Raw genomic sequence first — 121896 nt, 5'->3', positions numbered from 1 at the left:
TTGGAAGTGAGCTGGTTTGGGAATTCTTATCTTCAGGTCTTTTGCATGTAGGGGTTCTACTGATCGAAGCTAAACTCAAGAGCAATCCACCTTTGTGTTATGTGCTCTTTTAACTTGTAACATTTCTATTCTCACCAACCAACCAACCAGCTCAACCAGAGAGATGGGGAAAAACCACAGGTACATGAAAAGAAGCATGTGAGCACTATCCCACTAACTAAATGCCTATGTTGTGTGTGTTTTTAAGCTCTTGTGCAAATTAATGTAGTACTGAAACCCCGGTATAGATGTTTTTTGCAACAAGGTACTATGTGGAGGCTATGGATACCAGGAACACTGTGGGACAAGCTGCATAGGTCGACAGACCCATAATTATTCATGGGTCTGACCTGTTCACACTTAAAGCAAGAAACCTGGAATGTGATAGAAAGGAGTGTACAGGCAGCAGTCCTGAACCTTTCCTTCCACAGGCTGTTCTTACTCTCCAGGCCCTTTTATCTCAGCCCGGCTCACTTCTGGTACTGGAGCCTAGCTGGGTGAATAGCAACTGGAGGGGCAGATTGCATGGGTACGAATGCACATTCATTATATGTGCACCATGAGCTGGCGTGTATCTAGGCAGGGTTCAGCAGGAGCATCTCCCCACACCCACCCATATGCCTCTTTGGCCCTTTAAACTGGTTATCCACCCAGCCCCTTTACATGTGAATGAAGAACACCCACATCCAAAGGCACAAGTCTGCTACCGGCACTTGTAGTTTTGCCCTTCGGCCACCAGGTGGCAGGAAAAAAGAGAACAGTTGCAGCTTCCTAAAAACTTGCATTCCCTGCAGCTGGTGATGTAGGCACAGATATTGATATATTAATTCAATATCATAATGACTGCTTTCCTTGTAAGTAGCAGACCAGTGGTGGAAGTGGGCATGAGCAGACAAGCATGGTGTAGCAGAAAATTTTGCACTGCCTGCGTCACCAATCGACTCATGATGGGGAAAAGACATTGTGCTTAAGACATTACAGCAAGCCACATGCTTAGAAAGTATTTCCAGGTTAAAATGTATTGCAAAATGTAAAACATGTTTAGATATTTCTCCCCCCCCCATAAGACAGGAAGAGGAGCTTTGAAACCATAGTAAGGCTGCTGGCTTATTACCAACAGGCTTTTAGTTTATGATGTTTTAAAGTAATTTTAATGTTTTTTTAATGGTTTTTAGGTTTTATTTGCTGTTTGTTTAAATTGTAAACCACCCTGAGATTCTACATAGGGCAGTATATAAATACAACAAACAAATAAAACAGAAAAGCTACTAACATTCCTTCTTGCATTCTTCCTAGGTTCATGTTGAAACTTAAGCAAGGTAGATCATCAGTCAGGATCTTAATGCTCTTGGGCTTTTAAGACTGTTTCACGTCTGAAGCAAAATTCCACAACCAGATCCTCCCCTCTTTATTGATAAGAACGATGTATACTGCTGTCTATCAAACAGCCTAGATTAATCTGCAAGTAAAATGTTAAAAAAGTATTTTATTGTGTGACAAACACAGACTATCATCTTGAAGTGAGAGCATCACTCCACAATGTCTTAACAGACCTTCCCTTCACCAATTCCCTAATCTTACCTGACACAGGAGATAGGGCCACTTTGCATCTCACCACCCAGAGGGGAGAAAATCATAATACTCTTTGAACTATGGACAGGCGTGAGCCCCACTCACCCCCTCCCTCATGGCTTTAAAGCTAGAGGACAAAGGCCTGGTCAGTGTTCACCCTTTTCCATCTGCAAAAATGGATGTTCCACTGAGAAGCAGTAGAGATTAACACTCTCTCAGCCAAGGACCTGCCTACTGATAGACTCACTAAAGTAAAACTCAGTGCTAGTCAGTTAGTAAATGCTTTTTAAATTTTCTTTTTAATTCCTGTATTCTTTTCTTTACTCCATTTCGCCCTATTTTGCAACCCCTGTTTCTTAATAAAGTTCATGTACTTTATATAGCTTCAGTCTGATTTAACAGGATCTGGAGGGTTACTTGCAAAATTCTTCCCCATGTGCGTCGTAAGGTCATTCGCTACTGTTGAAGTTTTTTTTTTTTCAGAATAATATCTTGTCTAGAGTGGGGTTGTATGGACTCTGGCTGTACAGTGCCTGTAAGTCCCAAGCCAGACAATTCTAGGTTGTTGGAGCCGTGTCTAAGCCTGGTCAGTGGCTTTAGATATTGCTTTTGATAAACAAATACACACAGTAAACTGGCCGAGAAATAGTGCAAAACCAGGCATTAACAATGTACAGGCCAGCCTTGTATTAAATAATCTGCTTCAGTGCTCATTTTTGGGATGCGAGTGCATGGACTCTCTTTTCCATGACAGTGTTTGCTCCTAAAAGATTCTCACACATCTTCTCTCGCATACAGTCTTGCATCAAAGTGTGCATATATGCAAGGAGTAAATGTTAGATGCCTGTGGTTCATGGCATATATTTAAGCTGATGTAGGTGTAGCCAGCAGGGGCGCATCTAGGTCATTTTGGTGCCTGGACAGGAAGGGCTTCGGAACCACCCCCCTCCGCGCACCCCCTCCCCTGCCGCAAGCTTATAAATTTTTTTTTAGTTTTTTAATAGTTTTATTTTAAGGGAACCTGCATTTTTTGAGGGTCTCCCTGCAAGCATACTGCTGCTGCCCTGCAGCACCAAAAACTTCACTAATTCTAGCCACCATGTGCGTGGCCGGGATGTGGGGTGGGTGAGCCAAGCAGGCCTCCCCACCCCGTTTGGCCCAGCAGCCCTTGAAAACGGCAAGATGCTCTGGCACACCTACACAGTTAGAATAGAGTATTGCAAGCCCGTGATGGCACAGGCTTTAGATCCAGGTCAAAGTGTGCATATATGCAAAGACTTTTCAACAAAGACTGTTCAGACTTACAACCTGCTAGGGTGCAGCTGAGCTGCAGGCCAAGGAGAATGCACAGCCCCACCAGTATTTTGGTCCAGATTCCAAAATTACCTAGGTGCACCACTGTGATTGGTACACAGGCTACCGCTAATTATGGGGATCATATTATCAGAACAAACCCATCTGATCTGACTCGTACAACCTCCATTCATGAGATCCTTGGTTTGATTAACATGGAGTCCTTGGGTCTTAAAAGGCTTGTGGTGCAAACGGAGCAAGTGGCAAATTTCTAGTGGGGGAAAAACACACTTCTTTCACTCACTACCTGCCAGTCAATAGCCTTACATTGCCCATGACCTGTAATCTTTTAGGGTGTAAGATAAAGAAATGACCTGCTTGGCTTAGCATTTCTTTCTCCTACAGAAATGTGAAACTGTTCTTTCTTTTTTGTCCCCCCTACCCTCTTTCATCCAAAAGGCTTGAGAGTGACAGGCCAAAGAATGAACAAATGTGACAGCAGAACGCCCCTCTATATGAAAGGAGCAAGGAGACACAGAACTGCAGGGCAGCCTGTTCTCAACCACCACCCCAGTTCTCTCTGGGCGAGTTTTTTTTAGTCCAGTTGAAAGCTTTGGTGTTAGAACCAAAGGCAGAACACAAAGAGATGTCTGTCATATTACAAAACGTCCTTTACAGTAAGCAACAGCTCAGTCCTCATTTCTGCTGCCGTGGCAGTTGACAACCACAAATGTCTGCTGTTCCTCGGTTAAAATGAATTCTAGGTCTTTCTGTGCAGAACCTGTTGGCAAAGACTTCCATGCATGGGATGGAGAGATGCGTGGCAGCTCTCTCTCCATTTCTAAAGGAGCTGGTGTCGGCAAGAAGATTTTGCTGTCAATCCTTGGTGAAAGGCTTTTACAGTTCTTGGAGTAACACCCTGTGCAATCCAGATGCAATCCAACTCAAAACAGCCACAAGGTTAATCTGGAATCCAAGCCAAAGCAGAACCATGGTTGACAGAACTATGGGCAGAAGCACCAATGATAGTTTTCAATATAGTTCTGTGTGGAGATGGCAGAATGCAGCACGTTCCAGAAAAGGCTACTCAAAGAAAATGGCCACTCCTTCAAATTTATTGTGTGTGTGGAGGGAATCTGACGTTCAATATTCCTTCTCATTTCAAGTCAGACTCGGTCCCACTAAAACATCACCTCCTCACAGCTTCCATAGTCACTCTCCACCATGTCAGAGCCCTCATAATTTGGAGGTGGCACTGACTGAGTTCTCACATTGGATGTAGGCCTCACCTCGCAGTCTGCATAGGAAGGCTGAGCCACGCTGAGTCGCATGCTTACCCTCTTGTACCCACGGTCAGGATGGTAAGGTGGCCCCTCATTCTCGACTAGCTGAGAAGGGTAGTAGCTAATGGCCGTGTATTCATTCTGGCACTGGGAAGCAGGTAGCTCAGCAGAACCAGGGGGTAAGAAATCTTCCAGATTTTGGTTGCTGTAGCGGGGTGGGAGAGGGGCCCGCTTGTTGCTTGGGTCAAGTGGGAAAGGGAAGCCACCATAAAGGCCAGCTGGATCTGAGTCTATGGAAGGTGGAGGACGATGCCGTGGAGAAGGTGGAAGGGGGCCTTGAATAACTTCGTATTGATGATACTCTTGCATATCTGCTGGCTGGTATCTTGGTGGCCAGTAGGTTGTCTCTCCTGGGTACACTGAAATAAAACCATAAACATATTAACATCTTCTAGTGCATGAGTAACGTAAATCCATATCGAACCTCCCGTGTGTTTTCTATCTATAATCAACGGATTTCAAGAAGATATTAACACATGAGCTGTGACGAGGTACCCTAATTCTTGAAGAATGTGCAGGAATCTCCTGGACCCTCAATAGTGCAGTTTTCCCCCTTCTGCGTCTGTTGGTATATATGTATAGGCATGGTAATCAGTATGATGTGTGCGGTATATCCTTACCAACTGGGGTTTTCCTCATTCAAACAGCTCTTTCAAGCAAAGATAATAATACACTCGTGCTGAACATCCCACTAAGCACCAAAAACCTCTTTTAGGAGTGTTTTGTTGCTCTAGCCCTGCATGCTACCTGTATGGATGTGAAAGTTGAGGGGACTTTTGACAAAGACCTTTGCTGTTTGGATCTTGCATTCCTATGGTGGAGAGAGAAGGAAATATTGACAGCTCCTCTCATGGTGGGACTACACAGCAAACTCAGCACAAGGCTACTGCCAAAAATGACACCCCCCACGGCAAATTCTCCTCTGTAACATGAAGGATCACTCACCCTAACATCACTGCTTCATGTGACAAGCTACTCCTAGCAAAGGTGGGGAAGAGTACAATGTGGTGATGTCACAACACAGTGTAAGTGATCGTTCCTGCTAGGGAGGGGAGAGCACCTCATGCTGATTTTGGCAGTAGGTCTATCAGATCTATCATCTCACTCTGAGAACAAGCAAAATTTCTTCTAAGCAACTCTCTACCCCTACCCCTTAACTTTGTCTCAAATCAATTGCCTCCCTGCATTTTAGACAATTTTGTCATCAAACACACAGCACTTCCCTAAGTCTCTGGCCCTAATCTCTCCCATGCTACAAATATTACAGTAAGGATGGCCTATGTCTTGGTTCCCTGTTGTCTGAATGGCTATCCTATTCACTCTCCCTTCGGTATGAAGCCTATATCTATCATAACTATATCATATATTACTGGCATTTGAGAGACATGGTTGGCCAGCTTTACTTCCATGTGAATCATGATGGTTTGATGGGGTCTCCACACAAGTACAGAGGCCGGAACCATGCTGCTGCTGGGTGGGCGGCCTGTTTAAAGAGCGACCCAGCGGCAATTGGGCTGTACTGGGGGAGGGGGGAGCGGCCACAGCTGTGCCGGGTCGGTAAGAACCTTAGACCACCTTTCTCGCTGCTCTGCCGCCACCGCCCTTCGGTGGATTCCCCCACCCCTTTACTTGTAAAGAGGAATCCTCACTAGATTCCTCTTTACAAGTATTGCCACCTATATTGCCCAGTATAAAGGAACAAGTGTTTTCCCCATATTATTTTTGGCTCCGGCTTCAGTTACTGACCCATTTCTAACAATCTTGTGTTTGTTCAGGTTGTAAGGGTCTTTGCAGCAGGGAAAAAAAAGAAGCACCTGATTTTCACTTAATACTGTTGGAGATGGAGTTCCAGGGCATCAGCCTTTTAGAACACAGGAAGCTGCCATATACTGAGTCAGACCATTGGTCTATCTAGCTCAGTATTGTCTTCACAGACTGGCAGCGGCTTCTCCGAGGTTGCAGGCAGGAATCTCTCTCAGCCCTATCTTGGAGATGCCAGGGAGGGAACTTGGAACCTTCTGCTCTTCCCAGAGCGGCTCCATCCCCTGAGGGGAATATCTTGCAGTGCTCACACATCAAGTCTCCCTTTCATATGCAACCAGGGTGGACCCTGCTTAGCTAAGGGGACAAGTCATGCTTACTACCACAAGACCAGCTCTCCTTTTGCACCAACTATCCTAATGACCACTAGGGGCATTGGGAGTAGAGATAGTGAGTAAGGGTCTCCCTAGCTGTTCTACATGTCTCTATTCTATGACCGCTGATTGGACTTCTCAGGTACTTCCTGTGAGAGTCAGATTCCCTTCCTTTCCTCTTGGAGAGCAGATGGAAACATCTCTCGCTCTCTCCCTTCCTCTTCATTATGTAGTCTTTAGATTAGGATTAGGTCTTTCCTATCCAAAGTGTACTTAACGAATAAATTCTTAGTATTTAGTTCTACAAGAATCTCCATGTGTCTCCTCTAAATAGCTGCAACAACTAAACTCTGCATTCTACTCTGTAACTGGAGTGGGTAGCTTCGTTAGCGCTTTGCTAATTAATGGGGTGGGTGGGTAAAAATTACACACACACCCCAACAAATACTAACCCCAGCCTGGTAACAGCAGTGCAATAACCGGATCATATGATGGTTGAGAATTAGTCTGGATGTACAACCCTACTTGTAATCACCCCATTGTTTTACATAGGGGGAGCTTTGTGCCTGTGTTTGAAGTTTAGAAGCAAGAAAGATGACAGAAGGGTGAGAGAAGCTGTGCTGCTCATCAAGCATGTTGTCATGGGCACTGTCACATAGAAGTATCCATGAAGTTCAACCGTTCGGGCAATTGATAAGTGCAATTTATTATGCTAAATAAGAGGGGTGAGGGGAACTGCATTTCCCTTTGATATTTCTGCAACAGAGCTACTACCATGGGGAAAGACTTCTGGATCCCCCTTAATGAATGAAAAGCAACTGTGCATTTACTGCACGAGAAGAACATCATTTGGAAATATACAGATATAGCAGATGGAAAGGAGAGAGAAAGAAGGTCAAACAAACCCATCTTTTCTCCAGCCCAGTTGCTCTTGATGATGGACTCATTGTCAGATGAGGGTGCAGCCAGGGGGAGGTTGGGGGCCACGCTGCACACAATGGCACCCCGTTGCTTCTGGATATTGCTTGTATTGAAGGTGATGAGCTCTGGGGTGTCAGTAGGCTTGCCTGGGTGGAGTGCATCATGGTCAAGGTGGTTGTGGTGGCCATCGCTGAGGATGTTGAGTTCAATGGGGGGAAGACCCTGAGTTCCAACCCCCACACTTTTGGAGAATTCACTTTTGGAGAGCAGGTCTGGGTCTTCCTTGGCCACTGGCTTATGGGCTTTGACTTTACGGCGGTAGCATTTGAAGATTACTGTGAGGACTGCCACCAGAATGATTAAGCCAGAGACCCCAGCAGAAATCGTAGCAATCTCTCTGGATCCTAAGAGCCAGTTGGATGGTGCAATCTTCTGTGTGCAATTTGTCCCTTGGAAGTCACCCGTGCAGATGCAGTGAACTGAGGCATCAGAAGCCACACAGCGCCCAGCATTCTGGCATGGATTTTGTAGGCATTCTTCAGCAAGCTTTTCACATCTGTGAAGGAGGTGATGGAAGATGTCACTAGGCATGGTGAAATCAGTAGACACATACCACAAACTCTACTTGTGAGATCAGCAGGGCTTTCAGAGCACCAGTGAAATAGAGGACCTGAGCCTCAACCCAGCTAAAGTGAAGCATCTCTAAATCCCACTGAAAACAATTTAACAACCAACACATGATTAACAAGTCCCATGGCTTTTCATGGGACTTGGTCACAACTAACTTTAGCTGGATCAGCATTAAGCTGAATACCCCTGATTCAGCTCTGACTGAGCCAGCTCAAATGAATAAAGATATTCAGATGATAAAGAGGATTCCCCCTTTCACTCGCTCTTCCAAAGCTACTTTTGCACTACCTTTTCTTCTGTTCAAAATGAAGTGCCACAAATGGTTCATTATCTGTATATACAAAAGGCGAAGGATGTGCGTGGCAAGCCCCGCCCCTGCATGGAAATGCGGGGGCAGGGGTTGCACATACAACCTTAGACCGAGGCGGGAATGGCGGCAGAGATGGCGGTAACAGGGCGCAGCGCTGGAGGCGAAAGCTCCTTCTGTGGACCTGCATTTCAGGGCTCTCTAGAGAGCCTCAAAGTGGACTGTAAATGGCCTGACCTGTCATTTGGGCGGCAAGTGGCCCATGGAAGGAGCTTTAGATGCCCTCTCTGCTGCCAGCGCCCCATCGTCGCCCATCCTGTCCGCCGCCATGGGGCGGCTTAAGGCGAGGGGAGGCAGGGCAGGGGGCCAAATCAGCCGGGGGGGGCAAGAAGGAGGTTTTGCCACCATCCCAGATGGCAGGGCGTGGCTGGAGCAGGGGAAGGTGGTGCAAGGAGCCAGATCGGTGGGTGATGGGGGACAGACAGGGAGAACTAGTGAGCAGATGCTCTGCGCCAGGCCAGCTAGTTTAAAAATATTTTTTCTGCAACAAATTTTGCTTTTTATTTTTCTGGTAATTTATCTTTCCACAGCTAATAAAAATTGTTTAAAATTCTCTCAGAAACTTTTCTTTGTTTGAAAAGCATGAATAATTTCTAGAAACAAGTCTTTTTTGCCAATTTCAGCAGGTTTTTCATAAAAAATAATATTTCAAAACTTGCATTTATATGTACTCAGTTATAATTTGTAGGGTGCTCACAGATTTTATTTATTAATTAAGATTTATAGCCCAAGCCTGTTTTATCCCAAGGATTGGTAACAACAACTTCCTAAAACAATATCCAATTCTAGAACGCACAATACAGGTGAAACTCGGAAAATTAGAATATCGTGCAAAAGTCCGTTAATTTCAGTAATGCAAATTAAAAGGTGAAACTGATATATGAGACAGACGCATTACATGCAAAGCGAGATAAGTCAAGCCTTAATTTGATATAATTGTGATGATCATGGCGTACAGCTCATGAAAACCCCAAATCCACAATCTCAGAAAATTAGAATATTACATGGAACCAAGAAGACAAGGATTGAAGAACAGAACAATATCGGACCTCTGAAAAGTATACAGTGTACTGTGCTTGACTGGCCAGCAAACTCGCCTGACCTGACCCCATAGAGAATCTATGGGGCATTGCCAAGATGAGAGACATGAGACCAAACAATGCAGAATTGCTGAAGGCCGCTAATGAAGCATCCTGGTCTTCCATAATACCTCATCAGTGCCACAGGCTGATAGCATCCATGCCACGCCGCATTGAGGCAGTAATTGCTGCAAAAGGGGCCCAAACCAAGTACTGAATACATATGCATGCTTATACTTTTCAGAGCTCCGATATTGTTCTATTTTCATGAGCTGTACGCCATGATCATCACAATTATAACAAATTAAGGCTTGACTTATCTTGCTTTGCATGTAATGCGTCTGTCTCATATATCAGTTTCACATTTTAATTTCCATTACTGAAATTAATGGACTTTTGCACGGTATTCTAATTTTCTGAGTTTCACCTGTGTCTAACAATGGCAATTGGCTGGTGCTAGCATCAAGATAAGGCACATGCTGTCTGATGAATAGGAAAGGTGGCTGTAAACCTTATGATAGCTACTTGGAGGAACACTACCACGGAGAAAGCTTTTCATTCACTCTAATGACAGTCTGCTTTTGACAGGCAGGCCCATAACTGGGATCATACACCAACAAATCCTATCATCACTCACAGTTAAAAAGGAGAGAGCAATCTTACCTGTTTAAATTAAATAACAGCTTACTATAAGAAGAAGCTGTATCCAAAGCAAGAACGGTAAGACAGGCTAATATGCTGGTGCAGCAGCACCACCTGGTGACTATGTGTATACTTTACTTCTATAAGCCACCATTTGGTAATACTGGGACTTTTAAGCACAGCAGGTTTTACTGCAAATTTACGGGGAGGCTTTACTGCGAACTCGAAGTTGTACCAAAACACTGCTGCAAATAGTGGATTTTTTTACCCTGGATATAAATCAGGCTACATTCTAACGTGCAATGAAAAACCCAAATTGTGTGTGAATTCAATAACTCGCAGGGCCTTTGGGGTAAATCTGGCTGATATGTGAATGAATGCACGCCCTCCATTCCGGAGGAGATGCGCGTTAAAGGGCTTCAAAAGCCCCGTGTGAAAAGCTTCCTGGTGCTTCTTGGTGCACTTCTAGGGGCTGTGGGGGCGAAATGGGTGCCCCCGTGCAACTCCCCTAACCCTACTGTATGAGGGCTTTCGATTCTGTGCAAGAGCCTTTAGATTCTGGAGCACTCCTTGTGCTCTGAGAGGGCTCTGAACGTTCAGAAAGATATCATGTCCTGGCCCTCAGTGATGCATTTCCACTCTTGAGCCATGGGGAGCACTCCGGAGTCCAAAGGCTCCTTCCCAACTGCACTTGCCCAGGGTGACAGTCCCGTTGTGCTCCGGCAGCCCCTAGGAGTGTGAGCATTTCATTAGGAAGGATGTTAGTCAGCCATTCTTTTCAGGACCAGGGGGGAAAGGGAGAAAAAGTCATGAACAGCATGTTTTTGAGTCCTCCAGCTCTTCATCAGACTGGATGTCCAGCAAAGGGGGAAAGTGGGGGCATTATAACAAAGCAATTTTTTAAAAACGGCACAGAGGAAGAGTCCCAAGTCTGCAGTTTCTAACAAGATGGACTGCAGGAGATATTATTGTAATTTGATTAGTCTCTGCTGGGTGTGAGGTCACTTTGTACCAAGGGCTACTGGGACAAAGAAACAAAAATGGCTCTACCCATGTCTCCACTCTGGTTCTTTCTGGAAAATATAAAATCTAGCAGCTGCTCTGTTCTGTCTCCTCTCCAGCTTTAACCAAAGCACACAGACTTCTTTTAAGCGAGAGAACAGAAGTAAAAAGAAACATGATAGTCTTATTTTTATGTGGTAGTGGAAGGAGAGCTGGTCTTGTGGTAGCGAGCATGAATGGTCTCCTTGGCTAAGCAGGGCCTGCCTTGGTTTGCATTTGAATGGGTGACTACATGTGAGCACTGTAAGGTATTCCTCTTAGGGGATGGGGCCATGGCTCAGTGGAAGAGCATCTGTATGCTTGCATGCAGAATAGCTCAGGTTCATTCCCTGGCACCTCCAAGTAAGGCTGAGAGAGTCTCCTGCCTGAAATCTTGGAGAAGCCACTGCCAGACAGTGTAAACAATACTGAGCTAGATGGACCAAGGGTCTGGCTTGGTATAAGGCAGCTTCCTGAGTTCCTATATTAGTAAGACTGGAAATTAATGTTATTAATCAATTTTAATGTGAAGAATTAAACTTGCATACTTCCTTCTTCACTCTTTGGTAACACCTCTGAGTGCTGCAAACTGTAGTTTTTGAGGCTCTTAAATGCCCAGTGCTTTGCTGAACACCCAGCCTGGTGAAGAATTCTGAATAACTCAAAAGCTTGCTGCTCGTGACTTTGCGTCATTTTGGTTGATCCTCATAAAGTATTACCCGACTGTAGCGTTGGATTTTTTCCAATGCACCAACATGACTATCTTTGATGTTTGTATTCCTAATATAAGGATGGTAATGATTATTGTAAATGAATTCCATTCTCATTACAGCAGGACTACTTTCCAAACCAACAGCTGCACACTAGATGTTCTGCAAATTTAATTATATTTAATTACATTTACTGTAGAGTGACAGAGTATTCTCTGTCGCTCTATAGTTCAGGCTATTACCCAGAAAAGAAAAGACCCATAACATATGGGCTGTGGTCTATAAGAATAATATAAGAACAGCCCTGCTGGATCAGGCCCAAGGCCCATCTAGTCCAGCATCCTGTTTCGCACAGTGGCCCACTAGATGCCTCTGAGAAGCCACAGACAGGAGTTGAGGGTGTGCCCTCTCTCCTGCCATTACTCCCCTGCAACTGGTACTCAGAGGCATCCTATATCTTCTTTACCAGAGTTCCTGTCAGGGAATTGGCCTATATTGAATGTATGTACCTATGTCTCGAGACCAAGGATAGACTGGGACTTCTGTTGGTATAACGTTCGTCCTGGCTGCCCAACAGAGTTCCTAACTGAGCTGACTGATGTGGTTGCGGAGTTGGCGATCTGGGGGACTTTAATGTTCACTTTGGAATCAGCACAGTTTTGCTCTGATCAGGAAGGTGTTCCATGGGTGAGGATTCCTGTGATTTCCCCATTGTCATGGAGGGACCACCATCTGGTTAAGGTTGGACATGCAGCCTCAACCCTCCTCCACAGGGATGAAGGACTTATTAGGACGGTCCGCCCCAAAAGGCTATTGGATCCAATAGGATTCCAAGAAGTCTGGGAAAGCTTTAAGGTTGGTTCTGCCAGCGTGTCTCTTGATGCCCTGGTTCAGACTTGAAATAATGAGCTTACTAGGGCAGTAGACATGATTGCTCCTAAGTGCCCTCTCCCACCCGCTTTTAAATTAGCCCATTGGTATATGGCTTGAATCCGACAGATAACAACACACAGAGCATTTGAAGTTCTATGCTCTGGCAATGCATGCAGCGAAGAAGCAGTTCTTTTCTGCCTGCATTGCTTCTGCAAGCTCACATCCAGCCAAGTTGTCAAGTACAACTCTGTGAGAGGGCTAGTACATGCCCCTCCTCCCCTGAATGAGTATTTTGATCCATCAGTTACCCATTGTGATGTTTTAAAAGAGTTTTTTACAAATGAAAATATCTTGTATTCGAGCTGAACTAGACGCTATTGTTACCACAGAGTCTACTGTGGAGGAGTCCAGCAGCTCCTCTTGTGTGGTTAAATTGGATCAATATCATTTTTTGACTCCCAAGGATGTGGACAAGATACTTACGACACTTTGCCCTACTATCTGTCTTCTTGACCATTGCACAACATGGTTTATATGATCTAGCAGGAAGGTTATTGGAGAGGGTCTTGTTAATTAATTAATGCTTTTCTGAGGATGAGCAGGATGTGTCCTTGTCTCAAGGAGCCATTTATTAGACCACTTCTGAAGAAACCTGAAACTGATCCCTCAGTATTGGGCAATTATAGGCCTGTCTCCAACCTCCCATAATTGAGCAAGGTGACTGAAAGAGTGGTGGCATCTCAGCTCCAGGCTGTCTTGGAGGAAGCGGATTATTTGTACCCATTTCAAACTTGCTTTTGGGCAGGCTATGGAATTGAGATGGCCTTAGTTGGCCTGTTAGATGATCTCCAATTAGGAATCTACAGGGAGAGTGTGACACTATTAAACCTTTTGGATCTCTTGGCGACCTTTGACCCATCGACCATGGTATCCTTCTGGGGTGCCTGAAGGAGTTGAGAGTGGGAGGCATGGCTTTGCAGTGGTTTCACTCCTAACTCTTGGGTAGGTTCCAGATGGTGTTGCTTGGACACTGTTGCTCTTCAGAACAAGAGCTCCGAGATGGAGTCCCACAGTGTTCCATACTGTCTCCAATGCTTTTTAACATCTACATGAAACCGCTAGGAGAGATCATCCGGGGATTTGGTGCAGGGTGTTATCAGTATCCCGATGACATCCAAATCTATTTCTCCATGTCAGCTTCATCAGGAAATGGCCTAACTTCTCTAAATGCCTGCTTAGAGGTTGCTGGATGAGGGAGAACAAACTGAGGCTGAATCCAAGGAGGTACTCACTGTGGGAGGTCAAGACTTAGGAAGTGGTTTAGATCTGCCTGTTCTGGATGGGGTTTCACTCCACCAAAAAGAGCAGGTACATAGTCTGGGAGTACTTCTGGACCCAAACCTCTCCCTGATATCTCAGGTTGAGGCAGTGGCCAAGAGTGCTTTCTATCAGCTTTGGCTGATTCGCCAGCTAAGTCCATTTCTGGAGATAAATGACGTTAAAACAGTGGTGCATATGCTGGTAACATCCAGGCTGACTACTGCAATGCACTCTACATTGGCCTGCTTTTGTACAGAATGCAGCAGCTAGGTTGGTCTCTGGGGTAGCCCAGAGAGATCATATTACACCAATTTTAAAAGAACTACATTGGCTGCCAATAAGTTGCCAGGTGAAATACAAAGTGCTGGTCATTACCCATTAAGCCCTAAATGGTTTGGGTCCAAAGAATTTAAGAGAACACCTTCTTCTTCTTCAACCCCACCGCCTATTAAGATCATCTGGGGAGGTCCAGTTGCAGTTGCCACTGGCCTGGATTGAGGCGACTTGAAACTGGGCCTTTCTAGAGTTGCCCCGGGACTCTGGAACACGCTTCCTAATAAAAAATTAGATTTTCCCATTTTCTGAATGTTTTTAAGAAGGATCTGAAAACATATCTGTTTAAGCAGGCTTTTAGTTTATAGTTTTAAAGCTTTGCTTTTTAGAGATTTTATTTGTATTTTTAAACTGTTTTAATCGTGTTAATGTTTTAATGGTTTTTAAATGGTGAACTGCCCAGGGACTTTTTTAATAGAGTGGTATACAAATGTACTAACTAAATAAATAACTATTAAAAGGCATGCTATTTATTACTACTACTACTACTACTAACAACAACAACAAGATGGTGATAGGGATAGATTACTACAGACTCACAATCTACTTTGTGTGTCATTTGAGCGAAAAGCATGGCAGGGGATCCCTTAAAGGGCATTCTTACCTTTCTCCCCAGTACTGATCGGGGCAATGGCAAGTGTAGCCAGCACTCTCGGAAAGGGTGCAGGTGCCTCCATTTAAGCAGGGCTTGGCTTCACAAAGGCTGTCAGCAACTTCACAGTAGTCCCCAGAGAACTGGATGGGACAGATGCAAGAATAATCTACTGGAAGGAAAAATAAAGGGAGCATTAAAGTCATCACAGTCACATGTGAAACTAGAATATGCTTCAGATGGTAATTCAGAGAGCCAGGGTGGTGTAAGAGTGTTGGACAAGGACTGGGAAAACCAGAGTTCAAATCCCCATTGAGCCATGAAACTCACTGGGTAACTCTGGGCCAGTCACTTCTCTCTCAGCCTAAACTACCTCAAAAGGTTGTTGTGGGGATAAACATAACCATGTGCACTGCTCTGGGCTTCCTGGAGGAAGTGTGGGATATAGATGTAAAAATAACAATGATAATGTTCTTTATGCAAAATGCACAGCTGCTGTCACTCATTTGCTGAAGTAAATCCAGACAACACACTCCCCTCAAAGCTAGCACAGATGCTCCTGGGGCATCATATTTTCCATGCACTGAAACCAATATTGAATAGCTAGGAAAATGTGATTCTTCCCACGCTACTGACACCAGAGGCACACCTAGGCAATTTTGGCACCCGGACTGCCCCCACCATGAGCTCCCCCCCCCGTGCGAGGCCCCCACAAACCTACTGTTTGGTGCCTCCTGCCCTGCTGAACTTCCATTTTGTTTTGATTTGTTTCAGCTGCCGCATGGCAGAGAGGTGGCTGCCGGGTGTGTGTGTGTGTGTGTGTGTGTGAGTCCAGCAGTCCTTCTCTCCCACCCACCCTGGCGTTGGCCGGAGCAACACTGGGCGTGTCCATTCAAGCCCAGCGTCTCTTTCTAACTGTGAGGCGCGCCTGCACGGTGGAGAGAGATCGTCTCAAGCCCGTAACATCACGGGCTTGTGGCGATCTCTCCCAAATGCGAAGGTGCGCCTCGCAGTTAGAAAGAGATGCTGGGCCAAATGGAGAAGTTCAGCGTTGTTCCGGCCACCGCCGGGGTGGGAGGGAGATAAGGACTGCTGAGCTCACCCCCCAACAGCCACCCCTCAGCCACTTGGTGGCTGAAATAATAATAAATAAAAATAAACAAACAAACAGAGGTTCGCCATGGCATGGCTGGCAGAGCGCCCCCCCCCGGCCATATGGAGGGGCCCCTGGACCTTGGAGGCCATGGACTAGGGCCTCAAGGTCTGGGGGTTAGATCACCTCTGACTGACACTATTGCAGCAACTACCACTGTATGAACTGATCACAGTAGTGACTGGGACACCTACTAGTCAGTGCACATGCTATCATTCCCATTAGTGTCATGCCCTCCCTTCTGCTGTGACTCCCCTGCAACTGGTACTCAGAGGCATCCTGCCTTTGAGGCTGGAGGTGGCCTATAGCCCTCCGACGAGTAGCCATTGATAGACCTCTCCTCCAAGAAGTTATCCAAATCCCCTCTTAAAGCCATCCAGGTTGTTGGCTGTCACCACATCTCGTGGCAGGGAATTCCACAAGTTGACACAAGGTAACATAAGATACTCTTAACATAAGTTACTCTTATATTAGGTTGCTGTGGCCAGCTCATTCTTACAGATTAGAGAGTGAAGATGTAGCTCCAGGCCTCAGGTTTAGCTGAGATTTAATGGTGGCACGCCCTAGAATCCGCTTCATAATCTAGTACTGGGCTCTAGAACTGGGCTATCCTGTTACACACACATTTTATTTATCTGCACATCCAGTCTCTCTGTAAAACTTGTGAGCATCAGCAGGCAGCTTATTTCGCATCAGTAAGCAACCGAGACATCCAAATGAAAACAATGACTGTATCCTTTGTAAATGTATTCACTGTGTTGAAATCCATGATGGTTACTGCCCTCACCTCTTATCTGTTAGAATCCTTATTCCCAGTTTCCATATTGCCAGTTTTCACATCCATTTACATACCTGCCTTCTGGGGACCCCATCCTCTAGAGCCAAGGAGATGCAGAAGGACCAGTGTGAACATGACTAAGAGAGACCATGAAGGCAACAGCGCTCTGTGTGCAGAGTGCTCGGAGCCAGGCCTGCCGCTACTGTCGAGGGACAAGCCAAACCACTGAGAAATCTAATCTTCCACAGCATTGCCATTTTCCTGACACAGCTGCCCAGCTGAAGAATACTTCCTTAGCTCCTAGTCTTGAAAGTTTAAACCATGCTCAGTATAGGCTCATAGACGAACTCTGAGGCTGATCCAGCCAATTGCTGCATTTTAGAACAACAGGCCTCCTGCATAGAGACAAGCATAGTTCATATGGGCATTGCTGCACAATCACACATTGTGACTCCCATAAATGTTTCCAAGCACACTGACACCACGTGCCACATATGTGCATGTCAGTTTGTAAGGACATGAACTGATATGCCCTGTCTCTGCGAATGTTGCAGTCTAACAAGTTCATCTGAATTAAAAGGGCTGCTAATCTTGTTGCTGTGAGCCGAAGGAATGGAGGACGTGCGCTTTGTGCCTTTTGCTAGCTGCTTACCTGTCGGGGCATGCAACTCGGCAACAGGCCTCAGGCAGAAATAAAAGTGCACATGCCTACAGAAGGTGGTTCAAAGAGTTATTCAGTACACATTTCCTATTACCACACACTTGTATCAAAGTCACTTCCATGCAGTCATTTGAGCACACACACACACACACCCCAGGATAGGGAAAGGAAAAGTCTCTGCAAGTCAGGGAACATCTCACACAAGTCAGCTGTGCTTCCTCCTCACTTATACATGTGCTACATCTGCTTGCGGACACCACATTTATGTTGATACTAGAGACAGGGAGTGCAAATACAAACATTCTGATTGTGTGCTGAAGTTTGAAATGACCTTGCATTTATGGTTTGTCTTCTCCTCAACTCCAGGTCATGGGTTGCTCTCTCCCAGTGGAAGTTAAACTAGTCTATCAAAGCTGTATGTATAATGATCTTTCCTATGGACATGATTAAATTTTTCCAGAGATTTCCTATGGACATGATTAAGTTTTTCCAGAGATTACCTGTGAGTGGTTAAGTTCACTCAGTGAGCTTCAGGCTGAATGGCAACTCATACACAGGGCTCCTTGGTCCTCCTAATCCAACACTAAACTGCTCTCTAATGACTAGCACCGATACTGCCTCAAATGCACAGATATCACTCATCAGCTCTGGGTCTAATGACTAGCACCGATACTGCCTCAAATGCACAGATATCACTCATCAGCTCTGGCTTAGACAAATCCATGAAGGAGAGGCTCATCAATGGCAACTAGTCTGGTGGCTGTGGGCACCTCCAGCCTCAGAGGCACAATGCCTCTCAATAACAGTTGCAGGGGAGCAACAACAAGAGAGAGGGCATGCTCTCACCTTTTGATTGTGGGCTCCCAAGTGGCATCTGGTGGGCCGCTGTGTGAAACAGGATGCTGGATAGGCCTTGGGCCTGATCCAGCAGGGCTGTTCTTATGTATTCCTCTAGAGCTTCCAACTCTCTATCATGCAAAGCTTCCTTCCCAGATCTTGTTGGTCCTGCAAGATCTTCACATGCTAAAATCATTTCCATCCACTACATTATGCCAGCCTAAATGTTCCTGTCATCCAGATCCTCTTTCTCTTCCTTTACTGCCACAAGTGCAACCATCACCCATGCCCTTCTTCCTTGGGCAACAAATGCTGGCAAATAGTAAATTCAGCACTTTCCACATTCTCTGTGCTCAGCATTCAAATGCTGGTCATTTAAAAGTGATTAGGATGTATGTTTAGGCATATAATAGCTGTTACTTGGTAGGTCAGTCTCTTTGCCCAACTAAGGTCATTGCTTCCTAGCCCTGATGGTTTAGAAATTCATGGGGAGTATTGCAGGGGTGCTGTGGACCACACTGGTGGAGACCCCAGGTCTTACGTTTCCCAGTTCTGCCCTAAACTTTACAAATGAGAGTCATTTAGATCACTTAATATAATTTACTTCAATTTAGAAATATGGAATTTTAGAAATTTTAGACATTTAAATATCCTGGCATAACCAAATTTCTAATCATTCTTTGGCACATGACAAAAACCTGTCATCAAAAACATTCAACAGTGAGCTAGTGAGATATACTAGTTTGAATGTTGGGCATTGGACCAGGGAGATCTGAGTTCACATCCCTTCTCATCCAGGAAATTCACTGCATGGCCTTTGGCCAGACATTCTCTCCCAGACTAACTTACCTTGCAAGGTTTCTCTAAGGGTATAAGGTGACCTGCCCTGTGTTCCTTGGAGGAAGGGTGGGATGCAAATATGCTAGAATCAGTAACCCTTCACACCTGCTGGAAGCACAAATGGAGCCAAATGGCATAATTCCCAGCACATAAATTATTGAGAAAAAGAAGGAGGAAAGTAAATTGGAGAGTGCTGGCACTCTTCTCCAGCACTTCTGAATGGAAGTAAAGGTAAAGTGTGCCATTGAGTTGGTGTCGACTCCAGGTGACCACAGAGCCATGTAGTTTTCTTTGGTAGAATACAAGAGGGGTTTACCATTGCCATCTCCCATGCAGTATGAGATGATGCCTTTCAGCATCTTCCTATATCACTGCTGCCCGATATAGGTGTTTCCCATAGTCTGGGAAACATACCAGTGGGGATTCAAATTGGCAACCTCTGGCTTGCTAGTCAGGTCATTTCTCTGCTGTGCCATTAGGTGGCTTTGAAGCTCCAAAGCATAATAAAGCAGACTGACCCTTTCAGATCTGGCTGCAATTTATTTTATTTTATTTGATTTATTTGATTTATATACCACCCTTCCAAAAATGGCTCAGGGCAAAATCTGAGCACCATCAATTCCTGATTTCACAGGAAAGCCTGCAAATAGGAGGAGATGTATACAATACATCCATACACACAAGAAACACCAAGCAATATCTGTCAGGACCACATTTCTAGCTCTTTTTCACTGGTGAGGCATATTTATACAGGGACTCTATTAATTCTCATAGTTTCTCTTCAAATGCGACTCATTACAGCTGTTATTTCCCTAGTTTCTACACTGCCTGTTGCTACAAACTTAGTACTTACCGCCACCTGGAAGCTCAGTGCACAGCCCATCATTGAGGCAGGGACTGCTGCTGCAGGCACCAGTGTGAGGGCAGCACTGCCTAATGCCTGCCTCTTCCACAAGCCCCCTGGACCGCTTTTCCTTTGGCAAGATCACCACGTCTCTTTCATCAACTGTAATGGCATCCAGGCAGCCTTGAAACCCACTGGTGATCTTCTGGGCCTGATGATGCTGCACAAATCCTCCGATGAGCAGATCTCTCCTGGAATGGGAAACGCTGCAAGCCTCTGGTAGCTGAACAGATGCATTTGCCAAGCCGTCAACAAGCAAATGGATAGAATTGCTCTTCACTTCCAGAAGGACTGAGTGCCATGCTCTGTCATTCACCGAATAGTTGGATGAAAAGTTCCCGCTGAAACCACTCCGGCATCTGTACTCAAGGTGAAGCCTTCCATTAACAAGCTGCAAAAGATAACCAAACCATCTGAGTAAAAGAAAAAGAAGCGTTTCCCATTGTTCTTTTCTTTTAAAGTCTAAGCATAAAACACCATTGCTTTCTAGCCCTGATAGTTTAATAATTCATGTAGAGTATGAATCCTGAGTCACTAAACAGATTTTTTGGTTGGTCAAGCAAATGAAGGACTTCTCCCACTTGGTGACCACTAAGCAAGTTTCTACTGACAGCAGCAGCAGCACCACACATAAGAGGCCCTCTTTACTCAATCAAATGGGATGGGCAGATTCCAGTGGGAGGAGGGGGGGGCCTTCAGGCACTGAGATCCTAAGCCATGGAGGGCTTTTAAGGTCATCACAAACACCTTGAATTGTGCCCTAAAAGATCCTGGTAACCAGTGTCACTGGTGTAAGACTGATGTAATATGGTTTGAGAGCCTCACAATGCCAATATTGACATTTCCAGAAAGAGGTCTTTATCCTAGGCCAGCAGGACTCTTTTTTGTCCCTCAAACCGTTGATCTACATGAGGTTGCTGGGGGAGATCATATACATTGCTGGGGGAGATCATATACATAGCTGGGTCACAGTTTTCCAGCAGTTTGCATGCCTGCAAGGTCAGCACATGTACTAATCCAAATACAGTCAACACATCAGTTCCAACACAGAAGTCTCTTCCATGTAGGAATTTTGCAAAATATGAAGCAACCCTTAAGTCATTCTTGCCACCTGATTTTCCATGCCACATGAAAGTATGACAAATAGAATAACCAAAGAAGGCTGGGCCCTTATATTCTATTGATAAGATCTAAGTAACTTATTCAGACTAACAAGGCAAGTTTGCCAATACTGATTTGCAATCACTCTCTAGTATGTCAGACTGATATTCTCTTAATTGAAGGTGTTAGGTATGAAATCTGTAAACTTATTTATGCAAATCATATGCACCAACATTGTTTAAAGTTCTTCTTTACCAGAAAATTGTATAGCTAGCAACTGTCATATAGAGAATTCTGGTTAAAATAAAGGGCAGTGAAGGTCAAACTACACAAGAGGAATCAGTCTTGTTTTGTTCTCATAGTGTTTGTGTCTCTCATCTCACAGAATGATCCACACAATATTAGACAGTGAGGAAAGGTGCAGGAGGGACTAACCCTGACAGAGTAGGAAGGGCCAGACTCATCAGACATCTAAAAAGTATAGAAGCTTCTGTTCACTTAGAAGATGGTAATTAGAAAGAGATTATAGGTAGGGTCCGGGTCACACTCCCTCTGAAAGACGAAGTCTGCAGCTTGAGGGTATTTCTGGACCCAATGCTGTCTTTGGAAGCACAGGTGGCGGCAGTTTGCAGAGGTGCTTTTTACCAGTTATGCCTGGTACGCCAGCTGTGACCCTACTTGGAGAAGTCAGACCTGACCTCAGTCACTCATGCTTTTGTAACATTCAGATTGGACTACTGCAATGCATTCTACTTGGGCTGAACTTGGAGATGGTTTGGAAGCTTCAGCTGGTCCAGAACGCTGCTGCAAAGATGCTCATGGGCACAAATTGCTTCATGAGCATCACACCCATCCTGTGGCAGGCAGCTTCATTAGTTACTAGTTTGCTTCCAGGCTAGAGTCAAGGTGCTGGTCTTGACCTTTAAAGCCCTACACGGCTTGGGGCTGAGGTACCTGTCAGACTGCATTTGCCCATATGAACCTGCTAGGGTCCTCTGCTGGGCATCTCAGGCTCTGCTCACGGCCTGCCACTAACAGAGATCTGGTTGACGGGGACTAGAAACAGGGCCTTTTCAGTTGTGGCTCCTCAGCTTTGGAACACCCTCCCCGAAGAGCTTTGCCAAGTTCCCTCTCCTTCAGTATTAAAAAAAAAAAATTAAAACACATCTTTTAAAGGGCTTTTAAATGTTTTATCTGCCATTTGCATTTGCTGCTTAAAACATTATACCACTTTAGTTTTTATAGTTCTCAGTTTTTAGCTTTTTATTAATAACTTTTAATTTGAAACTTATAAAACATTATAATTTTAAATGTTGTTTTAGGCTGGTCTTTTAACTTGTTTAACTTTATTAATCTTTTATTTTATACTGTATCTATTTTATTAATGTTGTGAGCTGCTCCGAGCATTAGTGTCCTGGAGGGGCGGGGATAAATAATTTAAATAAATAAATAAATAGCAAGAGAAGATTTCAGTGAGGTTTCTAAGTTTGAAAAGTGTCTAATAGGAGTGGGTCCAGCAAATTAGCATCTTATCTAATGTGTCTCTCAGCACCTAGTAACAATAACACAACAATAACACTCCAAAGAATATGCAGCGATTATTACCCCTGCTTTCTAGAGGTGCAAGTTGAAGTCAATGCCTCATGATGCGTGGGCAAAGCAAGAGACAAAAACTGCCCTGTTCCAACTGCAAGCAATACAGACAAGGATAAGACTGGAGAGAATGCCAAAGCAAGGAACAGAGCCACGGCTTCCTAATTCCTTGCCATCAGGGTTGCCAGCTCTTGACATCAAGAATTCTGACAGCCAGGAAGGGCCTGTGGGCAGGGTCTTCTAAGACAGGGGGCAAAGCCCAGGAGTTTTCTTTATGGGTCAGAGGGCAGAGCCTGGCGATAGTGGAACATAGGAAGCTGCCATATACTGAGTCAGACCATTGGTTTGTCTAGCTCAGTATTGTCTACACAGACTGGCAGCGGCTTCTCCAAGGTTGCAGGCAGGAATCTCTCTCAGCCCTATCTTGGAGATGCCAGGGAGGGAACCTGGAACCTTCTGCTGTTCCCAGAGTGGCTTCATCCCCTGAGGGGAATATCTTACTCATGATGAGTGCTTACTCATCAAGTCTCCCATTCATATTCAACCAGGATGGACCCTGCTTAGCTAAGGGGACAACTCATGCTTGCTACCACAAGACCAGTTCTCCTCTCTGTACTGGAGGGGCTGGGTGTAAAAATTTCAAATAAGGGAAGGAAGGAAGGAAGGGCATAAATATTTCAAACAAACAAACAAACAAACAAATAAAATAAAATAAAATAAAATAAAATGTTGAGGGGGAGCATGGTCTTGCCCTTTACTTTTCTGGCAACTGCCCCCAAAGCACCACCATTTCCCCCATTGTCAAATAGTAACCCTATGCCCTCAGTGCTTCAGCTTCCACAGCTTGAAATGTGGTGTCATGCCATCCTGTGAAGGACATCATGTCTGCCATTTGGTGGCTTGATGCCTCTTTGGTTTGCAGGCCTTAGATAATGCTGCACTGAAGAAATAACACTGACATTCAGGACACTTCTTGACTGCTGGACTCAAGTGAATCCTTGTCTGCCAAGTGACTCTGTGCAAGCAACGACTCTGTTCTCACCCTGTTGTTAATGCTATGGATGCTGTCAGTGCTGGAACTACCCTTTTTTGGCATCTGGAAGGAGTGTTGACAGAATCAAGAGAGCTGACAATTTTGCATTGAGAGAATCAGTACAGAAGAAACAGAGGCAGAGAAAAAAGATCTACTGCAACAGTCAGCTATGTATCAGCACAATGGAACCAGAACCTGGCTTCTTCCTATACTCTTGAGCTTAATCCAAATCCTCCACTCAAGATACTGCAAGAGAAACAATAGTACCACTGAGCTTCTAAGAAGGAAGCCGCAAACTTCCTCTTCATTGTGTCAGAAAGGTGGCTGCAAACATCTGGTTGCTCAAGAGTCATCATGACTACTTTTGTGGTATAGTGAAAGATGGGGTGGGAGAGTTGTGGAATTATAGCCTCTGGCCGATCTTAAGAAAAATTCCTGTTTCATTCTCCATGAGTCCCAAGAATATTCTTCCAGCTGACATTGGGTACTATAAACAAAGAAATGATTGTGTGTGTGGCTCACATTGCATAGGAGGATTCTGTCCTACCCAGCAACTGTACCCAGCTGTTTAATAAGGTAGGAGGAAAAGCCCACCTACCCAGCTGGAGCCTTGAAGGCAATCACTTCCTCCACCTCCTACCTTGCTTTTTATGAGCACACAGTCACAAAACGGGCGTGCACACAGCTCCCAAACTTGGGTAGGACACTTATACTGCCCTATTGCTGTTTATAAGAACTAGCCTCCTGTCCTTGGCATCTGTTAAACAGATCTTAGTTATAGGCAGGCTAGAGACTAGGGCCTATGTTGTCAGTCTCAAGGTCCAGGCAGGTTCATAGGCAGGTAGGTGGTCCTTACGACAACCTGGTCCTGGTCCTCAAAGGCCAAGACCAACACTTTCAAGAGTGTCCAAAATCAAATTACAACCAGTGCAATTGATACAGAACAGGTATAATACAGGTCATAAGCCTAGCTCCCACTAGCATTCTAGCAGCTGTATCTTAGAAACATAGGGACATAGGAAGCTGCCATCTACCTAATCAGACTATAGGTCCATCTAGTTCAGTAATGTCTACACAGACTGGCAGTGACTTCTCCAAGGTTGCAAGCAGAAATCTCTCTCAGCCCTATCTTGGAGATGCCAGGGAGGGAACTTGGAACCTTCTGCTCTTCCCAGAGCGGCTCCATCCCCTAAGGGGAATTATCTTACAGTGCTCACACCAAGTCTCCTGTTCATATGCAACCAGGTTGGACCCTGCTTAGCTAAGGGGACAAGTCATGTTTGCTACCACAAGACCAGCTCTCCTTGTAGCAGTTGACTTTAAAAGAAGTCCTGTGTAGAGAGGATTGCAGCAGCCTAGTCTGTCAATAGACCACTGAGGTTAGGCCTGCCCTTTCTAAATAGGGCTGCTGTTGGCAAAGCAGCCAAAGCTGGGCTGGTTCAGCTTCCCGCAAATCATGAGGGATTTGTGACATTTTGCAACCAACTCTGGAAGGACTTTTGTAAACAGAAGGTGGAAGGCCTTGACAAGAATTTATCAATAGCTCCAGTATTGTTTAAATACATGGAACAAGTTAGGACTCAGCTCCCATGAAGCTATGAGAAACTGACAGTGAACTTTCCTTGGTTGTATGCTGTGTTCAGTCTTTTGATAGTAGCTGCTATTTCAAAACATTTAAAATAGGGATGTTCAAATTTATTCAGGTACAAATTGATTTGTACCCGAATCTAGTTGATTCGGGTGATTTGGAGACAGAACAAATCACCCCTGTGCTCCATAGGCTAGATTCAGGTTCAAATCAAATCATGCCTGATTAGATTCAAATTGATTTGAGATTTGAATTCCTTCTTTTAATACCCCCAGATTCTCAGCTTTCGTTTTTTGTTTTTTTTTAAGCTAAGCTCTAGCCTTTGTAGAAGTGGAGTTATGGAGAAAAATGTGTGGTCACCATTTTTCAAGTGTTTGGATTCTTTGGTATATAATAACTGTACCTCATAATGAATCCCTATGAAGATTCATTGCACACCTTCATTTCTTTGGTTCATTTTGGCTATCTTTGGACAGGGCCAACTGTCAACTACACCCCCTCCCACCCGCAAGGCAGTGGGGTACTACTCAGTTTATGTTCTAGGAATTTTTTCAAGTGTTTAGACTCTTTGGTGTCTAATAATCTTTTCTCATAATGAATCCCTATGAGGATTCATTACACACCAAAGAGTCTAAACACCTCAAAAATTCCTAAAATATAAATTGAGTACCCAGTGGCTTGCTGGTTGGGGGTTAGTTGGCACATGGGATGCCACTAATTCCCCACCCCCACCTGCAAAGCAGGGAGGTCAAAATGAACAGAAGAAATGAAGGGGTGTAATGAAGACACCAAAGAATCTGAACACTTCAAAAATTCCTTTAAAAAACCCCCAAAACTGAGTACCCCAGTGTTTGTGTGTGGGGGGGGGTGTAGCTGACACATGGCAGTTGACTGTTGGTACTGTCCAACGACAGTCAAAATGAACAGAAGAAATGAAGGTGTGCAATGAATCCAGTTGTGGATAAAAACTACTTTACAAGAGGTTGAAACTGCAAAGTGCATTGTAATGGGCAAAAGAAAAAAATATTACTGTACCAGATGTTCCACCAGATGTCCCCAGATGTTGTTGGCTACAGCTTCCATCTGCCCTGGCAACAACAGCTGAAAGCTGATGATTGGTGTTGTAGTCCAACAACATTTGAGAGTGCAATTTTTAGAACCCTGATGTGCACAAGTTAAACCCCTTTAAATTCCACTGATGTCAACAAAACAGTGCTTAACTTTCACCCCAAAATCAGTGGGATTTAGGTTTGGCTGGAATGTGCCCTAAAATATTTAAATAGGCAAAATACCTGACCAAATAAGCAACCCAACACACACACACACACACACACACACACACACACACACACACACACACACACACACGGCAAGGGTTACATTAATAATGTAAACAAACAAATAATTTAATAATTATTAATAATTTAAAAACACAAAGAATTTATTTCTCATTTAAGGATGCAATTGTATACCTACTTACTTGGGGATCAGTCATTTAACTCAGTGGGACTCACTTCTGAATAAACATGCTTAGGATTTCAGTGACTGTGTACTTAACTTACTTCCTGGCTAAAATTCAGAGCAGCAGTTTGCAGAGAGGTTGCTCCTAACTCAGCCAGAGTCTTCCTGAGCAGTAGAGCACAAGTGGCACAAGTGGGGTGGGTGGAGAGGAGCGATTTTCACCAATCTTTCCTATCTCCGTAAGTGCTCTTTGCCTTCAAAAAATAAGTTCGTGAGGGCTGCACAACCCTCAGGGACATGTATTCTGAAGGCAAAGAACAATTATGAAGGCAGGAGAGAGCAGTGGAAAATCGCTCCCCCATGCATGCACACTGCTGCTCAGGAACACCCTGGCTAAGTGGGCCTCTCTCTCTACACGTGGCCATTTTGGATTTCAGCCACTGGTAAGATTGGGTGGAGGTGTCCATTTTAAAAACTATATTGCTGAATTTAATTTCTGGTGCAAGACTCAGCAATGTGCTCTATTGGGGGTGGGTATTAATATTCTTACAACAACAAATTACAAGTTCTCATTTCTAAATCAAATCCCATTAAATGAGGGACAAGCAAATCAAAAGAAAATTGTATCTAGAGGGTACTGTTCCCCCCCGGCTGCCAAGAGAGCAGAGGTGCACACCTTTGAATTCCATATAGATTCCAAAAGTAGAGCCAAAAGAGAATGAGATCAGATTAAGATGTTCCTGCTTCTGGCAAGATGTCTTGAATGATGAAACTCATCAAGGGAAACATAAACTTAGAGGTTCACATGTTTGTGCTTGACTAGGTCTCCATATCCTTCTTACCAATCTATCAAGATTCACATGGGTTGTTTATGAGGGATTAAAGGCCATTTTACACTATTTACTTATTTGTGTTCAAGTACAGCACAGATAATTTCAGTCGTCTGTGCTTGACAGACTACATTTTTCAGAAGTCCATACAACCAACAGATTTCACCTCAGCCATCTCAGGGCTGGAGCTTTTCTAGTCTGTTATGACCCTGCCTCAGCCTTCTGTGAAGAAAGGACACGTTTTTCTTGATTAAGGGTTAGTAGGTAACATGTTCAAAATGTTGGGGTTTGTGATTATTTAGCAAAGTACCAAGGAAGCTACTACTCCAGTTACAGAGTCCAGAGTTTAGATGTTGCAGCTATTTAAGTAACATGCATGGAGATCACTGTAGAGTCTAAACTAAATTGATTTATTGGTGAAGTATATTTGGGATAGGAAAGACTTCTCCTATCTATCAGCTACATAATGAATAGGCAGGATGTGAGAGAGAGATGTTTCCATCTTCTCTCTAGGAGGAAAGGAAGAGGACTGACTCACTACAGGAAGTACCTGAGGAGTCAAAGCAGGGGTCATAGAGTAGAGGCAAGCAGGGACAGGTAAGAAGACCCTCACTAGCTACCTCTGCTCCCACTATCCTAGTGGTCATTAGGATAGTTGGTGCAAAAGGTTGATGCACTGGACCAACACAAGAACCTCAACATAACAATGTTTATGTTATTTACATTCTATCCTATATAGGTTGGGGGCTAGAATGTAGGCTCGGCTAAAGGCTTTCAAATCATTAAACTCAGAGTTGACTGAGAGATGCTCAAGACTCACAGGCAGCCAGAGAGACTGCTGTGAGGCCACAATCGGTGATGTAACTGTTTATATTGATTACTACTGTGGTTGATTTTTAAAGTGTGTGTTTTAATTTAACCAACTTTGAACCTATTTCTCTGCATTAAAACTACTCAAATACACTAAATATATCTTATGCATATACAAATCTGAATACTCATGAGTTGGTTATCGTCATTGGCCAGAGGGCTATGGGCTGCTGGGATGTTGCACCCCCGCCTCCCAACAAGAACACAGTGGCAAGGGGATGGCCAGTCTGGCTTGGGCCAGGGACTGGGGGTGGAAATATTTCCTAGGTTTAGGAAATAATGCCATCACAGCAAATGACTTAGAATCAAACTTGAAATTTGGAGCTATAGTTTATGCAGATAACACAGTCATAATAAAGGAATTAGATTAGAGCCTCAGAGCTGGTCTCAAGGATATTTTTGCCTAACTGTTGGATAGGATAGGAAATAAAGTGATACAGTTCATCTAGGCCACAAGCAAGCCGAACAGGAGGTATAGAATCTACAACTAAGATGGCCAGTTTGACAAATGCAGTACAAACTGGGCATGTTTCTACATCAAATGTAAATATGTGTGTACATCTCCAGCGCATATGAGCTTTTCTTATTCCCTCTATTCCAAAGGAGGAGACAGTCTTATTCTGCTGGCTGCCTTATGACCAACTTGGGTGCACACAACTGTAGTGTGCCAAGGAACTTCATGTCACTGCCCAGCATCACTATATCATGTCTCACAGCTGTCAAAGTTGGTACCCTCCATGCCATATATTGCACCTGTGCAGCTGGGATACTAATTTCAACACCATATTATCCTATATCTCATTCAGTTAAAAAGAACATGCTGTAACAAGCACAAAGTTAGCGATATTGAATGTCCTGGGATGACACATAAGGGAGAAGACAATCATAGGATTACCTCCTAACTGTCTAGTGCTTAAGAGCTATTGTGTGAAAACAATAGCCGGAGCACTGAGCTGACTATTTGCAGAAGTCAAACTCTTTGCAGGCAGAGACTATTTGTCAGTAGGTGATATTCTCAAAATCACAGAGCACTGGTCTAACTATGACTTCTCATACTGAAGCAAATCCGTGGGAACATTCCTAGTATTTTGATGACAAAATATTAGAACAATATTTGACTATGTTTTTTATGTTTTTTGTATATTGGAAGCTGCTTTGGGTTTTTAAACAACAATAACAACAAATATTTATATACCACTTTTCAACAAAAGCTTCCAAAGCGGTTTACACAGAGAAATAATAAGATAAATAAATAAGATGGATCCCTGTCTCCAAAGGGTTCACAATCTAAAGGAAACATAAGATAGACACCAGCAACAGTCACTGGAGATAGTGTGCTGGGGGTGGATAGGGCCAGTTGCTCTCCCCCTGCTAAATAAAGAGAATCACCATGTTAAAAAGGTGCCTCTTTGCTAAGTTAGTAGGGGAAGAGTGATTCAGAAATATTTTAAATCAAAACATAATACGTGCAATTGGCATTTTTTGTTTTTCACAGGACTGGCTTTTGTGCCAGCATAGGAAACAGCAGGTTTGAAGAGTGGAGGAGTATTTGCTCTGTTGAGGACATGTGTTAGCAAAAAGTGGACTCTTTTCACTCTAGTTACCTTGTATTGTTTTTCTAGTCATCACTATATGAATGAGCATCCATTTTATTTTCTTATATACTTGACTTTATGTCCTCCCTACACGATTTCCCCCCCCGGTTTAAGAATACCTGTTATTCCAGAGTTTTGCCTTGGAGATTAGTGACTAGCTTTAAATCATTTGGTTCTTTTCAATTTGATTAAGGTTGTTTAAGAAAATGGATGATGAGGGTAGAAAGCCCCTATGCTAAATAAGAATGGTGAGCGACTATTTCGAATGGGAAAATGTCACAGGGATAAATATCATCTCCACCCACAACTCTGCTCCATTCAAAATTGAAGTCTAATTTTCCCTAACTCCTCCAAGGATCTGAATTTAATGAATTCAAATGCTGGAAGATCTGATTATGGATCTTGCATCATATCTGTTTTGGCCCAGAGTGCAAGTAGAATGTTCGCTAAACCAGATCAGATGCATGGCCCATAACATTTCTATTTAGTGCATCTTCTCTTGGAAGACACAGATATGTATTGAAAAAATTAGGGCAGCTAGCCAGGATTGATGAGTGTTCTTTCCTGTGTAACCTGGATGAGAGGAACTTACCCTGTTTGGCAGACACTACCCATTTTTTAAAAATGAAAATGTACATCAATAAAAAATGAAATGTACATCTGCAATTATGTATGCACTTCATAACTGAGGTAAGGAAGTCATTCTAATTGCTTGCTTGGGCTATTTCTTGCTTGTATATCAAGACATTGCTGAATGACAGTGGGGAAAACACATCTTATGGAATTATGAATCCTACCTGCAGCACAATACTATTTGTTCCATTGATAGTAAGCAGCACAGCGTGGAGCTGGTGGGTTTGCAAACGGAACTGAATTGGCAAGACTCTTTTTCCTTGGTGGTGGTACCATATGTAGCTGTGTCCATTAAACCGCAACGCTGTGTCTGGAAATGCAACCAAAGAAAACTAAATTCTAAAACAGAACAAATGAGGGGTGGGGTGGAGGGTGAAGGACCCAGGTTCAGTCCTTGGCATCTCCAGGTAGGAGAAAGACTCCTGGGAAAGACTCTTGACTGAAACCTTGAAGAGCCATTGCCAGTCAGTGTAGACCAGGATTTCTCAATGTGCAGGTTCCCAGATGTTACTGGACTTCAGCTCCCATAATGCCTGGGCCCAGTGGCCTTTGGTTGGGAATTATGGGAGTTGAAGTCCAGTTACATCTGGGGACCCACACGTTGAGAATCCCTGATGTAAACAACACTGAGCTAGACAGACCAATTGTGTAACTCAGTATAAGGCAGCTTCCTATGTTCCCAAACAGCATACAGTACTCTTCTAGTTATGTGGATTCTTCATTGGATGTATAACAAATATTACTGCTTCATTTTTCCAAGGGAACAACTGCACAGGGGTTTTAATGCAGTTTCAAATGCAGAAGGGTGCCAGTCCTGCAATGTTCCCCTGCATGTCCATTCCAATTCTCATCACAGAGGAGAATCAGACAGGTATGTATGTGGGCCATGCTGTCAGAACAGCAGGCTTTTCACTATCAGAGAGATGGTGGTGAAGAATATCTTCTTCCTGACCACCTTCTGTACTTCTGTTGTTGGTTGTGTGTATGCCAAAAGGCGTGTCAATACAGTCTTGTCCTGATCGGCAGCTACCCAACTACTTCTACCATAAATTTATGTTAGTGTATGTACCCCAGACATCAGCCACTTAATGGCGCAGCGGAAAATGACTTAACTAGCAAGCCAGAGGTTGCCGGTTCAAATCCCCACTGGTATGTTTCCCAGACTATGGGAAACACCTATATTGGGCAGCAGCGATATAGGAAGATGCTGAAAGGCATCATCTCATACTGCATGGGAGATGGCAATGGTACACCCCTCTTGTATTCTACCAAAGACAAACACAGGGCTCTGTGGTCTCCAAGGGTCGACACCAATTCGACGGCGCACTTTACCCCATGAGCCTAATCTTACTTAATTATTTGTGTTGGGGTACTGATACCACCCTGAGCAATTTTTGGAAGGGCGATATAACAACCGAATAAATAAATAAAATAATTAATTAATTAATATATCTTCATCCTAAGAGTCCTGCTGGATTAGACAAAAGGCCTGTCTAGTCCAGCATCCTGTTTCTCACCATGGCCTTGCCAACCAGATGCTTCTGGGGAGCCCACAAGCAAGGCATGAAGGCTTCTCAACTGGTATTCAGAGGCATTCTGCATCTGAACCTGGTGGCAGTAAACAACCATCAAGAGTAGTAGCCATTGACAGACTCATTCTCCATGCCTGGCTAATCCCCTTTTAAAGTCTTCTAAGCAGAACTCCCAGCTCCTGCTTTGTGGTTGCCAAGGGGCACATACCTTTAGCTGCATATTTATTTAGAGTGGAATGCCAAAATTGAACTGAAGTTGTAACGATTCGGGGGCGGAGTGAAATTAGTGGAAAGATAGGACTGCCTGTGTAAAAACATGCTGGGCATTCCATCAGGAAATGAAAAACAATAACTAGAAACAGTGGAGTATTTTTTGGAAAGAAGAGGAGATGAAGATAATCAGTAAGAAGGCTTCCTCACCATTGCAAGAACATATTTGTTCCAAGTTGTGCTGAGGAGTGAGAACGCTTAGTCGAGCTGTACTATAAGTAAACACCATGCTTGGGTTGAGCTGAATTGTCTCTTTGCAGGTCCGCTGAGTACATCCTGTCTCATGGCATGGCACATGAGTCACCTTCTTCATCCGCAGCCCTACCCGACGGTACATCTCTTCATCCGACTGAGAAATCCTGCTAGAAAGGAAGCTGGGCTTATAGACTGGATGGTGAGGCTCTCCAATAGCCAACAGAAGGTCCACACCATCGGAAGCATGCGAAGGTTGCAAACTAGCCATGTGGATGTTCTGCCGCCTGGTTCCTAGAATCTCCTCCAGAAACCTCTGCAGGTTGCGCCAGTGATCACCTATAAATTCCTCAGGGGTAAGATGGCGGAAATGCAGCACCACAGCCTTATCCAAAGCTTCCTGGCTGAAGGACCACATGTGAATGTGGACACTAGTTGTGACTACAAAAGTCCCATCACTGATAGTTACATTCAGAGTATAGTGGCCATGTGGAAGACCTTTTTCAGCAATTATCTTTCCATCTGTAGCCCCCACTGAAAAGTGTCTCTTTTTTGGTGCTTCTGATGCCAAGGTGTATAGCAAAGAATCATGGGGGTCCTGGTCTGTGGCATGAATTCTGCCAAGAACTCCTCCTTGAAAAGCTCTTTCATTAGTAGTAATGAAAATCTCTAGCGGGAGTGCTGAAGGAGGATACCGGCTTTGCTGGATCACCTGGATGTTGACAAATGCATATGAAGAGAGAGGAGGGGCACCACTATCTGTGGCCTGTTGAGGTAAATTAAGCAAATAATTACAACATTGCATCAAACAATTCACAATCCTCTTATTTAATATGCAGTTTGGCCTTAAACAACGAAAGACAGATCTACCTGGACTTGAAGAAGGTACTGATTTTTTGCTTTTCTGTTCAGAATAGATGATGTCACCAACACCCCATTCTGGTTGATCTGGAATGCTTTCCCTTCATTTCCTTCAGTGATCTGGAAAGAATATGGTGGCCCATTCTCTGAAGAGTCTCTGTCACTCATGATCAGCTCCAGGACGCTTGTGCCAACTGGAGAATTCTCCTGAAATGTTAAAATTAAGGTTAGAGAAAGGTTAAGTGTCTAACTGGTGCAGAACTGCTAATCTGGCTCACAGGACAGAAGAAGAAAGGGATAGTTGAGGTGAAACAAACACAGGTGTAAAGTTCAAGGTTTATTGCTTTAGCCAAAGGTCATCACATAAATAAAAGGATACTGAAGTGAATTGGGGCGGGGTGGGGGGGGAGGAGAATAAACATCACCAAGTGCCACAGTTTTTCTGGCCATTTTATTCTAATAAATTTGAATGGAAGGGCCAAACTTCATTAATTTAACTGTCTGATTACTTCATAAGAAACTAATTGGCTATATGTGGCTAGATGTCACCCAGCTGCTACATCTGACAATCTAGTCTAGGATTATATGACAAACTCTGAAAGAATGACATTTTCCTAGGGTTTTACTAGATAGTTTCATATAACCAGGGGAATTAAACTTAACTTGAACCCACACCCAAAAACTGGTTCAGAGAGGTATTTTAAGTGCTGAACCCAAATTTAAGATATTTTGGTTTACTTGAAGTTTGGTTATAGATTTGTGTTTATCGATTTGATTATAGAACCACACCCACACACACGGTAACCAGTTCAAAATAATTAATTCACTAACTCCACTTTCAGTTGTATCACTGATGTTTTGTTTTTCTGCTTGTTATATATACTGTTAGAGGGAAAACTAAAAAGAAATTTAAACACCCCCCCTCAAGTTAAATGCTATCACTGTATTCATTTAATAGAGTTATGCTGCAAACAAATGAGCTTAATGTTATTCTACATGAAAAGTATCTAAGAATAGTTTTCTAAACTGGTTATTAAACCACTTCGTAAAGTTTCTATGAGACCAGGGGCTATTCACACAACCACGCAAACGGGTGGGCAGGCAGGGGCAGGCAGTCCGGGTTCAACCGATCTCCCCCAGACGATCAACCTCAGTTTCTTCGGTGCACCAGACATGAACCCACATGACTCACACTGCTCCCCACAGTGCTGATCAAGAGAGGTTGGGACTCATTTCCCCGGCCTCCAGGTAGGCATGGTGCCTTGGGGGATTCCATCAGATGGGTGTTCCAGGCACCCATCTCTGTGTCTCCTTGGGCTGCAGCCAGGTTAAAGGAGCACTCACTCACTCCCTTCAACCCCAGCTAAGAGCCAGGCTAGGAAGTGGGGTTAGTCTGGGAGGGAGCACCAAGATCTATGCAGATCTTGGTGCTCCACATGAGCAGCCTAGCCCAGGCAACTCTCCGGATTATGGAAAAGATGAATTGGGTAGGCTGGCTACTTGTGAACTGCTACTTTACCTGGACTGCCACACTGTAATTGAGTTGAAAGAAACGAGGTGGGTTATCATTGACATCAGACACTCGAATAAGCACAGTGGTATTGCTGAAAAGGGCTGGTTGTCCATTATCCATGGCTTGTATTTTCAGAGAGTAACTGGATATCTAGAAAATATAACACACATAATTTTTTTTGTTATTTCAACAATCCATTAACCCAAATAGTAAGGATTAAATAAAATATCAGTTATAGCTTCTTTATGATTAGTGCCTAATGCTTTTACTACTAGTAGTGTGGTTGATCAGTTTTAAGTCCCTGACAGTAAATCAGCTGATAGTCAGAGCTCCATGTCAACTTGATTGGAAGGGTCTTTCCCCATGTGTCGATACAGGCTTTTGCTACCTTTAGAGGGTGCTGGAAAAGTTTTTTGAACAGAAAATAGGCAGAATTCTGACAAAATATGTATTTCATGAAATTTCTTCTTATCTATATCTGATTCATCTACAGAGATAAAGATTCGAGGGACAGTAATTAAGAAACTGCATTACCTCCATTTGACAAGCAGAGATCATGTTTAATAGAAGCTGGATTGAGGGCAGTGGAATGGCTGAGATTCTGAGGTTTAGGCACCGAATGGATGAGTGTTCCAGAGAATCAGAAATATCTTCATGACAATGGGCTGGAATGGATGATACAGTCCCTGCTCACATAATTAGAAAGGGGACACCCCAAGAATGCACACAACACAACATTCTCCAAAGGCATCATAACACCCTCCTAGCACATCCCATTACTGTGGGGGACTCTTCATTTGAATGGTCTCTCTAAGTGCACTCCAAATACCTCAGGTATTTGGAGTGCACGTAGAGGGGCCATCTGGATGAAATGCTCTTTCCCCCATGATAAAAGGATGTGCTGAGAGGGCATTATGACATCCATGGAGGACTCTCGGAGCATCCCCTAATTGTATAAGAGGGAAAGTATAACTGGAACTGGCCCTTGCAAGAGCGTTCTCTAACTACTGAATCCCACTTCCTTCCCATCTACAGAGAAACATTCATGTTGATTTCTATGCCTGGCAAATGGCTCTTTCTTATTAACTTTATGATTATGATATGATTATTCAGAACATGCTAGGCAGATGGTGCACCAGAGACCAGACATGCACCCACAATCTCCACCAGACATGCACCCACAATCTCCTCTCTTTTTTTTTTTAAGAAGTTCCTCCTTTGTCTTGATTCACTGACTTCATTTGCACTATCAAGACATAAGGAACCTGCCCATAACCCTATCCACTGCCTGTCACTCACCTCTTCTTGGTCCAGACGCTCAGCAATATGGATCTGTCCACTTTGGGGATCAATGGCTAAATGGCCCTTTGAATTCCCTGCCTTAATAGAATATGTGATCTGGTTGTTCAGTACCCCATCTTTGTCATCAGCTAAAACCTATTGAGGAAAAAAGAGCTGTATTATCATCACAAGCATCCTTTCATGGGAGGGAAGTGTTATCTGTTGAACAAGCAGAATTTAAAATATTATATTGCTGGAAAATATGAAAAAAGAAAAACTTAACATTGTATCCCTCTCCAAACTGATCTACATATCCCAAAAATTTGGTTCAGCTCTCTTGAAGTAACACAACCATAGAATACAAGCGCAGAATCACATACAGATTTTCCAATGCTATATATTCCCCAGCATACTAGAGGAAAGTGCTCTTGCTTACCCTGCAAGAACTCTTGAAGACACAGAAAAAAATGCCAGTTTTCTGTATGTGTAGTAAAGTTGTGTTGTTGAGTCGGTGTTGACTACTGGTGACCACAGAGCCATGTGGTTTTCTCTGGTGGAATACAGGAGGGGTTTACCATTGCCATCTCCCGCACAGTATCAGCATCTTCTTATAATGCTGCTGCCTGATAAAGATGTTTCCCATAGTCTGGGAAACATACCAGTGGGGATTCGAACTGGCAATCTCTTGCTCCCTAGGCAAGTTACTTCCCCGCTGCACCATTTTTCTTTTTGTTCTTCACAGAGAAGAGTATTCAAATATATTATCTTGTATTTCTGAAATGGGACAGTCCCAGGAGGTCTGTAACCCACTTTTTTAAAAAGTGGGTCTTGGTGGTAAATAGCATTAGTGGTAGGAACAGGCATGGACAGTCCATTTCTTGGACTTTACCATTGTAATGCCAATATTTATTCCTGGCCCCCTCTGGCTTTAAAAAAACATTGAAAATTAGGTTTTGTTAGTGTTTTAATTTTTGTTTTTCAACATTTCCCATTAGATTTCAAGTGATCCATTTCTTGTGGCAGTACTGTTTCTGGCAACCAGTCCTGATTACAATTGACTATCAGCTAATGTGCCTTAACAGTATTCCCTCTCCACTTTCTGTTTCCAGTATTATTCAGGGACAAACACCATCTTTTAATAATAAGCATATGCACTGTCCAGTGCATTATCCTTCACAGAAGTCTCAGAGACACAAAATGTTAATGACAGAGACAAAGCCGTGGCCATAATCTGGTAGACAACAATGGAATTGTATATGTGTCTTACCGTGAGGACTGTTTCACCAACAGCAGCATCTTCACGGATGTCAGCAATGTAAAGGTCTTGGCTGAACTTTGGCATGTGATCATTTACGTCTGTGACATTGATCACCACCATGGTGATGTCACTGAGTAAAGCAGAGCCCTTTCTTATGCCCTCGATAGACAAGTAATATTCATGGCTAATTTCAAAATCCAACGTTGCATTGACATACAAGATACCTGCATAAAGGGACAAGGACAAGAAATGTTTTAATGAAGGGCCCACATTATCTAAGTAGATAATGGGTTAAGAAACCCAGAAAAACTGAGGGAATTACTCTATACCTCATGGGCAGACAAAACTACCTCAGTAAAAATAGTATTTACAGTCAAGAATGACCAAAAAGGTCACTTAATTTATGGATGGATTTTTGAGTAAAAACTGTAGAAATATAAGAGTGAATGAAATAACTTTATTTTCTCTGTGTTTGTTGTATAAGGCCACTCCTCTGCATTCTTGTTGGATTTGTTATGGGATCTGTGGAGAAAAGGATCAGGAGCTTGCCCAGATAGCAGGCTTTACCGCAGGTTTTCTGTGAGGCTTTACTGCGAGTTCGAAGTCGCCCCCAAAAACTGATGCAAAAAGTGGATATTTTTTAAACCCCAGATATAAATCAGGCTACACTCTAATGCATGATGAAAAACCTGAATTGTGTGTGAAGTGCTCCCTGATAGCTTGCAGGGACTTTGGGGTAAATTTGGCCGATATGTGAACGCACGCCTCCATTCCGGAGGAGATGTAAACTAAAAATCAGGTGTGAAAACTTCCAGGAAACTGAAATACTGTATTTACCGGAATTGAAGATGACTCTGAATTTCAGATTACCGCCTCAAAAAGTAGAGTTAAATGCAAATTATACTTGCATTTACTCGAAAGGAACAGGACTCTGAATTTAAGGCAACCTTCTGATTTCTATTATCAAACAACTTGAGAAAAGCCTAGACTTGGATTCAGGTTAATACAGTACAGTGGTTGGACAAACTAACAGAACACCTCTTAATAAGGGAAAGGGCAGGTCCAGCCCTGTGATTCCTTCAAAGGCTTCTCTAGTCGACCTCCACCTAGTCCACCTCCACCTAAGGCAGTGTGGTGAGCCACTGGTCCACCCCAACAGATCTCCCCTGGTCTTCCTACCTCTTTACACCAATGTGGCAAGGCCACTTCTTCTCCTCCTCCTTCCTGCTTATCCAACCCTGTCCTTTCAAAAGGGAGAGGATTAAGAACAGAGTAACAGGAAGTGTTCCACAGGAAGTGTGTGGAACTTTCTCCTGCTTCTTTCACTGTCCTCTGCCCTTTGAAGAGGCAAGGTGCGACAAGCAGCAAGGAAGAGGAGGAAGAGAAGAAGTGGCATTGCCACTGCTGCCAGGTAAGATAGGGTTGAGGTGATTGGTAGGGTTAGAGCAGCAAGTGAAGGCAGGTGTGGGGAACCTCCTGTCATCACCTCTGCCAATTTGCTGTCAGATGACTGCCTCATCACACCTCACTATTGCACTGGCCCTGGAAAAGGAGAAATCAGAAGTCGCTTGAGATCACAGGAGCTCTGAAACAATAAAAGAAATAGCAGAAAATATACAGTTCACTTACCTGTATCTGACTGGAGTCTGAATTTCCCATGATCATTTCCATTCACAATTTCATATGTAATTTCTGTTTCTTGCACACCATCTCTTGTCAGTGAGGACAGATTCAGGACCTCAGCGCCAACAGCCACATCTTCCTGTACTTCAACCACATATTCAGTATCCAGGAACACTGGCAGATATTCCTTCAGATCCACTACTGAGACTTTTACAGTGGCAACAGACGAGAGAGAGTGTGGAAACCCCCTATCTGTGGCACTCACAGTAAGCTCCAGCACAGGTGCCTGTGATTCCTTCAAAGGCTTCTCTAGTCGAATCACACCAGTTGTCTCCTCTACTGAAAAGTGGCCATTAGCTGACTCAGGAAGAGAATAGACCACTTCTGCATTAAGACCTGTGGGGGCGGGGGGAACACAAGAGAGAAATTATACAACTTAATCTGGGAATTATTATTTTGATACATAGGAAAAACAGTGATAACTGGTTCTTGGCATCTTATCTCTTTCCTCAACCATTAGCACCTCATGATCTAACCATCAAGAGCTAGAGGATTTCATTTGCTGAAAGTGACATTAGTTAGATCAATATATAAAAACTTTAATAATGCTATTTTGTAATTATTTGATGAAACATCAAGAATGGAAGGTTACCATAGTCTCTTTTACAAGTACTTGCAGGTTAGAAATACTGTCATGGCACAAAAGGGGGCAAACAATATTTTAAAATGCATGACTGAATCTGAAAATATAATTAGGATCAAAAAGAAAGGACTCTTTCTAGATGATATCATATATTAATAACTTTGGATCACCCCAGGGTTAAAGCCTACACTTCAAAATGAGGAAAAAAAAGATCTCCAGCAAACTACAGGGATGGGTGTTTCTGCTTAGTAAAGGATCAAGGTTTTCTGTTCAGATTTTAGATAAAGACAACCATGCAATGGAATCTAACACCTTGCAAACTTTATAAGATTCACAGTGCAGCAAATTCTAATTGTTAGCTTTACAACAATGTGAAGGGATATTTTCCTCATCTCTTGTGGGAATGATTAAGAGCCAGCACATTCTGAAGAATGGTAACTTACTCCAAAGATGATATGCTTGAAATTAGAATTTAAAATCTAAGTATCCGTTATATAGTCATTTTCAAGTTTCTTATTATGAAAAAAATATTCATGTCAGGCATTAGATTATTCTTACCTAACCTTCAAGAAATGGGCAGATATATAAAATCTACAAAACCATAGGAATGGCAAAGCTGATGCTGTATAGCTGGTATCAGAAAGAATGAAGAAAGATAGCTGACTTCAACAACCAATGGGATATAACGGCTAGATACATAAACCATCTCACATGATTTACCTATAAGGGGAGACAGCTAGTCTTCATTTCTTAATTGTTCAATATGTATGAACTTGTATAATACAGGGTGTATTAGAACTGAATTGTCCTGCTCTTTATCATGCAAAATGTAAAAAAAATTTAATTGTACCAAAATGACCTCGAAGACTTGTCACAGCAGAAGAAATTATGGCATTTCACATTCATATATCTACTTAGAGCTAAGCAAACCCAACTTGAAGCTTGCCAGAAAAATGTCAGTAGTGTTCAGTTCCCACATTTGCATAATCTGTCCATCTCTATCTCCAGTAGGTATTTGTCTATGAGCTGCAGAATGCACAAACTCAGACACTTTCAAAATTAAAATTACACCCCACAAGCAGTGTTTCTTTTTCACGCTGGAAACATCTTTTGAGATTGTAATAGAGTTTGTACAAAATACCACATTTTGACATACCTTCATCTGGATCCCTTGCAAAGACAACTGCAATGGGTGTCTTCACTGTGGTGTTATCAAAGACAGCAACTGCAAGATGACTGAGAAAGAACCTTGGAGCATTGTCATTTGTATCCTCTACGTCCACAATGATGTCCACCTGGCAAAAACGTCCTCCTCCATCTGTTGCCTTGGCAACAAGCTGGTACCTAGGCCTCAGCTCCCGGTCAAGTAATGTAGAAGTGGTCAGTTCCCCTGGTGGGAATAAGGTAATATATGTCATGCTAAGTTAATGGGATTGCACTTTATGGAATTAAACATCTTTGCTCCATGGATTTAAAATACAAATTCTTAGTAGAAGATTGGGTGCATTATTGCATCAAATTGTAATCATCTTTAGGAAAAGCACCAAGACAGTCATTCAAGTAAAAAAGAGGGAAGAAAGCGGGGTGTGGGTGGAATTCTGCCTGTTATACAGTAGGCAAGAAGAATATCCAGAACTCGAATGTATCTGCAAGGAATGAGTATGAAAACCAAGCATCTATATATTTAATTCTCCTAGATGTACCCGTCGCTAATCCCATGTGTGACAGCTCTTGTGAGAGTTCGTGAGCAAGCTGATGATTAGCGATGGGGACAGCCAGCCACCAAAGGAGGGGAAGCGGCAGCCCGGCGAACGGCCGCCCACATGGGAAGAGAAGTGGTGGCCCAGTGAACGGCTGGCTGCCGGGGGAGGACTGGCGTGCAGATGCTCTGCGCCAGGTCAGCTAGTTCATCTTTTAAAATGGCCAAGATGGGGATATGCCTCTCTTACCTGTATGGGGGTCCAATCTGAACTTTTCAGCACCAGATCCACGGAGACTATAAGTAATCTGGCCATGGGTCCCAATATCAGCATCTGTGGCTGACACTTTCAAAATAGAAAACCCCGGAGGCGCATCTTCTGAAACTGTCCCTTTGTATGGTGTCTGGAAAGGAGAGAAAATGTCTTATCCACAGTAATGACTCATTTCATTTCTGGTGCAGAAAATGCCTGACTGGACTGGTTCAGTTTAGATCTAACAATACTTGTTGTAAGGCCAAGTAGAGGTAAATTGGTCACATCAGCAGATTCATACAGCTGTAGAGCTAGAAAGTACTGGAGACCCTCTGGTCTAATTCTGATGCCCAAGGCCTAAACCATCCATCCACCAGCTTACGTACTGGTTTAGTTGGTTTTGTTGTTGATCTGGGAGCACAAATCCTATAGCAATGGGGAAGCTAAGAAAATGTCAACCTGATCAGTACCTGGATAGGAGACCACTGCTGGGAGCGCCATATAAGCAGCTCCAAGCTTTCTAAAAGAAGCAGAATATTAGTAAATAAGATCAGCACAGATCGGACTCTGCTGTCCAAACCACAGTGTGCCCTAGGAGGAGAGCATGTGCACTGCATCAAAGGGAGACAGCAACAAAGCCTCAAGGATACACAGCTCATTAAACAAAGACGGGGATCATCATTTATCACCACCATTTAGTATTTATAGAGCACCAAAATTATACCTGATGCTTCAAGCTTATTTCTCTTCCTCAGGGGTAGGGGTGTGCACAGAACCCATTTTTGTGGTTTGGTCCAAATTCGAATCGAATTTGGACTGGATCAGAGTCCATGAACCAGTTCAGTCGGACCAACTGGCCAATCCAGCCTGTTTGACTGAACCAGTTCACCAGTGAGGATTCCCCTTTGCTTCTGAAGTTAAAAAATAATAATTGTAAAGAGTTGTGGGGAGTGGCTTTTTGGTTATAAATTACTCTGCTGTTCTCTCACCAGAAAAGACATCTGCAGAGAAAAATAACTCCAGATTACTTGAGCACAAGACTTAACTAAGTGATCTGGAAGTGTCTCCTCCACTGGCAAACTTTTCCTAGTGTGCAACCCTGTGCATTTACACTTCATTACACTGTGTAGCTGCCACTTTATTGTTATCTGCATCCAGGGTTTCCTAGTTCATATATTATTTATTCAAAGTCAAAATAATCAGCGCAATAAGGAAACCACAGTTTATGCAGAGAGCACAATTCCTCCTTGGGTGGTGTTCTTCTTTACTACAGACATTTGACTACCATGTACTTGACTACTGTCCTGATGCTCTAACGCAGCAGAAAGCTGAAAGAACCAGTGAATGATTTATGGCATCTCCAAAACAAGGAGGTATGGACTGATCCAACATTGTGGCATGTAGCTGCTCAAGCAATTGTCTTGGGCTACAAGGTCAGCTTTGACTCTAAATTGCTTCACAGTAGGAACAGCTTAAGCCACCTAATGGTGCAGTATGGAAATGGCTTGACCACCAAGCCAGACGTTGCCGGTTTGAATCCCCGTTGGTACGTTTCCCAGACTATGGGAAACACTTATATCGGGCAGCAGCAATAAAGGAAGATGCTGAAAGGCATCATCTCATATTGTGTGGGAGATGGCAATGGTAAACCTCCCCTGTATTCTACCAAAGACAACCACAGGGCTCTGTGGTCGCCAGGAGTCGATGCCGACTCGACAGCACACTTTACCTTTAGGGACAGCTTAAGGCAGTTGTTTGTGGGTGAGCAGACACAGCCTTCCAGACTCACAAAATCACCTGTTTGCATTCAGGGCTGTTATCATTGACATCGAGGATCAAAACTTCCACTTCTGTTGCTGCTTGAAACTTTCCATCAGAAACCACGACTTTGAGCAGATATTTTTCTGTTTTCTCCCTATCCAGAGACTTCTTGGAGAAAATCCTCCAGTCTCCATCAACTTGGTCAACACTGAACTGTCCCAGAACATCTCCTTCTGATAGAGCAAACAAGGCATAGATATGAAAAACAATACAAAATGGGAGAAAAAGGCAGTATACAGTAGATAATTGAATCTTCTTAGTGTTGCTCACCCAGCATAAATGTTCTATGCAGGAAAAACAGAGGATTTTGCCTGCCTCAAGACCAGTTATAAGGAACAACAGAAAAAGTTGCCCCACTGCCCATATTAAGAGTTCTTGACTCTGGGCCGACTTGTAGAATTTAAGCGCTGCAATGAGAAACAGCTTGACTAAGACCACAGTACATGCTGAAGGAATTGGTTCATCGTGCACCGTGTTTCAAATCAACCACATTCACCACACCTTTTGGCAGCTTTGTGGCAGCATGATGAACATGGATTCAGACATGTAGTGAAGCAATCACATGATCATATAACTAAAGCCCTATTCACATATTATGTTTAACACTCATACAAGTATATACAGGTACAGATCTGTAGACAGGTACAGCTTTTTATGCATCATGTTGAACATGGGCACAGCATTTCCATCTGTGCCATGCATTTCAGGGGCCTGTACCCAGTTTTAAAATGAATGCAGGTACAGTCATTCACACAAAAATATGTATGAGTGTACAGACATCTGTGCACTTGTACAACATAAAGGGCTGGTTCAGACAATACCAGCCCAGCATCCTTCAGCATACACAAAGAGGGTGGGAACACATGGAGAGCCGCCCACCCTGACATCACTGTCAGGGTATCCTTCAACCATGTGAGAGGGATAATAATCTGAATTGTCCCTATACATGTGCCTGAAGCCCTTTTAAACAGGGGTTGATTGCCCCTCTCAAGGATGCCTTGACAGTGTCTGTGATGTGATGGGAGGTGGGCATCTGTGACAGTGTCTGTGATGTGATGGGAGGTGGGCATGCTCTCAGCACGTTCCCACTCTCTTCATGTGTGCTGAGGGCTGCTGGGCTGGCATCATCTGAACCAGCCCAATGTCTGAATAGGGCTAATGCGGCAGACTCTGTATCAATCAGAGATGTGCATGGAACCAATGGGGGGTGGCTCAAGGGGGGAGGGGGATACTTTTAAGGACTGGGGAGGGTGCACCTACCCCTCCGCCACATTTCCCCCGCCAGCGCTGCAGTTTAAAAGGGTCCAGTGGCATGGCACCATACCTCCCTGCTGCACCGTTGCCTCCTTGGACTGGAAGTACCTGGCTTGCGTGCACACATTGCGCATGCACCCGACATGCAAGCAAGCAAGCACAACATGCATGCGCCCCGATGTGCACACATGTGCCAGGTACTTCTGGTCATTTCCGGTCCGAGGAGGCAACGGGGCAGCAGGGAGGTACACTGCCGCACCACCGGACCCTTTTAAACTGCAGTGCCAGTGGGGGAAACATGGCGGGGGTGGGTAAGTGCACCCTCCACCACCAAACAGGTTCATGCACATCCTCTGGCTTTTTTTTACATGGAACATTTGTGGTGAATGGAGCATTGGTTCACAGATCCTCAAACCATGAGTGTCAGGTAAGGTGGCATAACAGAGGGCATTTGGTTGAGGGATTGCAGCATTGGAGCAGACTGGAGCAGGCTAGGTCCCCCTGAGGTGGTGGTGGTGGTGGTGGAAGAATCGGAAGGCCCAACATGGGCTGAGCTCACTAATTGTGTGGCTGCTCCAGCTGCAGCGCTCCTGGTCACCACGGTCCTGGTGGACTAAGTTTTAGCTGCCCGCTGCCCAGATCCTGTGCTCCCAGTGGCTACTGATTTTGGGGAAGCTGCCTTGCATTTTTTGGGGGGATGAACCCTGCATGCTGCTTGTGGAGGCCATCTGCGCTTGCGAGGAGCTGGGTTCAGCAGCCACATGCTCCGCAAGGCTTTGGGTTCTGGGCAGAAGCTGCAGTGCTGGATCAAACAAGGGCCCTCAGATCGGGGAGCTGGCGGTGGGAGGGAACAAGCCCCCCCCCCCCCGACAAACATGCCTGATTGAGCGGGCAGGAGCCCCAGAGCACCACCGACAGCTGTTCAGTGGGGGGCACACTCCACTCCGAGATCGCTTCCCCTTCTGCCCTCAAAAGCCCAATTGAGCGGGCAGAAGCTCCAGAGTGCTGCCTGTCAGCTGTTCGGCAGGGTGCACACTCTGCTCTAAGCTCTCTTCTTCTGTCAGTAAAACACCTGATTGAGTGGGTGGAAGCTCTGGAGCTCTCTTCTCCCGAATGGCAAGCTTAGCTCAGCAATCTCCAGGGAGGCTTGCTGGCTGCCAGGAGGACCTTTGGCAGGCCTTAATGGAATTCCCCCTTCCTGACTCTAACGTGGCGTGTTCCTTGCAAGGGAGGGGAAGGAAGGGGCGAAGCGCCCAGCAACAGTGGAGGAGGAAGCGGCAGGGGGACAACTGAAAAGCTAGAAGGAAAACTCTCTCTCTCCTCTCTTTCTCAAGATATATGTGTGTGTGTGTGTGTGTGTGTGTGTGTGTGTGTGTGTGTGTGTGTGTGAGAGAGAGAGTGAGAATGACAAGACACAAAAAGAAGCCTGAAAATGCAAGAGAAAGGAAGTTTGGTCAGAGAGAAAAGCTGAGAAGCACTGCCTTGGAGCCACACAGGACTAAAAGAACTGGGTGGGGCCATGTTTCTCCACCTCTTAAAGACTAAATTTGCATAGTCCTGGCTTAGAGAGCCATGGGGGAAAATGATAACCCACTCAAGGAGATGCCCTTGGATGTCTGCAACAGATAATAACTTGCTTATATTTGGTTAGCACCAAAATGTTAATGACTAAGACCCAGATAATTGGTTGCCATAAGGTCCATTGATACAACAGTTTTTCCACCATGGATTTCCGCCACAACAGTTTCTGGGCAAGTGTGTCACAGGAAGGCGGCAGGCATGGGAACTACATTCCAATGCTGTGGTTTCAAAAAGCTGTCCAATGACAGTCAAAATGAACAGAAGAAATGAAGGTATGCAATGAATCCTCAAGAGGATTCATTATGAGGAAAAGTTATTATACACCAAAGAAAATGAACACTTGAAAAATAATGACTGCACATTTTGCTCCATAACTCCACTCCTACAAGGGCTAGAGCTTAGCTTTTTTTTTTTTTTTTAAAAAAAATAATAATAAAAGCAGCAGATCCTTGTTAGGGTTATGATATGGCAACATTGAATCCCCATAATTTCCTATGGTGTAAATCTTCAAAATCAGTAAAACTAAAATAATTCATTAAAAATCAACCAAGTGTCCCACCGCCTTGAAATTTGGGTGGTAAGTGGCACCCATGAGGACCTACCTACCACCCAAGTTTGGTGTCCCTAGGAACTTGTTAAGTGGTCTGAACAGATCTGAATCTGAATCAAATCAAAGCAAATACAAATCGAATCTGGGGTGATTTGTGGGGGTAGATCTGGACACAAAACAAATCAGGTGTGATTTGTTTTGGGCACAAATCAAATAAAAAATTGATTTGTGCACATCCCTAAGAAGCAGAGGCTTCAACAAGACTACTTATAGGATGGCACCTGAGGTCCATGGAAGCAACTGCAGGCCTGGGAAGATGCCCTTCCCTCCCATCCCTGTGCAAGGCTCTATTTCCATTCCAGGTGCCGATATGCCAAGACTGATTGCAACACATGAACCCACCAATCTCAGCATATCCTGCCCAACTTCCTTCAGGGGAACCCAACATCTGTAATTGAGATCTGAAGTAAGTTAGAGATATCAGGTTTCCTGACGGAAGTAGGGCAGAATATGCCGAGATTGGCAGGACTGCATGTCAGTCTCGGCATTTTGGTACATTCCATGAAAGTAGAGGCTCGTGTGGGGCTGCAGGGGAGCATGAGCTCCTGGGGCTGCAGGTCTTGGTGTGAACCTCCAGTGTTACCATGTGTATGAACCACCCCCACCCCAGAATAAGGTGCTTCTCAAAGTTGATTACACCTATCAAAAACAGGATCTAAGATGACATTCTGCTAATTCTAATGAATTAAAACTTTAAGAAAGGTAGATTCTCACCAGTAATGTAACATACGACTTGTCTGTTTTGCTCGGAAATATCATTGTCCGTAGTCCTGAGAGTGGTAATCATCTGACCGGGCTCTGCATTCTCAACCACAAACCCTTTGTAGATTTTTGAGGTGAACTGTGGAGCATTGTCATTTTCATCAGCAATGGTCACCTCTACTAGTGCTTTGGAAGAAAGCTGTATTTTCCTGCCATGGTCTGATGCCACAACGTAAAACTGGTAGGTTTCCTGAACTTCACAATCTAGCTCTTTAAGTGTCATGATCCAGCCACTCTCAGTGTCAATGGTGAAGAGTTCTTTGATGTTTTCAGATTCCGATTCTATGTTGTAGGTCACTTGCCCATCACCCCCGTTATCCTGGTCATTAGCAGTAACCTGAATCACAGTGGTTCCCGCGGGCATGTTCTCCATGACAAAGGCTCTGTAGGGATCAGCTTCAAAGACAGGTTTGTTGTCATTTACATCTTTTACATGTATGTTTATAGACACCAAAGAGACCAAGTCAGTATTCTGGTGTGAGGAGTGAGCCAAGACATCAATTTGGTACCACTTCATCTTCTCATGGTCCATTGCCTTCTGAATGGTCAAGGCCCCTGTTTGCTTATCCAAAGTGAATATCTCATCTCTATTGCTTTTGGCAGTGGTCCCTTTTACCAGACTGTAGATGATAGGGGCTTCTGCCACAGCTCTAACAGATCCTATTTCTGATCCCTCTGGAAGGTCCTCAGATGCTGAGAAAGTATATAGTGGCTCAGAAAATCTTGGCAAAGTCACCTCCTTTGGAACAACTTGAAGATTCACTGGGACAATAGAATTCCAGTGGGGAGGCCTAGCATCTTCTGCTTTGACTTTGAAGTTCACTGTTCTGTTTTCTAGCCCACTGAGACTCTTTTTAACCTTAACGACCCCAGTGGCAGGGTTAATCTCAATCACATCCTCAGCAATGACCTCTTCTACTGAATCAACAGAGTAGATGACATCAGCATTCACTCCTTCGTCAGCATCGTAAGCTAGTACTTGAATGACTGGGGAGCCTTTGCTGACATTGGACTGGATGGACAAAGTGTATTCAGAAGCTTTGAACTGAGGAGGGTTGTCATTTTCATCGGTGAGGATAATCTTGACAGTGCAGAATGCCACCTTCCCTCCTCCATCCTTGGCCATGATCTTAATAGCAACAACTCTTTCTGTGGAATTTTCTCTGTCCAGTTTCTGTAGTGTTTCAATGTGACCCTTGTCATCTATTGTGAATTTCTCTTGACCAAGCTTGTTTATAATGGTATAATCTACAGTGCCATATGGGCCGTCATCTGGGTCAATAGCTAACAATTCAATCACCTTGGTTCCTATCTTAGCATTTTCTGCCAATACTGCTTCATATATGTCCCGCTGAAATGATGGGCTATATTTATTTACATTTGTGGTATTGATGTATACTGGCACTGTGGTCTTAAATACTCCGTCTGTTGCAGAGACCCTCAAGCTATAAAAAGATTCCAGATCCTTTTTGCAATGACTACGTGTAGAAATGATTCCAGAAGTATTATCAATGGTGAAATGTCTTCTGTCATTCCCTGAAAGTATCAAATATTCCAGCTTGGGAGTATCCCTGCTGTCAGGATCAAAAGCTTGGACCTTTAACACAGTATGGTCACAGGTAGCCGTTTCACTCACTTTGGCCTCATAGTGAAGCTGACTGAACTTGGGTGGGTTGTCATTGATATCCAACACACTGACAATCACCAGGGCTTCACTGCTGAGAGAAGGCATGCCATGGTCTGTGGCTTTCACTTTAATATGAAACTCATGGTTGGCTTCATAATCCAGTGCCTGAGTTGTTGTGATTTCTCCTGTGCTGGCATCAGCTTTAAAGTGCTTTGCAATATCTAAACTATCTTTCACAATCTGATATGAAATGACTTTGTTTCGCCCTGAATCTCTGTCAGTAGCAAAAAGTTGTACAATGGGGGTCTGAGCTGGCATGCCTTCAGAAACAGATGCAGTATAAACCACCTGAGAAAACACAGGTGGATTGTCATTAATATCCTCAACCTCTACTTCTACCATTGCTTCCGAAAAGGCACCCAGTGCTGTGTCTGTAGCTCTGACTGTAAAAGCATGTTTCATCTCAGATTCATAATCCAGTTGGCTGGTGACCATCAGCACACCGGTCTTGAAGTCAATGCTGAACAGTTTAAGAGCCTCTTCTTCCACAATGTTGTACATAAGACGCAAGCCTTCAGGGCTCCGAGCCTGGATGTGGAGAACAGGTGTGAACAGTGGTATGTTTTCAGGCACTTTCACAATATACAACAGACTTTGGAACAGGGGATTGGATTTGTTCCTCACCATGATTAGAACCTCTTCTTCAGCATACAAGGGAGGCTCACCAGCATCTCTGGCAATAACTTTTAGTGTATATTTATTTAAAGTTTGATAATCAAGAGGTTTCTTGAGAGAGATATCCCCTAGGTAGGGATCAATCCAGAAATATTTGTAGTCTTCCACAAAGGAGTAAAAAATGTGCCCATTGTTTCCCAAATCCTGGTCAGTGGCAGATACCTGAAAGACAACATCGCCTGGTTCCATGCCATCTGGTACTGCTACATAATATGGCACATTTTCAAAACAGGGTGGATTGTCATTAACATCATCGACAGATATTTTCACAATTGCCTGAGACACCCTTGGTGGATTTCTAATGTCCTTTACCTCCACAACAATCTCATATATGTCCTGAGTTTCACGGTCAAATGCCACACCCTTGGTCTGTAGCACTCCTGAAGACTGGATCATGCTGAATTTGTCTTTGCCATTCAAGATGGAATAAAACAGTGGTTCATTCAGTTGATTTCCAATGACTCCAAGAACAATCAGAGTTTTAATATCTGTGGAGTTTTCCTTCACTGTTGCTGTATACACATCTTGATCAAATTTTATGGTGCTGTCTTGAACTTTGATAAAATGTATTCGAACCAAAGCACTGGTCTTATACAAACCATCTCCAGCAATAACCGTGAGTTCATAGTAGCTTCCCAAAATTGTAGCATTCAGCACAGAGATAAGGCCAGTTGTTGGGTGGATGTAGAAAATATTGTCAGAATTGCCTTCCACTATACTGTAGTATATCTCCGAGTCTAAATCTTCTGCATATACTGTAAGAAGCTCCATACCATGATGGACTGGAAGTGCTATAGAAAGTTCATAGATGCCTTTTGAAAATATGGGAGGACAATCATTTGTATCTCTGATATAAATGGTAACTTCAGCCAGTTTAGAAGCAAATAAAGTGGGGTTGCCACAGTCGTGTACGTGTACACTGAAGTGGAAAACTGGGATACCTTCATAATCAATATCAGCACAGCTCGTAAGAGTGCCCATGCTTGGATCTATTTTGAAAAAAACCAGTGCCTCTGGCTGCAAGATTTCATAGACCAATAAAGCATTAGAATCTCGATCAGCATCTGATGCATGTATCACTAGTGGGGCATTGTTTTCATCCATAACCATACTACCAAATGGAACGTTCTCATTGATCCAGCCAACAAAGGAAGGCTTATCAAAGACAGGTGCATTATCATTTTTGTCTATGATATAAACAAACACTGGAACATCCATAAATGCTCCTGCCATGTTGGTGCCACGGATCTTCAGCTGATAAGATGAGGCCTGCTCAAAATCTATATTCTTTTGAGTAGAAATAAGGCCAGATTGATAGTTGATGGAAAATAAGCCATGCTTGTCTCCTTCTTTAATTTCATAGGTAATAAGCGAATAGCTTGTGGCTGAAACAAGGATGACAGGAGTGCCTATCGCTGCAGATTCATTGATTTCTGTAACGTATTCCTCTTCTGTGAATTGGGGAGGTGTGCCATCAGAAGGCTTAATCTGAATGTGCACAGCAGCTGAGTCCTTCAGCTGGGGGAATCCTTGATCTTCTGCCTTTACAGTGAGAGTGAATCTCTCTTGCCTGCACTGATCCAGCTTCTGAGAAAGAGTAATAATTCCAGAGAACTGGTTGATAGTGAAGAAATCTCCATTGTTCCCTGAAGATAAAGAAAAGTGAAAATGAAGAGAGCAAATCCACTCTTTAATTATTGTTATGTTTATTGGTTTTTATCTACACACGTGGTCTGATATACCAAAAGTTACTCATTTCACTTACTAAGAATCACTGTCATTTGCTGGCACAAAACCTATTCTATTCCCTCGTACTTGTGTGCTTAGGACTGTACTGTATATTCTTAATGTGACAGTCTTTCTACAGACTCCAGACAAAGTAAAAGAAAACAAGGGAGCCTAAACCTGTTCTAGTTTACTCAAAAGTAAGCACCACTTATTTCAGTGGCTGATATCCAGACTAAATTACTAATGAGCAGTCCCACCTGAAATTAATGGAACAAGTTAGTAATGACTAATTTGTCCCATTAATTTCAGTGGGACTACTCGTGAGCAATGTAATCTGGATGTCAGTCACTCCTTCTTCCAAATAAGTATGCTTAGGATTGCAGCCTTAGGGACAAAGAATTCCACTCTAGAGCGCGTAATGGATAACAGTTTTTTCTTTAAATAAGCCATGCATAGACAAGGTCATTCATCCATTAGCAAGATAAACAGATATTCATGCTGCAGTTTGGTTCTTCTGGTGGTTTGAAGATATAAGAGTGGAGAAGTGGCAGGGACAAAGTGTGTTTGCATTGCACTGCAGGCCAGAGTTAGTGACCTGAACTCAGGGGGCGGGGGGCAAGGGGAATAAAGCCGTGAACACTCTACTACAATTTCTTCAACAAGCTGGCTAAGCAAGAACTCATTTTCCAAGAAGCTACTGCTGTCAACTCAACCTTAAGTGGTGCAGCGAGGAAATGCTTGACCAACAAGCAGAAGGTTGCCTGCTCGAATCTCCACTGGTACTATACCAGGCGGCAGCGATACAGGAAGATGCTGAAAGGCATCATCCCATACTATGTGGGAGGAGGCAATGGTAAACCCCTCCTGTATTCTACCAAAGAAAACCACAGGGCTCTGTGAGCGCCAGGAATCTAAATTGACTTGACAGCTTTACTGCTGTCAAGAAATCAGAGCAGAGATTGCTCTACTGACATTTTATAAGGGCCCTTACAAAGTAAGGCTAGGGATCAGAAAGGGATAAAGAAAATATATTGCTATATCTGGTGGGACTGCAAGATAAATGCTCAGGAAAGGGTCCATCATATTGCTAGTAACACCACCATTGGCTTGCCGACTGTGGCCTTATCTTGGTGAGCGGTAGTATGTGATATTGATCTCTCAGAGTGAAAACGGCTGCTAGCAGATCTAATGGGAAGGAGTCGTGTTTCTACACTTTTGGATTACGCAGTACATAATCATAAACTCCAAAGAGTCTGCACTTTTACAATACAAGGTGGTTGAATTCTCTTCTCCTGCAGTATGTGCAAAAAGAAATGATTATTGTGTCACACAAGTCGTAGAGAAAACGCTGGTAGTTGGAGGTGGGGGTGGTCAAGTGAAGCATCTGCCTTCAGTTCACAAGAAGGCTTCGGGAGCAAAAAAGAATGGGAGTGAGGAAGAACATATTAATTTCATAAACTGTAGCAGTCCAATTCAAGTAGTCTTCCTATTCTACTTAGTTTTTTGTACACAGTATATAAGAATAGTATATCTAGCTAGAATATGTAATTGCACTCATGCAATTGTACTGATCTTGTTCAAGTCCCTTACCTGCCTGAAGGTAGTACTGTATTTCAGCATTAACTCCTTTGTCTTCATCCAGGGCTTGGACTTGCACAACCTCTGTGCCCACTGGTGCTGCATCCAAAACCTCTGCTTTATAATGGAGACTAGTGAACTGGGGAGGATGGTTGTTACAGTCCTCTACATGGATGACAATTCTGGCAAAGTCCCGCTTGATTGGGACCTCCTGGTCTCGTACCTGAGTGGCAGAATAGATGGATATATGAAATGTCAAGCTTAGGGAAAAGAGGCCATTATCATGTGACACATTCCTAGCTACAAAATGTTAAGGAGGAAACCAAATAGGAATGGGAAAATTCCCTGATTTAAAAGGCCAATCTAGATTTGTTCCTATTGTTGTTGCTCCCCTTCACTTGGAAGAGCTATGGGCAACTGGAAACCTGACTTACACCTCTCAGCCCCTTGATTCAGAGCAGTAACTGCAACAGCAGAAATGTTGTTACTTTTTACACCAATTACCCAAAAAACTTCAAGATGTACATCTACTGGACCAGAGCCTGATATCCGAAAAAATTCTCTGACTTCTAAATGCTCCCACTGCCCCTGCCAATTAGCAGCTTTCAGTGAGAATTTTTCCACTTCCAATGTTTTTCTGATCCTAATGTTGGACTTCCTACATTAGTGTTCCCTGCATGTTTTCTCTGGAGATATACAATGTAAATGAATTCTCAGTCATTTGAAAAATCCTCCCCCTCCCTGCAGTTTGACAGAAGTGATATGAATGTCAGTTCTGTCTTCCGAGCAATAACTGGTTGACCAGGGAAGAGTAGATTAAAGCATCTGGTTCATTCACACTTAAGCCCAAACATGGAGAGAAGACAAGGGCGGGGGCAGGGGGAGAACCTCTTGCCGTTATCGTTGCCAGTTCTCCTCACACTGAGGAGTGGCCAATCAGCAGAGGAGATGTCATACAGGATGTAGTACCTGGCATTGTCTAGAGCCGCTGATCAAGGACTACAATTATTTGGGTGGAAATTCCAGCCCACCACTTGGAATGCCTTGAGATTCAACAGGTTGCTTTGTGCCTCACATACCATCACTGTCAAGGTGTGCAGTGCCATGGATTGAGAATCGAGTCCTGCCACAGTCATGAGTGTACCACTGTTTGGGTCCATCTGAAAGAACTTCATGCTTCTGGGATCCACACTGCTAGGAATGGTGTAAATCAATCCTTTCCCATGGTCCTTGTCTATAGCACTAACCCAAACAACTTCTGTCCCAGGAGGTGTGTCTTCAGGAATGTATGCCTCATATCGGTTCTCCAAAAACTTGGGGGAATGCTGGTTAATGTCAATCACACGGATATAGGCCTGTGAAGTATGTGCAGAGAAAGTGTGTATGAGAGAAGGTATAGTGAAGTCTAGAATAAGGTTAATTCCTAGATAAGTGCAACAAGTTTCACTGGAAACCTTCTGCAGAACTTATTGTGTTAGCATGGCTTTGGGTGTGCATTAGCATGCTAAAGTCAGCAGTGATTTGTGTGTGTGTGCTGCCCACCACGCATATACATGAACAGCATGTTTGAGACCAGGTGGCATCATGAACATAGGAACACAGGAAGCTACCTTAGACTGAGTAAGACCATGGGCCCATCTAGCTCAGTATTGCCTAGACTGACAGGCAGCGATCACCTGGGACATATTTTATTAAAACATAGCACTCAAGGAGTCTTCAGGCCCTGCTTCAAATATGTGGGGAACCACCATGAAAATGAAGAGAGAGAAATCAAGAGTACTGGTGCACTAAATTCATCTATAAAGCTGCCTTTAGTTTTGTATCATGGATACTATCTGATTGTGTTGAAATGAAACTTTGTTTGGTTCCATTTGACACCCCATTTGATGTTTGTTTTATGAGTACCAAAACACATCTCCAGTTTTTGGCAGTTTCCTTCACTTGCTGTAAGCATGTTTGAGTTGTTTCAATGCTATTCTTCTTGGTGATACCTTATTCCTATTTCCTTTCTTCTCACACTCCCCCTCATTTGTCCACATTATCATTTAATCTGATTTGCAGTAGCAGATCAGGTGATTTTGTCAATGACATCATTTATTTATTATTATTTATTTAGTACACTTATATACCACCCCATACAAAAAAGTCCCTGGGTGGTTCACAATATAAAACCAATTAAAACATTAACATAATTAAAACAATTTAAAATACAATAAAAAATCTAAAACCGAAGCTTTAAAACTATAAACTAAAAGCCTGACTAAACAGGTATGTTTTCAGGTCCTTCTTAAAAACATTCAGAGAAAGGGAAACTCTAATTTTGTTAGGAAGCACGTTCCAGAGTCCCGGGGCAACTCTAGAAAAGGCCCGGTTTCAAGTCACCACCAACCGAGCTGGTGGCAACCACAACTGGACCTCCCTAGATGATCTTAATAGGCAGTGGGATTGATTATGAAGAAGGCACTCTCCTAAATACTTTGTATCCAAGCCATTTAGTGTTTTATGGGTACTAGCACTTTGTATCCCACCCGGAAACTTATTGGCAGCCAGTGTAATTCTTTTTAAATGGGTGTAATATGATCTCTTTGGGCAACCCTGGAGACCAGCCTGGCTGCTGCATTCTGTACTAACTGCAGTTTCCGAACTGCATACAAAGGCAGCCCAATGTAGAGCGCACTGCAGTAGTCAAGTCTGGATGTTACCAGCATATGAACCACTGTGTTAAGGTTGTTTATCTCCAGAAATGGATGTAGCCGGCGAATCAGCCAAAGCTGATAAAAAGTACTCCTCCTGGCCACTGCCTCAACCTGAGAAATCAGGGAGAGGTTTGGGTCCAGAAGTACTCCCAGACTACGTACCTACTCTTTCTAGGGTAGTGCAACCCCACCCAGAACCGGCAGATCTAAACCACTTCCTAAGTCTTGACCTCCCACAGTGAATACCTCCATTTTGCTTGGATTCAGCCTCAGCTTGTTCTCCCTCATCCAGCCCATTACTGCCTCCAGGCAGGCATTTAGGGAGGTTAGGCTATTTCCTGATGAAGCTGACATGGAGAAATAGATTTGAGTGTCATCAGCATACTGATAACACCCTGCACCTAATTCCCTGATGATCTCTACCAGTGCTTTCATGAAGATGTTAAAAAGCATTGGAGATAGTATGGAGCCTTGTGGGATTCCATACCAGAGCTCTTGTTTTGAAGAGCAACAGTCTCCAAACGACACCATATGGAACCTACCCAAGAGCTACCTCTCAACCACTGCAAAGCTGTGCCTCCCACTCCCAACCCCAGAAGGATACCATGAAGGATACCATCAAGGCTCCCCAGAAGGATACCATGGTTGAATGTATTGAAAGCCGCTGAGATCCAAAAGGATCAACAGAGTCACACTTCCTCTGTCGATTCCTAATTGGAGATCATCCATTTATCAAGGGGCTAATTTAGAAGTGGGTTGGAGAGAGCAATCATGTCTATTGCCCTAGTGAGTTCATTATTCCAAGTCTGAACCAGGGCATCAACAGAATTACTGGCAGAACCAACTTAAAAACCTTCTAAGGCTTTTTGGAATCTTATGGGATCCAATAGGCTTTTGGGGCGGACCATCCTAATAGGTCCTTCTCCCCTGTGGAGGAGGGTTGAGGCTGTGAGTCCAACCTTAACCAGATGGTGGTCCATCCATGACAAATCATAGAAGTTCCCACCCATGGAACACCTTCCTGATCAGAGCAAATCGAGAGTGTGACCAGCAATGTGTGTTGGTCCTGAGACCACCTGGGATAGACCTATAGTTGTCATGGCCACTATGAACTCCTGAGGCAATCCTGACAAATTGGTTCCAAAGTGAACATTAAAGTCCCCCAGAACTATTAGTTTGGGAGACTCCAACATCAGCTCTGCAACCAAGTCAGCCAGCACAGTTAGGGACTCTGTTGGGCAGCACAGTGAACGGTATACCAACAGAAGTCCCAGTCTATCCTTGGTCTCGAGACGTAGGTACACACATTCAATATATGCCAGTTCCCTGACAGGAACCCTGATAAGGGAGATATTAGTTTTATGCCACTCCTCCTCCCTGCCCATGTCCTCTCACCTGCTCTACAACAGAGAATCCTGCTGGGAGAAGCTAGGCCCAAATTGGACTTCTAGACTCCCCCATCCAGGTCTCTGTAATACATACCAAGTCAGCTCCATCATCTACGATCAAATCATGGATGATTTCTGTTTTATCTTGAACCGACCTGGTATTACAGAGAAGGTGAGGCTCTGTGGGGGGTTGGTACTGCTCCCCAAGGCCAAATTGTTGGCAGGGAAGCTGGAAGGGGTAACAACTATTAGGTTTCTGATCCCCCCCCCCGTAACAGCCTGCTACCCTGCCTTTTTCATGATGAAAAAGGTTGGGAGTGACATGACGATATTGTGGACATTTGTAAAAAAAGATCATGTGAGCCATCATAGCTATTCAGATTAAATGATGGTGTGAGCAATAGGGGTGTGCACGGAACCGCACAGCTGCGGTCCGGCACTGTGGGGTGGGTTCCTTTAAGGGCGGGGAGGGTTTACTTACCCCTCCCGCCACTTGTCCCCCTCCAGCGCTCGTATTTATTGTAAGAATTGGGGCGGCAGGATACCTCCCTGCCACCCCTTGCCCCTCCGCAATGCAAAAGGCTCCGGCAAGCCTTTTGCGCACGCGCACGTCGCGCGCGAGCTTCACGTCTCCCCGACGCCGAAGGCCCGGTCTACCTGCCAGCAGGGGCTGAGGCTGGGTAGACCGGGCCTCTGGTGTCGGGGAGACGTGAAGCCCGTGCGCGACGTGCGCGTGCGCAAAAGGCTTGCCGGAGCCTTTTGCATTGCGGAGGGGCAAGGGGCGGCAGGGAGGTATCCTGCCGCCCCAATTCTTACAATAAATACGAGCACTGGAGGGGGACAAGTGGCGGGAGGAGTAAGTAAACCCTCCCTGCCCTTAAAGGAACCCCCTCCACCCAGACCGAACCGGCCAGGTCCGAACCGCTCTGGATGGTCTGGAGGCCTTTACAATGGCCTCCGGACCGGTCCGGACCCATCCCTAGTGAGCAAATAAGGTTGCAGACTGTGAAGGCAAAGAAGGAGGGGGAGGGGGAGGAGGAAAATGCCCTTGTGACAGGAAAAAATAAACCTTTCCCTAAGCTTGCTGTCAAATGGTGTGAAGAGAACTTGGCAGTTTCCTTCTACCTGATCCAATACCTTTTCATCACATAACTGCATCTTGGAATGCAATAACCTTCTTCAGTGAAATAAACTTGCCATAGTTTTGCAATAGCAGGTTCACCAACATATTATCCAGCAATGACTGTCACTGCCAAAGTAAACAGAGACAGAAGTTCCTGGAGGCCGGGGATTGCATGTCAGCCAAGGTGTCAAAGGATGACTCTCAATGGAGGAACAATGTTTTAAGACATTTAAATAGCACTGACACACTACTGAGAAACACTAGAATAGAACTTTCAGCATCTGCTTCCCGCACACTACTACAACAAATTTCCCACATTATGCATAATTTTAATGGGATCAGTAAAGCTATGATTAGATCCCTGTTGAAAAACTTGTCTTTCTAAGTAAAGTAAACCCCTATATGCCTCACCCAACTGCTGTGAAAGATGCTTACCACCCATTGAACTAAGCAGAGGCATGCCTACAGTATAAATACAAATCTGCTTCAAACATTTTTAATTGGCATAACATCCAGTCAAGGAGCTCTTGGAATAACAGTTCTATGATAGGACTAACAATAATAAAACCATTCCTAAGGCTTCTTCAGAGGGGCTATGGTAGTCGAACTAGTTTTCAAAGTGGTTTAACATTTGTTTAGATGTGCTCTAAAATCTTGTGTAAATATGGATTAGAGGAAGAGGTAGGATCAGGGACATTTTTGCTCCTCACCTTTCCCCTGGTGTTTATCAACAGGTCTTTAGAAACTCTGCCAGATATGCGGTGTAGGTAACTGTGAGGTGTGGATGGAACTATACCTTTAGACTTTTTGAAACTCTTTCAAAGGTTTTAAGGTATTTTTCAGAAATACCGTTTAGTACTAGAGGCATCCCTTGAAGTAGTTCCTTATGCCCTATACACACATGGACAAATGTATTGGTATCCCTCCACAAAAAAAGAAGAACCCACAATTGTCTCTGAAATCACTTGAAACTGACATATGTAATTGGCACCCATCATTGTTTATTCTACATTTAACAAAAATCAGATTTTGCTTTAGAGTTTTGATGCAACAAAATATTTCAAATAATAACACAAGTGAAAATGGCATGGACAAAAATAATGGGACCCTTAACCTAATATTTTGTTGCTCAACCTTTAGAGGCAACCACTGCAAACAAGCGATTCCTGTAGCTCTCAATGAGACTTCCTGAGCAAACTGCTCCAGCTGCGTCAGGTTTGAAGGGTGCCTTCTCCAGACTGTATGTTCCAGTTCTTTCCATATAAGTTCAATAGGATTCAAATCAGGGCTCATAGAAGGCCACTTCAGAATAGCCCAATGTTTTGTCCTTAGCCATTCTTGGGTGCTTTTAGCTGTGTGTTTTGGGTCATTATCCTGTTGGAGGAGCCATGACCTGCGACTGAGACAGAGCTTTCTGACACTGGGCAGTACATTTCGCTCCAGAATGTCTTGATAGTCTTGAGATTTCATTGTTCCCTGCACAGACTCAAGGCACCTCGTGCCAGACGCAGCAAAGCAGCCCCAAAACATAACCGAGCCTCCTCCATGTTTCACAGGCGGTATGGTGTTCTTTTCTTTGAAAGCTTCATTTTTTCGTCTGTGGACATAGAGCTGATGTGACTTGACAAAAAGCTCCAGTTTTGTCATTAAAAAGCCAGACTGGAATTTGCTAAAATGCATATTGACTAACCACAATGCTTCTGGGAGAATGTCCTTTGGACAGATGAGACAAAACTGGAGCTTTTTGGCAAGTCACATCAGCTCTGAAACATGCAGTCTGGGTGCCAATTACATTTGTCAGTTTCAAGTTATTTCAGAGTCAACTGTTGGTTCTTCTTTTTTTGTAGAGGAGTACCAACATATTTGTCCATGTGTGTATGTCCTTGTAGAAGGGGTGATGCAGTTTTGCTGTGACAATTTATCTACAGGGGATAAACTGGGGAAATGTGGAGTCCCAACAGTGCAAACCCCAAATCTGATGAGATATTGAGCCTCTTCTTACAAGCAGTGAGAAGGCCTAGAGGGAGGGCTGCGGGGAAGGCAGGTTAAACGTGGCTGCAAGCAGGCTGACATACAATCGCTCAAATGGGGATAGGAGAGCTCTCACTCTCCTAACCCCATTTTGAGGGGAGACTCCATAGGTGGGTTTGCCGCCGTGGTGCTGCCGGGATCAGGCCCGATCCTGGTGGTACACACATACATGCAAAACTGGGCTGGGCTCCCTTAGCCCGATTTTGCACACGCGTGTGAATAGCCTCATTCAATTCAGCTGAAATATGAATTGTCCGCATTTTTGTAAGATATAGTTAGACAATTCTATCACTCTATATATTCCGGTCCTGTTCTTATTAAAGATCTCCAAAGAGTACAGAAGGGTTTGGATCAAGTAGTCAGGCTTTGTGGATACTTACCTGTGTTTTGATGCTGTTTGACCCATCAGTTACATCGATTGTGAGGTTGTAGTTTGATCTTTTCTTTGCATCCAAGGCTCTTGCAATAACAATGCTACCAGTGTTCTTCTCGATGTCAAAATCCATATCATCATCACCACCTTTGAGGAAAGGGAAAATTTAGTATGTAGGAGTTAGGATGAACAAGCCCAGAATACAAGTATCTCCTGCCAACTGGTAGCATTTGTAACAAACCCATCTACAGATTTTGATGGGAAATATCTGGAAGGAGGTAGCAGAATAGCATAAAAGATAGGTGGGGAATCTATATGAAAGACTTACATTGTCACCATTGATCTTTGTTTATTTTCTTTAAATTTTGCATTGCCTTACATGTGCAATGCATATTTTGCTGTTGCAATGTCATTAAGGGTGAAAAGAGGGAATTCAGATTAAGTAGTGGGGCAAAGAAGGGCATGTTCTTCTGAAAATAAGAAATATTGAGGCAAATTGGCAGCAGAGAGTAAATGTGCCGGCTTCACTTCAGGGTGTGATGCTTAAACTAATTCCCCTCTTTGTGTAAACCCTGTTGAGACTTGCCCTGATCCCCGGAGGAGTCCTTCATTCCAATTTCCCATCAGTGTTCACTTCAATTTCTGTGAGACTTGCAATCATGCAAATAGAGATTCAGAACTGACCAACATGTTCCTAAACACTTGTAGTTGGGAAAACTCTTGTTTATATTCCCAAAGTTAGTTATGTTGGGATGGAGACCTAAACTACTGTACACATATTTAGGTTTTTAGTACTGAAATCAGAAAGTATGATTATCCAATAATTCTATAATCTATTCACAAGAGTATTATAAAGCTAAAGGACAAGCCACATGGTAGATAAGAGTTGATTAGCTGTCAGCCATTCTACTATGAACTTGAACAACTTGTGACAGGAAAAGCTAAACGCAGCCCACCACCATATATGGTGGTTGAGCAGAGGCTGCAAACATGGGAAGGGGTGTGTTATATCTGGCAGACCACAATGCATGGTTGGCAGGCTGTTTCAGCTTTGTGGGTCACAAAGTCTGTCCCGGTAATCTTTTATGGTTATGAGCCATTCTCTCAGCAAGGTTCCTGTAATTTCTTCATGTGATTGTCCAGTGAGCCAGAGAGCTGATTTAAATAATCCAGGTGAAATGTGTTCTAGTCACATTTCAGGCTTTGAGAAATGTTTGCAAGGGGTATTGTGCAATAGATGGCAAGTAGTCTTGGTGCAGGAGGAAGGGGGACCATGATGATCGTTTTTAATATGTGTAGGTTGTGTGCTCTAGCACTGGAAAAAAGCATGCACATCCTGCAAATAACAAGAAACAAATGCTCCCTTACTGGTTCGTGAAATGATTAGGCATTGGTAGATGGAATGGGAAGGACAGTCCTGCCAACATTAGCAACTTCTTTGCCACATTAACACCACCCCTGCCTGCACTACAGTGGAGGAAGTACTCAGCCTCTAAGTTTTAAAATTATATTTCAAATTAAATGCAACAAATATAAAACATATCACAGGATGGGGAGTATAGAATGAGAGTATCGCATCGAGATTTCAGGCACTAACCAGTAAGAGTGTGTTACTCTCACAAGACCACATTTCACATCGCTGTCGAGCAATGATAGAAGCAATAGTTGGGAGGTAAGGGGATCTCTCATTTCCTCAGAACTGGTTTATGTGCTGGGGAAATGTGAGACACACGTACAGAGTCCATCCCATCCCACATGTGCTAGCTGTAGGAAATGTGTGTGGAGTTCTTTGGTAATAATTTAGGAAGGAAACCAAACCAGATTAAACTCAAAGAAGCAAACTGGAACCAGAGACTGAACTATGAGAAGAAACAGAGTGGAGGCAGTTGAGGGGGAAAGGTGCAAAAGCAAAGGGCTGAGAAATGGGGCACTCCAGTGTTCAGGAGAGAATGAACTTGTGCAATTTTGTTCTTTGAGCACACAGATATAAGGACACGACCTGACTTGCATTACAAATCACTTGAGCAGGCAAGAGAAAGGCAGCAATGTGAGCACTGGGGGAGGTTTTTGGCTTGGAACTCAAGGTCAGTGCTGTGTGTGAGCATTACATTTTGCTGTAATGCTAGCAAAGCTCCATACTTCCCAGGCAAACCACGCAATGCCAAACAGTTGTAGAAACAGACCATGCTCCCAGCATGAGCTAAGGCTCTTCACTCCATCCCAGATGGCCAGAATAGAGAAACTTAGGAATCTATAGAAGTTTGTTATGCCAACACCTTCTAATGCAAGGTAGCACACACAGAAACTTCTTGTCTGTTATGCTTGCACTGTGTGCCAAATGTGTTTGGAATACACCATTATTTTAAAAAGTGAAAGGATGCTACTTTCAGCCATGTGACCCAGATAATCTGTGAGGATCTAAGGTTACTTTGCTGAATACCTCCCAGGGCTACCCAATACTCTACCTTTTTTTTTTTTAACATGGAGATAAACCTTTAGACAGACAGGTAAGCATCACACATGAAAGGGTGTGCAAGTCCCCCCGACCCCACTTTTACAAGTTTTTGCATTGAACATGCACTGCTCTGTGTAACCTTGCATCACAGTTCATACAGAACGGTGTAAACATTTTCTCCTCTACAGAGATTGTTCTCTATATAGGTGTGAGGGCTAGGGAGTGAGCAAAAGCCTTCAGGTGTTCTTGCTTGAGCTGTCAGAGTGCAGGTGTCTCCTTTGCGTTGCCTGGGGCTTGCAGTCTTGGGGTCATTGTTCTTCTCAGATCCTTACAACTGGACTTCTATATAAGGAGTGTGTTATCTCAGGTCACCTTTGGAAGACCAACTTCATGCCATGGGTTTTTCGGGTGGCCAGAACCTAAGGGGTATACTCGTGAGTCAAATGAGCCGTAACCCAAAATTTGGCTTTAAAAAAGCCAAATCTGGCAACAGAGCAGGGTAGATTTTGATTCATGCAAGATGGGGTGTTTCTTCTGGAACAGTCTCTGCAGCATGTCTCGGCTCCTTTGCACAGCAAGCTGCCCCCTTATTCCAGCATTCTAACTTCTAATCTGAGGACTGGGTATGCAGGCCAGCTAACTGCAGTAGTAACACAGACCAACACCTTAGGAAATGGTTATATATGAAGTGTTCATAAGAGCATTCAGCGAAAATCACTAATCACTGAAACATTATTCAGTTTCTCCTCCCCTCTTCCTGTCCATGAAGCCCATATAGACAAACTAGACAAAAGCAAGCTTGCTCAACATCTATACTCGGGGCAGCCCTGTAATGAGGCAAGGTGACACAATCGCCTCAGGTGGTAGATTATTAGGGAGCCAACAGGACAGCAAGATGCTCCCTGCCATGGCCAATGGAGAAATTCTTTGGGACCAATCTGACCTCTGCAAGCTCTTCAAGGAGCTCCTCTCCTCACACGCCTTGCAAAGATTGCAAGAAGCACAAGGAGAGAAGAGGAGGCTGCCAGCAACCTTTCCTGTTCCCTGTGCACATTCAAAGCTTGCAAGGGCCAGTTTTGAAAGAGGGCTGACTCTCACCAGGGGTGCAGGGCAAGGCAGCATTTTGTGCCTTGCCTCAGGCACCTCAATACCACAACACAGTACCTTGGGACACCCCTAGCTATACTCAACACCGAGGAGAGACACATGGTAGAAAATATCCAGGAACATAGGAACATAGGAAACTGCCATATACTGAGTCAGACCATTGGTCTATCTAGCTCAGTATTGTCTTCACATACTGGCAGCAGCTTCACATACTTGCAGCAATTGTCTTCACATACTTGCAGCAGATTACCTGCCTGCAATCTCTCTCAGACCTATCCTAGAGAAGCCAGGGAGGGAACTTGAAACCTTCTGCTCTTCCCAGAGCGGCTTCATCCCCTGAGCAGAATATCTTGCAGTGCTCACACATCTAGTCTCCCATTCATATGCAACCAAGGCAGACCCTGCTTAGCTATGGGGACAAGTCATGCTTGATACCACAAGACCAGCTTTCCTCTCCTGCCATGTAGGCTCTCATTACAATGAGAATAAAAAGAAGCTCAGAAACAAGAGATTTCTGTATGGGAATGAATGGCCTTAGTCAGTAAATTTACTTAATCCCAATTGAAAACATGTCCCGCTTTCATTCCAAGGGACTAGAATCTATACAGCCACTCAGTTGTCTTCTGGGAAGACACCTGATGAATCTGACCGACTCTTCAAAACTGCAACAGAACTCCCACCACTTTTGCAAGTGCAACACATTATAACCTTCGAGCCTCACAGAGTTGCCATGAAGACAAAACGGAGTGGTCCCATGACTACCACCTTGAGGTTCTTGGACAGATGATGGGGTGCAAATGCAAAGTTAAAAAGCAAAGTTTTTAACCTGGGGGTTTAACTACATGCAATGTTATCCTGAGTAAAGCAGCCCAAAGAATAATGATTAAAGGCAAGGAATGAATGGACTCACTGTGTGAATACACAAGATAAACATCTCATAAAGTAAACAAGGCCTGAACTATGGGAAGAGATAGATGCTGAGATTAAATTCCAAGCAAAATACCTTTTTGGACACAATAGTTGTAGACCATCCTAACACAAGGCAAACTTTCTATAAGCATTGTCAATCCTGTACTGTGTTTATTCTTGTTCTGCCTTAATTGTATTTGTACATCATTATCCATGCTCAACTGCACCAGACAAAGAAGTATTATTTGAAGCTGCCTTGTGACAGGCAATTGTTTCAGGTCTGAAAACTACCTGCCTTCAGGGATGGCTTTACTCTGTTCAAGCAAAGAAACTAGTCTACAACTCCCAATGCGATGCCAGGATACAGGAATTACAGAATCATAGATCAGCAGAGCTAAAACATACATCAAAGATAATGTAGTCCAACCCCCAGCACCAAGGCAGAATTTACTATGCTTAAAGCATCCCTAACAATTTAACTCTTTAACAGTTTATGATAAAACTATATTTTTAAAGTACTAACATCCAGAAAGGGCTTAAGGTGGACCAATGGCAGAAGTGACTCTATGTCATGAAGAATGCTCAACACCGACTCTATGTCATGAAGAATACTGTACTGCTTGTTAAATTCACATACAGCTTTTTTAAAATTCCTGATTGAACAGCCTTAGTCAAAGTTGGCTATTTTATTTTTGTTCAAGATTTTACTAATGGCTTGCTCTTACATGTACTTTATGCTAGGAGGAAAGGAAGTGCTATTCATGCACCTTGATATGAGAGAACTGCTTAAAATGTACTTAAACCTACATTTCATTTGTAGATTATATATTTATAATATGAAGCTGCTTGGGCATCACTGACAGACTGACTGACATGAAACTCCTGTTAGGAGGTCCAGAATTGCCCCCCTTGCACCCTCCCTGCACCCCTAGAGAGTCACACAGTCTGGACCTGCCTATCCATTGGGGGGGGGGTTGGCGTTGGGAGTAGGTCCAGGAGTCAGAGAGTATTCACCACTGTGACTAGAAGTAGGGATGTGCACGAGACCGGGCAGGGGTGGCTCGAAGGGATGGGGGTAGGACTTTAAGGGCAGGGGAGGGTGCACTTAGCCCTCCCCCCACTTTCCCCCCACTAGCGCTGAAGTTAGGTAAAATCCCTCGGGGTAGCATCCCTGCTACCCCTTATGCTTCTTCAGCTGGAAGTGTCCGGAAGTACCGTGTGCATATGCACATGCTGGCCACACGGATGTCACAATTGCACATGTGCCTGTCTGATGTGCATGAGTGTGCAGCCGGCATGTGCATGTGCACCCTGTACTTCCGGCCACTTCCGGTCGAAGAACTAGAAGGGGCGGCAAGAAGGTACACTGCCGGCCCAAGGGATTTTACCTAACTCCAGCGGGGGGGAAGCGGCGGGGGGAAAGCGGCAGGGGAAGGTTAAGTGTACCCTCCCCCACCCTTAAAGCGAGAACCCCCACCCCCACCTTCGAACCTTGAACCCACCCAGTGTTCGAACCTCTTCGGAGGCCCATAAAAGGGCCTTCAAACAGGTTTGTACACATCCCTAGCTAGAAGCAGCACAGGGAGAACAGCCATGGAAGGAATGCAGCCACAGCTCCCCACTTTATAGAAGACCCAAACTGGATACTTTGACACCCTGAATGAGCTTCCCCTATGGAGACTTTAGTGCTCGTGAGACCCCCAGGACAAGGAAGACATGACTCCCTAGTAAATATCCTGCACTCCTGACCTCGGTACTAGTGCCACCAAGTCATGCCTCTTGTATCATAATTCCCATAATCAACAAGCCAATATCCCTAGAGTCAACACTACATCCTAAGAAATCACATATTTATGTCTAACTATCCCAAAACCCATTGTTCTCTGCCGGGAGTCACCCTCAATAACCATTAACCTAGAGGGGCACTAATTTAGCAAGAAGCCTTAACCACACAGAACATCTCCCTACCTATAAATATAGCCAGCCAAATGTCTCCCAAACTGCACAGCTTCTGGGATTCATCTCAGAGGTTGTGTTCCTCTGCTCCCCACCCTCTCTCTTTTCACACCTGCTGTGCCATCAAGGATCTGGGCTCCCTTTCCATAAAATCAAGACAGGTAAATATAGGGGGCTTCCCCGCCCCACCCCGTCCTGGGATCTCTCTCTTTTCTCCCTGATCTCCCTCTTTCTGGAGTGCCTGTGTGAGTGTTTGTGTGTCACTGTCAGGCCAGAGTAGAGGGTCCTCCTTTCTCCCGGGATTGGCATAGGCCAGCCATGCTCATCTCCCTCTTCCCCTGAGGCAAGGTTGCACTCCCCCAGATCCTGTCCATCCCTTTGCTCTGCCCCTGCTCCTCTCCCACAATTTGCTATCTCCCTGGAGGCCCACGGAGCTCCTCCCTGGACCCTGCCTCCCTCATTTCTAACACTTTCCCTGCCCCGTTTCATTGCTGGACTGGGTGGCACTCTGGCTTCTAGGCGGAGTGCCTGCTCTGTTCGGCACAGCCAGAACAATGTGTGTCGAGCCAGCCCAGGCCATCCACCGGCACCTCGTCCGTTAGCAGCCAGGCCCACACCAACATTGTAGTTGGATGTTTGACAGGGCTCAACGTTGACAGCGTCAGCCCAGGGAACGAGGCACTTGTCTTCCAGCTAGGGAAACTAGAAGCTCCACAGCTCTCAACTGAGGTGAGTGCTGGACAGGATGTCTCTCATCCCACAAGGAGAATAAAGGTTCTTGCATAACACTCCAATAGCAAATCACAAAAGAAAGAAACATGCTGTTTTTGCAGGTAGTTTCCAGACCTTGTCCAGACTACCAAACTGACATGAAACTCTCAGACCAATCCAAGCAAGTCAGAAACATGTTATTTTCATGGGTAGGTTCCATGAAAACCTAGCCCTGATTACCAACCAAACCAAACGACCCCCACCCGCCGAAAACCCCAAACCCTGGAAAAATTCATTAATGTCCCAGAAAATATGGGGAAACTCTCCCAATGAAATGCATGGTGAATGAGACCTCTTATTGCTAAAATAAGACTAGAATCACAGTGAGATAAGATGTCCATACGCTTGCAGACTAGGGATGTGCAAAACGTTTTGGGTACAAAACGATTTGTACCTGAAACGGGCTATTTTGGGCGATTTGTTAACAAAACAAATCACCCCTTTGCAACTTCCAAAAATTTCAACCACAAAAAAAAATCATCCATGTTTCGGCTCCGAAAGTTTTGTTGTTTCGGAGCTCCATTTTGTGGCGATCTCTGAGTCAGTCTCCATTTTGTGTTTGACATCCCTTTGAATTTCCCACCCTTCCAGCCTTCTGATCAGTGAATGAAAGCATGGGCTGATCTGGTGACGATTCCCTCCTTATTCTCGATTGGCTCTCTTGGCTCTTGCCACTCTTAACTGACCCCACATTGGCCAGGGGAAGGGTCAAAGGAGGGACAAGGGTGGGGGGGAGTTCAAGGAGGGATTTTCTATTCAGCAGCAGTCGCCATTCTGCCTTTCTGCCTCATGGCATGGGAGAAGAGAGAGAGGAAAAACTTTGCTTTACATTCATTGCATGCCTCAAGTTGCCATGATGCCATGCCATTGCCTATAGCTTTTCCAGCCTGAGTCCAGCCTGCCATGGCTACTGTATGCCAGCCTGGGAATGGATTTATCTTCTGCGTTGCTTTTTTGTTCCCGAGAAGAATTTTTTTCCATCCCCTTGAGAGAATCACTGCCTGCCTGTGCCTGCTGTGTCTGTCTGTGCCAGCCACCAGTGCCACCAGCCCCAGTCCCTGTGGCCACCTGGCCAGCCACCCCCTCCCCCCCAGATTTTCAAGGCTTTTGCCCTGCTCCCCCCGCCCCCAAATCTTCTCAAGCCTGAAGATAGAAGGAGAAGAAGATTGAAGAATAGTAGACTCGGAGACCAGACCACAGAAGAGAAGTGGACAACTGAACACACAAGTGGGTTTAGCCCTAGACTGAGTGAGTGCGCCCCATTTTCACACACACACACACACACACACACACACACACACACACACACACACCTCCCTCTGGAATTCTGCATTCTTGGGCTTTTTTTCCTGTTTGGAGGGAGGTTCGGGGTTGCAATTGAATTTAAAAAGTTGTGTGTTGTTTAGTTTAGAAGAAGTTTAAACCGGCGTTCTGTGTGGGAGGGATCCTGGTTAGCTAGTACTAGTAGGTGGTTAGAAGGGCAGCGTAGTCTTGTGGTTTTAAAAAGCAATTCTGTCTTTTTTCCCATTCCAAAGATTTTTTTTTCTTTTTTAAAATTAATATTCTCTGCCCAGCAGCCTACAAGCTTTGAGTGGGCAGAAAGGTACAGTCTAGCCTCCTCCCTGTGCCCATGGCAAAAATTAACACTAAACCCCTTTTGCAGAGCACACACGCACAGGTATACTATGCTTCCCCGCCTAATAATCTCAAATCTAGCAGTATATAATATGCAATTATATATTATGCACTTTATTCAAATGCCTTGGATAGTTTGCTTTGTTGTGCCTGTATTTGGGGGACCTCATGGATGGGCAGAGGACAGATTCTCTCTCTCTCTGTGGACTTCTTTGAAATGAAGATTGGGTCATATTGTGACTTCTAGCATCATCATCATTTTTATTCAAACTAGATTGCTTGCATCTACTCAATAGTTTGGGCTGCTGGTGCCACAGGCATCTGTTGCAGAAATGTAAAGCAATGTGCCAAAAAATTGTGTGCCATTGTTGTCATCATCATCACTCTTTTACTTCTGTAGATGGGAGGGGGGCCAAACCTCGCTGTTCCACTGGCAGAATGTTATAACGTTAAACCTTTCCTTACTTAACCCGCTTTTATGGCCGGGTGCCAGATGAAGCTGTGTCTGCTGTTGTTTGTGGATGAAAAATGCTTTGGGGAGGGAGGGGGAGAGCAGGGCACATTTGATGCTATTGTTGGCCCTAGTCTGCTGCATCCGTGATATCATACTTGCTTGCTTGTTACTAGCTGCTGCTGTTAGCCTGTATCAGGAGGGTGTGCGTGGGGCAGTGCAATATCGTTGTTTCACACTGTTGTGTGTAGATTAATTGCAATTCTGTTGGGGGGCGCGGTGTGGATGTGCGTGACCTTTGGAAAACTGGTTCTTTGCAAAGCTCTGCTGTTGTTGTTGATGTGTGATGTTAATGTTCTTTGGGGCAGATTCGGGGTAGAAAGGGGGCTTTGAGGGCAGAAGAGTGTGTCAGGTGGAAGTGCCCCAGTGGGTGCCTGCTGCCACCCAGGTTTCAGAGTGATTGGGCAAAGGGCTGATTTTTAAATGATTTTTTAAAGTGTATGCATCTTTGAGGCAGAAAGGGGGTTTCGGGGGCAGAAGAGTAGGTTGGTTGGTAGTGCCCCAATGAGTGCCTGCCACCACCCAGATTTCAAAGAAATTGGGCAAAGGGCTGTTTTTTTAGGAATTGTTGAAGTTTACGCATCTTTAAGATTTTTCCCCATAGGGAATAATGGAGGTTTCAGCAGCCCCATAACTGCACTTGGGGGGCACTGGGGTGGCCCAGAGCGAGTTGTGGTGTAGTGCACATAGGGTGCCAACCATACCCATACCCACAAGCCCATGGGGTACTGGGTTTTGTTGTTTCTGAGGTGTTCTGAGTGTAGATTCTCTGGTAGCATATGAGATTTTCATTGACAAACAAGAATCCACTCTCATCTGCTACCAGAGAATCTACACAGAACACCTCAGAAACAACAAATCACAGTGCCCCATGGGTTAGCAATCCATGTGGGTGGTTGGCAACCTATGTGCACTACACGACCACTTGCTCTGGGTCATCACAATGCCCCCCCCAAGTGGAGTTATGGGGCTGCTGAAACCTCCATTATTCCCGATTGGGGAAAATCTTAAAGATGCGTAAACTTCAACAATTCCAAAAAAAACCCAGCCCTTTGCCCAGTTTGGTGGGATCCCCATTATTCCCTATGGGGAAAATCTTAAAGATGCATAAACAAAATTCACAAAAAATCAGCCCTGTGCCCAATTTCTTTGAAATTTCAGTGGCAGCTTCCATCCACTGGGCACTACCACCACCCCCAATCTTTTTGCCCTGGGACCCTTTTTTTATTCTGAATCGATTCAGAAAAATTCAGGTACAAATCGAATCAGGGGTGATTTGGTGGGGGTAAGATTCGGACCCTCCAAAAATTTGGGTGTTTCGATTCAGGTACAAATTGAAGCAGAAAAATCAATTCGGGCACATCCCTATTGCAGACTACAAGCCCTCAGTGACTCACTCATTGCCTGTCTTCCATGAAACTTCCAGACCAAAACTACAAAACTACAAAAGATAGAACACACCATTTTTGCAGGTAGGTTCCAGACCTTGGCCACACTATCACAAAAACTCCAAACACCAGAAAAAATCATCATCAACCTGGAAAATGTAGGAAAATTCTCCTATTGGAAAGCTGATAGGTGTCCAATAGCAATTTGAACATCTATGCATTTCTAGCTTCTACCATTAAACATAAACACAAACTTCTAACTAAGTCTAACGTCTAACAAAGTCTAAAGAAACACTCAAATACTTATTTATTACATGTGTACCCCACCCTTCCTTCAAATAGCTCAGACTTGCATTTATGGAGTTTTCCCATTTTAATCCCACAACAACTCTCTGGGGCAGGTTAGGCTGAGAGTTAGTGACAAGGTAACCAGTGAGCCTCATGGGCAAGGATTTGAGCCCAGGGTTCCCCACCCAGGTCCAACACTCTATCCACTACACAAATGGCTTTCCCACTTAAGCTTTAACGATGTCCTGGTACTGACATTATCTTGGCTCCATTGGCTGAGGTAGGGTATAGAAGACAAGGACAGTCTAGCTATTAATTTCTATCCAGGAAAATAGAACTAATCTCTTGCATAACTGAAACATTATCATTGATCAAGATACCAAGCCAACTATCTAACATGGTTTAATATGCTATAAAATGAGATTTACTGTATGTGAAGTCCACCATATTAGAGACAGATCCCATCAGAGTTTTGAGTCCTTGAAAATTGCAACTAAGATCATAGTGCAGAGCCACCAATGTGCCAATTATTAATCACTGCTTTTTCCCAGTGGAAAAAGCACCGGGAAAAGGCAAAAATGTATTGGCTATTCTACCTGAATCTGCCAACCAAGCTAACAAAGTGCTGGTGCACAGCATGCACTATGGAGGAGGGGTAATATTTGTTGATCTCCCCTTTCCTTTGAAGTCATCAATATGTCCGTGAGGGTCATGCAACTCTCAAGTGTGTCTTTTCAGGACAGCTATAGAAAGAAGGGGAGCTTGACAAAAATTGTCCCTTCCCATTGTGCATGCTGTGCATTCACTGCATTATCTGGATGCTGGCCACTGCTCTTATTGAAATCCTTCTACAGGAGAGTGAGGATTTGTGTCCTTTGGCATGCCTATACTCATAAAAAGTATAGGACATTTCAGATGACTAGTGGGGCAAAGCAACAAGGAAGAAAAGGAATGAAGTGGAATAGATTTTATCAGAGGAACTGCGAGGCACTGATAATAGATATCTTCCAACAAAAAAATTCAAGGACTTCCAGAGAGGGCCCCCCACCCCACCCCACTCTGTTGTCTTGTTTTTATTGCTGTGGGGAATAGTTATGATTACCACATATTTCCTGTGAGCCACAAAGATGTGTTTTTGCCCGTTTGCAGCACAAGAATTTTCATTAAGACTGGGAGAATGCCAAAAATGCCATTTTGCAAATTGTGATGGGTAATACAAGAATTGAATAGGTTTTTTAAAAGGGGTTATTTTTATTTTTGGTGGGATTGCTGCTTGTCAGTCTGAATGCTGCTCAGTGCCCGTGCTGAGCCTTGGAATATAATACATCCACCATCTAAAACAAACAGCCATTATTAGTTCAGATCATGGATGTGCCAGATACGTGGAGAACCAGGGCAACATTTTATCAGCAGAGAGCCAGCTAGGAGAACATTTGCCAGGCACATGCCACTCACCTGTGATGTTAAACCAGAGCTGGCTGAGCCCAGCCTCAACACTGATCATTCCCACCATGTGATTCACCAGGTCTGTTTCCATGACAGCAAAGTTGAAATGAAGCTCATCAAAAACCATTGGCTCTGAGGAGGGGACAGGGTTCGGGATCCAACTGATGTGAAGCCTCACACTCGAGGAAAGTGGAGGACTGCCACCATCAGTTGCCTTGACCTGCCAATGAATCCCAAGAGAGAAAGTTAGCAGCTTACAAACAGAGGTTTCACACTGCAGAGTTCCTACTTAAAGCTTCATGTCAAACATCTGAATGTACCACAGAATCTGAAAGCAAAATTAACTCGACTTCAACCATTTTCTGGGAAGGATGATACAAAACTAAAGTTGCTGTTGCCCAATAGGTCATATATGAAGCATTTTCTATTGCCTAATGCATACAAGAGATTAATGTGGGCTGTATCAGGTCCAATTGCCTTGGCCTGCCTCAAACTAGTGATTAGGTATCATTTGAATGGCAGGCATTTTTTTGCCACTGCCAAATTAGCAGGGATCAGGTAACAAAGGGGGCCAATAGGGCTCCTCCTGGTCCTACGAAGCTGCCGACTCTAGCCTGGTTCCTTAATCTGAGCAATTTATTGGTCAGGTGGATGGAATTGCTCTTTGACGGCCCATCCCTGCTTGCCTGCTTGACCACCAGTCATGCCAGCCTTTCTCTGCTGTAGGTTTGGCCTAAGGACTATGAGCTAAGCACTTCCTTATACCATTCTCCTTGAATATAATGAATGGAAGACACTAAGCATATCTACATGATCAGGAGGCGGAAAAGGTGGGCAGGGGGGGAGGCTGCACAAACCTCCCCCCCACCCCCCGATGATCACTCAACAGTGGTGGAAGCGCAGATCACACTCCCACACAATCTACACTGTTCCACACAGTGGGGATCTCCGGAGGCCGGGACAACACGTCCTGGCCTCTGGATATCCCACAATGTACCGCACGACAAGCGTGGTGCATTGGGGGATACCCCCGTGAGGCGGGCGCTTTAAGCGCCCATCTTTCTGTCTCCTCAGGCTGTGTACGCTCCCAGCAGCCGGGTTAAGGGTGAACTCGCTCCTTTAACCTTGGCTAAAAGCAGGGCTTAAAAGTAGGGTCAGGCTGGGCTGGAGCACTGGGATCAATGCGGATCCCAGCCTAACATTCTGGCAAAACATTTTTACTTGCATACCAGAACAGGAAGGGTTCTAGAAGTCAGCATTTTAGAACAAATCAAAAGTCAATTCTCTTTTCTCTTTGCCCAGTGACTGAATTCTGACATCACACCCAGCCATGTTTTGTACTAGCCATAGTTAAAAACCTACACCAAGGTAGGCAACCTTGGACACTCCAGTTACAATTTGTCATGGCTAGGAATGAAGGAAGTTGCAGTTCAACAACAGCTGGAGTGCCAAAGGTTGCCTACCCCTGACCAACACCATGGTTTGAGTCTCCGAACATACTAAAGGCAAACCATAAGTTCATAAGTTCACTCCTGTCTCCATGGCAGTTGAGGGTGCTATAAGTGAGTAATTATTATCTGAATGTGAATATTCATTACATTTGTATCCCTGCTGTTCTGGTCAAAAAACTTGCAAAGCCTGTTTGACTAGAGACCATAGATGGATGACAGTGTACACTAACAATGCCTCATCATACTCCTTTCAATACTCAGAACAGAACTATAATCTGTCTCGAGCCTCCTTATCTTCCCATATCTCATTTAACTGTCTCACTCACCGTTAGTATGTTGTACTCCTGGGCAGGAAAAGCCTTTTTGGAGAACACCATGCCTGTAACTGGATGGATACTAAAGAATTCCTCATTGTTTTCTTCAAGGCTGTAAGTGACTTGGCAGTTCAGACCCTCATCACGATCTGCAGCGATCACCCTGTAGACTGGCAAAGGAGTCTCGGATGCTGCCCTCTCTGGGAGATGAATCATGAATAATTTTTGGGAGAAGCTGGGAGGGTTATCATTGACATCGATGACCTGGATTACAACTCTGCTGCTGGATATCAGAGCTGGATCCCCATTGTCAGAAACAGAAATCTGGAAGGAAAAGCCGGTAGAGCATCACAATTCAAGGTAAAACAGTTCATGGTCATGATATAAAGTATGTGGATGTGCTTTTGAGGAAGGCAAATACTACATATTTCCCTCTACATAAACACAGGAGATTCTGCTTGTGATGGCTTAGTTCTTACAAGTTGTTTGCCTATATCAGAGGATAAGAGTGTTATGGTTTTGAAGCTGAAAGGACTCCAGCAAAAGGGCATGGGCTTGGGGTGGTGGTGCATTGGTGACCAGCTGACAAACTAAAAAAACAACAGAGACCACCAGTGAAAGTGTAGAAACTCAGTGATGCTAACTGATACAGTCCATTCAGTTTTGTAGTTACATAGTTTGACTCCTGCCAGTAGGGGATATTTGTGTGAGCTGAATAGCTTATCTGAAAGATCCACTGTTCACAGAGACAAACTGCAAAATGAAATGAAGTGGACTCTCTCAGGAAACATTTTTAAGTCTGTATTTTTATACAAGTTAAAAATATATATTTATTTTGCAAAAGATTCTGGTTATCTATCCTGGTGAAATGCAGGTTAACCACAGTGGTTTGACCAGGATTGCCTGGAAATTCTGGGTTCTCGCAAGCAGCTCCACAGGGCTCCTGGTTAACGTTTTAATTAGGATTGCTGTGATTTAATATGTGGATTATTCAGCCAATATTTAATATGTGGATTATTCTCTCATCTTGCACAATTACTTTGCTGTGGGTATAACACTTTTGCATATGACTATCATCATCCTCCCATCAATGGGAGGATGGCCATCCTCATCCTCCCATTAATGACCATCCTCCTCCTCCCATCAATGGGAGGAGAGCTGGTCTTGTGGTAGCAAGCATGAATTGTCCCCTCTGCTATGCAGGATCCGCCCTGGTTGCATTTGAATGGGGGAGCTCTGGGAACAGTACCAGCATACTTGCATGCAGAATGTTCCAAGTTCCCTCCCTGGTATCTCCAAGACAGGGCTGAGAGAGACTCCTGCCTGCAAACTTGGAGAAGCCACTGACAGTTTGTACAGACAATACTGAGCTAGATGGACCTATGGTCTGACTTGGTATAAGGCAGCTTCCTGTGTTCATCAGCCATTTGCAATATGTGGCGCCTTTATTGTTAGGATATACATTAGTGATTTAATTATTTAGTTCCATTTCTATTCCAGTATAGTTAGCCTTCTCATCCGGATGTTATTCATATCGCGGCCAAATATTGTTATATAATATGCCAAATGTGTATAAATGTAGTCTGATTTTATATTATAATATTATTGTTATTATCATTATTATTTTAATATTGTTGTATTGCTGGTCTACGACCGAAATAAAGTTTTTACAAATTAGTTAGCCTTCTCCTTTATTTGGTTCTCTCTGTTTTTCAAGGTAGAAAGACTAATTTTTAGGGATGGGCCCGGACCGGTCCGGAGGCCATTAAAATAGCCTCCGGACCGGTCCTGGGCGGTCTGGTTCGGGTGGGGGGGTCCCTTTAAGAGCGGCGGGAGGGTTTACTTACCCCTCCCGCCGCTTTCCCGCTCTGTTGCCATAATCCGTAGAGTAATTGGGGCGGCAGGACACCTCCCTGCCGCCTCTTCCCCGATGTTGCTTCAAAAACTCCCAAGAGTTCTTTGTGCGCGCGTGCGCGCACGCCACAGAGACGAGCGTGCACGTCTCTGTGACGTGCGCATGCGCGCAAAGGACTCCTGGGAGTTTTTTGAAGCAACGTCGGGGAAGGGGCAGCAGGGAGGTGTCCTGCCGCCCCAATTACTCTACGGATTACAGCGACAGAGCGGGAAAGCGGCGGGAGGGGTACCTCCCGCCGCTCTTAAAGGGACCCCCCCACCCCAATGCCGGACCGCAGTTGGCGGTTCCGTGCACACCCCTACTAATTTTTTCAAGATGTGCAGGCCTAGAGCAAATGTTGACAAGAAAATATTTCAAATTTTCCCAAAATTAGGCATAAAGAAGTAGATAGCAAGTCTGCAACTACATAGTCCAAAGACATCCTCCTTGAAGTACTTACTGCCCCTGCTGTGAGAGCAAAAAAACCATCTAAAAAACATGAAGGGTGCTCCAACTGGGGCTATGCAAGAATTTCTGGCTCCTTCAGAGAGACAAAATTGGGGCAACTGGAAACAATGCAACTGCAGACTAAGCCCCAATACTCCCCAGTTATCAAGTAATGCTGGATCTATTGTAAAATGCTTGCTTCGGTTTTTATCTGTATTTTTATAGCATCCTGTAACAACGTTAAATAAATAACAATAATAACATCATGATGATGACGACGACACTAAAATAAGGAAAATGTATTAGAAGTTGAGAACATAAGAACTGCCTTGTTGAATAAAAGCAAAAGTTATCTAAGCCAACACTTTCTCCAGCAATGGGCAATGAGATTATTTTGAGATATTCCAAGAAAGACATGATGGCAACAGATAACCCCTCCTACTTGCACTTGCAACTCCATACCCATTACCCAGTATGCAATCATGTATTGCCTCTCACCTTGAAAGTTCAATTTAGCTATTACATAGAATAGTAGCGAAATCTGTAGGTGAACTGGGGAACATCCTAACTAAAGCTGTATGCATGCAGCCAAAGGATAAATGCTTGCAGTGATGGCCTCCCTGATTCTGAAGCATGGGTGCTCATGTGGGGGGAGTGGGATTTTTGCCACTCTCCCCTTCCCCTAGAAGCACTCTGAGCAATGCGCAATTATGGCCCTAGAAATTCATGACCCTCAAGGAGATAATAGTGCATTGTCTGGAGGATTTCTGGGGAAACGGAAGATCTGTGCAAATTGCCCCACTCGCATGAGCTCCCATGATTCAGATGTAGAGACGCTACCATTAAAGGCACTGCAACGTTGACAGCATATACACAGCATTAATCACGATGTTAGCCATTGTTCATTCTGTTAGGGGACAGAAAATCATTCTGCATCCTTTTATTCCACATGGCTTAATAGCAGGATTCCTAGTTCCAATCTTCATTAGAAAGCCATAGAAGTTCTTTTCAAAAATATGTTTGAAGCTGGCACTTGGGGCAAACACACAAAAATGCAGAACAAGCAATTATCTTTCCTGAGCAATTTGGAACCAATGGAATGAATCATCCTCCTCCTCCGTGTGCTCTGACTTGTAAGGAAATGTTCTTTGAGGACCTAAAAAAAACCCAACTCAAAAATAAATAAAACTAATTGTAACTTCGTCATCACTCACCTCTAAGATATGTTCAGCCTTGTCTTCACGATCTAGCTGCTGAGAAGTGGTATAAATCAGTCCTGCCAAGAGAGAAAACAGCATGGTTGGCTCCAAGCATTGTAGTCCACGTGATTGTGATGTGATCCAGCACTCACCTGCTGTAACAACGTGAGCCGATCCCAAAGATGCCGCTGCCCTAGAGCAAATCAATGCCGAGAGCACAAGGAATTCATCGTTAAAACACTTCCTGCCTCCTAACCATGGAAGTTCCCCCTACTACTTATATTAGTTGAGGTGGATTTGTTTCATATCTTTTCAAGTTTTCAACATTAATCTCACTGGCTGACATAATGTGCAGCCTACCATTTCTGGAAGGATCCACTGTAGGGCTCTTGTGGGTTTTGAAGGAAGCTCCAATGCTGCCCTGAGGCAGTGATTGCAGAAGTGGCATTTCTGCATGTTTCTTCATGGTCCCAAATGATAAAACGTGCAGAAACACACCTTCCACAACAATCTGGGCAGCATCAGAGCTTCATTTAAAGGTTGCAAGGGCTCTGCAGCGGATCCCTACATAGGCAGTAGTCTCAGGGTGCCAACAAGATGCTTTCTGCCCAGTCTGTTGTATGTGGATTGCACCCCACTCACAAGTTATCAGCAGCTGTCTGTCCCAGACCTCTTTCCCAAGTTGCAAGATGCAAAACATGCTCAGCTACTACTTCCACCATCCCAGCCCAGTTTGCCTATGTGGATTCCCCAGGTGTCTCTGCAGGCCTTCTCACCTTCCTTTGTGGCAAGAGGAAGAGCAGGGCTTTACTGTGAACTCAAAGTTATCCCCAAAAACAGATGCAAAAAGTGGATTTTTTAAAAAACGCTGGATAGAAATTGGGCTGTACTCGAACGCTCAGTGAAAAGCCCAAGTTGTGTGTGAAGTGCTCCCCAATAGTTCGCAGGGACTTTGGGGTAAATCTGCCCAATATATGAATGTACACCCTCCGTTCTGGAGGAGATGTGAACTAAAGAGCTTTAAAAGCCATGTGTAGAAAACTTCCTGGGTGCTTTCCAGATTACACACTACAACAGTGTCACTACATGACCGTTAAATGTGCTTCCATACCGCCTGTGTTTCTACATCGCAGTCCCTCTGCTGTCAGCAAGGGGCCATTCACATTTCTGGCTCCCCGGTGACACACGGGCAGACCTCTGACCTGGAGGCTGCAAGCAGCCTCGTGGCCCCAGGTGTCTCCCCAGAATGTCCCGTCCACTCGCACAGGGCATTCTGGCACTTTCAGGGGCCAGGCGGCCCCCCCCATCCCTGCCGCCCCTACCGGATCCACTGCAGAGCCAGTAGTCGTGTGGGTGGCTCATCCGGCCATCCATGGACAGCTCCCTGCTCGTCTGCAGGGAGAGCGGGCTAAGCCCACTCTGCCTGCAGAGCCCGGGAAGGCTCTCCACACTGCTCATGTGGAGAGCCTCATTGGGTTCCATGCTGCAAGTAGGGTAGGATATGCTGAGATTGGTGGGTTCGTACAACATGCCAAACTGTTGCTGCAACCAGAAGCAGGGCCAGTAGCAGCCAGTGAGGGTAGAGCCAGGGGGAGGGGGTGACGTGAGGCTCATTTCAAAATAAATTAACAGGTGCTTACCCCTTATGGACCTCTATTCAAAAGACCAGAGGTTAGGCTGGTTCAAAGGTGGGGGGGGATCCCTTTAAGGATGGGGAGGGTGCTCTGACCCCTCCCGCTGCATTTCCCCCAGCCGGTGCAGCCATTTAAAACAGTCCAGCAGGGCAGCAGCATATGTCCTTGCCGCCCCGGTGCATGCACAACAGCAACTTCCGGTCACTTCTGATCCGAGGCGGCACTGGGCCACCAAGGAGGTATGCTGCCCCCGATTGTTTTAAAAAGCAGAGCCAGTGGGGGAAATGCGACGGGAGGAGTAAGAGCACCCTCCCCTATCCTTAAAGAGATCCCCACCACCACCTTCGAACCAGCAGGTGCCAGTTCCGTGCACACCACTACGGCACTCTGCCCATGACTGCGTGTGGGGTGATGGCATCCCTACAGGGTAGCAGAGGCCAGAGCCATGCCACACAGGGTTGCTTGGTGGGGTACTGCTGCCCCGCACAGGATGCCAGGCGGAGCGCCACTGCTTGAGGCAGCTTGTAGGTGCTGCCCTAATGTTGGTAAGCCCTCCGTAATTTATTTTGAAAGGCACCTCTCACTGCTCACCCCACCCCACCCCACCCCCCGGTGCTGCCCTCACTGGCCGCTACTGGCCGCTATCATGTTTGCCTAGGGCTTCAGCAGCTCTGCAGAACCTGTGGTTCAGCGTTACGTGTGAACCCAGCCACCACTACTAGTGAGCTAGAAAGCTAGCTGCTCTACTACATGTAGTCTGGAATATGGGGGAGGAGTAATGGCATCCCTAAATGATGCTCCTACCATCCACTCCCCCCCCCATTTTTTTTTAACCAGCACTGGAATCAAAGTTACTCCCTATTTGTCATACTTGCATCTTCTTGGCCCCAATGGTGCCCATGTTGAAAGACCTGCCCATAAAGCTAGATCAAGGTGCAAAATGAAAGGTGATACTAGCATACATTCAAATCCCCAACACCCTTCATATGGCAAAAATGCAGGAACACTTTATGTTACACTTTGAAGACTGGACTGCAGATTTAAATCATTCCTCCTCTGTTATGTGAATGGTTTGCAGCTTATCTTGTTATCTTCAGTTGCAAGATGTTCTGGAAAATGTCACAATTTCTGCAGCTTTTGCAATGAAGCAACATTCCATGGGAAAAAACCCATCAAAGCTGTATTTTAGATGAACCTCACATGAGCAAACTAGCTGATGGCAGATAAGATTCAAAGGCACCAGAGAAATAGATCATAAAGGTAGTTCACCATCATGAAAAAGTAGAATCAGCAGGCCTAATTTTATTTTCTTTTGGAGCTACCAGCTCTTCCTTAAAATCAAAGACTTAACCAAAAAAAAAAAAAGGGGGGGGGGAGAAGAAAGAAAGAAAGAAAAAAAAACCATCCCTTCTTCAAACTCCAAACAATGATCTGAGGTTTCAAAGCATCTTAAGGCAGGAAAACAAACCCATGGGCAGGAAAAGAGAAACCACTTGGGAGCAATTTGGTGGAGGGAAATGGAGGACAGGGAACGGGGGGGGGGGGGCTCCCGCTCCCCGCTCCCCCACCCCCACCTTATTTCTCCTGTCCCAATCAGCCCTCTGGAAGCAGATTTTTCCACTTCTAAAAGTAGTGTCAGGTGTGATGTTATATGCATCTGCATGTTAACACCTAGTCTGGCCCCAATTAATGACAACTGGGCACTAATTAATTAAAGCTGCAACCCTAAAACCATTTGCTTGGCAGGAAGCCCCCTTGAACTCACAGGGATTTCTGCCAAATATGCGTAAGACTGGGTGGCAAGGCTTTTCATCTTTCAGCTGGAAAATGGACTATAGCCCTTTTCTAGGTGGAGGAATGAAGACATCACACACATTCTCACAGAAATTCAGTACCATAACCAGCCTTAAAGAACATGACTTTACAGTCTTCAATTCTGCTCATTTGTTGGAACAAACTATTTGTTATTACACTGATTTTGCCAAGATGAATGTTTCTGTTCAGTTCTGTATCTTTGTATTTAAATCAGGAAATGATTCACTTAACTTAGGGATATCCAACATCTTTTAAATAAAGCAAGCAGTTTTCAGGTTGTTGCTCTGCACTTTACTAATCCACATGGTCCATCTGAGGGAATCTTAATGATTTTCTGCAAATACAGAATCATGGAGGTCCTAATTAAATACCCAGAAGAAACAGGGAGATGTCCATTTGACCAAATGGGCAAACCACAACCTTTTACCCACCTGAAAGCAGCTAACAAAAATATTCTCTTTCTTATTCACATATAATCAGTGAGCTTTATGTAGGGCTCACTATATTGTGATATAGCCTCTGCACGTGCCTCTGTGTCCCCAGTGTGTGTAGGAGGAACTCAGAGATGCATTATTCATATTTACTTCTTTTTCAAATGTGTATGCTGCTAACTGAGCAAAGAGATGCCTTTTTTAAAGTGGCAATTCTCTTATATTTATCAAGGGGAGAGCAACTGGCCCTCTCCAAGCCCAGCACACCATCCTTCCAGTGGCTGTTGCTGGTATGCACCTTATGTGTGTGTGGTTTTTTTTAGAGTGTGAGCCCTTTGGGGGCAGGGGGCCATCTTATGTACTATTAATTTTTCTATGTAAACCGCTTTGGGGACTTTGGTTGAAGAGTGGTATATAAATATTTGTAGCAGTAGTAGTAGTATGCTGCTTTTTGCCTTGTAGCCTCAGAGCTAGTATGCTGAAGCACAGCAAGGCTGGCTCCAGAGAGGGGGCAAGTGCACCATAGAAAAGCAGCCACCCCCACCATATTGTTTCAGAAATCTAACATGTAGAACACTGCTCACAGAAATGCATTTTGCCCCTTCTGTGCCCCCACCCACTCAATTCAAATTTTTTTTCCTGGTGCCACCACTGTGCAGCAAATACAGCTACCTTTCTGGAAGTTGTTTTTGATTTTTTCCTCTGCTTTTCTTACAGGCCAGGCCTGCGCAACTTGTGACACTGCCTCCTCCCCCCCCCCCCGCCACAAGCTGAATGCCGCCTGCTAGCCATGTGTGGCAGCCAACCTGAAATGCTATAAACCTCCTGTTTTACTGCCTAGGGCTGCAGAAACAGGGTGGAGGGTTTTCAAGCACTTGGCAGGCCACACAATACACATATGGGGGACTGAGTTTGGTGGGTTACAAACTGTGCAGACTGGCTATAGGCAGAAGGCAATTCCCTGGGAAACAACTATGGTTGCCAAGTCCAGGTGATGAAAATAGTCAAAATATGTCAACAAGAAATTGCCAATGGTTGGTGCTGTTCACCCCCCAAAAAAGTATCTAAAAAGTCTCCTTTTTGCATTAAAAAGTGTATAAAATTTACATATACTAATTGATATAATATATGCATGCTTTACTAAAAACAGGATACTTTGAGGGGGGGAAATACAACTCACACACCCTTTCCCCCACACAGTTTAAACACCAACCTTCCTCTGACCAGATCACAGAATCCTATGGGACAAAAGGTGCATTTTCTTTTCATTTTCAAGGGGGAGGGAAACCACCCCAGAAGCCTCTCCACACAGTTCAAACACCAGTAACCTCTGGATCATAGAATTCCATGGGGCAAATGCTGCATTTTAATGTCATTGGCAGTGGGGGGGATATACACCCCTTCTCCACAGTTAAACACTAGCTTCCCCTCCACAGGGGTGCATATAAGGGAAGAACAGGTTTCCTGACCTGGAGGGAGTTTGCTGGCTGCGCACCGCAGCTGGAGAGCAGCAGAGACACAGGGCACAGTCAGAAGAAGCCATCCCTCCTTGGAGCCACAGGGCCAGTCACAGTGAGTCACTGAGACAATGAGGAGGCAGGTTGCTGCAAAAAGCACTTGGCTGAGGAAATGGGATGGGAATTGCCAGCGCAGCAGCATACAATTGACTCCTCCTGCTGCCATACAGCAAATGTTACACGCGTAAGCCCATTGTTTCCAGTGGGCCGACTCACAAGTAACAGCTGCTGAGTGATTTGCAGCAGGATCAATGGAACTCTGGAAACCCCCTCCAGCAGAGAAATAGTTACAGGGGTTTAAAATAGTTGCAATCTGGGATAAAAGTCCACATCTGGGAACCCTAGAAATAGCACGTGCAATATGGTTTGCGGGGCTGTGATGTAAGTGTTTGGGAAAGGGCTACACTTAGCAGTCAGTACTTGTTCATTTCTTTTCCCCTCTCAGGGAGAATGTATATTTGGCTCTGACTTGCACTAAAGACTATATTTAAAACTATGCAATGTGTTACAACAAGATGAACGAAACGGACTGTGTATGGAGATACGTCTGGTATTTGGCTTTTCATCCCACCTCTAAGCATGAAGAGCAGATCCCATGGACAACAACGAAACTATAATGGAATGTTTGCTTATATACCTATCCATGGCAATGAAGAAGGCCTCAGGCAACACATTTAATCACATGAAGTACAGCCCAAGGGTCCTTGCTAAACTGGACCCTAAATAGTGAAGCATGACTCACACGGAACAGAAATCTAACAGAGCCATGCACAGTGTATAGGTACTTGCTGATATGAGCTCTTTACAGATATTCGAAGTATGCTGAATGAATGAAGTCACATTTATTGGAAGCAGAGCTGCTGCCGTGGTGGCTCTGCCCCAATGAATGTGTGTTCTTCACATGTCGCACATTCTTCGCACAATTGCTGAGGTCTGAGACAGTTAAGAGCTGCTTGGAAAATGTAATACTTTCTACTATTATTTATATACTGCTTTCCAATGAAAAAAATCTCAACAGTGTTTACACAAAAATCTCAACGGCGTTTGGGGACATGGTTTGATGTCCCCAAAGGGCTCACAATCTAAAAAGCAAAACAGACTAACAAAAGCCACAGAAGGAATGCTGTGCTGGGTTGCATTCCCCCTGCTAAATATAAGAGAATATAAAACTATAATGAACTGTTCTAAGCAGCCCACATAGGAATGTTTCGCGCAACTACAGCTAAAACTGCCAGCTCTTATGCATGTATTTGGGAGTGGGCGGGAGGAAGGGAGCGACAGGATCAGACACGAATGAAGAAGAATTCTAGTTTTGCATCATATGACTGGAGATGTAGAATAATGGAGTGGAAACCACATAAATAGTATCGAATTATTCATCATCACAAATAATTTCTTTGCCCAAGGGATGGATATATATATATATATATATATATATATATATATATATATATATATGCACACACACACACACACACTCATTCTGTTTTCACTCTGCTGGTCCATTGCTAAAAAAGAGCAAAAAAAAAAATTAAGGCAAATGAATTTGTTTTATTTCAGAGAAGCACTTTTTAAAAATGTCCTATGTTATTATCATTGTCAGTATCATCAATGCCTCTCTGAGGGTGGGCAGGATGCCTCCTTGTCTTAAGGAGGCATATGTTATAGCACTTTTGAAGAAACCTGCATTGGATCCCTCAGAATTAGGCAACTGTAGGCCTGTCTCCAGTCTTCTGTGGTTGGGCAAGGTAATTGAGAGGGTGGTGGCTTCTCAAATCCAGTCTTGGAAGAAGCAGATTATCTGGACCAACTCAGACTCGCTTTTGGGCGGGCTATGGGATGGAGACTGCCTTGGTTAGCCCAATGGATAATCTCCAGTAGGGAATCAATAGGGGGAGTGTGACCCTCTTGGTCCTCTTGGATCTCTCTCTCAGCAGCTTTCTAGACCATCAACCATGGTACTCTTCTGAACAGCCTGAGGAGGCTGGGATGAGAGGTACTGCTTTGCTGTGTTCCAACACCTACCTCTAGGGTACATTCCATATGGTTTCACTTGGTGATTGTTGCTCTTCAAAGCGAGAGCTATTACAGTATATGGAGTTCTACAGGGTTCCATTCTATCTCCAATAATTTTTAACATCTACATGAAACCGCTGGTAGAGATCATCAGGAGATTTGGAGCAGGGTGTTATCAGTATGCTGATGACACCCAGTTCTGTTTCTCCATATCAACTTTACCAGGAGATGTCTTAACCTCTCTAAATGCTTGCCTAGAATTGGTAATGGGCTGGATGAGGGGGAACAAACTGAAGTTGAATTCAAACAAGACGGAGGTACTCGTTGTGGGAGGCCGTTCTGGATGAGGTTACACTCCCCCTAAAAGATCAGATACGTAGCTTGGGAGTACTTCTGGATCCAAACCTCCCCATGATATCTCAGTTTGAGGTAGTGGCCAGGAGTGCTTTTATCTGCTTCGGTTGAGACACCAGCTACGTCCAGATCTTGAGACAAATGACCTTAAAACAGTGGTGCATACACTGGTAACATCCAGGCATGACTACTGCAATGCACTCTACACTGGGCTGCCTTTGTACATAGTTTGGAAACTGCAACCGGTGCAGAATGTGGCCGCCAGTTTGTCTCTGGGGCCACCCATAGAGATCACATTACTCCTATTTAGAAAAGAACTACACTCGCTGCCAGTTAGTTTCCAGGGGAAATAGGAAGTGCTGATTATTACCTATAAAGCCCTGAACAGTTTGGTCCCAGGGTATTTAAGAGAGCACCATCTTCTTCATGAACCCCACCACCTATTAAGACTATTGGGGGAGGTCTGGTTGCAGCTGCTACCAGCTCACTTAGTGGCAACCCTGGTCTTCCTCTAGGGTTCCCCTGAGGCTCTGGAACACACTTCCAAATGAAATCAGAATCTCGCCATCTTTGGTTGTTTTTAAATGACTTTTACATTGTTTTTAAATGACTTTTAAAAACACACCTGTTTCATCAGGCTTTTCGTTTTTAAAGTTTTAAAGCTTTATTTATGGTAATTTTAATAGCACTTACATTTATATACCACTCTATAGCTGGAAGCTCTCTAAGCAGTTTACAATGATTTAGCATATTGCCCCCCAACATTCTGGGTACTCATTTTACCAACCTCGGAAGGATGGAAGGCTGAGTCAACCTTGAGCCCCTGGTCAGGATCGAACCTTCTGGTTACAGGGCGGCAGTTTTACCACCGCGCCACCAGGGGCTCAATCTGTTTTTTAAATTAGTTTTAGGTTTTCATTGTTTTTTTAGTTTAGATTGTAAAGTGCCCTGAGACTTTATACAGGGTGGCATATAAATGTGTTACATACATACATACATGAGTAAATTTGGAGTGCTTGTACAGAAAAGCAACACACACACATACAGAAGAAGAAATGTTGTCTCTTCCAACAAAACAGGATCTCTGTTATTGGAAGAATCACAGAATAATAGACACTTATTTGGAGGAATCCACTCATCCCTAGTGTGTGTAGGAGAAAATTGGTGGGAGAGAAGAGAAGTGGACACCAGCTCTCTCCTACAAATGACCCCAGAGTCATTTTTAACTCAGTCAATGTTGCTTCTGGACTCCAAGCCCTATTAGGGTTGAAGTGGTGGATCAGAGAAGGATTAGGCACCCTCTCCTGCTAATTATCCCATCCTGCTAATCCCTTTCCCCTGTATTTGCCTTCCAAGGAAAACATGGAATCAAGAACCCCATATTATTTTCATAATGTGTAGCTCCACACTCATTTGTTGTATCAGCATTAATACAGCTACCATTTTCTGCTTTTGGTTTATTTTCCCAACTCTCCTATACTAAAGAGATTCTCCTTTTAATGGGCTGTTTTCCTGATCCTGCAGTACCATTAGGGACAATCTGGTTTAGCTGCCCTATGACTCCAGTCTCCTCAGTCTCCTCCCTCAGACACACACAGTGACTACTGATTTCCTTGTAAGGTCTGTTAAACTCCCAGTAACGAGATCTGAAAGCAATTGTGGTTAATGGTTAATTACATTAATTCAAAAATAGAGTTGTGGTGTTGTTGCTCCTGCCAAGGCACACCAATGCAACATGTCTTCACATGGATTTTACATTGATTCCAGCAGCCATGCTCAGAAGATGCAGGCAAACAAGGCTACAATTAAGGAGAAGCCAAGTGGAATGAATACATGTGCTTTGTTAGCATTCATTTTACAATAAAAGCAGAGGGCTAGAGATACAGATTGTTTCTGCTGATATCTTCCCTTCTTCATAATAGAAAAATTACGTATGTATGTATGTATATGTATGTGTGTGTATGTATATATGTGTGTGTGTTTATAACTAGTAAGTACTTCTTCATTACATTTTGCAAGTTACATTTTTCTCTGCACTCTTAAATTCTTAAGTGTACACCTTAAAACATAAAGTGTGAGAGTGAGTTTGAAAACATGTGTATCATGTCAGTACACTTGTCAGGGAGCCATGATTCGTTTGAAAGGGAGCCAAGATTGACTCCCTACTGGGTGCTCATTTAGTGCAAACCCAGGCTTGCCTCTGCATAATGTGAAGTTAAAGTGGGCTTTCTCTATTTGTTGCTTTGTTCAGGTTCTTGAATCTTGAAGTGATTCAGGTTAGAAGAGCAAGCAAGATTGTTGAAAACATGCATTTTTTGAGGAATTGAAACAGATGAAGATGGGGAAAATGTTTCTGGATAAATGCCACATCAAAAGTTATGTGATGCATTTTTGCTCTGCAGATGTTTGAGGGCTATATGAGAAGAGAGGATCAGGGGCAGTGTTTCCCTGCCCCACCCTGCGTCTGCACAAGGGTATTACATCTGCAAAGGGGCCTATGTGTATAGAGTTCAATGCATGGAGGCCCCAATCATGAATTCTGCAAACATTCCACATTGCATGGTTGGCGTTCACAGAAATGGGGTTCTACACATGTTGGCCCCAATGCAAACGTGACATCCAGCACAAAAACATCAAGCAGACTAAGGAACATGATGGGTAAGTTTGAACCTGAACCCCTCACTATGTGAACCCCTCAAAGGTATGCATAAGGCAATTCTCAGCATGTTTTCAAGTATCTATTCAACTATAAACTGAACATTTTAAAGAGACAGATGGCTCCCCACTCCCTCTTCTATGGTTTGTGCTAGTGATGCATCTTATTAGCATATAGCACTGTGCCATTTACTGAAAAACAGGCAAGCATTACAGAAGAGAAGTTATTCATGAGGTGGGTCTCTTAGATGTATTTATTGATTTATATTTAAATGCCGCCCTTTGTCCTAAGACTCCAGGGTGGTTAACAGCAAGATAAAAACAATTTAATACAAACATAAAAACTGAACAAATGCAGCTAATAATTTAAAAAGAGCCAGGGAATGCTCATTGGCCAAAAGCCTGGATAAAAAGGCTGGGAGAGAGGGAGTTAACACAGATCTCAGCTGAGGTGAGTTCCACAGCCTGGGGACAATAACTGAGAAGGCCCTGAACTGCATACTTGTCAAACAAGCCTCAGCAGGTATTGGCACGTGGAGAAGAGTCCTCCCAGCCAAGCTAGGCAGGTGGGTTGATTCAGCAGGGAGCAGACGGTCCCTAAGTTATCCGGGGCCCAAGCCAGCTCCTGCCATTCCTTTTAGCACATAGTTCTGGTTCAGGGGTGCACAATGTTGGCCCTCCAGCTGTTGTTGGACTGCAATTCCCATCTTCCTTGACTTTTGGTGACTAGACCTATGCAAATTCAGATTCAAAAATTTTGATTTTATCCGAAATTGCCCAAAATCAATAAAATTGGTGAAATCCAAATCCAATTTTTTTTTTGGGAAAATCAGATCGGTAGTTAGAATTAATTCTGAAATATTAAAATTAATTTTAGAAATACTTCAGAATTTTCAAATTAGGAAAATTGAATACGATTTTTCACCATAGAGGTGAACAGGGAAATAAATAAAGAAATACTAAACATCATTGTTGGTTCTAGAGCCTTGAAACTTACCACATGTGGGGAAGGCAGTCAAGGCTGCCTATAGTGAATTTCAAAAGAAATGGTCAGTCCCCTTATTTTTGTTGAATTTTTGAAATTTTTGTTTAAAATGGTGAAATCTGGCTTGTTTCAAGCCACAACTTTACAAAATCTTCTAAGATGGTCTTTCTTGGACCATCATTCTACCAGCATATTCTGGAATCTTCCCTTTGCCTTCATGAAAAGGGGTAACAGCTTGCCCCTTTTGCCCACCCACCCCGCCGGGTTTATACTTCTGGAATGGATGGGCATATAGTTATTAAATCTGGCACACATGAATTCCACATTGGAATGACTCTGTGTAATTTTTAGCCTACTTTCCAGTAGGCTTATGAGATCACCCGGCATTCTGTGTGTCTCCATCCATGTGTGTGTCCCCCTGCCATCAACTTCGCAACACCTGGACCAATATGAACCAAATTTGCTGCAGCTGTAGGAACACAGAGGGAGACCTCAATGGCATAGTTTGTGATTATGTCATCTACCCCAACCCAAGATGGTGGATGCATGAATGTTTGAGGAGCAAGTGGGCTAACTTGTGGACTGTCTAGCTGATTTGAACCAAATTAGGTACAGTTGTAGTGAGTGACACACAGGGACACCTCAGTGGTGTAGTTTGTGATCATGTCATCCACCCTGATTCAAGATGCTGGAAGCGTAAACATTTGAGGAGCATGTGAATGAACTTGTGAACCGCTTAACCAATTTGGACCAAATTTGCTACAGCAGTAGCAACACTTAGGGACACCTCAACGGCAAAGATTGTGACAATGTCATCCACCCCAATTCAATATGGTGGACACATAAATTTTTGAGGCGCAAGTGCACTAACTTATGGACAGTCTAACCGATTTGAACCAAATTTGCTACAGCTGAATGGACACATAGGGATGCCCCAATGGTGGTGTGTGTGATAAAGTCACCCACCCCAATCCAAGAGGGTGGATGCATAAACATTTGAGGCGCAAGTGCACTAACTTGAGGACTGTCTAACCAATGTGAACCAAATTTGGAACAGCTGTAGTGAGTGGCACACATGGACACCTCAATGGCGCTGTTTGTAATGATGACATCCACCCCAATCCAAGATGGTGAATTCATGAACATTTGAGGTGCAAGAGATCTAACTTGAGGACCTTGATTTGCACCAAATGTAGTCCAGATGTAGAGACAGTGAAAGGAAAGTAGGCTGATTAGTTCTTACTAGAACAACTTGTTTTCAAAGCTATGGGTCAATCCCCTAGTTTTTGGTTGTTATTATTATTATTATTATTATTATTATTATTATTATTAAATGGCTAAACATGGCTGAAAACTTTAAAAAGGTTTTGGATCTCAAGGCCCTCTTTGGATCATAATTCCACCCCATGGGGAGAGAAAAGGACATTCCTTCGATTTTCTATTAAGTCACTACAGGGGGCCCTGACCTCTTTCCCCACATGTGTGGCAAGTTTCAAGACTGTAGGACCGAACGGTGACACCCCCAACCCGCAGCCCAGTTTCTCCATTGACCACTATGGGGGGAAACCTGAATTTAAGTCAGAATTTGGATTCAGATTCTTAATCCAATCTGATATCCATCATCACCAGAGCCCATAGAATATGAATGGGATATTGTCAAATTTGGATCAGGTCAAATCCAAATCCAAATCCAAATTTTCTGAATGGGCACAGGCCTATTGGCCACTATGGCTGGAGGTGATGGGAGTTGGAGTCCAACAACAGCTGGAGGGCCATGTGCCCCAGTTCTAGCTTATCAGTAACCAGAGAGGCTTCATATCTATATTCTTGGAAAGCCTTGCATAAACATGTTTACATTAATCAACACATTTGGGTTATTCTCTATGTATACTGCTTTGAGAACTTTTTTTGAAAAGCAGTATATAAATATTTTCAGTGGTAGTAATACTCAACATTCACTATAAAGCATGCTGCATAACTGCAAAATTGGAATCAGACAGTCTCATATCTGATGTGCTCCATTTATTTCAAACTGTGAAAAGTCTTGGACAGACTATGAATTTGCCCAATGCAATTTAGTAACTGTGAAACATTCCTTGGTGTTCCCATCCCACCTCAACACACCCCACTCCTGGAATTAACTGAAAACAAAAAATGTTTAAACTTGATTCAGTAAACAGAAAGGACTACCTCTGTCGAGAAGGATATGACTAACGTCATCATAATCATCAGAGACATAAGTATTAGGAGGTATAAAAATATGTTAAATAAAATAAATAAATAACCACTAAACTAACCATGGAATATATTCCTGACCAAATTAAAGGCCCGGATCTAATCGTCTGAGAGACTGCTACATTACATTCAGTCTCTAAATGGTCTGGTTGTTATAGCTTTCCTCATGGAATCATGAGAACTGTAGTTTTGTGAAACTGCTGGGTACTCTATCTTGGTGATTTTAGCCTCTTCATACAAACAGGATAGCATCAGGGGCGTAGGGAAGCTAGCAGTGGCCCAGGTTCAACTAGTCGCCAGTGGCCCCTCCGCTGTGTCTGCCGTCAGACGCAGGGGTGTGTGGTGCACTCGCAAACGGAGCCATGCACCCTGTTTGCAAGCAAATTTGGCCAGCGCAGCGTTTGCAGCATGGCCAGGAGAGGCTCTCCCCGCTTGCAAAGGAAGGGAGACGCATTCCCGGCCAGGCTGGGAACCCGGCACTGGCTACGTTTCTCAAAACTGAGCCATGTGGCTCCGTTTGCAAGCGCGCCACGCCCCCTGCACCTGACGTCAGACTCGGGGGGGGGGCTGGGGTGCCAGGTGCAGCCCCTGAACACGACAGCCCAGGTTCTTTGAACCCCACTGCACAATGGTGGCTCCGCCCCTGGACAGCATGACGAAGCAATCAGAGTTAAATCACTTTGTGTTTATTGTGTAGAAGATATTGTCCTGGGAATATGTCTGTGTTGTGAATAGTCCTTTGATATCTGCTTGGCATTCAGTACAGTTTTGAAAATAGTACTGACTCTCCTATCATGTGACAGGGGAGGCACAGCCCCATTTCTAGCTGGATGCTGCCCAGTATGGAAAAGTGACCAGCCTGTATGGCAGGTTTTGGGGGTTTTTTTTACCTGACATTTGTGCATCAGGAAGAACTGTCTTGATCATTTCTTAACCTTTGGGCCAAAGCCTCTGGGCTGGAGCTTCTCATTAATCTCCTAATTCAAAGTTTGTAGCCTGCCTGTCTCATCTCATGTGAAGAGCTTTGGGAACATACCATTTCTGCCTGCCGTTGTGGAATGCCTGCCTATTTTGTCAGGAAAGGGGGAAGGAAAAGCCTGGCATGTCAGAACAGGAACAGCAAAATCAACACTGTACTGTTGTCAGCAACCCAAAAAAACAATTTATCCTGGCAGAGGTAGAGCTCGGGACAAAGTCCTGGCCCCTGGCCCAACCAGAGGAGATTAGAACTCAAGGAGTTAAAAGTATGATAAACAGGTTAGTGAGCATGCAGCATATCCAATGAAGTTGACGTTTTTTCCTAAAATTGTCTCTTTTACAGAAAATCCTCAGAAACCTTGTACAGGATGCGAGTGTGACCTCCTCCTCCTCCTCACTGTGCCTGTGAATTTCTAGCAACTACAGCACTTCTACAGTGCTACAGTGCAATCTGAAGTTACTGTGCTACAGTGTACAGTGCTACAGTGCAATCTGAAGTTACTGCCCAGACTCTGGAGATGAGGGCTGTATGGAAAGAGACCTGGCTGCACCTGTAAATTATGTGGCAGGTTTGATTATTGCCAAAGGCCAGTCCACAGTGACTAGAGTGGTACTGCTGCTGGCAAATAGCTAGAGCAGCTGGGGCAACAGGCAGGGACATAGTCTGGAAGCATAGAAGGAGTTTGTTCTCACAACCCACCCTACCTGGGTAGGGGAGTTGTAGCCTGGATAGGGCTGATCATGAGAACTACTGAGATCACTCCCAATACTTACACTTCTCCACCACTGGGTAGCCCAGGTTTTAAACTTGGGCTAAAAGTGAGGTAGGAGGACACACACACGTGCCTGCCCAGTCATTTGGAAGTCCAGACTGCCAGCAGTCCGAGCTTCCATATTGCTGGGGGAGAAGGAGCGGCCTGGCAGTGGGGAATCCCCGTGTGCTGCATTGTGGGATATGGGAGGATGCAGCCTGCTTTTCCTCCACCCCCTCACCACTCCAGGATTGCTCGTGCACCAGTTGTGTGAGCACACAGCACGGCAAAGCCCGGGAGCAGTGAGGGTCATGTGGGGGTAGGTGGGGGTAGTGTCCTAGCTTCCCTTGAGCCCTCCCCAGCTCTGGCACGAATGGTCATGTACACGACCTTATTGTGTGGAAAAAAATCCTGGAAATTCACATTTATTTCATCCCAATGAATCTTCAATAAAATGATTTGAAAATCAAAATATTTATCAAACCATGGTATATTTGCCTACAATCCTTGCCTTCAGTCACCCATTAATGCTACTCTAAGTGTTGATATATCTGATCAAGAAAGAGAACATCTTAAAAATTAGCTTGCTTTTTCCCCCCCCAACAGTTGGGGTTTTGAAATTGCATTGTTAAATTAATCAAACTGTCAACCTTTTTGTATACGGAGCAATTAGGCAGCCAATTCTAAAGACTTGTCTCACCTGCAAATGAATGCTCAGGAAAAGGGAGCCAGCTGCTCTATCTGCCTGCCCCGCACTTTGGCCTGCCAGTGCTGCTTCTGCCCTGCCAGGTTCTCTGTGGCTCAGCTTGGCTTCATTCTTCCTGCTGAAGACTGGTGGAAGAGTGGATGATGGCAGTGTGTAGCACAGGGAGCCAGCAGTGACCCCATTTTCCCTGCCTTTATTCTTTTGGGGGGCCCCTATCCTTTTAAGATGGCAGCATGACTCTGTGCCGCATGCCTCGCCGGGGACCCACCTCTCTGCGCTGTGCCTCATGAGGCCCTACAACTCTCCAACTGTCCTGGGCCCCACACTCCTCCAGGGATGGCCCTGCTGCTAAGATGAAGGCAGCTATAATAGTTTAGGAGCCGCAGGGACTTGTTTCAAAGCACCTCAACACAGTATACGTGCATATTTTTCTGTCCCAGGGTAAGCTACGTAAAACTGCTTTTGAAAGTTTTAGTGTGGCTTAGTTTGAATCAGGAAAAAGCCAGTATCTGTTGGCTGGAATTCCTGCACATACATATCCTGCAGCCAGTTCCTGGTGCAAATTTATAGCTGACTTTACGGTGAATACAGTGAATATTTATATACCACTTTTCAGCTTAAGTTCCCAAAGTGGTTTACATAGATATTTTTATTTATTTATTTATTTATTTATTTTATTTAATATATTTTTATACCACCCAAAACCTACGTCTCTGGGCGGTTAGATATAAACAATCTATATTGTTTATACAGATTGTTATATAGATTGTGAAGAATGAATTATATTGGAGCCTGACAAGTTTTTATATAGATATAAACAATCTATATATATTTTTAAAGCGATTTGATATAAACAACCAAATAAATAAATTAAATGGCTCCTTGTCCCCAAAGGGCTCACAACCTAAAAAAAAAAACATAAGATAGAATAAAACAGAAACATCAAGAGCCACTGGAGGGATGCTGTGCTGGAGAAGGATAGGACCAGCTGCTCTCCCCCTGCTAAAAAAAGAGAATCGCCACTTTTAAAAGGTGCCTCTTGCTCATTTCTCAGGGGTCTACTCAGTTTGCAGGAGGTTAGCTTCTTTTTTTGTAATAAAGTAAAGAATGAGTTATATTGGAGCTTGACAAATCCCAGGCACCAGGGAACCATGGTGTTTATCAATTTAACTGTGACACCTAGAATAAAATAGTCAGAGGTAGAGTTATTTAAGAAAATCTTTATTTGTCCCAGGAAATCTTTATTTGACCTTTTGCTAAAATAATTTAATGATGAACAAGTAGAACTTTTCTACTGTCTTTTAATGAAAAACTGCCTAGAGAAATTTGTGTTAGGTGGTATAAAAATCTAATAAATTAAATAAATTTCAAAATCACAACCAATGTGTCTCTCCACAGAGGCATAACACACAGAGAGAAAGATGAATACTATTGGAAAGGGGGAAATCTGAGACGGGGTGGCTTCTATAATGTACTGCTCTTGTTCATGTCTCTAATTCCTAATTCAAGAAGCTGAATTCAGGAATGTAAGACTTGGTAACAAAAGACAACAGATTAAGTTTTGGAACAACCCAAGCATGCAGAGGCTTGCTGCAGGAGTGAAGGTTAGAAACCCAAACCTTTCAGCCTCCAATCCAGTATCCTCAACTGTTCTCCACTGAATGCCTTCATTTTTTAAAAAGATCTTCTAAAACAAGTATTAATTGCTATTTGCCAGTATCATATAACTCAGCCATCTTCAGCCTTTTCAAGACTGCACACAGTATTTAACCAACCCCAAGAACAGAGGATCTATCTGTCTATAATCTTTTCTCTTTTTGCTACCTTCTCTCTTTTCTCCCATCAGGAGCAAAATACAACCACCAATTAAAGATAAATTATATAGCTAACTACTCTATACAAGTAGCATTGAAGAAGCCTGTGGAAGTAAAATGAGCAATAAGAGGCTGGACAAAAAAACCAGAAGAGCCAGTTTATTGCTAATTCATAGATTGTGGATTAATAGGAATTGATTAAAATGATGTCTAATGCCAAGGAAAACAGCATGCAATTTCACCAAATGCCACCAGTTAGGGCACAATATTAAAAAGCTGAGCTGCTTTGCAAGTCAGACTCATGGTCTTTAAATGACATAGGTGAAGTATCCAGTGGAGAGCACAAGGAAAATAATACTGTGTCAATGAGAACATGACGCTGAATGCACACTGTCACTGAAGCCCAGCAAATTTGACAAACTCAAGAGAGGACTTTGGGGGCTAAGGTCTGATTGGAATCTTAACCACCTGTCCTGGAAACCTCACTACTTAATTCTGAATTGTGGGGCAGGCTACTTGGAAGTGAAGGAAAGGCACTCTGTACATACTCAGAAACCTAAAGAAGTCATTTTCACAATTATGTAAGAATGCCTAGTATTAAGGGTAAAGCTCTCTCCAGATTATGTGTAGCTAGCAGCAGAAAAAATTGCAACTGTGTACCAACCCTTCTTTCTTAACTAGTCCATCCTATGACACAAACATTTACTTTAAATTTTTTTACTCCAGAGTACTCCCAAGGAAGCCAACTAATGTCGCAGAGCGGAAATGACTTGACTAGCAAGCCAGAGGTTGCCGGTTTGAGTCCCCGTTGGTATGTTTCCCAGCAGCGATATAGGAAGATGCTGAAAGGCATCATCTCATGCTGCGTTGGAGATGGCAATGGTAAACCCCTCCTGTATTCTACCAAAGACAACTACAGGGCTCTGTGGTCACCAGGAGTCGACACCAACTCAACGGCACACTTTACCTTTATTCCCAAGGAGGGCACTGTTTACATTAGATTACAGCCTGTAAGCTCCATAGACTGTGATCCAAAAACAAGATGGCAGTCAAATCTTCCTTTGGGATTTTACTCCTGCAGCTGCCACAGTTGAGAAGCCAGCTTTAAAAGTGGCCAACATTCTTGACAATGGAAGCTGTAGCAGTGGAACTCCAAAGGAAGCTCTATCTGTATGTACAGTTCCCAAGCAAATGCAAAGTGGCTTCCTTGGCTCATAAAAGCACCAACGTTTGTGAAACTTTTCTCAGAGAGAAAAAAAGCATTTCACAAAAGCTCCGTTGTGCCATCTGTTCAGGTAGGGCCACTCCATTGCCAGCAGCAGTTGTTTTAATCTTCACCATGCAGCTATATTGTATTCTCCTACTATAATTTATTTAGTTCTTTGCCTAGCAGTTATTTTCTATTCTGACTTTTCCTCCCCTAGAAGGGTTGACAAAAAAGAGCACACAAACTCTCCAGGAGGTATTTCTATCAACTGTCATGAATAGCTGATGCTTGATTTACCACTGATTTTGTTTGGAAAAACAGCAGCCTTTTAGAAAAAGTGGTGTAATACAGTGGTTATGAAACTGAATTATAAATGTTGACTAGTTTGACTGTTTCCTTCACTATGTACTGGCCTCTCTCAGTCTCTCATCTGCAACATGGGGATAAGAATACAGTTGGACCTCGTTATTCGTGGAACTGCTATTCGTTCCACATATCTATGGGGTGTCTAATGGATAGAGCCAGAATGGCATAGTGGTTAGAGTGGTGGACTAGGACTGGGAAGACCCGAGTTCAAATCCCCATTCAGCCATGAAGCTCACTGGGTGACTCTGGGCCGGCCACTTATCTCTCAGCCTAACCTACCAAACAGGGTTGTTGGAAGGATAAACATAACCATGGGCTCTGGGCTCCTTGGAGGAAGAGCGGGATAGACATGTAAATAAATAAATAATAGACACCTGTTCCCAGTATCCGCTGATACAGAAGGGTTAAAACCCACACATCTGTGATTCCTAGAGGGTCAGAAGTGACTGCAGAGGTCACTTCCAGACACCATTGTGCCCAGGAGAAGTCAGGAAGAGCCATTTGTGGCTCATTTCTTTTTAAAAAAAAAAACAAAAAACAAAAGTGGACCTTTCCTTGTGATCTTTTGTGGTGGGGGGGGGCATTTACTCATTTTGGGGGCATTCCTGGGCACATGGGGGGATTCCTGGACATATGCAGACACCAAATGCCACAGTAAGTTTTGTAGCCATTTTTAGCCGCTTTGTTGATGTTCTTGCCAGTTTATTGTTGTTTTCCCTCCATCCTGGAACCTAACTCCTCTTTCCCCATTGCTGTAATGCTTCGTTACTTGTGGTTCCATTCCTCGCAGTAGCAGGCGAGGAACGGAACCCCCATGAGTAACGAGGTACTCAAATTGTCTATAGGCATTTTGAGAGAGCAAGATTATGTATGTAAATGGCCTTGAATGCTATAAAGCACTATATGCCTCCTCAGTGTTGTTATATAGACTAGCCCAGGCCTGCACAACTTGTGGTCCACCAACCTGAATGCAGGCCAACAGCTACATGTGGCAAGCTACTTTGAGCTCAATGCACCTGGGATTAAGAAATGGAGGATGGGGGCTTGCCAAGCACCTGATAGGCCACAAATCTGAAATCAACTTCTCAACCACAATGCACAGCTGGTGGGCTAGGATCAACTTGGTGGGTCAGAAGTTTCCCGAGCCTAGTCTATATCATCTGTTTATCAAGGAGAAACACTCAGCCAAGCAGACACTTCTCAGGTTTATGAAAAACTGGAGGAGAAATCCCAAGCTTGGCTTCCAAATTTAATGTGAGCAAAAAACTGACTGAAGAAGCCCCATCCCCTTGCCGCTCGCATAACAGAAGGTAGCCCAATTCGGCACCCAAACCAAACATCTTCCTTAGCTGACACCCTGCTTCACATGCATAGCACGCAATGTGAAACCGGAGGTTGCCAGACCCACAGTTAATTTTCCTAACTGTGAATCACATCTTAGACATTCATACAACCACAGTCTGGCAACCTCCAGTTTCAGAGCAGGGGAGCCCCTCCCTTTTCCTGGTCCACCGAGGCCCCATCCCAGCAAGCTTCATAGTGCTCACATCTCCAGACTGTGGGCAAGGCTGAAACATCAATACAAAGGCTGTCATTGGCCACGAACTTCAAGGAGGCCGAGCGCAATACTGCCTTTTCGGAATGGTCCACATGCCCTCGGCAGGGAAAAGGCATTTAAATCCCTTTAAATGCCATGCCATGCCACTCTTTCTTCTGACAGTGATTGCATCTGCACCCTCCTAAGTGCCCCGCAACAAAACTGTCTCGCACAAGCACAATTTATGGTGGGCGGGGTCTGGGGGGAACTATTTCCCTGTTTCTCAGGAAAGGGAAAGGAATATGATGCCTAGGAGGGGATATGTATATGAGGGAGAGCAAAGGATCCTAGGATCTTGCTCGCTATGACCAAGGATGCTCTTGCAAGGGCTCACCCTGACAAAGCAGTCCATGAAGACCAAACCACACTCCTGTCCCTGTGGAGACTTGCCACCAGTGGAGTAGCATTCTCATGAGAGGGTCAGTCTACTGGGGAGGACCTTAGACTCGTCTTCCATTGGACTGCAGGCTCATGAGTTGAGCTAACCCAACAAAGGGGCCCCCGTTTGTGTGGGGGCCCCGCTCTCTCTGGTTAATGATACAGTGGTCCCCCGACTTACGAAGTTAATCCGTTCCGAATGCACATTCGTAGGTCGAAAAGTTCATAAGTCGAAAAGCGGTTTCCCATAGGAATGCATTGGAAACGGATTAATTCGTTCCGGAGCCTAGGAAAAAGACCCAGACACCCAGTTTTATGTGCAAAACTCTTTATCAAGTGCACTTTAAAGGCATGCAAAATGCAAACTCCGCAAACTCTGCAAACTCCTGCGGAGCATTGCTCGCCATGGGGCAACGACCACATTATCAAAATTCGTAAGTCGAGGAAACTGCATCTAAAATTTGTAAGTCGAGGAAACCGCATCTAAAACCGCCAACGGTTTTCCGTTCGGATGTCGAAAAATTCGTAAGCATGCGGCCACTTTTTCCTTTCGTAAGTCGAAAAATTCGGATGTCGAGTAGTTCGTAAGTTGAGTGACCACTGTATAACTTTTGCACTACTACACCCTCCTCCCCTGGGAAGCCTTCAGGAGATTTTGATGTGCCATGTGTTAGAGTCTAGCTGCATGTGCAGTCAGGGGGACACTGGGTGCAGGGATAGATCTTTACTCTCATTCCAACAAAGGTGGACATGTTCAAGTTGGCGGATGGGGTGGCAGAGGGCAGGCTTTGGCAGCTTATTTGTGGTAGTCATCACGTGCCAGGGTACCCGTCCCTGTAACTTGCTTGTATAGAGTAACCTGGCAGGATGGTATCCGCCGTCTGGCCCCATGGCCTGACACTCTCATGAGAGAGTTGTCCATGGGAGACGGGGGATTGTTGTCACACATTAGAGATTCTGCCTGACACCTCCGTCTTCACAGATGGTTCTACTCAAGAGTTGTGAAGGGGTATCCCCATGGCCTTACACACTCACAAGTGAACGTTCTGCTCAGGAACAGCATCTATCCTCATTGCATATGAGGAACTGCTCCTTTCAATGGGGGAATGCTGATCCTGCTGCCCAGCCCTTCTCATGTGTAAGCCTAGGGATCACACAGGTACCCCTAAGGAAAAAGGGCTGGGACCCACTTCCCCAACATCACTGTACCAAAAATAGACCTTGCCCATTCAAGAATCTCTGAACTGGGGCTGCCTTTTAAGCCCAACCCTGGATATCGCTGCCATATGTTTCCATCCCAGCACTTTAATGGGGTTGCTCTGCCCATACTGCCATCTTGAAGGGGTGTGCTTGTTAACATACATCACTGTCACTTCATTTTCGGGGCAAAGCACTGAGTGCCCACCTTGCCATCCTGTCCCCTTTCTCTCCTGCTTGCCAGGAGTGGGGAGCAAGGGACAGAGTGGGAAGAGAGAATAGCCTTTGTGACTTTGCCATTTCAAGCTAGAGCTGGGACGTGGCAGCATCCTGGTCGCTGGGCAACTGCTTTGTTGGATTGGAGATGGGGTGGGGTGGGGTGAGTGCTCAGAGAGGCGGCCAGAGAGAAGCAGTGCTGCCATAGAGCGGGCATGATCCCAGGAGGGTCTGAGCCGCCTTCTCTATTATTGCAGCTCCAGAAAACAAACAAAACCATTGTTATTGGACCATCCCCATTTGGACGTAATGCCACTGCCACCAAACCTCAGGTTTGGAAAAGCAAACCACAGGTCACTTTGCCACAAGGCCGTGGTTGCACGCATTTGTACGTAACAGAGTTCCAACCTCTGCCCTGTTTACCTGCAGTTTCACAGTTCGAAATGTGGCCATACACTCCCTAGATGGCTACGGCATTTGCTTTGTCCATCTCTTCCTCACCTTTTCTAATCCCATTCTCCAACTAATCCTTCACATGGCTAAAATAGGTTCATCGTCCCTGTCCTCCACCATCTCAACTTCCTAAAACCAAAGAAAAGAGAAAAGAAAAGATCCCACGTATTAAAAATGCTTCTTTTCAAATGGAAGAGGGAAGCCCAGACCTTCACAGAGCTAATGAACTAGAAAATAAGTGGCTGGATCATATATTAATGTATACCACTGAGACCTATCTAGTTCCCCAGGTCCTTGTCCAGTGCTACCTTCACTTCTTTCTTCCCTGCACAGCGTGTCAACAGTCACAGGGCATTCTGGAATATGCTGTCATTTCATATGAGACTGACCTGGTTGTGCCCATGTGGAGTGAGAATAGCTCTTAGAGCCTTCTGTAGCACAAAGTTGTTGACCTGCCAAGCCATGACAACTACTAGCGCCAATCATGGAAAAACCTGCACTAAATTTTTAGTAGCTGTGCAAGAAGCCAACTCTCACTGCATCCATACTTCTCTCCCGTGTCATCCAGTGCCAGCAGCTCAAAACTGGTTTTTGCTTGCATCTCACCCAGATTTCTGATGTACTTCAGTTCAAGACTCCGCTCATTTTATACACACTGTGCAATGCACAAACTTATGCCTCTAGCATTGCATCAAGTAGAGTAGTAGTGCTTTGTTTTAGACTGGCCCAATACCAGATCCAGAATATTACTTTTGGAAGGCAATTTACATTACACATCAGCAGGATTTTAACAATCTGGAAAGATCTGTTACCTAAGCCAGAGATGACAGAGGCATAATGGAGGCAAAAGACACAGAGAGGCTAACATGATACCTCCTTTACTAACACTGACAAAAACCAGAAAAGTGATAAATACAGCTCAGGCTTAAAGAAATCACAAAGCAAGAGGAATTTAGTTAGTGTTGATAGTTGCTTGCACTGAATATGAATTTAGAGCCAACATTTTAACATATAACTGTCCATGCTGCTGATCTTATCATTCAAGTTGATGTCTAGTTCTCGCAGTTACAGCGGGCAGCATCCTGACTAGTGAGTCTTGGCTATGCACCATTGAAATTCAGTGTGTTTTGCATAAAACCCACAGGTTATACAGATTTTTGCATTGTGCATGGTGTTTGTGTGTGGTGATGGAGATCTAAGTGGGTGCAGGGCATATAATGAGCCCCTGGTGGCGCAGTGGTAAAACTGCCGCCCTGTAACCAGAAGGTTGCAAGTTCGATCCTGACCAGGGGCTCAACGTTGACTCAGCCTTCCATCCTTCCAAGGTCGGTAAAATGAGTACCCAGAATGTTGGGGGCAATATGCTAAATCATTGTAAACCGCTTAGAGAGCTTCCAGCTATAGAGTGGTATATAAATGTAAGTGCTATTGCTATTGCTATTGCTATTGCTATAATATTTTTTACAAGCCACCTCACCACCCACTCACTCCCTTGCCACTCCTATCCACCACCATCATTCCCCAGTCATCTTGCCTGCTTTGCTGCCACTGCTCCCTGTCACCACCGCCGTCACTACCACCACAATTTCCCTGATGCCAACATGCTGAGTGGGTTATTTCATCTCAGGATGGGTTATTTCCTTTAAGCAGGGAGTGGCAAGTCAGGCAAGATGCAAATGACAGTTTGGGCAATATAGGGGTGTGGGATATCGAATATTTAAGAACATAAGAACAGCCCTGCTAGATCAGGCCCAAGGCCCATCTAGTCCAGCATCCTGTTTCTCACAGTGGCCCACCAGATGCCACTGGAAGCCTACAGGCAGGAGTTGAGGGCATGTCCTCTCTCCTGCTGTTACTCCCTTGCAACTGGTACTCAGAGGCATCCTGCCTTTGAGGCTGGAGGTAGCCTATAGCCATTTGACTAGTAGCTGTTGATAGACCTCTCCTCCATGAAGTTATCCAAACCCTTCTTAAAGCCATCCAGGTTGTTGGCTGTCACCACATCTCGTGGAAGAGAATTCCACAAGTTGATTACGCATGGAGTGATTTGTTTTACCATAAAGGCCAATCTTTTGAGGGGTATAATTGTGTGCAGGCTGTACCCGTATGATGGGTGCCAATGCAAAAAGACAGTATAGTAAATGGGGGGAAAATGAAACTAGTTAGTTATGAGAGTAACTAGCCCTATCCACCCCCAGCACAGTACCTCCAGTGACTGTTGCCGGTGTCTAACTTATGTTTTGTTTTAGATTGTGAGCCCTTTGGGGACAGGGAACCATCTTATTTATTTATTATTCCTCTGTGTAAACCTCCCTGAGCCATTTTTGGAAGGGCGGTATAGAAATCGAATAAATAAATAAATAAATAAATAAATAAATAAATAAATAATGCCAACAAGGATATAATGATCTGCTATTACAAGTCTAGTCCAACTAGAAGAGGTTATTTAAAAAGAATGTACCAAATTTGGAAAGAGAAGCATCCAGATACAGAAATAAGAGAACAAAGGCGAGTAGACCAAAGAAGATTCATAATAAGAAATAAAGTATTCACAGAAGTTGATCTGGAAGAATTGCAAAGAGCAGCACAGGCTCAAGATATGGAAGAAGAATTACCACCAACTGAAGAAGTTGCTCAGGCGCAGGTGGAGGAGGTGTTGGAAATAGAGGATGCCACTGTTGCTGAACTTTTCCAAAATCAAAACCAGGCAACCTCCCCTTTGCCTTCACCTCAAAAACCCAAATGCCGTTTAACAGAAAAGCAACAAGAACTAAAGCAAACAAATAACTGAGCACATGAACCAAACAACCACCAGAGTTTGACTTCCTGCTCTAAAAACAGTTGCCAAAAAACAACTTGCTCAGGCATTCAAAGATGTCAATGCTGCACTTGCAGAAATAACAACCAATAATCTGCAAGAAACAAACCAACTAATGTACAGTGCAGCAACAATAACAACACAAGAGCTCGGATATAAGATCAGTGGACCTGTAAAAAAAGAAAGTAGTACATCACCTAAATGGAAGGTTAGATTCGAAAATAAAATCACCAGGCTTAGATCAGATGCTAGTAAACTGAAAGATATGAAAGACAAGAAGCTGAAGAATGAAAACACCAAACAGTATCTGATCCAAAAATACCATCTAGATTCAAGGAAAATTAGAGAAGTCCTGGAAATAAAAAAGCAGCAAATAACAGCAGTGTCAAAGAAGATTAGCAGATACGAAGCCAGAATTACACAACACAGGTAGAATCTCCAATTCCAGTCGAATCAGAGACGTTTCTACCAAAGCATAGAAGGAGAAACTACAAGAAACATAGAAACACCAAATAAAGAAGGAACAGTGCAATTGTAGGGGAAATTATGGAACAATCCAATAGATTATAATAAAAAAGCAGGCTGGGTGAAAGAGGTCAAAAAATGTAACCAACAAATGCAAGATCTAATAATAACACCAGAATTAATAAGTGAAAGATCAAAGAAAATTAAAAATTGGACTGCACCAGATGATGATCAACTGCATGGCTTTTGTCTTAAACACCTAACAAGCCTTCATAAACAACTATCAAAACAGTTCAATCACATTTTGCAAGGAGGTGATATTGAACAATGGCTAATAACTGGGAAAACTCATCTCATAATGAAAGACCAAGCAAAAGGTACAGTTCCAAGAAATTATAGACTGATAAGAAAAACAGAAGGAATAGAACTGCCCAATGGAGGCAACATCAAGAACCTGGAAGAGAGAGAACATTATAAATACTTGGGCATTCTCTCCAGGCTGATAACATTGCACACACTGAAGTTAAAAGAAAAATGGGAAGTGAAAACATCAGGAGAGTTAGAAAAATCCTTTGATAAGAGACCAAAATCTAGAATGCTTTAAAGAAGATTGGAAACCATTCTTGCTGTATCTAAAGAACTATTTTCCTACTATTGATTTTACAACAGGGTTTGAAATTTAGTAATAAATGCAGGTTGGTTAGATTAAAATCATGTTTGTAAGGTTTAAATTTATATTTTGAATTATTATTGTAGCAAGGGTTAACTCTATAACTGATGATTCACGAGGAGGTGTGAGCGGGAAGTCCATATATCTGTTTATTAGTTGTGAATGTTAATGTTAAGATTATTGTTAAAATTAATAAAAATTTAATCGGGGGAAAATAAACACCTGGGCTATACCTGTTATCAGATACACTGCAGAAATAATAGACTGGACACAGGCAGAGCTAGAGACGCTAGATTGTAACACCAGGAAAATCATGATCATCAATCATGCTCTGCACCCCCGCAGTGATGTTGATAGGCTATACCTCCCTCGCAGCTCAGGTGGAAGAGGAATGCTGCAAGTCCATCAAACAGTAGAGGAGGAGAAAAGAGGCCTTGAAGAATATATCAAGGACAGTGAAGAAGATGCACTTCAAATGGTCAATTACGAGAAACCAGTAAACACCAATGAAACAAAGCAGGCCTACAAGAAAGAACAAGTCAAGAACCGAGCAGAAAAATGGAAAAATAAGCCCCTGCATGGTCAATATTTGCACAATATAAATGGAAAATCAGACATCACCAAGACCTGGCAATGGCTTAAGAAAGGCAACTTGAAGAAAGAAACAGAGGGTTTAATACTGGCTGCACAAGAACAGGCACTAAGAACAAATGCAATAAGAGCAAAAGTAGAACAATCAACAGAAACAGCAAGTGCCACCTTTGTAAAGAAGTAGATGAAACTGTGGACCACCTAATCAGCTGTTGTAAAAAGATCGCACAGACTGACTACAAACAAAGGCATGACAAGGTAGCAGGGATGATACACTGGAACATCTGCAAAAAATACAAGCAACCTGTAGCCAAAGATTGGTGGGACCATGACATTGAAAAAGTTGAAGAAAATGAAGATGCAAAAATATTATGGGACTTCTGACTACAAACAGACAAACATCTGCCACACAATACACCTGATATAACTGTAGTTGAGAAGAAAGAAAAACAAGTGAAAATAATCAACATAGCAATACCAGGGGATAGCAGAATAGAAGAAAAAGAAACAGAAAAAATCACAAAATACAAAGATCTACAAACTGAAATTGAAAGGCTGTGGCAGAAAAAAACCAAAATAATCCCAGTGGTAATTGGTGCCCTAGGTGCAATTCCAAAACAACTTGAAGAGCACCTTAACACCATAGGGGCCACAGAAATCACCATCAGCCAATTACAAAAAGCAACTTTACTGGGAACAGCCTATATTCTGCGACGATACCTATAGTAACAGCAACAACATTGATAATAAAATCCAGCCATCCCAGGTCCTTGGGAAGGACTCGATGTCTGTATAAAACAAACCAGTCAATAACACCTGTCTGACTTTGTAAACAACAACAACAATAACAACAATATAAGATCCTGTGATTGACATCCAGACAAACGCTGCACTGGAGCTACAGGGGAAGGACTACTTTCACCAATTTCCCCTTTCCTCAGAAGCCCACTGTGCCTCCTGAAGGGATGTCCTTGAGGGCCATGCAACCCCCAGTGAATATTTTCAGGAGGCACAGCAGACGTCAGAGGGAGAGTGGTGAAAGGCACCTCTGCTCCATAGCGCCAGGGTGGTGTTCATCTGGATGTCAGTCATTAATTTCAGTGGTCCTTAGTCACAAGTAATTTATACTGGATGCTGCCCAATAGGTCCATTTCCCCCATACAAGTTGTCCCGACTATCCTGAAATACTTGCATGGGACACACTTGCATATCAAACATGAGATGTGAAGCAAGTGATCATAGATATGGCCAGAAGCAACTCCCATTATTGTGGTGGCTGGTAAAGTACCAGCAAGGCCACAGGGACTGAGCTTTCTAGCTGTATTTGATTTAGGATTCATGAGTGAAGTTCACAGAAGGAATCTTGGAAGGAACCTTGGAGATCTTCTAGTCCAGTTCCTGGTTCAGTGCAGGGAACTGCTACAGCATTCCTGACAGAGGACCATCCAGCCATTGTTTGAAAACTTCAAAATAATATCTTGAAATTCAAACTTTGGAAATGGTTGGGAATAAAGATCAGACCGCACTCTCTAGAATACTTCATACGCACTAGGAAGACTCTTTTAAAAAATACACAGCATCTGCATTTATTCATTCCTTACCAGTGACAGGATTAATGTCAAAGAATCTGTGGTGGTTTCCACTGATGATATGGAAGGTCAGCTTCCCTTTGGAACCAGAATCTGGGTCAGTGGCTTCAACCTGAAGAATGGAGGTGTTGGGAGGTGAATTCTCCATAACAGAAGAATAGAAGACAGGACTGGACATCTGAGGTGAATTGTCATTTACATCAGTGACCTCAATGTAAATTTCAGCAACAGAAGACAGAGGGATTGATCCTAGATCAACAGCTAGCACTGTCAGCCAATAATGAGAGTTGGATTCTCTGTCTAGTGGTCCCGTGGTAATGATTGTACCTAAGAGAAACAAAGAATTCTGTGGGTTTCACAGGAAGGAAAAAATATACATAATATTCCCTTTAAAACATTAAAGTAGGTTCCTCACTCTGAAATCCAGTCAATACAAATAAAGATTGCATGCCTTACTTTAAAGTCGTTGTATTTAAATTGTTTCTGCAAGTCTTAAGGAAATCTGTCCTAGGTGATCTATGTAATACATTGTGTACTTATCATCATCATTCTAACAGCAGCGGATCCAGTCATCACTCTGGGCACATAACTTGACCTTTGGAATTTTTGTTCTAAGATGAAAAATGTGTTTGAAAGTTTGCAACTTTTAAAGCAATAAATTGGTCCAGGAAAACATATTATTTTACCTTCTATGTCTCTCTGGCTCTCTGAAAAACAGAATGCTTTGGATGGGGGCAAGGGGGCAGTTTAATAAGCAGACAATGCCATCCCATGGAAACCATGAGCATATGAAAATCCTGTGTCCTCTCTAAAAGTTCATATACTATAGTCTTTGCAAAACTCTAGTTATTAACATTATAGATACACATTGAAGCACTGCTTCTTCTCTATGAGTTTATAATTCTTTGCAGAGAAGCAAGATTCATTCTTTTGTACAAGAATTTTGAATTATTATTATTATTATTATTATTATTATTCGCAATTTTGCAAACAGAAGAAAATACTGACATGTCAACATTTCAGATTGATCAGTGTCATTTGAGCCACTACACCCACATCCCTAGGGCTTCATTATTACCTGAGTCCTTTTCAATACTGAATGAAGTCAGGTCCGTTCCCTCTCTGATGGAATACTGGATTTGTCCATCTTTTCCTTGATCTGCATCTTGAGCTATTACTCTTATCACAGATGTCCCCTCTTGACTGTTTTCTTGCACTGACCCTTGATACACAAAAGAAGCAAAGCGAGGAGGATGCAAATTTTCGTTGACATCCAAAATGTCAATCTCAATGTGGCAAAGAGAAGAGAGAGAAAACGGCTTCCCAGCATCACTGACCTTCACAGACAGATTGTAAGATTCCCGTTTCTCATAGTCTAGCTCTTTCTCCAAGAGCAGGGCCCCTGTCAATTCATTTAGATGAAACGTATCCTCATCATCACTGAAGAGACTGTACTTCAGCCTTCCCCCAGAGCTAGTATCGGGATCAAAGCCTTCCAGGAACAGCAGAGTTGTCCGAAGAGGTATGTCCTCAGGAACCTTCACTCTGTTCAAGGCTGGGATGCAGCGTGGGGAATTGTCATTTACATCCTCCAAAGAAATAATCAGATCAGCAACTGCAAACAGCTGATGGCCTATTTGTGGCTGGTCTCTGGCCTCAATTTTTAATACATAGCAAGGCCACAATTCTCTGTCAAGGGGAGCAGTCACAACTAATTCTCCGGTGACACTATTGATGGCAAATTTATCAGTGGGTGCTAGAAAGGAATATTTCACTTTCCCGTTGTCATTTGAATCTGCATCATTTGCTTTCACCTCTGCTATTACTGTGCCTGTTTTTATGTCTTCTGGTACTTTAACCAAGTATGTACTGAGTTCAAATTTAGGAGCATTATCATTTGCATCCAAAATGTTTACTGCTAGCAGCTTCCATGATGACTTCTGAGGAGTGCCAAGGTCATACACTGTAATGTTAAGCACATAGAAGATTGTTCTTTCATGATCTAAAGGAGAGGATACCCGAAGAAGACCTGTTTCTGTCTCAATATAAAAGCAACTATCTTCGTTTCCATCAGATATTACATAGACCATCTTTCCATTAAAGCCAGTATCTCTATCTATGGCTGTTAGGTTAGCAATGGTTGAGTTGATTGGGGCTGTCTCCATGATATCAATTGACCTTGGAAAGGTGTCATCAAACTGAGGTGCATGATGATTTATAAGATGTACATTCAAGGAGGTATCTTCGTCTAGGTTTTGCTCTGGAGATTGAAAGTGGATTATAGACTCTTTCAGTTCCTTCAGCACCCCCGTCTCCTCACACTGAAACTGGAGTGGGGTGTCCTGATTGACTATTGTGATATTTACGCATGTTGGGAAAGCATAGCTATCTCCATCTGTAGCAGTAATTTTAAGAGTGTAGAATGTTGGTAGTTCAGTGTAGAGCTCTCTGAGAGAAGTTCTAAGGGAAATCATACCAGTGACAGGGTCCAGTTCAAAAAGCTGCTTCTCATTGCCAGACATAATTTCATACTTTATGCGCTGCAGCTCATCTATATCAACGGCTGACATTATGATTACAGGGCGACCAACAGGCAAATTCCATGGAATACTTCCATTGCAATTGACCTTCTCAAACACAGGCATGTTATCATTCAGGTTACTCAGAATGAGGGAAACATAAACCTCCGTCTGATGGCGAAAAGGAGATCCCGAGTCTGATGCCCAGACACGCAAGTGGTACTGCCTCTGCATTACCTCATAATCCATTAATTTGGAGGTGGAGATGACACCTGAAAATGGATCAATGTCAAAGGGAACAGCTCTCTGGTTGGCTATAACATATGTGATGAAACCATTTTCCCCAGAGTCTCTATCTGTAGCTTTCACTGATAAAACACTGGTACCAAGAGGCAGATTTTCATCAAAGGTGCTGTGGTACGAAGCTTGGCTAAAGCTTGGTGCATGGTTGTTGCAATCAATAATGTCAATAGAGACACTGGCAGAGTCCTGCCTGTAGCTGGTTGTAACCTCAAGTTCAAAGTGGGACTGTTCTTGGAAATCTAGTACTTTGGCTGTAGTTATCAGGCCAGTTTGAGGGTTTATTTTAAAACCTGAGCTGTCTGAAGTGGGTTTCAAAATGTATTTTAGATTTGGGAGAACTGGAGAAATTTGAATCATAGCAACATGGCTCCCAAGAGGGGCACATTCATTGAGCTGTACTTGATACGTGCCTTTTTCAAATCTGGCAGAGGTGTATTTTGAAGGTGGTATCTGAACAACTACGATCTGGGAAAAAAGAGGTGGTTTGCTTTTGTCCGTTGCCTGCAGGCTGAGGTTGAAACCAAGTGGGTTATCATGCCAATTGATCTCTCCTTTGGCTGACACTATCATGAACTCATTACTTCCCACATACGATCTGGTGCACTTGAAATTCCTTCTTGGGTCTCCGTCTACAATTTCAACTGAATCTATCCCAGCTCCAGACCCATCTGCTTCCACACTCAAGGTAGCATAGAGAAGATCATCCACAGAATCCGATGGACTCACCATCACTGATGTGATAATGGGGGGTTTCCTGACAGATGGTTCCACCTGGACTGTAAGAGGGGCCAAGGTTCCAAAGCCATTTCCTTCAGAGATCTTCCTCATTCTGTCCACAGCCAGGACCTGCAAACGGTGCTTCCCTCTGTGGGTGGCATTCAGACTCACAGCAGTCATCACTATCCCACTGGTGGGGTGAACAGTAAACAGCTCTGACCTTGTATTTAATGCATAGTAGAATTCTGCATTTTGGCCAACATCAGCATCCGTGGCACTGACCACACCAATTGCATTTTTTAGGGGAGTGTTGTCTTGAATAGTCAATTTATAAGATGGTGGTGAGAAGAGAGGCTTCAAGTCATTTCTGTCAAGGATATGGATTAGCACTTTGGCCCAAGCCTCAAAGGAAAATGTTTTCTCTAGCGCCTGAATTATTAGCATGTATTTGTCTTTGATTTCTCTGTTCAAGAGGGCAGTATTGCCACTTCTGGTTCTAATTCTCAAAAAGCAGAAATCTCCCACGATATACTCCTCAGCTGTAAACAAGCCACTAGTGTCCCCAGAAGCAATTTTGTATCTGATGTTCCATGCTGGGTCAGTGATGTAAATGCCCATTTTCACATAGCTCTCCACATAGGTTTTGGGGGCTGAACTTTCGTAGATTGTGGTGTTGTAAAGAGGATAAGTAAAGTGCAATAGGGAAGCATTGCCTTTTTCTGGATTCCCCTCACAAGCCAGAAAGGACATCAGGCAAAGAGCAAAGCTCACCACAATCCTCCTTGTATTGATTTCCATTGCAGGTCCTAAATGGAGGAAAAGAAGAACAATAAGTGGACAGAATCAGTTTAAGTAAAATAGAAAAGAAAATGCAGTTAATCTACATGCTAACATTTTCTAATCCATACAGAGAAGTGAAATTTCATTTATAAAGTGGGGTGTTGACATCTCAAAAGAGTTGATTATCCTTTTGGCCTAATGTTTGGAGATGTCAACATGATATGACATCCAATGTATTAAAACCATATATTGGTCATCCCTTCTCTACTACTCTGACACTACCCCTTTGATATGTAGATTGCTAATCTCAGGGACTTCCTTCCTTCGTTCCTGCCACTTCCTCTTCCCTACTCTTCCCTTCCTTCTTCCTTGCAACATGCAAGCTCCTCTCTCCCTGCACCATGTGTGCAGAGATGCAGAATCCATCTGTGTCCAGCTAGATAGATATGGAGTTCTCTAATAAATACTCCTTATATTGATTTGAAACTATGAACTGGCTCCAAGTTATTTTGCTCTCAGCATACACGCATGCCTAACCAAATTTCGCTGTGTTGTGCCTCTGTGCACTCTGCTATAATGAAAAAGGGTTTCTCTTCCCAGAGAGAATTCCCAACAGTCTAATCCTGATTAAGATCTCAAATACAGAGTGAAACCATTTTTTCTCATGAGTGTTCAACCTTTTAAACCTGGAATCCATCTTTTACCTCAGTCTGAAATGTGGGACTCACTTTTAATTTTGTATCATATATGCCTATCTTTCTCTTTATCACTCTTTCCCAAGTTCTTACGTAAAAAAAGAAAATGAAAGGGAACTTCTAGATTCCCTGTATATGGAAAGTGACCCAGTTAGGTCATTACCTACTAGCTGAAGACCAAAGAAGGTTCAGCTGGCTGAGCTAAGCCCTGTCCCCAGAACACATGCACAGGGCACAGCAGTGAGACCAACTTGTTACCTACAAGCAGAAAGGCAGCAGGAAAACTGCCTTAAACATGGTTTGGTCAATGTAGATGTAACACTGAACCATGTGTAATGCAAACTATGCTTTGCCATATCATTTGGGATCATGGTTTATTTTTTATTTTGTTTATTTTTACATTTATATCCTGCTCTTACTCCAAGGAGCCTAGAGTGGTGTACAGGGTTTATGTTTATCGTCAAACACAACCCTGTGAGGTAGGTTAGACTGAGAGATGTGACTGGCCCAGCATCACATCTTCTTTACGGTCAATTTTTATCTGTGGTTTCAGTATTTAGATGTAATGCTTTACCACAATTAAGAAAAAACAAACAATGTTTAAGATCATAGTTGCACAATGAGGCTTACCAACTTATTCATGAAGTATTGCCTGCTTTTAAATACCTTTTTACCCCATGCGTGTAACCTTTTTAACCAGTACTCTAGGAGGCCATTCACATGATCCCCACTGGGGCGAGTGGGGAGCAGCAGAGGGGAAGGCAAGGTTTCACTTACTTCCCCCCACCCCAAGCAATCATTTGCTGAGTCTTCAGCACACTGCCGCTCACCCAGACATTCCGCTCTGCTCCACACGGATCTCAGAGCTGCACACCAGCAGCCTTAATTTATTCCTCCTTTGTCACAATATGGCTACCCCCCACCCTCTCACCTCGATGCATGAAATTCTTTGTGGCCAGTCCATTACAGTTTAACAATACTGTGATAATGCTAAAACTGTGATATCATAGTAACACAACTGTGGCAATGTAGAGGAAAGGGGACATCTTATTAACTAAGAGGACAATAAGCCTGAAGGAATGTTTATAAACAGATTGGTTAATGTTCTTTCATTTGCAGTCTGGGATGAAAAGAGACAGTGAGCCCATTTTCACGACTGAAAAAGAGAGGGCTATTGGGCGGGAGGCAGGGAAGGCTGATTAGACTTACCTTCCCCACAGACGATCCTTGGTCTGTGCTGAGCGCATGGATCACACACCCAAACAGTCACCAGCTGCCCCCGGCAGTGCAGAGACTTGGGGGCTGGGACACGGTGTCCTGGCCTCAAAACTCCCATAATGCACTGCGTGAGTGCACAGTGTGTTGTAGGGATCTCCCGACGCTGGACGGGAGCCTGCTCCTCTGTAAGCGCTGCACAGCGCCGACACACGAGCACTTAGCCCGGTTTAAGGGCACCCTTGTACCCTTAACCCTGACTAAGCGACGGGCTCCCTAAGCGAGTTTGCTGCTGCGCCACCGCTGGCGCTGTATTCCCGGCAATACACACACGCAGCCAAGAGTGGGCTTGGCTGCCTTGGTCTGCTCTTGGCTGTGCATGTGAACAGCTTCAATATTTATACATGGTTGACATAATAATAGGTGCCTACATTTCCCCTGGATATCCCAGAAGATCTCTATTGGTTGCTGTTCCTTCCTGTTTAATATTATAATCAATGATCGAGTATCTGCCAGTTGTTTGGCACTATCCTGTCTTAAACAAGACAGACTTGTTTTTCCAGATACTTCTTCAAGATGTCTTCAAGATTCAGGAATAGTTCTATTTTCATTTTAAGTCCAGCTCTGGATGTATATTACCATAACCTCAACTTGTAACTCTGCCTATTAGGCATGTGTCAGATTCTTTTGTGGGAATGCTTAATTGTGATAGACAAAACATCGTGAAGCAGATACTGTCATTCACTCTCTGCTTTTGCTACTAAACACAACTTTCCAAAACTAGGCAAGAAGCTTGCTGGCATTTCATTTTGTCTTGGAACAAGAAGTTTGAGCTAAGACTGGCTTAAGGGCTGATTTGAATTGGCTTCTACCACTTCCCAGTGGGTTGGGAGTGATTATTCAAATATTTGGGGGATTTCCATAATCATAACTGCTTGTTGAGCAATGGAGCATATGTTATGTTAGGATAAAATCACATAGAGCACAAGGTTGAAGCTGCATATAGTGTCCATGTGGTTGCTACCTTTTCCCTTAGAGTGGTTTCCATGCCTTTAACTGCTATGTGACAGGCAGAAATTCAACAGATGCATTTCTTCCCCCTCCATCACAGCTTCTCCAAGTTTTATGCATCTATTAAAATTGCTGAGCTTTTGGGAAAAGTGACAATATTGTGCTTATGATAATGGTTCTATTAGTCTATTCACATGACTGGAGGTTGGGGGACAGGCTGAACTGAACTTGCCTTCCACCACCACCCCAATGACTGCCATACACATGAGTGGTGCTCCTGGGAGCCACACAGCTTTCCAGAGGCCATTCCGGCCTCTGGGAATCCCACAATGTGCCGTGCGACAAGCATAGTGCCTTGGGGGATCTTCCCATCAGATGGGTGCTCTAGGTCAGGGATTCTCAACGTTGGGTTCCCAGATGTTATTGGACTTCAACTCCCATAATCCCCAGCCAAAGGCTGGGGATTATGGGAGTTGAAGTCCAATAATATCTGGGGGCCCAACACTGAGAATCCCTGCTCTAGGTGCCCATTACTGTGTCTCCTCGGGTTGCGCACAGCCTGTGCATGCACATGATCCCAGAAGCCCAGTTAAGGACTCACTCGCATCCTTAACTTTGGCTAGGAGTGGGCTTCAGAGTAGGGTTAGACTGGGTGGGAGCACCAGGATCTGCGCAGATCCTGGTGCTCTACACGAGCAGCCTAACCCAGGCTGGGCTAGGCTGCTTGTGAGAACAGCCTTTATGAGTGACAATTTCACACCATCGTTGTAATCACATCTTTGGGGCTCAAATGTTAACTATAATCCATGATTGATGGGTGTCCCCAGCACCTGAAACTCCATAGTGTTTTGGTGGTATTCTATGCCTGTCAATCCCTGACATATTTTGGCATAGAAACATGCAACAATGCTTTATGAAGTTCAGCCCACAGACTATACAAAATTAGGAAAACTGCTGGAGTACAAGAAAAGCTTACAAAGCAGTTTGATACAGAAGTCTGAATGGCAGCTACTGAAAGAAGGTTTTATCTCCCAAAAGCTCACTGCACACCCAAATGCTAAGCAAACAATTCAGTACCCAAATGCTTAAGGAAACCCAACAGGTTAGGAATACAAGAAGAAGAGAGTCCTGCAGCTTATTCTCAGCCAGAGAGCTATGTCTTAGAACTACAGTTCATGTCACAACTTTAACAGGGTGAAACAGTCAGAGAACATGCAGGAACTTGTTAGAGTTGTTTCTTCTCAATCTTTCCTGTGCTGAACCTAGAAAAAAGACATGCAAATACTGTGTCCTCTAGTCCTGCAAAGCAGGAAAGATATCTGATGAAGTGAACAGGGGCTTCAGAAGACAGGAAAGAGATAGACAAGGTTAGGAGCTCCAAAATCCCCCCGCCCCCACTGCCTGCCCACAGGAGAGTCCAGGAGTTAGACAGTGTTCAGCACTGTGACCAGAAGCAGCAGCACATGGAGACTAGCTGAAGAGGGAGCACAGCTGCAGTTCTACGCTTCACAGAAGCCCTGAACTGGGCACCCTAACACTCTACAGAGGCTTTCCCTCCTTTGGCACGCCTGAGACCTTAGGGTTAGGTCAGGCAGCCATAACTCGCCTTTCACCCATCATGTAGTTACATCCCTGACCTGGACACTGATGCCACAGAGTCATGCCTCCCGGATTATTCAAATCCCTAAAGTTAACATGTTATTCCAAAGAAAATGCCATCTTCCTGTCTAGATCACACAAAGACAGACCCACGTCATCTTGAAGCGAGAGTTTACCAATTTCCTAATCTTATCAGACACAGGAGATGGGGCCACTTTGCATCTCACCACCCAGAGGGGAGGAGATCAGAATACTCTTTGAACTATGGACAGGCGTGAGCCCCACTCACCCCCTCCCTCATGGCTTTAGAGCTAGAGGACAAAGGCCTGGCCAGTGTTCACCCTTTTCCATCTGCAAAAATGGGTGTTCCACTGAGAAGCAGTAGAGATTAACACTCTCTCAGCCAAGGACCTGCCTACTGATAGACTAAGGTAAAACCCAGTGCTAGTCAGTGAGTAAATGCTTTTTGTATTTTCTTTTGAATGCCTGTATTCCCTTCTTTACTCCATTTCACGCTTTCCCACCCCCTACCAATTCCTTATTCCATGTGCAACCCCTTTTTCTTAATAAAGTCCATGTACTTAGAAGTGGCTTCAGTCCGATTTAACAGGTTCTGGGGGGTTAATTGCAAAATTCTTCCCCATGTTCCTCGTAAGGTCATTCGCTACTGTTGAATTGTTTTGAGAATAATATCTTGTTGTCTAGAGCTGGGTTGTATGGACTCTGGCTGTACAGTGCCTGTTAAGTCCCAAGCCAGACAGTTCTAGGTTGATGAAGCCATATCTAAGCCTGGTCAGTGGTTTAGATCAGTCTTCAAAGGGTAGCAGCCTACCCTGAAGGAGTGGCACGCTCCTAGATTTGGGATCAGAGCAATCTCTCTACTGAGGGTAGATCCCAGGAAAGCATAGAGTCACCCACATTTCATCACAATCTCCAGAAACCCATTGCTCTATTATTCTCTGCTAGAAATCACTCCTGCTAACCATTAACTCAGAGGGGCACTGATTTAATTCCTTTGTACCCTATAATATAGCCAACCAAATGCTTCCAAACTACATAGTCTCTGGGATTCATCCCAGGGCTGTTGCCCTTTGCTCCTTTACCAATGCACCCCACCTTCTCCACTGATGATCTGAGTCCTTCCTCCATCAGGTCGTACAGGGAACCTCCCTCTCCTTCCTCCATTCCCAGGAGTTCCCCTTTTCCTCCCTAATCCCCCCTTTCCTTTCCTGGGTTTGACTGTGTGTGTGTGTGTGTGTGTGTGTGTGTGTGTGTGTGTGTGTGCACGCGTGCTTGTGATACACCAGATTGGGCCAGAAGGTTTTTCTTTTATTAGATCTACTTTTCACCAGTAAAGGCAGGGAAGGAGGTCAACTCTTCCCTGATTTAAAAAGATACCCTCCGTAGGGACCACTGATCCCAGAGCATCTACCCCAACAGACCACAAGCTTCTTTCAGATGGAAACTATGCTCAGACATAATGCACCCATATCAAGATAGCACACTCTAGAGTGTGCCTTCCCCTTAGATCAGAAGGGCAAAGCCCAAGGAAGATAGCTTCTAGTCAAGCGTTCCCAGCCAGGGCCATTCAACAGGTGTCCCTTTCAGTCTAGGTGACCCAGCTCTGACATCCTCTTTCACCACCACCACCCCTACTTTCATGCATCAAACCCCCAACCACTTCTCAACCATTCCCCATTTTTCCAAAAGCGATCCCCAGCAGTGTGGGGGGACCACTCCATTCTCACATTTCTCTTCCTGGTTCACAGAAATCTCCCAATACTTGTATAGCTCAGCACCTAGATCCACCCCCTCCCCCTGCTGGAGAGCCAGCTGCTGGCCCTCCCTCCATTGAAAAGAAGTCATTTCCCTCTAACCTTGCCTAGCCTCCAACCAACCCCTGCATTTTTCTGTGCCTAATCTCCTCCGGACTTGTTCCCCCCTTCCTCCCAATCTTCTAACAGTTCTCTTGACTGGCTCCACCTTCTTTCTTTACTCAAACCTGCCCAGGTTCCTTCCTTTCTCTTTCTCAGTCTGCTGGTTCTCACTGCTGGATTTTCTCTCTTCCCTTTCCCCAAGCATCTTCAGTCCCCCTCCCTTCCCGCCGCTAGTCCATTTGACTAGCTCCTGTCCCTTCTCCTTCCCTGAGACTCTTTGGCCTTCCTTCCTGCCTGCCTCTGATCCTTTCTCCCTCCTCGGACAGTTCTGGTACCAATTCCTCCCTGCCTCTTCTCCCAAGGTTCTCCCAGGATTCTTTCCTTCCTGCCCTTAGTCTCCTTGCTGGTTCCCTGAAGAGCCTTCCCTCCTCCCTTCCCTCCCCGAACTTCCTCTCAGGTTGTTTTCCTTTCTGCTCCTGCTCTTCCATGAGTTCTTTTACTGTCCTCTTCCCTCCTCTCCTTGGGCTTCTTCCACTGAATTCCTCCACTAAACAGACCACCCCAGCACTGCTTCCCTTCCCCACCCACCTCAGTAATAAATATGCACCTAACAGCTATAGCAGAGGTAAAGCATTTAGCCCAGACATGTGTACATCTTGCTTGCCTGCATAATGTGGGAATCCTCTCGTTTAACACCAGAGTCAACCTTTATTTTGTATTCAATAAAATCTATCTATCTATCTAATCTATCTAATCTATCTTATAATTCTCTAAGGCGTATCTGTGGCTAATCCCATATGTGGCAGCTCTCATGAGAGTTTGCGAGCAGAAGGATCTGATTGGGCAGTGGGGATTCCATATGCAGATAGGGAGGAAGAGCCTGTGATGGTTAAGGTCAGTTGGAATACAACGGTTACTGGTCGGAAGATGTTCTTGACTGTAGAGGAGAGGAATCTCTATAGATAAAAGGATAGTGGGCAGAGTTGGTCTACAAAGAGAGGAGTCATGAGAGAGGAAAGAGCCCCTTCAGGACAAGGAGGCTGCCATTGTGTGAATTAGATGAGGAAACAAGATGAACAAGATCTGTTAACTCAGGAAGGGAGAGGGGGGGAGGGGAAGAAAGACAGAAGAGCGAGTGGAGGAGAGAGAAACAGAGAAAAAGAAGGGAAGGGAAGAGAGAAAGAAGAAAGGGCGAGGGACGGGCCTGAGCCTGTCAGCAGCCTGAGGGGAACAAGCAGCCATGACGGTGGTGGCAGTGAGGAAGGGTCTGGTCAACCACTACTGCCGCTGTTACTGTTGCTCCTGTGGGGAGTTGCAGGAGTGGGACTCAGATGAGGGAGAGGAGGTCTCTGGGGATAGGGGGCAGCAGCTTGGCCAATAGCCGCAAGCAACGTAGCAGCTGCGACCAAGAGGGCTGAGAGGGAAGGAGTAAATGGATGGAGGAGTGAACGAGAGGGGTGAGGGGGATGGAAGCAACAGGATGTAGGAGGAGCAGGAGCAGGAGTGCAGCTCAGGTAAGGGTGGAGAGATCTCTGAGGTGAGGGGGACTGTGGCAAGGGATGAGGGGAACAATCAAGTACTAGCGTGCAGATGATCTGCGTGGGTTAAGATAGTATACTTTTATTTGTACTTCTAAACCTATGGTTGTGGTTTCCTTGGGAAACTGCCTGTTTTTTTAATGGTGCTCAAAGGTCCTGAAAGCGGGGGGGGGCAGTTTCCCTCATAACATTACTGCTTGGAAACATGGATAGTCCATGTTTGCATTAGAGCCTCTTGCCCTACATATCTGGACCTGGCAATGGCCAATCTCCATTCCACTGTGGAGTGAAGTGAACAAAGTGGGGAGTGCAGAGAGGGTCACATGAGCAAGTCTGTCATACGTTAAGAGTCCAAAACATCTAGCATCCAGGGCTACAGAAGTAGATAACCAAATGCAGAAGTTTTTTTTAAATAGTCACGTAGAAGAGGGATATATGACAGGCGTAAGTTGCCACACAGGGGTAAGAAAAGCTGAACTTAGCAACATGTCCTATTCTAATTGTCAACCACACTGAAGCTCAATTCTCCTTTGCACTGGTCATTCTAGCAGCCTCAATGACTACTTGTTAGGGTTATGAACAGATCAAATTATCGGTTCCAATCCAATTCTAATCTTATGCAAGCAATTATTGTATTGTTTGTCCAATATTAATACTAGTCTGAACTGAATTGGCTGATGCATCATTATGGGGCTGGTGCATCATCCCATATGTTATAATGGCCCATAGGAAATAAAGGCATATCCTCAAAATGTCTGTGAATAATCAGGACGAGTTGAAACAATAATTGTTGTGATTTGATGTACAGCCCTACAGCTTGTTACACTACTTAATAAGTACACAAGTTGAGGGTTCTGCATTTATTGGCAAGCAAATTATTGCACCATGGCAGAGGGGGGGAAATACCAGGTTGCCCTCCATACATTCCATTATAGGTGTGTTTTCCTATGTGAAGATCACCTTGAGTCAGATGTTTTTCAGACTATGGTGATATCAATAGGACATTGGCAGGTCCTGTTAATGTACATTATTTGAAAACAGAAATCTAAGAATGAATTCTATCCCACTTACATGTCTGTAGTTGCTCTGGGCAATGCTTCTGGGGCACATTCTTCTTCTTGGGATGTCAATGGGAACACGAGCTCAGGATTTAGCAAATGACAGGATGAGAACCTTCCTGCCTGCCTGGTTTCCCACAGCAACTCTTAGAGTTGCTAATTCTCAACTCTTAGA

At 44.1% G+C, this 121896-nt stretch overlaps 1 protein-coding gene across 3 annotated transcripts; it reads right to left on the bottom strand.

Annotated features, from left to right (window-relative positions):
- Window positions 1-1510: 1510 nt before the first annotated feature.
- Window positions 1511-112724, bottom strand: FAT2 (FAT atypical cadherin 2). 3 transcript variants are annotated; one of them, XM_053300794.1, is made up of 23 exons: window positions 109488-112724; window positions 108422-108736; window positions 78986-79047; window positions 75443-75754; window positions 73675-73885; window positions 61207-61346; window positions 54668-54943; window positions 53601-53811; window positions 47873-51928; window positions 43690-43886; window positions 41890-42043; window positions 41097-41330; window positions 39304-39693; window positions 37684-37898; window positions 36435-36572; window positions 35142-35285; window positions 33632-33829; window positions 32720-33527; window positions 30932-31077; window positions 20013-20454; window positions 14903-15062; window positions 7288-7859; window positions 1511-4606 (listed from the first exon to the last, which is right to left on the bottom strand). In XM_053300794.1, exons 1-23 carry the CDS (start codon window positions 112696-112698, stop codon window positions 4086-4088), a joined length of 13113 nt encoding a protein of 4370 aa, XP_053156769.1. In that variant the 5' UTR covers window positions 112699-112724; the 3' UTR covers window positions 1511-4085. The 3 variants fall into 3 exon arrangements, with proteins under 3 accessions (XP_053156769.1, XP_053156771.1, XP_053156770.1); XM_053300796.1 differs by having other exon boundaries at window positions 7450-7859; XM_053300795.1 differs by having other exon boundaries at window positions 14903-15059.
- Between the last annotated feature and the right edge of the window lie 9172 nt (window positions 112725-121896).

This window comes from Hemicordylus capensis, chromosome 2 (assembly GCF_027244095.1).
Source record: "Hemicordylus capensis ecotype Gifberg chromosome 2, rHemCap1.1.pri, whole genome shotgun sequence".
Lineage (NCBI taxonomy): Eukaryota > Metazoa > Chordata > Lepidosauria > Squamata > Cordylidae > Hemicordylus > Hemicordylus capensis.
This window is presented reverse-complemented; position numbering and strand designations above follow the sequence as displayed.

What these genes read in the sequence shown, in the direction of transcription:
- FAT2 (XM_053300794.1), bottom strand. Translation starts at nt 112,698, where the DNA reads ATGTCCTTTCTGGCTTGTGAGGGGAATCCAGAAAAAGGCAATGCTTCC. An exon ending in AGTCGTATGTTACATTACTG is followed by an intron (nt 43,887 to 47,872) that starts GTGAGAATCTAC and finishes TTGCTCTATCAG; the next exon opens with AAGGAGATGTTCTGGGACAG. An exon ending in ACAGCCCTGAATGCAAACAG is followed by an intron (nt 42,044 to 43,689) that starts GTGATTTTGTGA and finishes TCTCCTTTCCAG; the next exon opens with ACACCATACAAAGGGACAGT.